This window comes from Stegostoma tigrinum, chromosome 13, assembly GCF_030684315.1.
Source record: "Stegostoma tigrinum isolate sSteTig4 chromosome 13, sSteTig4.hap1, whole genome shotgun sequence".
Taxonomy (NCBI): Eukaryota; Metazoa; Chordata; class Chondrichthyes; order Orectolobiformes; family Stegostomatidae; genus Stegostoma; species Stegostoma tigrinum.
The window spans coordinates 37,151,981-37,274,602 of record NC_081366.1 but is presented as its reverse complement, the minus strand read 5'-3'; the positions used below and the strand labels follow the sequence as shown (position 1 = coordinate 37,274,602).

Below are 122,622 nucleotides of genomic sequence, written 5' to 3'. Positions count from 1 at the left end.
CCAGCACAAAGGTGTTCAATCATGTGGTAACCATAAAATTTGGGATTTTGCACAACACTTCCATCCTGTTTCTGTCCTGAGGTGGAGAACCCAGATGTTCCAAGGTGACCATGCATGTCTCTAGCCATTTGCCTTGCTTTCATCCTTCCAGGTTCCATCCTTCTTCAGTTTTATGAAAAAAATTGCTTGGATTTGTGAAAAAGCTCATAATTATGTGTCTTATCAGCTGCTTATCTGGCTATTAAAATCTTATGGCTGTCTACATGGATTCCTACTAATATAGAAAGTAGATTTTAAAATTCTTCGGGTGAATTAATTCCCTACGCTTCCACTGATATCTTTATTTGGCCAATCCCAATGGCATCACCCACTATTGATAAAAATCCATTGGTGTCATTTGAGTTAATATTTATCAGACACTTCATAATAATGACACTTGCCAGTACCTGGTGAATAAATCAATCTTAGAAAGGAATGAAGCAAGCCCAACCCTATCAATGCAACCTTCCAACTGTGTAATTGCAACCACCCCACCATACACCAACGGAGCTGCACTAAGACACTATTTAAATGAGCCATATCACACTGCAGTACCCCAGAACAACAGAGAATGGAAGAGGAACACCTGCACAAAGTATTTAGACAACTGATGCCCAAGACGTTTCATCCACAGATGCCTACCAAGCAAATGACAGTAAGAGGACATGGTACAAAAGAAGACATTAGCAACCCTACCCTACATCAAAAATATATCAGAGATGACAACCATACATGAGATCATGATTGCACACAAACCTAATCAACACTACATCAAATAAAATCTCCATACTGACAATAAACAGGACTAACATGACATGCAGAATCCCATGCAGCAAATGCAATAAACATTACATTGAACAAATGGGAAGAAACTGACAGCCAGGAAACATGAACACCAGCTGACAGTAAAAAAACACAACCAATATTCATTTGTCTCGATACACAGAGAAAATGAGGGCCAGCAGTTTGACTGGGACAATGTGACTCTACGGGGACAAGTGAACAACATGCAAGGGAATTTCTGGAAGCCTGATTCTCAACGCAGGACTCCATTAACAAATACAGAAATGGAGCCCGTATACAGACCACTGCTAAAAAACATAACTGCAAATGACAAAACCCACCACACCAGGGGATCATTTAATTCACAGTGGAGCATAACACCAGCACTTTAATTAAAGATCACATTGATGATGTTGCCTCGAATGGTAACAAAATGTCTACACACCGTTGGAACAACCAGCTCAGCAAGCTAATGAACAATTGCATCCACAACCGGAGCTACAATTTTCACGAAGACCTTAAAGACGATATTCACTTTCCTGTAATCTGTACATAGTTTAGTTGGTCCATTAGTTGATGAATCAACACTATTTGTGTACTCTGGCTTCTTTGACTGGCTTTAAACAAGCCATTGCTTTTCTAAACTCAAATTGTTAGGGAGATAGTAAGAACTGCCAATGCTGGAGTCAGAGATAACACAGAGTGGACCTGGAGGAGCACAGCAGGCCAGGCAGCATTAGAGGAGCAGGAAAATTGACATTTCAGGCTGAAACCCTTCATCAGAAATGGTGGAGAGGAAAGGGAGCTCTGAAATGAAGATGAGGGGTAGGGGTGGGGCTAAGGAAAGTAGGTGGAATGGTGATAGGTGAATGCAGGTAGGTAGTGGTGGAGATTGGTCAGTGAGGTGGGAGGAGCGGATAGGTGGGAGAGAAGATGGACAGGTTTTGTCAGGTCAAGGAGGCGGAATGAGATGGATGGCTGGTCATGGAATGAGGCTGTGGGTGGGGAGATTTTGAAACTGGTAAAGTCCACATTGAGACCATTGAGTTGTAGGCTCCCAAGGCTGAATATGAGGTGCTGCTCCTCCAGTTTCTAGGCGGCATCATTGTGACATTGGAGGAGGCCCAGGATGGACATGTCACCCAGTTGAAATGTTTTGCACCTGGAAGGTGTTGTCGTTTGTTGTGAACAGACAGCAGGTACTCTACAAAGCAGTCTCCAAGCCACCACTTGGTCTCACCAATGTCGAGAAGGCCACATCAGGAGCAGCAGATGCAGTAGACAACGTTAGCGGATATGGAAGGCTTTTTTGGTTCCTTGGATGGAGGTGAGGGGGAGAGGTGTAGCATTTCCTGTGGTTGGAGGGAAAAGTGCTGGGGCTGTTGGGGCTAGTGGACAGTGTGCAGCGAATGAAAGCGTCATGGAGAGAGTGGTCCCTACAGAAGGTAGATAGGGATCGGGAGGGAAATATATCCTTGGTTGTGGGGTCAAATTGCAGGTGACAGAAGTGGTGGAGAATGATACATTGAATCTGGAGGTTAGTGGGGTGATACGTGAGGACAAGGGAGATTCTGTCTTTGTTTTCATTGCAAGGAGGGGATGTCAGGGCAGAGGTGTGAGAAACACAAGAGATGCAGTTGAGAGCATTTTTGGGGGGAGTTGCAGTCCTTCAAATAAGAGGACATCGAGGATGTTTGGGACTGCATCGTCCTATCTTGGGAACAAACGTGGTGGAGGCAGAGGAATTGGGAGTAGGGGATCATATTCTTGTAGGAGCAGCACTTCATATTCAGCCTTTGGAGACAATGACCCAATGGTCTCAATGTGGACTTTACGAGTTTCAAAATCCCCCCACTCCTGCCCTCGCCCTATGACCAACCCTCACTCTCATCCCTGCCTCCTTGACCTGACACAACCTGTCCATCTTTTCGCTCATCTTTCTGTCCTTCCCACCTCACTGACCAATCCCCACCACTGCCTAATTGCATTCACCTATCACCATCCCACCTACCTTCCCCAGCCCTACCCGTCCTCTATTTATTTCAGAGCTCCTTCCCCCTCTCCCATTTCCGAAGAAGGGTCCCAACCTGAACTGTCAACTTACCTGCTCCTCTGATGCTGCCTAGCCTGCAGTGCTCCTCTGGCTCCACGCTGCATTATCAATTGATAAGGATACAGTTTATTAGTCCTGACTGTCCACTGTTCATACTATATCTGCTTAATGTACATTCATGTGTATTGTTACAGATAACCTGGTACTTCATCAGTAACTTATGTGATCCTCCTATTGTCCTGTCTCAAAATTTGAGAGCACAATGTCTACTTGTCCCAATATTTCTGTGTTAGTTAGTTGGACAGTAGGAGATTTGCTTAGAGAACTGTACATTCCTCTTTCCACCTCACTCTTATTATTTCTGTTACCTTCCACTACTCTTGCCACCTGATACCCTTTGCTCCTTCTTAGCCTGCTTTTTACAATGATACCTTTTTAGAATATTTATGTGACATAACTGATTCTTCTTCCTATGATGAGGAGCATGCATCAGATAAATCACTTTTCCAAACTTCCCAACAACTTTTCTTGGATCATTGAATTTCATTCTCTGAAGTTCCCCTTGCAAAGGCAGCAATAGCAATACTTTATCTCCAGCGTGAAACATGCCCGCCGTTGAATGTTTATCTACCCATTCTTTCATTTCCACTGATGAAAATTTCAAATATTCTTCTGCTACCTTAAATGCTCCTCTGAGTATTTCTCAAAACATGTCTTTCTGGACACACAATCCAACAACAAAGATTTGTGTTAATGAAATGTGAGTCTGGATGAACACAGCAGGCCCAGCAGCATCTCAGGAGCACAAAAGCTGATGTTTCGGGCCTAGACCCTTCATCAGAGAGGGGGATGGGGTGAGGGTTCTGGAATAAATAGGGAGAGAGGGGGAGGCGGACCGAAGATGGAGAGAAAAGAAGATAGGTGGAGAGGAGAGTATAGGTGGGGAGGTAGGGAGGGGATAGGTCAGTTCAGGGAAGACGGACAGGTCAAGGAGGCGGGATGAGGTTAGTAGGTAGGAGATGGAAGTGCGGCTTGAGGTGGGAGGAAGGGATGGGTGAGAGGAAGAACAGGTTAGGGAGGCAGAGACAGGTTGGACTGGTTTTGGGATGCAGTGGGGGGAGGAGACGAACTGGGCTGGTTTTGGGATGCGTTGGGGCAAGGGGAGATTTTGAAGCTGGTGAAGCCCACATTGATACCATTGGGCTGCAGGGTTCCCAAGCGGAATATGAGTTGCTGCTCCTGCAACCTTCGGGTGGCATCATTTTAACAACAAAGATTTGTGTTTCTGGTTCAAGAACCTATCCCTGATCAATTTTAATGGATCTCTAATCTCAAGACCATAAACTAATTGAAATTGTTTATTTGGGGACTCTCTGTTAGCAATTGGCAAGAAATGTATGCCATCGTCCAAATTTTGTTGTGACAGTATGCCATGTTTGTGGTTTTGAGAGCCTGATGGTACCTCTCAAAGCTCCAAGTGTTTGTGGATGATTCACAGTGATTCACAGTTAACCTTAACTGTTTTGTGTCCAAACTGCAATGATTTCCTGTAAAACCTTTGACATAAAGTTAGAACCCTCCTCAGACTAAATCTCAATTGGAAGCCCATATTGAGTATTAAAAAGCTGATGAAGTATCTAGGCCCGAGTGTCAGCTTTTGTGCTCCTAAGATGCTGTTCGGCCCGCTGTGTTCATCCAGCTCCACACTTCATTAACTTTTCCACTGCTACTCTAGCTGTAATCATACCTAAAGGGATAGCTGCTGGGAATTGAGTTGTCATGTCCATAAATACTGATGTCCTTCTTTTGTTTTTGATAATAGTCCTCCACCATCTACTGACACTCAACTTGATTCTTCAAAATCTGGTCAGGAGTCAAAAGTTGTGATTTGATTAAATGTTGAGGTCTTCCTACCATCTGACATATATGACATATTTTACAGAACTGCACTTTGTCTTTGTGATGTCTTGGCAATGTTCAAAAAATCCCTGTTGTTGTCTGTGTTTTCTGTATTCTTCTACATTCAACCAGACGAAGATGTGCTACTCATACTTTGGGCAGTACCCCTACTTGATGAACAGCCATTTTTTTGTCTCCAAGTATGTGAGGATACTACCACTTCCTCTTTAGAACTCCGCTCTTAATGTGGTAAATCTGGTTCTACTTCAGCTTCTGCTTCAGTATAAACTGTCTATAGCTTGAATGTTTCTCATTGTCACATTGTAGGGGAACTAAGACAAACTGTTCATACCTTCAAGGGAACCATTGTCAGGGAGTTTCTGTTTACTTTGGAAATGTTAATTGAATTACAAAGAGACCTCTTGTGACTGCTAAGATAATAAAATGTGAAGCTGGATGAACACAGCAGGCCAAACAGCATCTCAGGAGCACAAAAGCTGACGTTTCGGGCCTAGACCCTTCATCAGAGAGGGGGATAGGGAGAGGGAACTGGAATAAATAGGGAGAGGGGGAGGCGGAACCGAAGATGGAGAGTAAAGAAGATAGGTGGAGAGAGTATAGGTGGGGAGGTAGGGAGGGGATAGGTCAGCCCAGGGAAGACGGACAGGTCAAGGAGGTGGGATGAGGTTAGTAGGTAGATGGGGGTGCGGCTTGGGGTGGGAGGAAGGGATGGGTGAGAGGAAGAACCGGTTAGGGAGGCAGAGACAGGTTGGACTGGTTTTGGGATGCAGTGGGTGGGGGGGAAAAGCTGGGCTGGTTGTGTGGTGCAGTGGGGGGAGGGGACGAACTGGGCTGGTTTAGGGATGCAGTAGGGGAAGGGGAGATTTTGAAACTGGTGAAGTCCACATTGATACCATATGGCTGCAGGGTTCCCAGGCGGAATATGAGTTGCTGTTCCTGCAACCTTCGGGTGGCATCATTGTGGCAGTGCAGGAGGCCCATGATGGACATGTCATCTAAAGAATGGGAGGGGGAGTGGAAATGGTTGGCGACTGGGAGGTGCAGTTGTTTGTTGCGAACTGAGCGGAGGTGTTCTGCAAAGTGGTCCCCAAGCCTCCGCTTGGTTTCCCCAATGTAGAGGAAGCCGCACTGGGTACAGTGGATGCATTATACCACATTGGCAGATGTGCAGGTGAACCTCTGCTTAATGTGGAATGTCATCTTGGGGCCTGGGATAGGGGTGAGGGAGGAGGTGTGGGGACAAGTGTAGCATTTCCTGCGGTTGCAGGGGAAGGTGCCGGGTATGGTGGGGTTGGAGGGCAGTGTGGAGCGAACAAGGGAGTCACGGAGAGAGTGGTCTCTCCGGAAAGCAGACAGGGGTGGGGATGGAAAAATGTCTTGGGTGGTGGGGTCGGATTGTAAATGGCGGAAGTGTCGGAGGATGATGCGTTGTATCCGGAGGTTGGTAGGGTGGTGTGTGAGAACGAGGGGGATCCTCTTAGGGCGGTTGTGGCGGGGGCGGGGTGTGAGGGATGTGTTGCGGGAAATATGGGAGACGCGGTCAAGGGCGTTCTCGATCACTGTGGGGGGAAAGTTGTGGTCCTTAAAGAACTTGGACATCTGGGATGTGCGGGAGTGGAATGTCTTATCGTGGGAGCAGATGCGGCGGAGGCGGAGGAATTGGGAATAGGGGATGGACCCCACTCCCTTGTTCGCTCCACACTGCCCTCCAACCCCACCACACCCGGCACCTTCCCCTGCAACCGCAGGAAATGCTACACTTGTCCCCACACCTCCTCCCTCACCCCTATCCCAGGCCCCAAGATGACATTCCACATTAAGCAGAGGTTCACCTGCACATCTGCCAATGTGGTATAATGCATCCACTGTACCTGGTGCGGCTTCCTCTACATTGGGGAAACCAAGCGGAGGCTTGGGGGCCGCTTTGCAGAACACCTCCGCTCAGTTCGCAACAAACAACTGCACCTCCCAGTCGCCAACCATTTCCACTCCCCCTCCCATTCTCTAGATGACATGACCATCATGGGCCTCCTGCACTGCCACAGTGATGCCACCCGAAGGTTGCAGGAACAGCAACTCATATTCCGCCTGGGAACCCTGCAGCCATATGGTATCAATGTGGACTTCACCAGTTTCAAAATCTCCCCTTCCCCTACTGCATCCCTAAACCAGCCCAGTTCGTCCCCTCCCCCCACTGCACCACACAACCAGCCCAGCTTTTCCCCCCCACCCACTGCATCCCAAAACCAGTCCAACCTGTCTCTGCCTCCCTAACCGGTTCTTCCTCTCACCCATCCCTTCCTCCCACCCCAAGCCGCACCCCCATCTACCTACTAACCTCATCCCACCTCCTTGACCTGTCCGTCTTCCCTGGACTGACCTATCCCCTCCCTACCTCCCCACCTACACTCTCTCCACCTATCTTCTTTACTCTCCATCTTCGTTCCGCCTCCCCCTCTCTCCCTATTTATTCCAGTTCCCTCTCCCCATCCCCCTCTCTGATGAAAGGTCTAGGCCCGAAACGTCAGCTTTTGTGCTCCTGAGATGCTGCTTGGCCTGCTGTGTTCATCCAGCTTCACATTTTATTATCTTGGAATTCTCCAGCATCTGCAGTTCCCATTATCTCTTGTGACTGCTTCCGGATAAGTGCAGTCTAGACCCGAGTACTTGCTCAATCCACAAACATCATCATGTGACATCTACAACTCATCCTGTGTGTTCCTTATAAAGTGTTACAACCACATATAACAATATCCAATTCTGCCTCTTTTTGAACCTGGTCTCAATAACTGACGTTTATTCTCTATGGCAGTCTGTGTTGCAGCTCGCCAACCCTAAATGTGGCAGTAGCCCATATTTAGATTTTACTTTCCCTCTAAGTCTGACCCCAATCACTAACTTAGCCTCTCAAATTAGTATTCTTGCCAATAGTCTTGATGATTGCAAAACAAAAAGCTTTGAGAAAATGTGTCCTGACAGCAACACTCAAGTTCTGTAATAACAGGTTACAATTTCCTGTTCTTAGCTATCCCTCTCCCCGATTCTGAATAATTTGACACTCCCTCGTGTTACCTACCGACACTCCTGCAAAGTTCATTTAAATTCTCCACAATGGCGCTAACAAATTGTTTTGCAAGGAGATCCGTTCCCCTTCTGTTTACGTGAAAGCCATTCAACATGTATGGTGTCCCCCTCAAACGACAACCCCTCCAAAAGTGCGTCGGGAATCTAAACACTGCACCATCTCTCCAGTCATGATTTCTCTGATCTCTCCTAGTCTGTACTTAGTTGCTCATGACAATGGTAGTGTTCCAGGTGTCATTACTTTTGAGATCCTGCAGGCTGATTTCTCACCTTGCTCCCATATTCTGTTGCAGGACCTCATAACAGCCCTCCTTCCATCCATGTCGCTGGTATTGATGTGGACCACAACTCTCGTTGTTCACCTCCTCCCTCTCAGAGTGCTCTGCAGTTGTCAATAGCAATCTTGAATCTGGCATCAGTGAGCCAATACATAATAACAAAAGCAAAATGCTGCTCCAGAGATAGCAGGAACTGCAGATGCTGGAGAAGCTGAGATAACAAGGTGTGGAGCTGGATGAACACAGCAGGCGAAGCAGCGTCAGAAGAGCAGGAAAGCTGACCTTTCGGGCCTAGACCCTGAAGAAGCTTTTGTGCTCCTAAGATGCTGCTTGGCCTGCTGTGTTCATCCAGCTCCACACTTTGTCGTCTCGGATACTTCAGCATCTGCAGTTCCCATTATCTCGGACCTGCAGACCTACGGCTTGGAGTTGGAATTGGAAATGACAGTCCCCGGCTTGAACTGAGTGCGGATGTTGTCAACCTCAGTCTATGGAGCTGACACATGACAAACATTGAAAGAAAATACAGAAATTGCTGGAGAAACTCAGCAGGTGTTACAGCACAGAAAGCAGAGTTGTGTGTCGACTCCAGTGACACCATCAGAACATGAGAAATGTCTTTGGTATCTGGTAGGTAGCGGACGCTGATCAGCGGGAAGATGTTGGGTGGCGTTTGAAGGCACAGCCGGAGGGGAGGGAGGATGCCAAGTTGAAGGGGGAGGGGTGAAGCGAAGGGGGAGAAGGCAGGTAAATCAATGTTCTGTGCGGGACAAACGCGATCTCAGTCGCGCAGGCTTTCGCCGAAGCCAACTGGGCAGTGTCTTGCTCTCGACTTTCTAACTAACGCGATGTGCGGTGAGCGAAAACACACTTTTAAAACTTTATGAATCTTTCAATGGCAGCCTGCTGAGTGATTTCTCACTTTCTTCTGTGTTTTCTTGGTGCCGTTGTAGCGCTTCAGATTTTCTTTATCTCTTCATTTGCAGCAGATGTGCATGCTCGTGTCTTTTGTGGGGAAAACTTGGAGCAAAAAGTAATTTATGCTCGCTGTCAGATTACTGTTCCATTTCGATATTTGTTAGTACTTCGAAAAGTTTGTAGTGATAATGTACCTCCGCTTAGAACTGATGGTTTAGAGATGTATATCAGTCCAGTCAGACTATTCAAATCGATGTGGATTTCGCTCTTTCATCTCTACCCGAGACAAAAATTTAGCTTGTTGAAATCAGTAGAGCGAGGACAACTTTAAAATAATAAAGCAAGTAGTTGCGTGACTTTCTAAAACGCATGCATTGTGAAGAAGTCAGATTGGTCCCGAGAGACATGGATGGCGGACTGTTGTACAAAAATCCCTTTAAGCAACTGAAGAACTTATCTAAATAACTGTTAGCAAATTGTAATTTAACGTGGGGGCAAACTGTTGGCCTACTGTTTTAACAGCAACAAAAACAGAAATTGCTGGAAAAGCTCGGCAGGTCTGGCAGCATTTGCGGAGAGAAATCAGAAACGTTTCGTTTTGAATGGTCCTTCCCTTCTCTCCACAGATGCTGCCCGACCTGCTGAGCTTTCCCATCAATTTCTGTTTCTGATTTACAGCATCCGCAGTTCTTTCAGTTTTTATTTGCTATTTTAATAGGTTCCGTGTAGGCGTGTTTCTGTAGCATGTTTTAACTGAGTAATTTATATTACTGTTTGCACAAAAGTTCCTTCAATTTTACTGTCTCGTAATATCGTTAACCAGTTTCCTGACTCCAGTTTGAATTAAAGCAACGGGAGTGTTCTTTTAAGTACTTTTCGTGTCCTGTAAGGCTTCACAACTATTTTTCAAGTTGGTGTTATTATGTAGGACGACAACAGACAAAAACGATTCTAAAGAAGGTTTTGGAGTAGATCTGTAGCTCCCGAGATAAAGATCTCCTCCAAAACCTTAGAGACCCTACGGGCGCAACTCGTTCAAACTGGCAAGGAAATGGGAAAACTACGCCAAACGAGAGAGCGCAAGCCGCGAGCAACTCTCCTGTTGTGGGTGTTGAGGTTGGTTGGTTCGCGGAACAACAAACCAGCTCGGCGAGCCAACCAACCTCAACAAGATTCTAGAGAAAAACATGGCATGTGACCATTTTTGTTTGGGTGTCGGTTGAAGCATAAATGATAGCCAGAACTCTATCAAAAGCACTGCTGTAGAACAACATTATAGATTTGCTGTATAATTAATGTACCCCTAAATTCTGGTAGGAATATTCCCAAGTGTGGTGGTCTGAGTCACCATTCTGCACCATTCTTTTGGCATTCGGATTAAGCCATTGCCGATCCTGGCTCCTTCAGAAATGCAGATCGAACCTGAATTTCGCTGTTGCCTTCTAGTGCAGGAGAATGAGGCAAAGCCACGTAACACGATGCGAAACCCTTTCTCTTGGTAAGAGATGTGGTATTCTGGTAAGTATCAATGTCCCGAGGCTGCATGCGTAATCAAAGACGAAAAACAGTTGCTGGAAAAGCTGAGCAGGTCTGGCAGCATCTGTGCAGAGAAATCAAAGTTAACATTTCGGGTCCGGTGACCCTTTCTCAGGACGCTGTTCTGAGGAAGGGTCACCGGACCTAAAACGTTAACTTTGATTTCTCTGCACAAACGCTGCCAGACCCGCTGAGCTTTTCCAGCAATTTCTGTTTTTGTTTCTAATTTACAGCTTCCGCTGTTCTTATGGAGACAGTAGGAACTGCAGATACTGGAGAATCTGAGATAGCATGGTGGAGAGCTGGATGAACACAGCAGGCCAAGCAGCATCAGAGGAGCAGGAAAGCTGACGTTTGAGGAAGAGTCTAGAACCGAAACGTCAGCTTTCCTGCTCCTCTGATGCAGTTTGTCCTGCTGTGTTCATCCAGCTCTACACCTCGCTGTTCTTTCGGTTTTTACATGTGTAATCATTTAAATATCTAACTGCTGGAATTTCCTTGTTGACTGTGAACACAAACCTCATCCTCCATTCATGCCCCCACTCACACAGTGATCACCCCCCTCCCACCCCCCAATCCCCAACAGTGATTATCCCTCAGCCCAACTGCAATCACTCCTTATCCTCCTGACAGTCATCACCTTCACCTCCTACAGTCATCACCCCTCAGCTCTTCCCCAACAGTGATCACCCTTCACTCCTAAGAGTGATCGTCACTCACCCCCAACAGTATCACCGCTCGCCCACCCCAACAGTGATCAGCCATCACTTTCTGATAGTGATCACTCCTCACTCCTCATGCTCTCAACAGTGATCACCCCTTACCCACGATAATGATCACCCCTTTCCCCCCAACAGTGATCACCCCTCAGCCCCTAACAGTGATCACCCCTCACGCCTCGACAGTGATCATGCCTCACCCCGCAAAAGTGATCATCTCAAACCCCCGATGGTGATGGCCCTTCACACCCTTGACAGTGATCATCTCTCACCTCCGTGACAGTGATCCCCCCACCCCAATAGTGATCAACCAACTCCTGACAATAACCCCTACTCAACCCCCACAGTGATCACCCCTAATCGCTGACAGTGATCGCACCTCACTTTCTAATAGTGTTCACCTCTCATTTTCTGATAGTGATCCCCCTACCCCTAAAAGTGATCACCCCTAACTCCTGACAGTGATAACCCCTCACCCAACCTGATAGTGATCACCCCTCACCACTCTGACAATGTTCACTCCTCACCTTCTAATAGTGATCACCCCTCATCCTCCTGACAGTAATGACACCATCACCACCTCAATAGTGATCTCTCCTCATTTTCTGATAGTGACCACCCCTCAATCCCGCAAATGTAATCATCCCAATCCCTGATAGTGATCACCCGTCACCGTCCCAACAGTGATTATCCCTCACCCTCCCCAACAGTGATCACCCCTCATCACTTGACAATGGTCACCATTTACCCTCCTGATGGTGATCGCCCCTCACCCTCCCTGACGACGATCACTCACTGACCCTCCCAATAGTGTTCACCCCTTACCTTCCCAACAGTGATCAAACCCTGGATAATAAAGTGTGAAGCTGGATGAAGGATCAGAGGATCTGATGAAGGGTCTAGGCCCGAAACGTCATCTTTTGTGCTCCTGAGATGCTGCTTGGCCTGCTGTGTTCATCCAGCTTCACACTTTATTATCCTGGATTCTCCAGCGTCTGCAGTTCCCATTATCAGTGGTCAAACCCTCATCCCTCAACAAAGTTCACCCTTCATCCCCCAACAAACATCACCCCTCATCTCACTGACAGTGATCACACGTCAGTCCCGCCGGTGATCACCCCTCACTCATAATCCTCTAACAGTGATCACCCCTCCATCCCCCCTGAAAATGATCATCCCCAACAGTGTTCTCCTACCTCCCTCATGCTACAAATGTACAATCTGCTCACCTTCCCGACAGGTACACCACCTCACACTCAACATTCCCGATTCTTCAGACAGGTATTGGCCAGACAGGAGCCAGGGATGCATGAAAGTGAGTTTGTAGAGTGTATGTTGGAGCAGAGGAGGATTGGCACCTGCTTGCTGACAGAAGGAGTTGGATTGGCATGGGCGGGTGGGGTGTTCAGGCTGGCAGAGTTATGTCCAGGTGGGCGGTGCACAGTTAAGCCAGCAGTAGGATGCATATTGGGACCTGTGGAGGTCAGGCTGAAAGCTGAGAATGGGACAGTGGGAATTTTTAGTCGGCTGTGTTGGGTCACACTGTTATATTGGGTGAATGTGGAATTGGACTCTGTTGGGAATGAGAGAATTGGTCAGGGTGTGGTTATCAAGGGTTTAAGGTTGTAAGGATTAGTGTGGTGAGTCATGTGGTCAGTTTAATAGTTATCCAGGAGTTACCTTAGGTTTTTAATCTATAACTTTTCCTGGAAAGCTATTAGCTGAAGTGAGGTGGAGCCCTCCAAATTCTCCAACTTTAAGGAACTCTTTTGGAGGGTTCCAGACACAGACAGTTGCCCATCAGAAAATTCAGTTTCCTAGACAATTCTCAAGGATTCAGCTGTCAGGAATTCTGCATGGTCTCAATGCACAACTCCAATTTACACTGCTCGAACAGCTGTCTGGCCATTGGAATATCTGGGCCATTGTCTCCACTTTTAAGATTTACATTATGACATTTTATGTGGTGCATTCATCCTATACACATAATTTACTTTCAACTGCCAGAGTTTTCAACCAACTAAGTGTCAAAATTTGCTGTTGTAATTTGCTGACCACATTTATCTTTCAGCATTCACTAGCATAAAACCACTACAAGGTTGTTGGCTCTAAAATAGCTGGTGCAGGAACAGGAGCAGGCCTTTCAAGCCTTCAAATCTAAACAATCATTCAGTTGGATCATTATTGAACTGTGTCTTAACTTCATTCATCCACCTTGGTTCAATATACATTCATATCTTTGCCTAAAAAAAATCTATCAACCTCAGTTTTGAAATTTTCAGTTAACCTAATCTCAATAGTGTTATAGGGGTGAGAAACTTGGTTTTCAGCCATTCTTCCAGACTTGACCCATCAACAGCCCAGGTTGACTTTTGCCCTCTAAAGTAAAACTGCTTACTTCCTATGCCTTTGATCATGTTCATCTCTTAACCTCTTACAGCTCTACAACCCTCAGAGACCACTGTATTACCCCAATTTTGGTCTCTTGCGCATTACAGATAGAAATCCTTCCCTAAATTTCTTGACTTCTCTACCTGTTTTGCCTCCTTTTTAAGATGCTCCTAAAAATAAATCTCAAGCTATTGTTCTACATAAATAGGCCATACAATTCTACAAGCCTGCTCAGCCTTTTATTAAGATAGTGATTTATCTCTTTATGGTCTTAACTCCCCTTTCTTGCCTACTTCTCATTATATCCTCGTGGATCATTATTGTGTCTTTATGCAGCCCAGAATACATTCAATGATCCAGCCTCCAAGGTACAAGGTACAGTCTCAACTATTTCTTGTAGTAAAATGTCCCAACTCTTATACTGCACTCCCCATGTAATAAAGGTCATTATTTGCCTTCTCAATTACCACTGCTATTAAGGTAATGGTTTCAATCCACGGAGATAATGGGAACTGCAGATGCTGGAGAATCCAAGATAACAAAGTGTGAAGCTGGATGAACACAGCAGGCCAAGCAGCATCTCAGGAGCACAAAAGCCGACGTTTCAGACCTAGACCCTTCATCAGAGAGGGGGATGGGAGAGGGTTCTGGAATAAATAGGGAGAAAGGGGGAGGCGGACCGAAGATGGAGAGAAAAGAAGATAGGTGGAGAGGAGAGTATAGGTGGGGAGGTAGGGAGGGGATAGGTCAGTCCAGGGAAGACGGACAGGTCAAGGAGGTGGGATGAGGTTAGTAGGTAGGAAATGGAGGCACGGCTTGAGGTGGGAGGAAGGGATGGGTGAGAGGAATAACAGGTTAGCGAGGCGGAGACAGGCTGGGCTGGTTTTGGGATGCAGTGGGGGGAGGGGACAAGCTGGGCTGGTTGTGTGATGCAGTGGGGGGAGGGGACGAACTGGGCTGGTTTTGGGATGCGGTGAGGGAAGGGGAGATTTTGAAGCTTGTGAAGTCCACATTGATACAATTGGGCTGCAGGGTTCCCAAGCGGAATATGAGTTGCTGTTCCTGCAACCTTTGGGTGGCATCATTGAGGCACTGCAGGAGGCCCATGATGCACATGTCATCTAAAGAATGGGAGGGGGAGTTAAAATGGTTCGCGACTGGGAGGTGCAGTTGTTTATTGCGAACCGAGCGGAGGTTTTCTGCAAAGCGGTCCCCAAGCCTCCGTTTCGTTTCCGCCATGTAGAGGAAGCCAGACCGGGTACAATGGATACAGGATACCACATTGGCAGATGTGCAGGTGAACATCTGCTTAATATGGAAAGTCATCTTGGGGCCTGGGATGGGGGTGAGGGAGGAGGTGTGGGTGCCAGTGTAGCACTTCCTGCGGTTGCAGGGGAAGGTGCCGGGTGTGGTGGGGTTGGAGGGGAGTGTGGAGTGAACAAGGGAGTCACAGAGAGAGTGGGCTCTCCGGAAAGCAGACAAGGGTGGGGATGGAAAAATGTCTTGGGTGGTGGGGTCGGATTGTAGATGGTGGAAGTGTCGTCGGATGATGCGTTGTATCCGGAGGTTGGTGGGGTGGTGTGTGAGAACGAGGGGGATCCTCTTGGGGCGGTTGTGGCGGGGGCGGGGTGTGAGGGATGTGTTGCGGGAAATGTGGTCAAGGGTGTTCTCGACCTCTGTGGGGGGAAAGTTGCGGTCCTTGAAGAACTTGGACACTGGGATGTGCGGAGTGGAATGCCTCATCCTGGGAGCAGATGCAGCGGCGGCGGAGGTATTGAGAATAGGGGATGGAATTTTTGCAGGAGGGTGGTTGGGGGGAGGTGTATTCTAAGTAGCTGTGGGAGTCGGTGGGCTTGAAATGGACATCAGTTTCTAGCTGGTTACCTGAGATGGAGACTGAGAGGTCCAGAAAGGCGAGGGATGTGTTGGAGATGGCCCAGGTGAACTTGAGGTTTGGGTGGAAGGTGTTGGTGAAGTGGATGAACTGTTCGAGCTCCTCTGGGGAGCAAGAGGCGGCTCCGATACAGTCATCAATGTAACGGAGGAAGAGGTGGGGTTTGGGGCCTGTGTAGGTGCCGAAGAGGGACTGTTCCACGTAACCTACAAAGAGGCAGGCATACCTTGGGCCCATGCGGGTGCCCATGGCCACCCCCTTTGTCTGTCAGAAGTGGGAGGAATCGAAAGAGAAGTTGTTGTGGGTGAGGACGAGTTCGGCTAGGCGGATGAGGGTGTTGGTGGAGGGGGACTGGTCGGGCCTGCAGGACAGGAAGAAGTGGAGGGCCTTGAGGCCATCTTCATGAGGAATACAGGTGTAATCTGTTTGTCCATAAATAATGTATCTCAATTGTGAATCGATAGATTTCAACTAAACTTTATATGGCCCAGGGAAGAATTGATTTGATTTTGGCAAAAGTGTGGATGCAAATTCAGATTCTGGAGTTTTTAGAGAACTGAGTAACATTGAGTGATGAGTGAATTGACTTTTTAAAATAATTTTGTGGGTTGTGCTAGTTAGATTATTGTTGATTACTCTAGAATGTTGTGGATTGTCTCTGCTGCTGTACTGAAATTTGTCACAGTTGTCACGTGAGCAAAGTTTTCAGACCAGGTTGTTGGAAGTGAAGCTTCTTCAGTGAGGTGAAAGTTCTTAATTAGAAGGCGTCATTTTCAGATTTATATTTACAGAGCATCAACCAGGCAGTGAAAATAATCAAGGAAAAGTTGCATCATTGCGATAATGTTTAGGATATGTTCTACTGAGTGCCCTAATAGCTTGTTAGTTGCTGTACTTGCATGCAAACCTCTTGTGATTCATGTACAAGGACATCTACGTCCCTCTGTACCACAATATTCTGCAGTCTGTCTCAAATTAAATAATATTCAGCTGTCCAAACATCTTATATGATTCTGTGCAAAATAGTAATCATACTTAGGTGGCTCTGGAATGCTGTGATACATTCAAACAGTATGCAAATATATGTTGTTAAGTTCAAAACAGATAACCTTGTAATTCCACGTTGAGGACTAACTACCACACTTTTGACCACTCATTTAATCTGTAAGTGGCCCTTATTAACTTTCTGCTTCCATCTATCCTATGAACTGTTCTACCCAACTTAAGATAACCAAAAAAGAGTTGGATTTTTAGCTGTCTATTCCTTCATCTTTTTCAAGTTTCTTGAGCCTCTCAAATTCATTGAGTTTTATATATTCTAGCAGAGCTTCATATGCTCTTGCTCAACCAAGCTTTTCTGAACTCTTCCTTTCCTGCCCTCCACTATATTAGTAATAACTTTTGAAAACAAAGATTTTTAAAAATCTCACCTAAAATACTCAACACAGGGGATTCACAGCAGTTCAGTCAGCACTTCAAAAGTACACATACTTTATTAGGAACCTATTCATTGTACGTTTTAAAATCTCAGACGGAACATAGAACATTTGTTATTTTAGCATCTACCAATAGCTTTGTTACATTATAAAAATTTGAACTTTAGACTCGTAATGAATAATTAATATCAGGATTTCAATTGTTATGAATTGTTTGTCATGCTTTGGGATATCCTGTTTGGCTGGTATCAGAAAAATAACACATTTTTTTCATTAGTTGTGTATCTAAGTGAACATATTCATTGAGAGTAGAGATGTCTTCAGCTTGACTCACCCAGATAACACCCTGCCAAAAGGCTTAACTAATCACATTATTTTAATTGATTAAGTTTTTGAATACAAGTAGACAGAAGTAATTTGTAACTGAATACTATTTGTATTGTACAATCACAAAATTTACAATTCTTAACATTTGATGTTAATGGGTATAGACTCATTGAAGGTATAAGAAGTTAATAAATATTTTTGTATTTTAAGATTTTAGTTTATGATGTGTTTACAGGCTCAATAATGTGCTAAAGTTTCGCAGTATTGTAACCTTTATGAAAGCTGTTCAGTTGATTTCTTTTGGTTTCGTATCTTTCATGTATAACATCAAAGTATTTAAATATATTACAGAATATGAAGACATCAATTGCTGTGTTCCTTCTTAATCTATCTAAATGTTAGGCATCTCTTCCCATCTGAACAGAATAAAGATATGAGTTCTTGGTTGCTGAAACTACTTTGGGGTCACTGTGAGGTAATTGTTATATGCTTTTTGGTAGATTCTAATATTGTGTTCTGCAGTGATCAATTTGTGTCTAAACCCAAATCTTGTGTTATTTCCTGTAAAGTTGAGTGTTTTAGACAGTTGCAATTTGTCATCCAATGTTTAGAATTATTTTGAGAAAGAGAAGTAATTTTAGCTTTGGAATCTGAAGATGCCGCTATTAAAGTCTAACTTATGCTGTGTCAGTGTGAAAACATTCAGTGCACTGAATGCATGACTTGTTTTGACTGTACTGCAGGAAATGTTAACCCAGCCTTTTGGCAGCCTACTTTAAGTCAGACTGTTTCAGAAAAGTGGTCTCCAGTGGTTGGTCAAGTTATGGTCTGCATGTGCAGGCGAAAATGAGGGTTTCGTTGAAAATGAAGCTTTAGTCAATCAAAAAATAGAGGGAGTATTATAAGACCAATATGACAGAGGCTCCAGATAAGTATTTTTGGTCACATACTGTTGCAAATTTGCCGGATTCCTTGATTTTGGTGGTAATTGTGTATAAAAATTAATACAACATGTGTTTTTGATCTTTGTTCATTTTGATTTCTTTTCAATTTTATATTTTAGTTTGAAATATATAATACAGTATATAATACAATATAGCATAGGAACAAGCCTGTGCTGATTCCTAATCCTTACTTAGACCCATTACTTATTGCCCGTGCGTTATCCATCTGTTTGCCTCCTGTTCATGTGTCCATCAAGATATGCCTTAATGGTTGTTAACATGCCTGCTTCCACCACATCCACTGGCAGGGTTTTCTAGGCACCCACCATCCTATGTGTGAAAGGTTTTCCCCTTACTTCTCCCCTAAACTTTCCGTCTCTCACCTTGAAGCTGTACACTTTTGTAGTTGACCTTTCCATCCCGGGAAAAATCCTCTAACTAGCCCCACATCTATGTCTCTCATAATTTTGCAGACCTCTATCAGGTCACCCCTGCAAGCCTCTGCCTTTGTAGTGAAAACAACCCAACTTTGTCCAGCCTCTCCTGATAACTAAAACCCTCCAGACCAAGCAACATCCTCATAAACCTTCTCCGCACTCTGTCCAAAACATCCACATCCTTTTAGTAATGTAGCGACCAGAACTGCATGCAATGTTCCAAATGTGACTTACCCAAAGTTTTGTACAGCTGTAACACAACTTTCCAACTTCAAATTCAATGTTGCAGCTGATGGAGGCAAGCATGCTGTATGCCTTCTTGACCCATTTAACCATCCCATGTTGCCACTTTCTGGGATCTGTGGATCTGTACACCCAGATCCCCATGAATGTCAATACAGTGTGGAGTTGGAGGAACACACCTGGTCAGGCCATATCAGAGGAGCAGGAAAGTCGACATTTCAGGTTTACACCCTTCATCAGGACTCTAAGTCTACCATCTGTAGTTCTTGCTATCTCACTCTGAATATCAATGCTCCTAAGGGTTCTGCTATTCATTGTATAATTCACAGCTGAATCTGATCTTCCAAAATGCATCATTTTGAATTTATCTGGATTAAACTCCATCTGCCATTTCTCTGCCCAAATCTGCAATCTGTTTATATCCTGTGGGATCCTTTGGCAAGCCTCCTCGCTATTCGCAATACCACCAACTTTGGTGGCATCTGCAAATTTATTAAACAGGCCACCTGCATTTTCCTCCAGATCATTTATATATATTGCAAACAACAATGATCTCAGCACTGATCCCTGCAGAACACCACTAGTAACTGATCTCCATTCTGAAAAGCATCCTTCCACCATCAAACTCTGTCTTCTATGGCTAAGCCAGTTTTCTATCCATCTAGCCAGCTCAGCTTGGATCCTATGAGACAGTACCTTTTGTACCATCATGCCATGAGGTACCTTACCAAATTCCTTACTAAAGTCCATGTAGACAAAATTCCACTACACTTCCCTCATCAATCATTCTCTTGACCCCCTCAAAAAACTCAACTTGCTGAGACACAATCTTCCCTGCACAAGCACATGATGCCTATTGCTAGCAAATTTGTTCACTTCTAAATGCGAATAAATCCTGTCTTTCAGTATCTTCTCCAACAGTTTCCCCAAAACTGACGTCAGACACACCAGCCTAATTACTTGTGAAATAACTCCAGAAAAGCCAGTATCCCATCATGATGTCACCCTTTATTTACATGTGCATTGTATAGTATACTGACCCAGCCAGCTCAGAGCTGGCGCCTAGAGTGAACAGAATCCCTGACACTCCTGCTTATATCTGTCAGCCAGTGATCTATGATCGGACCAGGTTAACAGCCCCAATCAAGGAACTCGTGTTCTGTGAGGTCCACCAGACCGACTTCATTCCAATCATTACAACCTTGATTATCTCTGTTTCCCTTCTTAAACAAAGGAACAACATAATCAGTTAGTAAGTATCTGGACCTGAAATAAATTATTCCTGTTTGAAATAGCAGGTGAGTAATCAAAACGAAATGTTCAAATTTAAAGAAAAAATGTCTGAAACTTTTTGTTGTATAAAGCATTTCAAATGAGAGGAACAGCAAGATGATTTTACACAACATTACACAAGTTTAGTAATTTTCTGCCAACTAGTTCAAAAATTCTACAAAAAAAGTTGACCAATAGTTATTTTTAGGTTGGTAAACATGATCCCAAGATTTATTTACTTCAGTAACATACTTTGTTGTTTAACTTCGAAGTTTGCACGCAAGAGAAGCAAGTAACAAGTAATTAGGGCACTGAGTAGAATGTACCCTGCGTCACGCTGTGTTAACTCAATATTATTACAATGATGCTGCTCTTCCTTGAATACTTTCACCGTCTGGTTGATGCTCTGCAATTACAAAGCTGAAAAATGACATTTTTCGATAAAGAACGTCCATCTCATATAGATTGCCACTTTAGCCTTTTTTTAAAGAAAGAAAGGAGCTCTGCATTTTTGAGAGACCAATTCAATCAGGGCTCATCCAAAAATGCAAAAGTGTAGGTACTTCAAAGGAAGATAAACCAGGACCCTTTTCACAGCAGTCAGCTGCTGTATTCTGACATTTAAAGGTCCTGACAGCCACTCTGACAGCTGCTGTCAAATTGTAATACAAGGAAAGTGTGATGTTAGAATGCTGGACGGTAGGTTGCCACATAGGTAAAGGGGTAGCGTGTCAGTAAGTAGGGTGCCGAGTGGATAATGTTTCAGGGCACCAGTAGGGTAGGGTGCCTGCTGGAGAGGCCTTTGATGCAAGGGGGCCAGGTAAATGATGCAGCCTTTTGGATAGAGAGGGATGGGAGACGTTGGGTACAGTGGAGAGGGTGGGTCTACTCTGGAGAGTTTAGATTCCAGGTGTAGGGATGCAGCATGGTGACCAGTTGGGTGGAGCAGAGAAGGGGTAGTGAGGTCTCTGGTCCAGTCCGACAAGGGGGATTAGGTGGGTGGAATGGGTTGGGTCTGGTTTGGGATTGCGGGAGGTTGTCGGGTCCACTGAGATCCAGCATCAGGGGAGTCAGCTTGGGCTAGTTCTTGTGGAAAGGAGGTAGGATTGGATCTGGCATGGGGGTGTAAGGGTGATGGGTCAAGGCTGTCATCTGACACACTCCAGCAGGAGGGGTCAGCTCAGCTTAGGTCCAGAATGACGGGAACAATCAGTTCAGGACTGTTGGGTGGGTGTGTTATCAGGTCTGGTGAGAGGGAAGTGGGGATCAGCTGCAGAGTGGGGAGGGAAGAGGGTGGCTGTAGAGTGAGGGATGTGATGGAGTGTGTCAGCCAGTGGAGGAAGAGATATCTGAATGGATCAGGCAGTGGGATGAGGGGTTGGTTCCCAGGATGTTGAGTCAGGGTCTATGTTGCAGGGGTCTGGGGGAAATGTAGTTGGGCTGTGTCAAGTAAATTTGAGGTCCCTGAATAGGATAACCACAATTCAGAATTTGTATTTAGAAGTCTAATTTTCATAACTATTTGCTGAATTTGAACAGAACCCTTTGAATTCTCTGATTTAAATGGAAACTTTTATAGTATTCCAGGCACAGAGGAATTTCCCAGTGGAATCTTCAATTTCCTGAAAAATGCCTTCGGAGTCTGTTACAATGGAGATTCCACAGTGCTCCAATATGCAATTCCTACATATGCTGGAATAACAAATGTCTGGCCATCTGAAAATCCAGGCTATTACAATAAGTTTGATTACCAGGAAGGAAGGGCTTGGAATTTATTTTTGTAATGACAGCATAACTGGCATTATTGAATAAAACTGACCATGTCTTCTGCTGTCTCTGTTTGAACAGTTAAGTGCTGAAGTCTGGAAACATGCCGAGCTGCTGAGTACAGGAAGTAATGCAGTTGACTGAGGAGATAGGAAATCCAGGGAGGCAGAAGTGGTTAAGAATACAGTTTACTAATAATGAAGAGGAAAATGATGGAAGGAAAAACATGGCAAACAAATGCAAGGCTGAAACTTGCCATTTAGAAGCAATACATTAGAGGTTGGAAACCCTGATGGAAGTTGTAAGAGCTAAGATGTCTGTCTGTATTTGGTGCTGCGGTGCTGTGGCATAGTTGTAAGATCGTTCTCAAAGAATAATGTAAAGATTGAGGCTAATGCTCCAGGGTCACAGATTCAAATTCCACTGCAGCTGGTGGAATTTAAGTTAATAAAAACCTGGAATTAAAAGTAAGTCCTGGAAATGGTGACCATGAAACTATTGTTGGTTATGAAAGAGAGCTATCTGGTGCTTTATGAAGGAAATCTGTTGTCCTATCGAATCTGGCCTACACATGACTCCTGACCTACTCTTTACTGCCTACTGAAATGACCGAACAAGCCACTCAGTTGCATCAAACTACTACAAATTCAAAGGAGAAAGGAAACAAACCAGACAATTACCCAGCACCAACTTAGGTATTGGAAATATCAGCAGCACACTCAACACTGACAATTCTATAAAGCCCACCTTGCTAACATCTGTTGACGTGTGTCAAAATTCGGAAGGCTGAGTCACAGGCTAATCAAGGAACAGACTGACATAATAATATTCATAAAATCATATCTTACACTTAATGTGCCAGGCACCACCATCTTTTAGCATATCACTGGCAGGTCACAAACACCAGAGGTCACATCATAGCTAGATTGGGATGGAGTTGGCTGGAAGTCAGCAACATTGGCACTAAATCTAATGATGTCTCATGGCATCAGGACAAAGATGGGAGAAGGGACTTCTTGAAAATTGCCACCTGTCACTTATTCCCCATGAATATATGCTCTAAGTTAATTTCCATTAAAAGAAGCACCAAAAGTAGCATTAGCACAGAATATTTTCTGGGTGGAGAACTTCAGTGTCTATCACCAAGAGTGGCTTGTGGCACTATTATTTATTGAGCTGGCATAAAGACCATAGCTGCCTAACTGCATCTGGGCCATGTGGTGAGGAAAAACAAGAGAGAAAAAGTTATCTAAAGTCATAGAGTCATGGAGCTGTACAGCATGAAAACAGGCCCCTCAGTCCAACTTGCCCATGCCAACCAGATATTCTAAATAAATCTGGCCCCATTTGCCACCACTTCGCCCATATCCCTCTAAACCCTTCATATTCACGTATCCATCCACATGCCTTTTAAATGTTGTAGTTGTATCAGCTTCCATCGCTTCCCTGGCAGCTCATTCCATACACGCACTACCCTCTGTGTGAAAAAGTTGCCCCTCAGTTTCCTTTTTCATCTTTCCCATCTCACCTTAAACCTACGTCCTCTAGTTTGGACTCCTCCAGTCTGGGGAAAACACCTTGTGTATTCACCCTGTCCCATGTCCCTCATGATTTTATAAACCTCTATAAGGTCACCCCTCAGCCTCCGACACTCCAGGGAAAATAGCCCCAGCCTATTCACACTCTCCCTGAGCACAAACCCTCCAACTCCGGCAACATCCTCATAAATTTTTTCTGAACCCTTTCAAGTTTGACAACATCTTTCCTATAGGACCAGAATTGCACACAGTAATTCCAACAGTGGACTAACTAATGTCCTACAGCAGCAACATGACCTCCCAACTCTTTTACTCGATGTACTGACCAACAATGGCAAGCGTACTAAACGCCTTCTTCACTATCCTGTCAACCTGGAACTCCGCTTTCAAGGAACTGTGAACCTGCATTATTTGTTCAACAACACTCCCCAGGACTTCACCATTAAGTATATAAGTTCTGCCCTGATTTGCCTTTCCAAAATGCAGCGACTCACATTTATCTAAATTAAACATCATTTGCCACTCCTTGGTCCATTGGTCCATCTGATCAGAATCCCTCGTTGTACTCTGAGGTAACCTTTTTCACTGTCCACTATACCTCCAATTTTGGTGTCATCTACAAACTTACTAACCATATCTCACATCCAAATCATTTATATAAGTGACAAAAAGCTGTGGACCCAGCATCGAATTTTGTGGCGCACCGCTGGTCACAGGTCACTAGTGTAAAAATCAACCCTCCACCGCCACCCTCTGTCTCCTGCCTTTAAGCCAGTTCTGTATCCAAATGGCTAGTTCTCACTGTATTCCATGTGACCTAACCTGGCTAATCAGTCTACCATGAGGAACTTTGGTAAATACCTTACTGAAGTCCATTTAGATCACGTCCACTGCTATGCTCATTGTGTTGTTTGGCACTGATACTATGCTAAATGGAAAAGATTTCACACAAATCTAGCAATTCAAAACATATACGAAGTGCTATGGGACATCGGCAGCAGCAAAATGATACTCAACCACAGTCTGTAAGCTCTTAGCCCAGTGTATCCTCATTCTACCATGGCCATTGGGCTGGGAGAGCATTCCTGTGATCCATTGAAGATTGCAGGGTGGCATACCAGGAACAGCACCAGTTTTACCTGAAAATGAGGTATCGACCTGGTGAAGCTATAACACAGGAAAGCATACATGTTAAACAGCAGAATGAAGATACTTTTGATGGAGCTCATTGATTCCACAGCCAACATGTCAGTACAAAGTTCTTTGGCCTGCCACATCCAGATATGAATAGTGGTAGACAGTTAATTTAATAACCAACCATAGGAGAACACTCTTCAAAAAACTCTATTCTTAGTGATGAGATATTTGCAAATGCTTCAGCATTGTCTTCACTTAAAAGAAAAAATGACAATTTTAGATTTTTTCAAAATCAACCTATTTAGGTATGTTATTACACACTTCTAGAGCAAGTGAGTTTTGAACCTAAGCCTCCTAGCTCAGAGGTAGGGACACAACCCCTGAACCACAAGGTAACTAGGAGAATGGACCGAAGAATGGATTGAAAGTGACGAGCTTGTGCAGCAAATTAGCATGAATATGAATGGAATAGCTGCTTTCTTTGTTGTAAACATCTATGATTCTTCTTGAAGTCCAGATTGAAGATTGCTAGTGCTGTTCGAAAAAAAACTGCAGATGTTGGAAATGTGAAACAAAATCAAAACTAGCTGGAGAAACACAGTAGCTGTGACATCAACTGTGATGAGAAAACAGAGTTAACATCTTGGATCCAATGCAGAAGCGTTACAGGACCCAAAATGTTGGTTCTGCTTTCTCTCCATAGGTGCTAGCAGACCTGCTGAGTTTCCCCAGATATTTCAGTTTTTGTCAATACTGTTAACTGTTAAGTTTTTTTGGCACTTACAATTCAATACGTAATCTTGTTCTGAACTTTCCAAAAAGAAAATAAACTGTCAGTTTCAGGGAGTTTCATGGAGGGTTTTTCTTTGCGAGCTGTAATGAGTTATTTCACACAATTCTCCACTGAACACCTTAGTAAGTAAGCAACAAGCCTCTTTGACACTGCAACAACCTATCTTCTGCTCACGAGCAGCAAAAGTGCTTGCTGCTGCCAGGACTTTCCGGGTTCCTGCTATAGGTGCCATATTTAAAATGCAGCTGGGCACCAGGTCAAATGTTGCCAGATAGGATTAGCCCTTTCCAGTTAAGGTAGTGGGAGGGAAAGAAGAAAGAAAAGCTTCTGAGGGAACTTCCTGATCATTGGGAACATCCTTCTTCTATTTACCCTGTCTATCCTGTCAGAATTTTGTGCATTTTTATGAGTTTCATTTTCCCTAATTCCATTGGTTTTAATTCTAGCCAATCCAGTCTCTCTTCAGTACTGCCATCCCAGAAATCAATCTGGTAAACCTTTGTTTCACTCACTCCAGAGTCAGAACAATCTTCCTCAAGTAAGGAGATTCCATTTGGAGACAGTACTCCAGGTGTGGTCTCGCCACGGCCCTGTACAATTGCAGGAAGACATCTCTGTTACAGTACGCAAATCCTCTTGCAATGAAGGCCAATGTATCTGAGATAATGGGAACTGCAGATGCTCGAGAATCCAAGATAACAAAGTGTGAAGCTGGATGAACACAGTAGGCTAAGCAGCATCTCAGGAGCACAAAAGCTGAAGCTTCAGGCCTAGACCCTCTGATGAAGGGTCTAGGCCCAAAACATCAGCTTTTGTGCTCCTGAGATGCTGCTTGGCCTACTATGTTCATCCAGCTTCACACTAGGCCAATGTATCTCTTTGCCATCTTTACTGCCTGCCACACTTGCATGTTTACTTTCAGCAACTGATGTACGAGAATACCTAGGTCTCTTTGCACACCCACTTTCTATCCCAATTTATTTCCAATCAGGTAATAATCTGCCTAATAATATGTTTTTGCTACCAAAGTGGATAACCTCACATTTATCCACATCATATTTCATTTGGCATGCATTTGTCCACTCTCTCAATTTGTCCAAATCATACTGAAACAACTCTGCATCCTTCTCACTGTTCTCCGTCCCAGCTAGCTTTGTGACATCTGCAAACTTGGAAATATTACATTTAATTCTCTCATCTAAATCATTAACATATATTGTAAATAGCTGGGATCAAAGCACTGATCCCTGCAGTACTCCACTAGTCACTGGCTACCACTTGGAAAATGAACCATTTCTTCCAACTCTTTCTTTTGTGTCTGCCAACCAGTTCTGCAAACATGTCAGTACATGCCAATGTACATACAAATTGCAAGCCGATCTCTTATGTGGGACCTTATGGAGAGCTTTCTAAATGTCCAGGTAAACGACATCTATTGGCTTCCCCTTATCAACTCTGCTAGTTACATCCTTGAAAAATTCCAGTAGATTTGTCAAGATGATCTCCCTTTCATAAGTCTATGCTGACTCTTTCTCATCCTGTCATTGCTTTTTCAAGGGCATTCACTCCTTAATGCAGAGATCTGACAGCTATGAAGAATTAGCATCATGGCAACTTCCAGGGTTCTTGGGGAAGATCTCTAAAATGTGGAATTAATGATGACGGATGAGTTATAAATTGATCAAAACAGAACCCTTTTTTGTGATGCATTATGTAATTGTAGTCATAATGTGATATATGTACACTCAATATGCCCTGGACCTCGAGGAAGCAGGCTATGTTGACAAAGCCTACTGCTCGAACTCCTGTCCTGACCTCATCAAGGGAAAATGAAATTAAATAGTGTGATTCTGCATAAATTGCATCAGTAGCAACCTTGATACATTTGAGGGTTGAGGATCCCACATTTTGTTCCCAGTGATCCTTGGAAGCAGCAGTTGTACATAAGAGTTTGGGCACCTGTCACCTTGATGACCCTCTAGATAGAATGGCCATCCATCCCTTCAGGTTGAAGGCCCTTCTCCAATAGATTGCACAGATTTGTAATGGTGTCACAGGATATCCCCACTTGTCAGTGGCAAATCACCTTCCTGATCTGAAGGAATTAGCATTGAGGACAATAGACTTTCGCCTTCTTGTAACTTCTGCTGTGGCCTCTTCATTTGGAGGCTTTATGGCAAATATCAGAAGCAAAGCAACTCTTTAATAATGTGAACAGTCAGCTATCACAGCATGCACATATGGAAGTTTACCATAGTCTTTGATCCAGTAGGATATGAAGGACTTTGACAAGGAGGCAATGGAATGCCTACATAATGAAGTAGACTCTATTCCAGTGTGTGCAGCACAAACTGTGTTACATAAATATAGTAGGAGATTAAATGCATTTTGATTAATGAAACTTTGCCTCCCTTGTGCATTGCACATAAAGGCATGACAATTCAAGGTCAGAGAAATAATCTCCCAAACCGTGTGCAGCAAATAAAACTTTAGATTGTCATTGTGAAGTGTGGCCCACAGGTGAGACTTTACAGCTTACCTGTGACACTACCGCTTCACAGAGATGACTATGATTAATTTGTAATGACCAGTGATATGATCAGAATTGCTTGTGTCTAGGATTTGTGTTTAACATAGTTGGTCACTACATGTAACTCACATGCAAAATTCTGTGATTTCAGATGTCTTTAACCTGTACACTGTAAATGTCTCAGTAATGCAGTTGCCCCTTAAAAGGCTCCACATCATTCATCAGAGCTTTCTCCCTCAGAAAAATTAACACTGCTCCAGGTGTGGTGGTAGCCATTTTTCATCTTATTCTGCATTTATGATTCGAATGACAATGGAAGGTATCATGTCTGGTGAGTTGCAGGCTCAGCCTTCGGTCTGAGGGACCCTTCCCGAATCTTCATAGTCCTTTCTAACTTACACCCACTGTCAGTCCATTGATACTGACCTTCCAAATGTTCCAACCCTTCTCTTTTACTTACATTTTCATCTCCCTGCTTTACCCCCAGACTTTCAAGCCTTAATTAAGCCAGTCGCCATGATGCATGGATCTCCTCCATGAATAACCTATGACCTCCAACTCTCTATTGTCTTCCACCCTTTTAAATTGATTGTCTCCCTTCAAAACTATTGACCCTGCATGCCAACATGCTGATTCTAATCAGAGATAATGGTAACTGCATATCTGGAGAATCCAAGATAACAAAGTGTGAAGCTAGATGAACACAGTAGGCCAAGCAGCATCTCAGGAGCACAAAAGCTGACGTTTCAGGCTTTTGATGAAGGGTGTTCATCCAGCTTCATACTTTGTTATGCTGATTCTAATGCCTACACTGACCTTCCCAACTTCGTCACCAGAGTTGTAGTCCTTGTTAACTTCCCTTTGCTTTCATTGAGTTGATCCACCCCAGTACTGACTCCTGATGCCCACTCCTTGACTGACCCTGAAAGGACAGCTCGGACAGATAAGTGCCCAGCATAGCTCAATGACTGACTCTGTAGTTTCAATTCCTCAGACAGCTTGCACTGGACATGCAGCACTAACTGTAGCCTACTCTCCGGACTATAATGATATGGAACCTTTGAACATGCATGTCCCTAGAGTCTGACTGATTGTGACCAAGACCCAGGACTGACTATGAATGTCAGTCCCTTGACTGACTTTGGCAGGATCCTTTAAATGATGATAAGTCCCTTTGAGCTGACTGAGGACTACACCCTTTGATACTTTGAGACATGGCTGTGCATGCAATGTGTTTTTCTTTTGCATAAGTTGCAGACGCATGATGCAAGTTTGACATTGATATAACATGATGCCATAAAACAACATCCCAATGATATCAATGTGGACTTCACAAGCTTCAAAATCTCCCCTCCACCTACCGCATCCCAAAACAAGCCCAGAACATCCCCGCCTGCTTAACCTGTTCTTCCTCCCACCTATCCCCTCCTCCCACCTCAAGCCCCACCCCCATCTCCTACCTACGAAACTCATCCCGCCCCCTTGACCCGTCTGTCCTCCCTGGAGTGACCTATCTCCTCCCTACCTCCCCACCTAAACTCAACTTTACTGACTCCATCCCGCCTCCTTCACCGGTCTGTCTCCTCTCCACCTATCTTCTCCTCTATCCTTCTTCTATTCGCCCCCCCCTCCCTATTTATTTCAGAATCCCCTTCCCCTCCCCCATTTCTGAAGAAGGGTCCAGGCCTGAAACGCCAAGCTTTCCTGCTCCTCTGATGCTGCTTGGCCTGCTGTGTTCATCCATCTCTACACCTTGTTATGCCTGCTCCCTTGACTGTTCCTTGCTGGGAAATGTGACAGGCTGCCTGGCTTTGTGCCTGCACTAAAAGACCAGGCAAGACAGAAGTGTTGTAAGCTTATACATTCTGAATGAGGTGGCATTGTTCAAAACGGCAAGGCAAGGCAGAGGTAGAGTCATAATGTTGTACAATACAGAAACAGGCCCTTCAGTTCAACTCATCTATGCTGACCACATATCCTAAATTTATCTTGTCCCATTTGGCCCATATACCGCTAAACCCTTCCTATTCATGTACCCATCTTTCAAATGTCATAATTGTACCAGCCTCCACCACTTCTTCTGGCAGCTAATTCCATACTCGCACCACATTCTGCATAAAAAAAGTTACTCCTTAAGCCCCTTTTAAATCTTTCCCCTCCAGCTTTGGACTCCTCTACCCCGAGATAAAGACCTTGGCTAGTCACCCTATTCCATGCCCCTCATGCTTTTTTAAACATTTATAAGATCACTCCTCAAAAAGGAGTGACAGGCAGACAGTGTCCAGCCCCAAACCCTTTCCTTCTGTCTTTATTGCTTCTTTTGGTAGTCCTGTGCTTTCTTCCCTGCCTCGTCCCTATCAGACAGTGATGCCAGGAATGACAGTCGTGTCTCCAACAGCAAAATTAGCCCGTCACTTGATTGTAATCATCCAAGTAAATGGAAAGTATTTGAGTACTAGGAGAACAAGTGAAGACTCCAAAGATACACTGTGATCCAAATCAGGAACTGACTGTCCTCGCATTCAAATTGGACTGTCAGCATTGTAATTGAAGGTGTCATTAAACTCCAAATATTGAAGTGGTGAATCATATCATAAGTGAGTCGGAAATTTGCCCTGATTATACGGTGAAGTTACTGTATGGTTCATGTCAGCCTCTGTGGTTGAGGACAGTTGCTGCCCATGAATGTGCCTTGAGGTGTTGGGAAATGCTGGTCAAGATGAACGCCTGGAGAAGATACCTGCTGTCATCAGATAACCACTCAGACCTTCATGCCAGGAATCATCGGCATCTAGTTTCTCTCCTCTGCCTGGAAAAATAACAACCTTGCACATTTTTGAGGTGAGATGAATTGATAATGTATAAAGGCCCCTCACTACATTCTAGTGAGATTCTCATCCAGCCAATAAAACCTTGGGTAGAAAAGTTAACTTCTTTCTTGACATTGAGAATTTAAGTTTTTATTTCACTCCATATTTTCTCAACTGTCTCACTATGTCATTCGGGGTGGGTAAAATTCTGCCCCTTGGTTTTGCTTTCTGCTTGCTGGTTAAGAGAAGTACTTAAAGAAGTATAATTTGCATTATGTTCCCTATATTCATTAAATCATTAGTTTGAATTAAACTTGTGTTTTGCAGGAATCTTTGCATACTTGAACTACAAAGTCCCACGCACTCGGAAGGTGACCTTTGAAATCTTAATCAATGGTTTACAGAGGCTTGAGTACAGAGGATATGATTCAGCAGGTAAATTTTCAAAATGCAGTTTTCATGCAGTTTTGACTATATTCTATTGAATTCCATATCTTGTCCATATACAAGAAATCTTAATTCCCAAATGAAGGTGTGAATTAACTAAATGGCCAATTCACCTGCATCAGCTATAGGATAACATCAGTAAAGCCATAGAATCATACAGTATGGAAGTAGTCTCTTCGGCCCAACTTGTCCATGCTAACCTAGTCCCATTTGCCTGTATTTGGGCCAGATCCCTGTACACCTTCCCAATTCATGTGTTTTGTCTTCATGTCCAAATGTGTTTAAAATGTTGTAACTGTACCTTCCTCTGGCAATTTATTCCACATACAAACCACTCAATCTGTGTGTAAAAGTTGACCCTCATAATCATAGTCATAGACCTATACAGCATGGAAACAGATTCTTTGGTCCAAGTCATCCATGACGACCAGATATCCTAAACTGATGTAGCCCGAGTTTAGCCCATATCTCAGTAAACCTGTGATGATATTATGGCTTTAAGAGGTGTATTTTGTCTTGGCTGTTTTATGAAGAAAGATTGCGACAATCTGTCTGCTCCAAAGCCAAGAAAGTAAACAGCTTTAAAGCCTTGTGTTTTTTTGGAAAACTTGAAGCAGCCTGAATGGGGCCAACCTCACACAGAACCAGGACTTTTTTTAGTCTTGGCCTTCAGTAGCTGTTGGAATGTGGAAAATTCACTATTCTGGGAAATGCTTTGCATTTAATGTAGTAACTGTTTACATTAGGAACAATATAATCCATACCTAACAAACAATGTGTACTCTCAACGGGTCAGGGAGCAACTGTGAAGAGCATAGAAATATTGACATATCAATTGAGCCATTCATTTGAGCTGGAGAATTTTACTGAGATATAGCATATACAAATTAACAATAAAAGCACAGGAAGACTATCACTGTCAGACATACATAGACAAGAACATCAGAAACAGGAGCAGGGTTAGGCAATGCATGAGCCTGCTCTGCCCTTTAGTGACACCATGTGTGATTTTCTATCTCAGCTAGACCTTCCAGACTCTCCAAATATCCTCTACCTCCCTTAGTATTCAAAAATCTGTCAATCTATGAGTCAAATGTTCTCAATGTTTAAGTATCTGAGGGAACAGCAAAGGTTCACAAACTTTGAAGAAGTTTCTCCTTATCTCAGTCTGAAATTTACCAAAGACCCTTATACAGCTTCTTCCAAACCTACAACTACTACCACTTGGAAGGGTGAGGATAGCAGATACATGGGAACACCACCACATGTAAGTTCCCACCCAAGCTACTTATCATCCTAACTTGGAAATATATCACTGTTCCTTTAGTGTCACTGGGTCAAAATTCTGGTCTATTTTCACCAGTAGACTGTAATGGTTCAGTAAGGGTCAGATTAGGAATAGATTATAGTTGAGACATATTGAATATCTCCTTGAGTGCCAACTACTGTTCATCATTTGCCCTAACTTTCTGCTCAACCCACTACAGCAAAATCAATCCTCATGTCTCTGTAATTATCTTGTTTAACACCATAACATAGTGGGACTCAAGGTTCTAATCCTCAAGCTGAATTTGAAATTCCAGCATACTATGATCACCCTTTCCTGGACAATCTTTTACTATGATGTCATTAATTAACCCCATTTCATTGCACAATATTAAATCTAGAATAGCCTGCTCCCTGTTTGGTTCCACAATATATTGCTCCAAGAAGTCATCTCTAATATACTCTGTAAACTCTCTCTTGAGGCTGACATTTCCAGTTTTATTAATCCGGTCTATATACATATTAAAATCACCTTGGTTATTGTCGTACATTTCTTACAAACCCTCAGTATTTCCTGGTCCTACAGTGGATCTACTTTTTAAGGACCTGTAAGTTGCTCCCATCAAGGAGTTCTTTTCTTTGTTATTACTTGTTTCTACCCAGATTGATGCCAAGTTTTGATCTCCACTGTTGATATCATTGTCAGCACTGAACTCATACTTTAAGACCAAAGCTACACAACCTCCTTTCCTTGCTGAGTATCCTTCCAAAACATTGAGTACTGTGGATATTCAGTTCCCAGTCCTTGTCTCCCTGTATCCCTGTTTTAGTGATTAACACCAAATTTGCCTCTATTTGTGCTGTGACAAAGGCTAATGTAAGTATATAATTTTATTGAGAACTGATACTTGATAGCAGTAGTGTAAGTTTCTCCACTTCCTAACTTATTCATAGCTATCTTCTCCTGAATCTGTAGAATTTACTCTGGTTGAATTCCTGCATCACTATTAAGTTCACTGATAATATGAGTGCTGTTGTATGGAAAAAGATCTGTATTTTGCCAGTGTTGAATGGCAACATCTTTCACCTCCTGTCTTTCCATGAATCACATACACACTACTGATGACAAAGCTACTATTTTTGTGATTGCTATGGCTTTATCTCCAGAAATCCTACCCCACTCCCTTTCTCAAATCAAAGATTCTAGCATAATACTTCTTAATCCTAATCAACCTTGGTTTGTTTCCTCCCAAAGATCAACGTAAGGGATTAGACATCATAGATACATAGTTGGAGCACGCTTGTGTTTCATTGAATTAGTTTCCCTTAATCTTGACTCATCCCTTTCTACTCTCTTCAACTACTTCCAGCATCCCCTTCTGGAAATGGAGAAAGAAGTTCAGGAGGGTTAAGTAGCAGGAGGTTGGCACTGGGTATTGATGCTTGATTAATGAGCCAGTGAAGCCAAGATGATCCAAATGGTCAAATCACTATAACAGATCTTTGAAAATGACTCCTAAAGTAAATGGAATCTTAGTACTTTATAAATATAAGCATAGAGCACAAAAACAAGGAAGTTATAATGACGTTTTCCCTATGGTGGGGAATTTCGAGTGAGGGGATGTATTTTTAAATTGAGAGGAGAAAGATTTACAAAGGCTTGAGGGGCAACTTTTTTACACAGTGTGGTTCATGTGTGGAATGAACTGCTAGACAAAATGGTGGATGCAGGTACAATTACAACGTTTAAGAGACATTTGGATCAGTACATGAATAAGAAATGTTTGGACAGATATTGGCCAAGCACAGGCAGGTGAGACTAGTTTCATTTGGGATTAAGGTCAGCATGGACTGGTTGGACCAAAGTGTCTGTTTCCACACTGTATGACTCTATGACTATGACTATAAATGAAATAAAGAGAATCTAGGTGGATGAGGGTATTTGTGTTTGATCCTTGTTGAAAATACCATTGGAACAAGAACTGCAGAGCTCACGGATGATCCTAATGTGTTAAGGAAATGCAGAGTAATTGGAGTTACTTCACAGTTGGGCTGGAGAATATCAATTTAGTATGGTAGCAAGTAATGCCAGAAGCTTCGTAAATGTATTGGTGCGTAGGGAAGCAGGCTAAAAATATCAAGTGCGATACAAGAACAATAAATTGCATTATACAGTGCTGTTAATGGAGAATATCCTGTCATGGAAATAGAAGAGCAGACTCTGCAACTTGGAGAGAGATAATTGGATTAACTGAAAGCTTGGCCAAAGAAATTGATTTTGTAGTTTTTGGAGATATTGGGTGGAGGTTTTTGGAGAATTCCAGAGGTTTTCAGACTGAGGTGGCTTAGTATGAATGATGGATAATGGGTGAAAATTGAATAAAAGGTCAGAGTCAGAGGCCAAAAGTTTGAAAGCTTGAGAAATTGTAGAAATGGACACTAAGAAATAACAACAGAATTTGATACCAAGGATGAGGAATGAATAGTTAATGTGATAGATTTAAGTTAAAAAGTATCAGAGTGATTAGAGGGCTGGACTTGAGATGTTTAAATCTTCAGACTGAAATGACAGAGGCTGGTATCCCATCACCAGGTCACCCTTTATTTACCAATGGAAAGTCCTTAACACTGATCCAGCTTCATCAGTGCCAGCTCTCAGACTGAACAGAACCTCTGATACTCCAGCCAGGGCTCCCTCACTGGACCAGATTAACAGTCCAATCAGGGAACTCATATTCTATGCGGACCATCTGGCTGACCTCATTATAGTCACTGCACAGACAGCTGGACCGAGTACACATAATTTACTTGTTAACCTTAACTCTGAGTCACGAGATTGTAGATTTACAGTCTGTAGCATACAAGTCCATTGCTCATACTCACTGTGCTATTTCATAAAGAATTTTTAATTGAGGATCAGTTGATAAATCGTTGATGTTTGCAAGTATTTGCACAGTGTTCCACATGTTTCTTCAATCCTTGGCTTCTCTCTCCATCTGTATTAGAGTACAGGATCGATCTCCCAAGCCCAATCCAGTCTAAACAAATGCACACATTACTTTAGTCAGTAAAATTTGATGTATTCTTCTTTCATTCACTTTTGAATAACTGCTGTTTTAATCAACAGGAATAGCACTTGATGAAGATAATGAAAAAGACCATAAAAGTGGTGGCAATATCTTTCTGTTTAGAAGCAAAGGCAAAGTGAAGGCCCTGGCTGATGAAATTTATAGTAAGTGATCATGATCTATAAATTCTAAATTCAAAACTTTCACAATAATTAATTAAGTCTATGGTACTCTTGATGTTTGTACATCCTTCATTTTTTCAGACAATGAGCCACATGAAATATATTACATTGAGCATTCTGTATTAGATTTACTTAGTATATTTTGTTTTTTTTTCATTCTATTGGAAAGTATGACTCTTTCAAATCACATAAATAAAAGTAAATATAAGGTCCCTTTTTGTTCAGCTGTATTAATTTAACCAGCAAATGTATGGGATGAAATATTCTCAACCTCTGAATGACACAGGCCATGTGAGGTAAGTTAGGAAATACACATGGGATGACCAGCATGAAACTTCTCAACATCAGGAGCAAAAGGCTGCATTTTCCAACCAAATGTTGAATGGTGAGAATAAAGTTCTAACCAGTAAGCTGTATGAGGCATATTTAAATATATTAGCATGCATTAACATCTTATTATTACTTAATTTTGCCTCGTAAATATGCTGTTTCCAATTCCAACAAATTGAAACTAAATAGTGACAATTTCTGGCATGTAGGTCACAGTGGTTACCTGACTATTCCAGCTTGCCCCTTGCTTCTCCACACCCCTGTCTTGGACATCATGCATTAACATCTACAGGCAGACTCTGTGGGCAGTGGCCACAAATGCTTCACACCTACAGACGTTGGTATCTGACAGACACCAGCCTCATCGCATCATCATGCCACATCTCTGATCTACTTATGGAACACTTTGGGATGTCCTTGCTGTAGTTAGAGCACACCAGCATCTTTCATTGGATTGCTGTTGCCAGGATACATTGCACATAGGGACAGGCTTCCAGCTCATGGAATGGAGCAGGGTGCACCTCAGGGCTATTTGCTCAATCTCTTCGCACAAAGACGATTTGTGATTATTTTGATGTGCACAGCATCCCAGCTTTGCATTGTCTTTGCAATGCCTTTTGGTGCTTTGTTTTGGCTTGTGAGGGAGAAGGCTTAAATTTTGAGTGATGTGATGCCCTTCAAAGGGAACAGCATTACACAGACAGCCAGTCAGTACAGGTGAAAGACACCTGTGAGGAATACATGTTCTGTGAACCTTAGGCATTAACCCACTATGTACAATCCTAATCCTGGCCTCAAGCACTCTTGACCTCATAAAGCAATATCAGGGATCATTGCTAATAAAGCTGTGATATACAAATGATGTTTTGTGACCTGAGGGGTTCACCTTAGTTACCAGAATTGCAAGCATCTACCAAGTTCCCATAGGCTGCCCACAGTGAAGGAGCTGCTCACTTCCCATCTTGGACTGTGGGACCTCACGTAGTGCCAAGTATTCCTAGACTTGTAACTTCTGATACTCTAGTCGCGGAGAGACAGACATTTGCTCTCACAGCTGAGAATGAAAAATGAACATATATTTTTCATATGTGATAGTGTATTTGCAATGAAATGTCACTCCTGCCACCTGTGTGCACTCGAAAGGTATATTCTTCTTCCTTTCTCTTGGGGCAGTCCTAGGGTATGCAGCTGGATTGGAGAGACTTGACAGTGGAACATGTTAGCTTTGGATTTTATTCCCTCAGCCCAGACCAACAGTTTAGTTAGACCAAACATTGTTATGCACTGTGCCCCATCATGGTGGTGGTGACCGTCACAGAGCACTGCCTCCTCCTCATCCCCCCCACCCCCCTCCAAGGTATCCCATCTTTCTTGTTGAGATCCTTCCTTGACAGTTATTATCCTCTCGACATCTCAGCATGCTGCCTCCAATTGTGACACGTGACTTCCCCAATATAGCACAAGTTCCCAGGACTGACTGTAACCTATATTCACCTGGCAGGCTTGGAAGGACAGCCCCAACTGATGACTGACACACTCCTGACTGATTTCTGTGTTTTTCCCTGACAGAGTTACAGCCAAAGGTTGGAGACCCTTGACTAACAGCGGTGGCCCCCTTGACTGACAGTCGCCCCCTTGACTTGACTGAGGCCTATTGCCCTTAGACTTTGGTCATTTCTTTGAAGCACATTCAATGTACTTGCTGTGTAATTTGCATGTGGTTTAGGTGTCACGTTGACATAGCATGATGCCTTGACTGATCATTGTCGGCAAGCTGCCTGGCTTTTTGTCTGCACAAAAGGGCAAGTCAAGACAGAACCGCAATGAGCCTTGAAATTCTGAATGAAGCAGCAATATGCAAAAGTACAACCCAGGAGGTTGTGAGTGTCAAATTAAGTGCAAGGTGAGTCAGTATTAAGAAAGTGATGAGCGCCAAGAAAACAAGAGCCCAGAAATACACTGTTCTCTGATGGTTGGGATATGTGTTTTCCAAAAAGGCCCTTTGACATTAACACACAAGCTTCTCATCTAGCCATTAAAGCTGCAAGTGGAAAATCAAAGTTTTTATCAGGATGTGGAGATTTTTGCTGTAATTTCCCAATTATTTCATCATTGCCTACGTCATTCACAGGCTGTTCTGCTTCTTGAGTTCTGTTTTCTGTAGCCCATTCCATTTTTTCTCAGTTATTTTCAGCAACTGTGCATCCCTCTTATATGCACTAACATGCTTGCTTCCAACAATGCAAAAATGAGTTTGATATTTACAATGCCTTCATTCTCCAGTTATACATGCAACTTCTTTCTTGAATGATCACAGCCTTCTTTCACTATTCTTTACGTTTTATTAACTTGTGGAAAAGCCATTACTGTTTTCTTGTTTTCTGCTAGTTTTATTCACGTTCCCTTTAACCCTTGCACTTTATTTACCTGCCCTATTATTTTCTATACTCCTGTTTTTTTCTTTAATACTGTATTTATCAATCCTTTTATTTATCCGTGGTAGTTTGCAGTTTGATGCAACCCTATTTTGTTACAGGAATATATTCAAATCATATTTTGACCATATATTTAAGGATTTTCTACCACTGAGCCTATTTATAAAATTTTCTGCTCAAGTAATTTGTGCTAGGCTCTCAGCTTGCTAAACTTTTCCTTTATTCATTCCAGCTCCTTGAATTTATTAGTTATTTGCTTCACCTTATTTTCTAGAGTATAATCATATATAAAACTCCGTCATAAAAAAGAAAATGCTGGGAAGGCTCTGCAGGCCTAGCAGCATCTGTGGCAGCATCAGAAGTGAAGAGTCATTTTGGACTCAAAACATAGAATCTGTTTCTGTCAAAATAGATGCTACCAGATCTGCTGAATTTCTCCAACATCTTCTGTTTTATTTCAAATCTCCAGCTTCAACAGTATTATGATTTTAATCAAATAAAACTCATTTCGGAGTTGAGCTAAAAATCGGCCAATGAAGAAAGTCATCGTGGATGCATTCGAAAAGTGTACTTTTTGATCAAGTGCATTGTCTACATTGTAATGTTTCTTTCAATGGTTAAAATGGCCTGTTATTGGCCTATTGTAGTCTTCTATTCTCTAACGTTCACACAGTGGTCTGTATCACACATGCTGTTTTCTTTTCTGCTTAAGCATCCTTGCAGATTCTATCTTAATGCAACCTTGTAGGACGTATTGCTTTGAAACTATCCTTAATGAGCATTACCACTATTTTCTGGAACTCTTCTAAAGTTTTATAACTAGAAATGTTAAGTCCCAGTCCCATCCTAACCTAAATCACATATCTCTTATAGTACAACGGAATATTATACTATTTCTCATTAATGCTTCTAATTTTTGTTTAAGTGACTGGCACAATCACGTAAATATCATTCAATTCTGACCACCCAATTTTTAGAGCATTAATTTTTTTGTTGTTCATTTCCTTTTTACATTTTTTGATATCACTTGCCTCTGATACCACAGAATTTTTATCTCTTTCTTGCTTTTTTTAAGAGTGTAAAGAATCTTTTATGATTTAAAACATAAAATTAGTTTTTAACACACCTAAGCTGTAACATTTTATATATATTTTTGACTTGTATTCAATCCTTGAAATTAATCCTGTGTTTGAATTTTTGGTTAATTGTTTTTCAGTTTCAGCTGGAATGATGCAAAGATGCCAAGCAAGTGTAAACCACTTATAAGATTGTATTAATTAAGAACTAGATTCACTGTTGGGTCATGATGTTATCAATAGGTTGTCTACAGAACCAGGACAGAGGTTGAGAATCAGTTGCCAAGGGGCTAAGCTGAGAAATTTTTAGGATATTTACATTGTGATGTAGGATGATGGTACTTTTGTATTACTTGAAAAACTTAGATCCTGAAGTAGAGGAAAAAGGGCTTTTCTGTGAAGGTGATCTTTTTTACTTGAAAGGTCAGAAAGTCACTTTGAAAAGTAATTTGTCCTAGACCAACTGAATAGCAAGCAACCTGGTAAAATAATTGTTGAAATGTTTACCAAGTGTAAGCTTTTATTATCTATAATAAAACAGATCATTAGTCAGAAGCAGGTGTAGTAATATTAACAAAGTCATCCAGGTAGGTCTAACAGAATAAGAAGTTCCCTGATTCATGTTTTAATCTGGTCCAATCAGGGACCCCTGGCTAACAGATATAAGTAGGAGTGCCAGAGGTTCTGTTCACTCTGGGGTTTGGCTCTGAGGAAGTCAGACTAGTGTCAAGCACCATGTATGTGTCAATGAAGGGTTACTTGATGACAGGATACTGGCCTCTCTGGAATTATTTCAGCAGGTTCAATTCAGAGAGAAAAACATAACCAGCAGATGTGCTGTTTAGCAACCCAAAAGTAGTCTTAAGTCAGAGAAAAGTCAGTGAGTTAACTTGTCTGGATGTCTCCAGGACAGATGGCAAGATTTCCTTCTGCAGATAGAACGTCATCAGAAGTAAAGCTTGCAACATTGTCAGTTGAGTAGGAACTTTAAAGTGACGATAGGAGTGATACTTCACTGGGTTCAGTGTCTGTAAAGGATATTGCTGTGAAAAAGGACTGAAGTTTTCCTTTTGCTATTTATAAGATATTTCAAACTGGCATATAGTTTGCTTTTTTTTAACACTTTGGTACAATAAGCTTATCTTCTTTCGTTAGAAGTGCATTAGAGCCTCTTGTAAATACATTCAATGACTAACCACTATGGTAACAAAATAGCAACAATAAAATATATGGTTTATCCAGCCAGTTTTAAGTTTGGAATCTAGCCTGGCTGGTTTTATCATCACTTGAGATCATAATAAGATTCAGAATGGAAATTTTTTGGAAAAAGTATTTCCTTCTACTTCCTCTAACAGCCTGCAACCTTAAAGAATCCTGAGTGAAGCTGAAAAAATAATATATTCCACTTTTCTGTTTCAAAATGAACATGGATGTGGCATTAGCTGCATGAAACAGGAGGGGACAGCCTCTCCACATCATTGCTCAGACTATTGAGTACACGAGTTGAGATGTCATGATGCGGTTGTATAGAACATTGGTGAGGCCACTTTTGGAATACTGTGCACTGTTCTGGCCACCATGTTATAGGAAGGATACTATTAAATTGGAGAAGGTTCAGAAAAGATATATCAGGATGCTCTTTTACTCATTCACAGGATAAGGGCATTGCTGGCTAGGCAGCACTTACTGCCCATCCGTAATTGCCCAGAGGGCAGTTAAGAGTCAACCACCTTGCAATAGGTCGGGAGTTACATGTAGGCCAGACTAGGTAAGGACAGTAGATTCTTTCCCTAAAGGACATTAGTGAACCAGATGGTTTTTTTCCCCACAGTCGACAATGGTTTCATAGTCATCATTAGACTCCTTAATTCCAGATATTTATTGGATTCAGATTCCACCATCTGCCATAATGGTATTCAAACCCGGGTCCCTAGAACATTATCTGGGTTTCTGGGTTCACAGTCCAGCAATAATACCAGTAGACCATTGCCTCCCCTAGTGAGTTTTGAGATGATTTGTAGCTCAGGTTGAGGTTCTGGATGTAAGTTTGCTCGTTGAGCTGGAAGGTTCGTTTTCAGACGTTTTGTCACCATTCTAGGTAGCATCATCAGTGAGCCTCCGGTGAAGCGCTGGTGTTCTGTCCCACTTTCTATTTATCTGTTTAGGTTTCCTTGGGTTGGTGATGTCATTTCCTGTGTTGGTGATGTCATTTCCTGTTCTTTTTCTCAGAGGGTGGTATATGAGCTCCAAATCATTGTGTTTGCTGATGGAGTTCTGGTTGGAATGCCATGCCTCTAGGAATTCTCGTGCGTGTCTCTGTTTGGCTTGTCCTAGGATGGATGTGTTGTCCCAATCAAAGTGGTGTCCTTCCTCATCTGTATGTAAGGATACTAGTGATAGTGGGTCATGTCTTTTTGTGGCTAGTTGATGTTCATGTAACGTGGTGGCTAGCTTTCTGCCTGTTTGTCCAATGTAGTGTTTGTCACAGTTCTTGCTTGTTGTCTGTATCTTGTTGTTGTCAACTTCTTCCCTGTTGCCGGGTCTGGAGGGTTTGAATTATAGGGAGAGGCTGAGTAGGCTGGGACTTTTTTCACTGGAGTAAATGAGGTTGAGGGGTAACCTTATTGAGCTTTATAAAATCGTGACGGGCATAGATAGGTGAATAGCAAAGTTCCTTTCCCTAGGCTGGGGGTGTTCAAAACTACAGCGTATATTTTTCAGGTGAGAAGAACCTAAGGAACCTGAAGGGTGACCTTTTCACACAGAGGGTGGTTCATATATAGTATGAACTGCTAGAGGAAGTGATAGATGCAGGTACAGTTACAACATTTAAAGGACATTTGGACAGGTACATGAACAGGCAAAGTTTTGTGGGATATGGGCCAAACGCAGGTGGGACTAGTTGAGTTTTGGGAAGCCTGGTTGTCCTGGACAAGTTGGACTGAAGGGAGTGTTCCTGTGTTAATGTGTGCTTCTGTATAAGATTCTATGTTTCTCTTTCTCTTTGAATCAAGAATTTCTGAGGAAATTCTCTTTAAGATGGAAAATATTTGCAGTATGAATTACCTAATTTCCTGTTCTTCTCATAAAAAGATATTACAGACACATGTGGTTTTGAAGTTACCATTCTGGAGCACCTGACTGGGAGAAGCACAACACAATGAGTCATCTTTCAAATCACTCCAGCCTTCTAGCCTTCCAAGCACTCCCAAATTTCATCAATGTACTGTTAAAAGTCAAAGTTTCATCTACCTTTTTCGGAATTTCCTTCTTCTGCAACTCCTCTCTTCATTTTTTCTTTCTATGATCTACTTCATGAGGCTTACCACTTTGATGGAGCTTTAGGTTAGACTCCTGATATCTGCTTATGTGGCTCAGTTTCAAGTTTGAAAACTTCTGTGAAGTGATTTGCTTCATATTTTACATTATTTAACTTGCAACATAAATACCTGTTGCAGTTGCATGGGAATGTACTTCAGCAAAAAATAGAACGTTTGCTGAGCAACACATTCATAAAATGTTTGAGATTCTCCTTTGTGCCTGCTGATTTATAAGTAAGAGTGTGACAAAGAATTAATTTGTGAAATCGTTGTTTGACAGTATGCAGAGATTTATGTTAACATGTAAATACAGCACTTGATATGTAACAATTATTTTGTTACAGAACAAAAATTTCTGAACATTGACAAAGTATTTGATGTCCATTTTGCGATTGCTCACACTCGCTGGGCAACACATGGGGTTCCAAATGAAGTGAACAGTCATCCCCAACGCTCTGACGAAAGAAATGGTATGTGCTTTTTGTGTAATAAAAACGATGAGAGAAGTACAGATAATCCAAGTCAGAAAATGTGAAAAGGTAATTTATGAACTTTATTGCTCTGCAAGATTGAAATACAGCCAAACACAATGCTAATCATTTACAATAGTATATACTGAGAGGTTTTGTGTTTCTTACTGTTGGTAGTAAGTGTGCCAAGTACTTTGTTTGATTAGAAGTGACATAATGTAAATGAAGTGAAGAAAATCACTGCAATGAAGTTCAGAAGGATTTTTCCCCATGATATCAGCACCACTTTTTAAAATGCATTAATTCCTGAGATGTTGGCATCACTAGCAAGGTCTTCATGTATTGCCCACTCACACTTGCCCTTGTTGGGAACATAGGAACAGGAGTAGGCCATTCATCCCTTGGAGTCCATTCCACCATTCAATAAAATCATGGCTGATCTGTGGCCTATGTTCATATATCTGCCTTTGGCACATATCGTTTAATACCTTTGCTTTGCAAAAATATAGTTATCTCTGATTTTAAATTAACAACTAAACCAGCATCACTGCCATTTTTGGAAAAAAGTTCCAGACATTGATCACGCTCTGTGTATAGATGTGCTTCCTAGGATCTGTCCGGAATGGTATGGCCTTAATATCCAGACGATGCCCCTTAATTCTGGAATCCCTAACCAGTGGAAATTGTTTATCTTTACCTACCCTTTTCTCCTGTTAATACGTTGATGCCTTTGATTAGATCACCCCTTAACCTTCTAAATTTTAGAAAAAATAAACCTAAATTGTATATTCTCTTCTCATAACTAAACCCCTGAAGTTCTGGTATCTTTCTTGTAAACCTACATTGTACTCCTTCCAAAGCCAATATATCCTTCCTAAGGCATAATGCCCATATCTGTTCACAGTCTTCCAGATGGGGGTCTAACCTGGGTTTTGTATAACTGCAGTGTAAGTTCTGCATTCTTTTATTCTAGTCTTCTAGATGTAAAGGTCAGTATTCCATTAGCTTTCTTGATTATTTTCTTCCTGTTCGTGGCATTATTTTGTTGACAATGAAACACTATTGTAGTGGCCACTACAGTCCATTTGGGGAAGGTACCACATTGATTAGTAGGGACCTGGATTTTGACCAGCAATGATGAAGATGCAGCAATCTGTTTCAAAACCGGAGTGGGTGTGTAGCTTAAAGGAAACTTAGAGGAAGTGGTGCTCCCTCACTTCTTCTGACTTTACCTTTCCTGATGAAAGAGACATTGAATCTGAGAGGTACAGTTGAGGAAGGCTTGTTGAGTTGTTGAAAAGCATTTTATACCTGGTAGACATTGCAGTCAAGTCATAGCTTTGATGGAGGAAATGACTATTTAAGATGGTGGATAGGGTTCTGATTAAATGTACTTTTTTGATATGGATAGACTTCAAGCTGTGAGCTTCTTGAGTACATTGGTGTTTACGTCCAGGTATATGGAAAGTATTCCATTGCACTCCCAACTTGTGCCTTTTAAGTATCAGTAAGGCTTTGGAAAGGCAGGAAGTGAGCTGCTATTATGGTTTTATGGCTGGTCCAGTTGAGTTTCTGATCAACGGTGACAATATCTTTTTGGTGTGTAATTAGACAATGGTAATAATGTCAGAACTGGCTTGTCCAAAATACAACTCGGGTAACAGAACCCGGCCCACCTTACTTCTCTATTTAGCCAGCGGAGCTACTGCTGGACACACAAGTAGGTGACATTGAAAGATTCCGCATGGAGCTCCACCTCCAATAGATGTTGACCTTGCCAATGGTATTCACATTCCATGAATTAACAAAACAAAATAAAATAGTTTACTTTGTTCATAACTGACCAGGAGATTTGTTTGGAATCTTACACAATTGTATGGCCATTTTAGGACCCTGTAAAGAAATCAACCTAACGTTGGATAAGCCTTTTAGCCTTCTGTTGCCAGCATTCTCTTGTATCTCCAAGATCAGTAAATCATTGAGCAGGGCAAACAGAACATGATTCATGTCCTAGTATTTTGACTCACTCATACAGTGGCAGTGATAGGTCTTAAAAATGTTCTTTTAAATTTGCACAAGTATGGATTTGAACGATTGATTTCTGGATTAACAGTGCTTTTTTTTATTTTTAGAATTTGTGGTGGTTCATAATGGAATTATCACAAACTATAAAGAACTAAGAAAATACTTGGTAAGAGAAATTGCCATAAACTAATCAAATTTTAACATGATAATAAAATGTGTACATTTTAGTAAATCCTATAGGCCTTTTCCATTACAGGAGAGTAAAGGTTATAAGTTTGAATCTGAGACGGATACAGAGGTGATTCCAAAACTAACAAAGTACATGTATGACACCAGAGAAGGTGAAGCTGTTAGATTTTCTACTTTGGTAGAAAGCGTTGTTCAACAGCTGGTGAGTTGTAACTAATTCTTTTTCAAGGAAAAATATTTGAATATGATGTTTAGAATACGTGGCGAATGGAAACTACATATTTTTAACAACTAGAATATTTTGGATCATTTACCCTCCAATGCTGTTTGTATACTTTAAATACAAGTAATTCTGCCCATAAAAAAAGTCAAAATGTGCAATTCAAAATATTTTATAATTTTGGCTATGATCAGATATTTCGTTCAAATAACAGTGCAAACAGAGTATTAAGTATGAACTGAAATAAAATACATTAACTAGTACCAATTGTTTCAGTTAGTACTGCAAATCATCAGTTCTAAACAGAATTTGAAAGTCTGGCACCTTTTTTGCTATGCATGGGCATTCACCGTACCTAATTTTTGAGATGAGGGCAGTAACTGCAATTTTTTAAATGACATTTTGGCTTCCTATTTGTCCATACCATTATGGTTATACTACCTAGCTATGTAACAGCCAGTCAAGTTTTACCATATTATTTTAAGTTGTATGTTATTTGCATTATCACACAAATACAAGATTTGAATTGGGATAACAAAGTGTGGAGCTGGATGAACACAGCAGGCCAAGCAGCATCTCAGGAGCACAAAAGCTGACATTTTGGGCCTAAACCCTTCATCAGAGAGGGGGACGGGGAGAGGGTTCTGGAATAAATAGGGAGAGAGGAGGAGGCGGACCCAAGTTGGATAGAGGAGAAGATAGATGGAGAGGAGAGTATTTGTGGGGAGGTGGGGAGGGGATAGGTCAGTCCGGGGAGGACGGACAGATCAAGGAGGTGGGATGAGGTTGGTAGGTGAGAAGTGGAGGTGCGGCTTGAGGTGGGAGGAGGGGATAGGTGAGAGGAAGAACGGGTTAGGGAGCCGGGGACAAGCTGGGCTGCTTTTGGGATGCAGTGGGGGAAGGGGAGATTTTGAAGCTTGTGAAGTCCACATTGATACCATTGGGCTGCAGGGTTCCCAAGCAGAATATGAGTTGCTATTCCTGCAACCTTCGGGTGGCATCATTGTGGCACTGCAGGAGGCCCATGATGGACATGTCATCTAAGGAATGGGAGGGTGAGTTAAAATGGTTCATGACTGGGTGGTGCAGTTGTTTATTGCGAACCAAACTGAGGTATTCTGCAAAGCGGTCCCCAAGCCTCTGCTTGGTTTCCCCAATGTAGAGGAAGCGACACCGGGTACAGTGGATACAGTATACCACATTTGAAGATGTGCAGGTGAACATCTGCTGAATATGGAAAGTCATCTTGGGGCCTGGGATGGGGGTGAGGGAGGAGGTGTGGGGGCAAGTGTAGCACTTCCAGCAGTTGCAGGGGAAGGTGCCGGGTGTGGTGGGGTTGGAGGGCAGTGTGGAGCGGATAAGGGAGTCACGGAGGGAGTGGTCTCTCCGGAAGGCAGACAAGGGTGGGGATGGAAAAATGTCTTGGGTGGTGGGGTCGGATTGTAGATGGCAGAAATGTCGGAGGATGATGCGTTGTATCCGGAGGTGAGTGGCGTGGTATGTGAGGACGAGGGGGATTCTCTTAGGGCGATTATTGCAGGGGCAGGGTGTGAGGGATGTGTTGCAGGAAATGTGGGAGACACAGCCAAGGGCGTTCTCGACCACTGGGGTGTGGGGCGGGTAGTTGCGGTCCTTGAAGAACGCGGACATCTGGGATGTGCGGGAGTGGAATGCCTCATCCTGGGAGCAGATGCGGCAGAGGCGAAGGAGTTGGGAATAGGGGATGGAATTTTTGCAGGAGGGTGGGTGGGAGGAGCTGTATTCTAGGTAGCTGTGGGAGTCGATGGGCTTGAAATGGACATCAGTTTCTTGCTGGTTGCCTGAGATGGAGGCAAAGGGGTCCAGGAAGGTGAGAGATGTGTTGGAGTTGGCCCAGGTGAACTTGAGGTTGGGATGGAAGGTGTGGGTGAAGTGGATGTTCGAGCTCCTCTGGGGAGCAAGTGGCGGCGCCGATACAGTCATCAATGTAATGGAGGAAGAGGTGGGGTTTGGGGCCAGCGTAGGCGCGGAAGAGGGACTGTTCCACATAACCTACAAAGAGGCAGGCATAGCTGGGACCCAAGCAGGTACCCATGGCCACCCCCTTTGTCTGTACGAAATGGGAGGAATCGAAAGAGAAGTTGTTGTGGGTGAGGACGAGTTTGACTAGGCGGATGAGGGTGTCGGTGGATGGGGACTGGTCGGGCCTGAGGGACAGGAAGAAGCGGAGGGCCTTAAGGCCATCTGCATGAGGAAGGTGGGTGTGTAGGGACTGGACGTCCATGGTGAAAATGAGGTGTTGGGGGCCAGGGAATTGGAGGTTCTGGAGGAGGTGGAGGGCGTGGGTGGTGTCACGGACCACCCAAGACATTTTTCCATCCCCACCCTTGTCTGCCTTCTGGCGAGACCACTCTCCCCTTGACTCCCTTGTCCGCTCCACACTCCCCTCCAACCCCACCACACCCGGCACCTTCCCCTGCAACCACAGGAAGTTCTACACTTGCACCCACACCTCCTCCCTCACCCCATCCCAGGCCCCAAGATGACTTTCCATATTAAGCAGAGGTTCACCTGCACATCTGCCAATGTGGTATACAGTATCCACTGTACCCAGTGTGGCTTCCTCTACATTGGGGAAACCAAGCGGAGGCTTGGGGACCGCTTTTGCAGAACACCTCAGTTTGGTTCGCAATAAACAACTGCACCTCTCAGTCGCGAACTATTTAAGTCCCCCTCCCATTCCTGAGACGACATGTCCATCATGGGCCTCCTGCAGTGCTACAATGATGCCACCCGAAGGTTGCAGGAATAGCAACTCATATTCTGCTTGGGAACCCTGCAGCCCAATGGTATCAATGTGGACTTCACAAGCTTCAAAATCTCCCCTTCCCTCACTGCATCCCAAAACCAGCCCAGCTCGTCCCTTCCCCCCACTGCATCCCAAAACCAGCCCAGCTCACCCCCACCTCCCTAACCTGTTCTTCCTCTCACCTATCCCCTGCTCCTTTCTCAAGCTGCACCTCCATTTCCCACCTACTAACCTCATCCCGCCTCTTTGACCTGTCCATCCTCCCCGGTCTGACCTATCCCCTCCCCACCTCCCCATCGATACTCTCCTCTCCACCTATCTTCTCCTCTATCCATCTTCGGTCCGCCTCCCCCTCTCTCCCTATTTATTTCAGACCCCTCTCCCCATCCCCCTCTCTGATGAAGGGTCTAGGCCCGAAACGTCAGCTTTTGTTCCCCTGAGATGCTGCTTGGTCTGCTGTGTTCATCCAGCTCCACACTTTATTATCTTGGATTCTCCAGCATCTGCAGTTCCCGTTATCTCTGATCACAGAATGAATTGGGATTTTGATTTGCCCGACTTTGGGGCCTGCTAGTTCCTTCGTGCTGATCATAAGACTCGCATTGCTTTCTTGAGAGATAATGGGAACTACAGATGCTGGAGAATTCCAAGATAATAAAATGTGAGGCTGGATGAACACAGCAGGCCAAGCTAAGCTTTTGTGCTCCTGAGATGCTGCTTGGCCTGCTGTGTTCATCCAGCCTCACATTTTATTATCTTGCTTTCTTGAGACTTTTGTCCTGAGACCTGCACTACAAGCATCATTTTGCTTCACTCTAAAAGAATGGATTTTGTTTTATTCTTTATTTGCAGGAAGATCTCAACATTATATGTAACTTTACTAAGAATGTACTCTTGATTTTCTTATAGTCTGTCACTTAAGGTTGAAATAAAAGAATATTTAACGTCAGAAATTACATTTTTTGTACTTGCAGGAAGGAGCATTTGCAATTGTCTTCAAGAGCCTTCATTTTCCCTGCGAAGCCGTTGCTGCGAGGTTGGTTTGAGGTTAATTTGTGAATGTAATGATTACTGCTTGAGTTTCTTTGTCAGAACAATAAGCACTGTTGTAGAAAGTCTGTGTTCAAATCCCAACTACCCTGGAGGTGTGTCATAACATGTCTGAATAGGCCGCTTACAATCACTGTAATTTCAATGTTTGCTTCTTGCAGTCTATTTGGAAATGTTTACCATTTTGTTACAGTTTCTAATTTAAAGTCAAGTATTTTAATTATTGTCCGTTGGAATGTGATTGGCTGTTAAAGTCTGGTTAAACACATTGTTAAGTTTGTGAACGTCTTCATTTAAGGTTCAAAAGCAAGGGGTGGTGGCTATTAATTGTCTTGAGTACATATATAAGGCACACCTATAACACAGCTGTGTATAAAGAGCTGTGTAACCAGGTAATCAATGCTTTGTTTCTGCAAGGAAAAGGTATCTTAGTGTTCGATTTTACCAGCAAGCTGAATGTCTGAATTGACATCAGTATGGGGTGGCTCAGTACTGAAGTAACAATATTTTTCTTATGAAAATGAATTTGTTATGAACAATTTTAACAACTTAAAATGCTTGGCCATAGTCAATGATGCTGTTGCCAGCTCTAATTTCTTTCCCAGCCAGCTCTAAAAAGAGTCATGTATGGATCTAATTTAACACAATGTTAAATGCAGTTCTTGTACAAATTGAAGTTACTTTCTGATCGTTAATAAAGAATATATGGGGTGTGTATGTGAATTAAAAACCAAGAAATTAAATTAACATTGAACAAATGTACATGCAGGCTAGGAGTAGGAGTAGGCCCCTCAGTGAAACATTGCTGATCTGATCACTCCTCATCTTGGCTGTTCCTCATAATTGTTTACTCTCTTGCTTATCATAAATCTATCTACCTCTGCCTTAAAAAATATTCAATGTGCTGCTTCCACTGCCTTTTAATGAAGAGAATTCTAAAGACTCATGACGCTCTGTCTTGAAATGTAAGCCCTTATTTTTAAACAATGGCCCTTAATTCTAGATTCTCCCACAAGCAGAAACATCCCTTCCACACCCGCACAGTCAAGGGCAGATCTTATTGATTTCAAACGAATCTGTTACTTTTCTAATCCAGAAGAGATTAACCTAACCTGTGTAACCTTTCTTCATAAGAAAACACACCCATTTCAGACATTAGTCTAGTAAATCTTTCAACAGCTTCCATCATACTTGCATCCTTCTTAAGTAAAGAGATCAGTCTGCACACAGTACTTTGGATATGGTTTCATCATTGAACTGTACAACCGAAGCATAACCTCCTTACTTTTGTATTTAATTCCTATGTAAAATCATTTACATTCCATTACGTTTCTAAGTTACTTTCAGTATCTGTATAGTAACCTTTGCAATTCATATGCTCGGACTCTCAGATCCTTCTATCTCAGAGTTCTGCAATATCTCCGCATTTAGAGAATACACCTTTTTAATTTTATCTGGCAAAATAAGTAGGGTCACATCTTTCCCCATTTGCTAGATTTTTTCCCACTCATTTAGTGTATCTGTTTCCTTTTGTAGCCTTCTTATGTCCTCCTCACAACTTACTTCCCTATCTATATTTATGTCATCAGCAAATTTAGGGACAAAACAGTTGGTCCCTTCATCCAAATCATTTGTACAAGATGATACAAGTACGTAAAGCAATGTGTAATTTCCTCCCAAACTGAATTTTCTGATTTATTATTAGTTTTAAAAGTACCAGATTTACTGGCCACACATTGTTGTCTGGCGAGCTGAGACAAGTGGCTAGCATTGCAACGCTCAGGAGTGTGACACTCAAGCTGAATCTACAGGCTCCTCTCTGTCACCCAACAGAGACGAGTAACAATTAATGCCTGGCCTGCAATTTTAAACCCAGGACTTTAGTTGGCAGGGGTATGTTGCCATAGTTCCAAAAAGATGGTCCTTGGCAATCGGGTAGGTTGCTACTAGAGGGTTAGATAGCCTAGGTATCGAGGGGATTGAGAGGAAAGCTTGAGGGACACCTGATATTTTCTTGTGAGGCCTAGCAGAGCACTCTTGCTCCTCCCCTTGTGTTTAATCTTGTGCTGATGTCGTATGGAAACTATAAGGTTTTATGGTATTAATCCTGGGGTTAAAATTGCACTTGGACTTCAATGACATCACCATGTCCTAAATGCATATTTAAAGCAGATCCTCCTGCCTTCCAGCAGACAATCTGCTGACCTGCTTCAAAGGGTCATATTAATATTCCAAGTAGACGGATCAAAACAGATAAGTTACCACAATTTTAATTGCCTGCATGCCTGCTTTCCATTCAGTAGACAATTATAAAATCAATCCTATGGTCTGGAAGAAAATTAAATCGGACACCTCAATTATTTGGTAAAAAACCTGAGGAATTTATTTCACTACAAGTAGAATGGTTATTGAAACAATGTTTATCTCCATACTAATTCAAGATAAAACAACTCACAAGAAGTGTGGCATGAATACCTTAGGGCAGTGTAGATATTGGGCCGTATTAAAAGTTCATTGAGTGAATTTGACTTTGCTGATGATTTCTTATGTACTATCAATTTGAACTAGAAAAATCAGTTTATTTTCTATCCCTCAGGCGAGGAAGCCCACTGCTGATTGGCGTTTGCAGCAAGTACAAACTCTCCACTGACCAGATTCCAATACTCTACCAAACATGTAGGTTGACTTTGAGTTTACAATTGGATCAGTGAGTGCTGGGGAGGTAGTGGCAAAGTAGTAATGTCACTACACAAGCAATCCAGATGCTAACATCTAACATCCAAAAAATATGGGGGAACACAAGGCCTAATGGAAAGGAGTAATTGAAAGAAATAAATATCAGTATGGAAATGGTGTTGGGAAACGAGTGAGATTAAAAGCAGGTAAATTCCCAGGGCCTGATAAACTTCATCCCAGAGTACTTAAGAAAATGGCCCTAGAAATAGCAGATGTGACAGTCGTCTTCTTCCAAATTTCTATAGATTCTGGAACAGTTCCTATTATTTGGAAGGTAGCTAATATAACCCCACTATTTAAGAAGTGAGGCAGAGAGAAAACAGTGAATTATAGAATGGTTAGCTTGACATCAGTAGTGAGGCAAAATGCTAGAATCTGCTATAAAAAGTGTAACAGCAGAGCACTTGGAAAACAGTGATAAGATCAAACAGAAACCAAAAGAACTGCAGATGCTGTAAATCAAGAACAAAAACAAAGTTGCTGGAAAAGCTCAGCACGTCTGGCAGCATCTATGGAGGAGAAAACAGAGTTAATGTTTTGGGTCCGGTGACCCTTTCCTTAGAACCCAGTCCTGACGAAGGGTCACCAGACCCAAAATGTTAACTCTGTTTTCTCCTTCACAGACACTGCCAGATGTGCTGAGCTTTTCCAGCAACTTTGTTTTTGTTCTTGATAAGATCAAACAGATTCAGCATGGATTTATGAAGGAGAAATCGTGCTTGACAAAACTGTTGAAATTTTTCAAGGATGTAATTAGTAGAGTGGATAATGGGGAGTCTGTGGATGTGGTTTACTTGGATTTACAAAAAGATTTTGATAAATACCACATAAATGATTAACCTGTAATATTAAAGCACTTGGAGATGGAGGCCATGTACTGAAATAGATTGAGAACTGGTTGACAGTGGAAACAAAGAATTGAAACAAACCGGTATTTTTTCTGAATGACAGGTGGGTTACCACAGGGATCCGTGCATGAACCCCAGCCATTCTGTATGTATATTCCTGATTAGATAAGGAAACTATGGGCACTCCCTGGGTTGTGAACAGGGTTCTGTTCTTGAGTCTATTTGTAAGTCAATTTATATGCAAGTTGGAACACAATGTAACACAACATAAAGCAGCCATTTGTAAGCACAGGGAATGTTCATTTGTTGGGTCTTTAAAATTACACCCCTGTATGGAATCACATTCGTGAATACAAGCATTAGTAAGTCAGATGTGTTTAAATCAGGGTCACCCCATAGGAGTCATATCTCCAAGTTTGCAGATGACACAAAGCTGGTTGGGAGGGTAAGCTGGAGAAGGATGCTTCAGTGTGATTTGGATAAGATCAGCAAATACATGACAGATGCAGTAAAATCTGAATAACCATAAGGTTATCTATTTTGGTGGCAAAAGCAGGCAGGAAGATTATTTTTTGAATGTTGATCGATTGGGAAGCAGGGAGGTGCAATGAAACCTGCGTGTCCTCGTACACCAGTCACTGAAAGTAAGTATGCAGGTAGGCAGCTGGTGAAGAAGACAACTGGTATGCTGGTCTTCATAACAAGAGGAATCAAGTACAGGAGCAGGGATGTCCTGCTGCAACAGTATTGGGTATTAGTAAGACCACACCTGGAGTATTGAGTGTAGTTTTGATCTCCTTATCTGAAGAAGGATGTTCTGGCAAAGAACATTTACCGGACTGATTCCTGGCATGGTGGAACTGACATACATGGAGAGATTAGATCGGTTAGGACTGTATTCACCAGGGTTTGTAAGATTGAGGGAAGATCACACAGAAATCTATAAAATTCTAATTCCTTTTTACCAGTGTTAAGTGGCATGCAATACAGCAGTAATGTGAGCCTAGGATCTCTTACTAAGGGGGCAAAGCACAAAGAGGCAAAACAACACAATGAAAGGCAGTGTTGCTGTGAGAATTCAAGTAGGTTTAGAGTGAATGAGTGCTGTAATAGGAAGCGAACAGCTTGGAGATCCTGTCTGGTGCAGTGGCTGAGTGCACAGGTAACTACATATCAAAAAGATAAAACTTGGTGCTAATGAGATGTAAATACATGCAAGAGAGGCTCTCACCATCAAAAGTGAAATTTTTTATCTTGCTGTTCAAACCACGAGTGGAAAATCCAAGCATCTTTCTTGATGTCGAGAAGCTCATTTTTTTTTCAAACTCACTATGTTTTTAAAGCTAACTTGCCATGGACCACATCATTCAGGGTTGAGAAATTTCAGCCCTTTCTTTATAATTAAAGCTGCCGTATTTGAATCATTAATCTTGAATGGAGCTATAATTAAACTAATTTTGTGAGGAAGCTTCCTTATTAGCTTTACTCAAGCTAATCATCAATCAAATTGAAATTGAAAGAAGACAATTTTATAATTTAGGAAGTCCCACAGTGCTTCAAGCCAATTAACTATTTCTTCCAAAGTTGGCTCCTGTTGTAATGTAGGAAGTTGTGTCAGCCATCTGGACGCAACAAGACTCAACAAACAGCAATATAGTAAATAATAATTTATGTTGAGTCATAAATATAGCAGGATAGCAGGAGGACTCCCTTGCTTTCTTCAAACAGCCATGAGATCTTTCATGTATACCTGAGAGGTCAGATAGAATCTTCATTTTCATCTGAAAGACTGGATATTCAGAAATACACTGTATGTAACGCTTTGAAATTTCCACAACAAAATCTCAGACTGAGTGATAGGATTTCTTATTGTCACTTATTTTAGAAATGAGTTTCTTAATTTCCAGCATGTTAATTTATTTTTACCAAAAAAAAAGTTCCACCAAATGATTTCCTGAAGTTCAAATCTCACTCTAGATAAAAATATCAATAATGGACGTACAAGCAAGACACACCAAACCGAGACAGAAAATTTTAAGTGCCTGCATCCAATTGGAGAGGATAAAGCTATTGAATTTTACTTCGCATCTGATGCTAGGTAAGCACAAAAGCAGTTTTTTCTTGCATTCTTTTTGAAAACTCAAATTGTGATCTCTACTGATGTTTTCAGAAGATAAAAGTACAGGGTTGAATTTTACCAGAATAGGTGTCAGTTTCAGCGAGTTTCATGCAGGTGTCCATATGAGCTCTTGCATGTTTTCACAGTCAGTTCTCTGATCCCCATCTCTTTTATACATGCACCACACTTCTATGGTGGCATACCCCTGCTACCTTGGGCTCACCAGCAGTGGAAGTATTCACCACTGACATGACCTGGCAGAATTTGTATCACTGGCGCCAAATAAAATTCCAACTGCACACCAGATCAAATGCTGCATGCTAGGAATTACCGTTCACTGCCGGAGAGACCACAGCACAAGACCCTGCCAGGCTGGTCTGAAGTTACCTCAGGGATCAGTGTGATATCCATGATCTGGAAGAATGCCCAGCAGTGCAGAAAAAAACGTTAATGACTTTCTCCACTCCACAAGGGTAAGTGCCATCATCTTCTCTCCGCTAGCACACATTGACTCTACACCTACACATCCTACACCTACCTCCATCAAGGCTCATGGGCTACCACTCTCACTATTTCATGCATCACCTACACTCACTTGCTCGCACCCATGCTATCACCTCAGGCTGCCAACCTTGCATGCCCTCTGTACTTCTGAATCACTCACCTGAACACCTCATCACCTTTCCCCTACCTGTACCAGAACATCAGCTGTGACACCCCCCTTAGTCTCATTACAGGAGAAATTGGCCCTCTGGACGGTAAAGACAGGTAAGACAGGAGGTGAGGTGCCCAGCGTTCATTACTTTACTTATTATGTGCAGAAAGTCCTTGTCTTATTGGGAGATGACAGTGACCACTCACATGGTCATGAGATCTCCATGCACCAACAACTAAATAAGGTTTATTGTCAACCTCTGCACCGTACTCATTTTATCCTTTATTGTGACGTGTATTCAATGTAAAATACAGTGCAAGTGTGTACCATTGACCATATACAGGCGCCATTCACTCTAACTTAGAATAAAGTACAAAAAACTTAAAGCGAATCCAACTTTTCCTCTCTGCTGCTACAGCATGCCTCTGCCAGAGTCCCACACTGGGTTTCCCATCCCACTCCATCCCGCCGCCAGAGCCCTGCTCCGAGCTTCCCTGCCCACACCATGCCGCCGAGAGTGACCTGCTCTGGGCTTCCAGCCCACACTGTGCTGCCGAGACTGTCCCACTCTGGGCTTCCCAGCCCATGCCATGCTGCCACCGTGCTCTGCATGGAAGCAAGACTCCAGCTCCAGGCTTCGCAGGCAAACTGACTGACTCTCTGTACATGGTGCCTTGAAGATGTCAATCGTCCTTACCAGGATTAAATTCATGAACAAAGAATAGAACAACAACCAACTACCCTTCCTGGGCATAATAGTCGAACACAAAAACAATAGGGAACTCCAGACTAGCGTATATAGAAAGACCATGCATCCGGACCAGATGCTCAATTACACTGGCAACTACCCCAATGCCCACAAACAGAACTGCATTAGGACACTATTTAAATGAGCCATAACACATTGCAGCAACCTGGAACAACGCAAAGCAGAACAAGAGCACCTATGCGGAGTCTTCAAAAGGAATGAATACCCAAAAAGCGCAATCCATCTTCACCTCCAAGACAGACCACAACAGGAAGACACAACACAACCAGACTGATGAATCAATGTATCTTGTATCAAGACATTTCAGAGATGAGCACAAAACTACCAAGACCCCTAGGTATCAGAGTAGCCCACAAACCAACAACCACCCTATGACAGCTACCGATGAACATAAAGGATCCCATACTTAAAACCAGCAAAACTGGTGTAATATACAAAATACCATGCAAGACTGTGAGAAACACCGACTACCCTTCCTGGACATAATAGTAGAACACAAAAACAACAGAGAACTCCAGACTAGCATATGTAGAAAGACCACACATCCGGACCAGATACTCTAGTGAGAAACACTACATAGGCCAAATCAGAAGAAAACAAGAAGATACACGAACACCAGCTAGCCGCCAAGAGACACGACCAATTCTCACTTGTCTCACTACAAGGCACGACTTCGACTGGGATAACACATCGATAATCACACAAGTCAGAGACACGCCAGGGAATTCCTCGAGGCATGGTATTCCAACCAGAACTTCATCAACAAACACATGGACCTAAACCCTGTGTACAAACCACTGAGAAACAGAACCGGGAGTAATACCAACCACCCAAGGCATATAAATAACAAGCAGGACAGAACACTGATGCTTCACCAGAGGTGCACTGATGATGTTACCTAGCAGGGTGACAAAACATTTGCAATCAAACACACTGGCTCGGTGAGCATGTCTATAACCTCGACAAGTAGGTTTGCTGGAGTCACACTCAGAAAGTTGGATTGAAGATTAAAGAAGTCCACCAAAACCTGTACCCTGTGCCTGGCTGACTGCATTGACAGGTTGGCAAATACTATGGAAACAGAGGTCTAATTTCTTCAGTGCATGCCAAATATACAACAAACCTTTACGTCGCCACAGTAGCCATTCTTGCTCATCACCTATAACAAGGTGGCAGGGAATGAGGGACCTCACTCCAGGTGCCCCTCTCTCACAAGGAGACAGTATGGTGTCAATCATCACCCAGTCAGGAGAGGAACCACATGCAGACTCCTGGACATCTCCATTCAGGATACTCCAGTGTTAACCAGACCCTCAACATTGCTTGCAATTTCTAATCCTGCTGTAATTCAAGTGTAGATGGATGAATCTATATCAGGACATTTGCAGCATGTCTGAGTCCTTTAACCTCAAACGCCATTGGCATTGCTTGCCCCAAACTCCCAATCCAACAAGCTGCATTACTGGAATGCCCCCTCCACCGCAGCTGTGGAGCCCAGGACTGCACCTATTTGTAATTGGAGGGAAAGGCAAAATAAAGGGCAGATAGGTGGCATAGCTGAAAATTGATTGTAAATAAATCACCACAGTTGTAAATACATGTTCACTTTTAATCACCAGCTGTGTGAGCAACTGCCATTCTAGCTGAAGCTACAAGAATGATGGCAGATAGCCATCATTAGCACCACACAATGTTCTGTCCTATTCTTAGTGCTCATGCTAGTACAAACCTTTATCATGATTGAATGAGATAGCTTCAGATAATGCAAAATGTTTAACCTCAACATTTATAAAACAGGAAAAGCCCTAAAGGATGAAAGCATTAAATTGCATTTGCAGCTGCACTTACACAGGAGGTCCTGGCCTTTGCAACGTCAAAATATTTACAGTCAGCGAGAGATGACTTTGCACAACTCGCTTCAGTTGAATAAGGTTCATAATGAAATCTTGCCTGTGTTGCTTTGGCTGATACTGCAGTGCCATTATTCTGAAGAACATTCTAATTTCCCTACTCTATAATGCTGCAGCTTAAACAGGTCCTTATCCAGCATAAAGCTTTGTTATGTTCCTTAGTTGTCCACAGCAAACAAGTCAATGAAGAAACAGCATCTTTTACTACTGTCAGAATATCAAATATTTCATGCATGGTGTCCTGATATGAGGAATCATTTGAGGATCCTTATTGGCCCGAGTGGAAGAAGGCATTGCATTGCACATACATTGATTGTTACAACATGGCATTCTGCCTGTCAACTCCACACAGAGTATAGGCTACTGCTCGTCTTTCATCTGTACGGCATTCCATGAAAGATGAGTGACTATCGCTCTCCTGCATCATAAGGGCACCTATGGCTGTAAACTCCACATGCTAGTCTTGGGCTTCCAGACACATGTGTTTATCATCCACTTATGCCACAACCCTTCGTGCAGTAGCCACAGCATTGACAACAACTTTTGGATTCACTGGGGAAAGTTCCAATGACAATGTTTGAAAACTATAAGGAACAAAACAGCTCCTCTGTAAAGTAGGACAGGCTGTGTCAGGTCAAGTCTCCATCTCATCCCCACCTCCTTGACCTGACATAACCTCTCCATCCCCTCTCCCACCTATCCACACCTGCACTCACCTACCATCATCCCACCTACCTTCTCCAGCCCCACCCCTCCTCTCTCTATTTCAGAACTCCCTACCCCTTCCCCATTTCTGAAGAAGGGTCCTGACCCGAAACATCAACTTTCCTATTCCTCTGATGCTGCCAGGCTTGCTGTGTTCATCTAGCTCCACACTGTGTTATCTCTGACTCCAGCATCGGTAGGTCTTACTACCTCTGTAAAGTGGTCATCCAATAACTGCAATAAACACAAACGTTGCAACAACTACCTCAAAACATTAGAACATGGAGGTCTCCAACAAGGGATGCATGTACAATGAGATGTTGTTGACCCAAGTCAGACATATGCTGCTTAAGCCTTTTAGTACACGTACAGTGGGAGTGCATGTTGCAAAAATAATGACAACCTCTTTCCACTACTCTCAACCTTCACAAGTACCCAAGAAAGGCAGTGTTGCTTATCAATAATGATGTGGACATTTTACAGCCCAGGATGTGAAGTGAGTAGCTCCCGCACTTTGTGCAGGCTATGGACCCTTGGAAAGTGATTGCAACTTTGGGAAGTAAGGTGAATTTTTACAGCTCAGCTGACAATGCTTGTGCATCACAGCCACTAGTGGCAGCAATTTGAAATGTGGAATAAGCTGGTCAAGATTGCTTGTGGACAGGTGTTTTAGTCTATACTGCAGGTCAATGCTTGGAGTCACATATTACAGATGTCTTGAACATGTGTGAGTGTCTGCTTAATGCTACTGCCCTTTGAAAAGCCTTACATTGTGTACATGTAGAGCCTGCTCCATCATAGGAAAAAAAAGAGACATGGCAGCCACTTTTACACGCATGTATGGTCTCCTCGTTGAAGCCAGGGTGCTTGTGACTGTCAATGATTGATCCTCCCAGAAGTACTTCTTTTTCTCGCGTGCTGTGTTGCCTCCAACCTGTGGTTGAACTGCCTCCCCAATTCATAATTATTTCCCCTCTGCATTGCAGCAGGCTGCTTCCAATTCCCACGATTTACTTGCCCAGCATCCCATCAAACCAATGCCCCATCAGCTTCCCCTTGCCTTTACACAGCCCCCGGACTGACAATAGCCCTGACTGATGAATGACCACATCTCTGATTAACCTCCAGCTCCTTGATTGACTTACTGCCAATCCTCATACTGATTGCAATGGACCTGCATGGCTGACAATGGCCCTCTCCCCAACTGTAATGATATGGATCTTCTGACTCCGATCAGCCCAAGCACTTGACTGGCTGTGTCCAATCCCCTAAATTGATTCACATGATGCCCATGATTAAGCCTAATTGCACCAGTACTCCTTGACTGAAAGCAGTTTCCCCCTGACTGAGGACTGCTTGTTCTGGAGTTTGACACATGACCATTTGGTTGATGTCCATTCAGTATAAATAAACAAATAAGCTGCAGGAACATGTTGCAATTGTGACATGACATACCATGGTGCCATACAGCAGTATGACAGGCAGCAATGTGCAAAGAGGCAAGGTAGAAACGATATGACTATTTGAGTATATGTAAAATAAGTGAATGCTAAGACAGCAGGCCGATTTCACTGAAATGCAGCCTGCTGCAATTTGTGATGTTCACCTGTCCCTGTGTATAAAGTGCCCCAACAGGAACATTACAAGATGTCAATATGCCCTGAAGATTTAAAGTGGACAACTGTACTTTAAGTGAGTCAGAGATGTGCCATGATGATATGGTGAGGTTGGTTCAGGGCTGACACCAGCCCTGATGGATGAAGGATGTAGGCAGTTTCTATCCATGTCCCGAGGGTTTTCAGGACTGCTGGCCAACGTAAACACCGAGCGGAGCTAGCAGCAAGCTGTAATCCCCATATATCATGTCAGAAATTGTCACTATCAGGCTTCTTAGAGCTGTGTGAGAAGTCACGTGTAAGTGAGGCAAGATGGGCAATAAAGAAATGTAAATACATGCAAATAGGCCATTTGCCACTAAATGACAAGATTTTCATCTCACTGTTAAAACCTTAGGTGGTAATTTGGATTTCTGTTGACATTAAAAATCTCATTTTTCTGATCTCACCATTTTTAACAACTGACTCACTACTGCCCACGTCATTCAAGCAGTGGGAAAATTTCACTCATAGTCTTGATATGCTAATTAATTACCAATAAAAATTTGCTGGAAGTATTTGACTAAAATAAATGCTGTTTCTCTCCACAAATACTACCTAACCTACTCAGCACTTAGGTTTTTAATTCAAATTTCCAGCTTCTTTAGTATTTTGCTTTAATACAGGATTTTCTGGATTTATCCTTCATATTGAGTTTGCTATTCAAGTTCATCCATCTTTTTATTTTAATGGAGTTAATTGAGAACATTAACTACTTTTCCAGTAGATTTGTTTCATAGTCAATTGTTCTGTTTTGTTTTTATCCTTGAATTTCACTGAGCCTTCCCTTTGATGATTTAAATAGTTTTCCTCTATTTTGTAGAATCCTATTATCTGTTTAAAAAACCTGGAACGTATCAATCATACTTTGTTTGTTAAGTAATTAAACAAAGAATGTTGCAAATTGCATTGCTATGGTATTGGCAGGTGTAAATATCTTTGCTAAAACTTCATTATCTGCTACTAACACCTGAATTAGTAAATCAGTTTTAACCAATATTTTCTGTTCTTATTAGAATGTACTGTTTACTTTTGAATTTCACCTCATTCTATGCACTATTCCAAAAAAAACTGTTTCCTTCTATTCGAAGTAGGATCTGACACCAGTGGAGATCATCAGATAAATAATGGTATCACCATATGCAGGTGGGAAGATGGTGGTGTCTTAGTAAAGTTACTCAGCTAGTAATTCAGAGATCCCAGTAATGTTCCAGGGATATAGGTTCCAATCCCATTATGGTGGAGAGTGGAATTTCAATTCAGAGGAAAAAAAAATCTGCTACTGAAAATCAGTGACAGTGGACATGAACCTACCATCAATTGCCATTAAAAAAAATCACTATGTGGATAATCATTTATCTCCAAAGCAGCTGTACACCAAATGAAACTAAATTCTGAAACTGTTCAGGAAAAATTTTGTGTTATAAGTTGCTGGATTGGCTTGGGCGATGATAAAGCCTTAAATCAGGTGGTTGTATGTTTAGGACACAATCCAGGCTGAACCTTAAATGCAGCAGTGAAAAAGCATTGCATTGTTGGATGTACTTGACTTCAAATCCATAGTTGAAATTGCAGAGCTGTCTGTTCATCCAGTGATTTGATTACTTTTTAAAGGTCCCATGGCACTATTTAAAAAAGAGCAAAGATCTTTTGGTATCATAGGCAATTGTCTTCTGCCATTCAAATAACATTAATTGCTTATTATGGAACCTTTCTCCATAGAAATTGAGAGTGCATCTGCCTACGTTATATAGGGACTGACTTTCAATGTGATTATTAATTGATTGTGGCATGTCCTACAAATGTCATAAGTGTTACAAAAATGCATTGTTTTAACATAGAAATATAGAGGATAGGAGCAGAAGGAGGCCATTTGGCCCTTCAAGTCTGCTCCACCATTCTTCATGATTATGGCTGATCATCCAACTCAATAGCTTAATCCTGCTTTCTCTCCATGACCTTTGATCCTATTCACCCCAAGTGCTATATCTAGTCAACTTTTGAATACATTCAATATTTTGGCATCAACTACTTCCAGTGGTAATGAATGCCACAGGCTCACCACTATTTGGGTGAAGAAACGTCTCATAAGTCTCTGAGATTACCCCCTCATTCGTCTGAGCTCAAGTAAAAATCATCCCAACCTAGTCAATCTCTCCTCACATGTCAGAGCCACCATCCCTGGAATCAGCCTGGTAGACCTTCGCTGCACTCCCTTGAGAGCAAGCGCATCCTTTTTCAGAAAAGGAGACTAAAACTGTACAAGATATTCTAGGTGTGGCCTCACCAAGGCCTTGAATAACCGCAACAATGCATCCCTGCTCCTGTTTTCTTGGTTATTTATTAAGCAAACAACGTTTTTATTGATTAGTTTCATGAAACAACCTGCATTTACGTAGTACCTTTAATGTAGTAAAATATCTCAGCATGCTTTGTAACACTGAAATTGCAGTAGCTACTATCAAGAAAGGTGTCTTGCTCTTGTGCTATACTGAGGAAAACATGAAGTCATATCTGGAATAGACTTTTTAGATTTAGACATATATGGCATGGAGGAAGATGGTTGTGTTCATTGGAGGCCAGTCATCTCAGCTCCAGGACATCTCTGCAGGCGTTCCTCAGGGTAGTGTTCTAGGCCCAACCATCTTCAGCTGCTTCATCAATGACCTTCCCTCCATCAGATGATCAGAAGTGAGGATGATCGCCAATGATTACATAATGTTCGGCACCATTCACGACTCCTCAGATGCTGAAGCAATCCATGTTCAAATGACACAGAATCTGGACAATATCCAGGCTTGGGCTGACAAATGGCAAGTAACATTCGTGCCACAAAAATACCAGGCAATGACCATCTCGAATAAAAGACAATCTAATCACTGCCTCTTGACATTTAGTGATGTTACCATCATTGAATCCGGAACTATCAACATCCAGGAGGTTACCATTGACCAGAAACTCAAGTGGACCTGCCACATAAATACAGTGGTTACAACAGCATGTCAGAGGCTGGAATACTGTGGCAAGTAAATCACTTCCTGACTCCCCAAAGCTTGACCACCATCTGCAAGGTACAATTCAGCTGTGTGATGGAATACTCTTCACTTGCCTGGATGGCTGTAGCTCAAACAACATTCAAAAAGCTTGACACCATCCAGAACAAAGCAGCCCATTTGATTGGCACCACATCCAAAAGCATCCATTCACTTCACCACTGACCTTCAGTAGCAGCGGTGTGCAGTAGCTACAAAATGCACTGCAGGGATTGACCAAAGATCCTGAGACAAACCCACTACGGCTTCTGTCTAGAAGAACAAGGGAAGCAAATACATGGTAACCCCACCATCTGCAAGTTCTCTTCCAAGCCACTCACCATTTGGCTTGGAAATATATCATCATTCCTTCACTATCACTAGGTCAAAATCCTGAAATTCCCTCCCTAAGGGCACTGTGGTCTACTTACAGCAAGTGGACTGCAGCAGTTTAAGAAGGCAGCTGGCTGCCAGCTTCTCAAGGTCAACTGCAGGATTACAGGGAAAGGGTGGGAGTATAGGTCTGGGTGGGCTGGTCTTTGGAGGGGCAGTGTGAACTTGTTGGGCTGAATGGCCTGTTTCTGCGTTATATGGAATGTATGATTCTTTGAGCTAGGAATGAGCAATAAATGCTGGCTGGCCAATGGTGCCCACATTCCACGAGTGAATTAAAAAATATTAACTTGATAAAGTTTAAAAATATCAATTCCTGCAATACACATATGCAAGAATTAACTTATAACTGTAGTGCAGTGCATATTTTGTTTTTACAATTATGCTGTTATTTGAACATATAACTGTCCCTATTAAGTAATTGCAATAATATTTAATAATCCTTCAACAGCGCAATCATTGAGCATACAAACAAAGTCATATTTTTGGAAGATGATGATGTTGCTGCAGTGGCTAATGGTTGCCTTTCCATTCACCGTATTGAAAGATCAGTCAGTGATTTAACATCAAGAGCCATACACACACTGCAAATGGAATTGCATCAAATAATGAAAGGTGAGAGGAATTTAAAAGTCAATATGCACCCCAGTTAAAACCAATCAGCAGACATCTGTAGATGTGTTACAGTATATATGAACATAGCTGACCTCCTTTTCCCCTGCTGACAAGTCAAAAAAAATTCATCTTTGCGTACATCAGTCAATGAAATCTGCCAGTATTTTATGTGGATCACTAATGTACTTAACAAGAATTCCTTGGGTTTCTTTTCATGTTGTAATGCTGAAATATGCATATTACACATATCACTAAGATAGTAATAATGCTTTCCTTAGGAATAGTCTTTAAGGCATCAGATTCCACCATTAGCCATTTAGACCCGAAATTTATTTCACTGCATAAAGTAGTAGAAACCCATTTCAAGTAAAATCAAAAACAGAAATTGCTGGAATTCCTCAGAACTTCGTGCATCATGGACATTGTTAACTTTTCATTATGTTGAAGGCATCAGAATATTGAAAGTTCTGGAGAAGGGTCAATAGACCTGAAACATTGACTCTGATTTCTCTTCATTTGCTGAGTTTTGCCAGCAATTTCTGTTTTTGTTTCTGATTTCCAGCATCTACAGTTCTTTGCAATTTTTGGCAAGTAAAATCAACTTGAATTTGTAGCGTTTTTGAGAACCATGTCTTACGTCTCTGTACCTATGTCCCTTTGTCTCCCTATTTCTTTTGTACTTTTAGTATTCTCATACCAATTTTTCAATTTTTTTTACTATTCTGATCTGGTAGCTTTTTCCCTCTAATGTTTTTCTGAGCCTAAATTTTTGTCTGTACTTTGTGTGTCTTTAGAATGCATCCATAAATTTGCATCATACACATTGTTAACTTTTCATTATCTTGTAGGTGTCAAAGGAGGGTATTGGGTTCTGACAACAGGTCCAGAAGTTAAATTGTTAACTCTGTTTCTTTCTCCACAGAAGCTTCTAGAGCGATTGATTTTGTGCAGCATTTTCTGGTTTTTTAAATTACAAAAGGAAGGGAATTTATTCATCCAATGTGGCTTGTTGGGCGGCACGGTGTTTCAGTAGTTAGCACAGCTGCCTCACAGCACCAGGGACCCAGTTCAATTCCAGCCTCAGGCAACTGTCTGTGTGGAGTTTACACATTCTCCCTGTGTTTGTGTGGGTTTCCTCCAGGTGCTCCAGTTTCCTCCCACAGTCCGAAGATGTCCAGGGTAGGTGGATTGGCCATGCTAAATTGTCCATGGTGACCAGGGATGTTTAGTTAGGTGTGTTAGACATGGAAAGTGCAGAGTTAGGGGAACGGGTCTTGGTGGGATGATCTTCAGAGGGGTGGTGTGGACCTGTTGGGCTGAATGGCCTGTTTCCAAACTGTAGGGATTCTATGAAATCTGTGGCTTAATAAATGATTAAATAAAATGCTGGTGAACTTGGAGTTGTTGAGTAATTTTCTAGGTACAGATTCCAATTAGGATATTACTGAAGAAGTGGATAAATCTTTATTTTCCCTACAATTTTTATGTACACTCGTGTTCAGCTACACTTAAATTATTTCCTTAAATTTCTCAGTCCTATTTGCTTGATCTTTATATCCTCTGCTAGATTGAGGATGACCTGCAGCTCTTTGTAAATAATAAATTATTATATTATCATTTATGAGCTGTAAATTGGACAGTTGATTTGAATGTTTTAAACATTTATTAATGTGTCAATTTTCAAGTGTATTAGTGTATCAGCACATTCATTTTTTTTGATGCAGGTAACTTCAGTACGTTCATGCAGAAAGAAATTTTTGAGCAACCAGAATCTGTTGTTAATACTTTGCGAGGAAGAGTAAACTTTGAAACAAGCACAGGTATTGTATTCTTGAACCAAAAGCCACTTTCATAATTATTGGTTAACTTGTCAACTGATGTTGAATGCACCATTTCTAACAAATGAAGATCTCTTGTGTTTCATGATTTTCTTTAAACAGTTAAACTGGGTGGATTGAAAGACCACCTCAAAGACATAAAAAGGTGCAGGCGCTTGCTTTTGATTGGCTGTGGAACTAGTTACCATTCTGCAGTTGCAGTAAGTTTGAATATTCAACATGATGCTTTGCACTTTTTCAAAATCTTAAGGTGCAGCTGCCTTTCAGCACACTATCTTTCAGAACACTGTTTCAGATTTATTCCATTAGCTCATAAAATTTAGTTCATTTTTCAATTCTTCTCTCCCACCTTAAAAAAAAGTCTTATACTTGACATCACTTAACCAAATATTTAACGCTCTAAGGCAACTTTTATTGCCCATTTCTAGCAATAAACAACTTATCAACTACAAAAAATTGATCAGAGTTAACGTTTTGGGCCCAGTGACCTTTCAGTTCTGAAGAAGGGTCACTGGACCCAAAATGTTAACTTTGATTTCTCTTCACAGATGCTGCCAGACCTGCTGAGTTTTTCCAGCAATTTCTGTTTTCGTTTCTGATTTATAGCATCCACAGTTCTTTCGGTTTTTATTTCGCATAGAATTGATAATTGAGTAATTTAGGTTTCCCTTTGGGCATCCAAAGCCTATATGCAAGCTGTAAATAAGTGGACAACATGTCCTCTTAAAACATGTAAGAATAGCTCTTGGATATACAAAACTTACGCTTGTTATAGAACTCCATCTGGAACTTTGAAATAAAAATTAGAATAATCTCATGAGCTCCATTAATTCCATAATTATGTCTTTGCTTTTCTGCTTTATTCCTAAGATTTTGTACCTGGGTACCTGATACTTAAGATGGTATGAAGGACTGAAACGCTGAACCTTTTATTTCCTTATTTTTCTAATTTATTCCTAAGATCCTGTACCCTGGTGCCTTTGTATCTAAGATGGCACTGTAAGTAGCAACTTTATAAACTGTGCTCAAGTGAGTATATATGACAATAAAACCTCATTCTAATTCTAATTCTAATTTCAAACAGGGCTCTTTAAAGACTGGATGAAGTACTCAGAACTGTTTGGAGTGTTATTTTTCAGAGGTATTTTATCAAAGAAGCCAGAATCTCAAAAAAAAGTTTCACTTACTGCACAGAAGTTCTGCTTTTCAGTACAGTGATGATTCAATTGGAAAGACTGCTCATTCATTGTATTTGATCCTTTCCAGAATTTAAAAGCTTATCCTAATTATGTATTAATCCTCACTACATGCCTTCCTTATTCACACTTTTGATGTTAGGAACAGCATCATTAAAAAGATTGTCGGGTGGGAAGACTGATACACAAAAATTTGTTTGAGATTAGTTGAAGGAAATTGTTAAAACATCTACTTAAGAAGGACTGATTTAATGTAAATTTCTTTTGCCAAATTGGTAGTTCTGAGCTGGAAAGAAATCTGGCAGCTAACTTTCACGCTGAGGGCATTCCTGCCACTACAGCACCTTGTAACGCCAGCAGAAGTAAGCAATGTCCTGTGCCTTTCCAGGCACTGCTGCAATGTGGTCACAGTTTCTACCACATTCCACAAGTACAGGTTGGGAGGGACAGAATACCTAGAAATTGCTTTTAAAATATTGTCTATTGCTGTACCTGCATTTCCTGTTTGGAGTAATGGAAGGAAAACCAAATTTTTTTGTTCATGGGATGTGGGGCTTACTGGTTAGACAAGCTTTTATTACACATCCTAAATTGCCTTTAAGAAGGAGGTGGTGAGCTACCTCTTGAACCACTGCAGGCTATGTGATATAATCAAATCTGCAGAGCTGTTAAGAATGGACTTCTAGGGTATTGACCCCATGATGGTGAAGAAACAGTACTATAGTTCCGAGTCACCATGGCTCAATCGACAGGTGGTTTTGGTCTCCTGCATATGCTGCTCTTGTACTTCTAAGTGGTAGAGGTCACTGGATTGGATGGGGCTGTTGAAGAAGCCTGGGTGAATTGCTGCAATGCACCTTGAAGATGGTACGCACTACTGCCTTTGTGGATGATGCAGCAAAAGAATGTTGAAAGTGTTAAATAGATTCAAATCAAACAGTTTCCTTTGTCTTGAATAGTGTTAAGCTTTTTTAATGTTGTTGAAGCAGTATTTATCCAGGATTATTCCATCACACTCCTGATTTGTGTCCTGCGAAAAGTAAACAGGCTGTAGGGAAACAGGAGGTGAGATATGTGCCACAGAATTTTCAACCTCCAACCTGTTGCAGTTATTATATTGATATGGCTGCTCCATTCAGTTTCTAGTAAGTGATTCTATCCCAGGATGTGAGGATTCAGCAACAGGAAAGCCTTTGAATCTGAAGGGTCAATGGTTAGTTCTTCTTGTTAGAATTGGTTATTGCCTGACACTTGTGTGGTGGAAAAGTCACTTTCCACTTATTAAACTAAGACTGGCTATTGTCCAGGTCTTGCTACATGCAGACGTGGACTGTGTTATAATTTGAATCTCAGCTAATGCGCAATCATTGGCAAACTTCATTATCCCCATCCCCTCTTCTGATGGAGGAAAGGTCATTGATGAAGTAATTGATGGTTGGTCCAAGGACACTACGTTGAGGAACTCCTGTAGCAATGTTCAAGGACTCGGTTGATTGACTTCCATTAAACCATCTTTCTTTGTGTTTGGGCAGACTCCAATCACTGAAGAGGCTTCCCCCTGATTCACATTGGCAGTAATTTTGCTGGGATACTTTAATGTCATACTGTGTAAAATCTTGCTGAGATGTATAGTGCTGTAACCCTCACCTCATTTCTGGAGTTTAGCTCTACTATCGATGTTTAAACCAAGCCTGTAATGAAGTGAGGAGCTGAGTGGCCCTGGTAGAACCCAAACTGAGCATCAGAGAGCAAATGTCCTGCTGATAACTCTGTTAACAACCCCTTTCATCACATTCTTGATAAACAAGAGTGGATCACAATGTTTGTAACACCTACTTGCTGCCTCTTAGTCAACTATATAGTCAATGAGATCCATTCACACACATCCATAGTTGCCTCTACTATCCACATAAGAAAGCCTGTGATCTATATGTCATATTTATTTCCCCAAAAACATTTTCATGATTTGGCTAGGCTCTAAAAATACCATACAAGCCCATTTACAAGCTGACCTTGTTGCATTTCTGATTAGAGATCCATAGGGTCGATTGTCAAGCTTTGCTAGGTTTCAGGAAAATTTGTTACTTCATTCATGTCTTATGATTATTAGCCATAAAAACCCACAGAGAGGCATTAGGCCAAAGCTCCATCTGACTAATACATGGATGTAAAAGATCTCACAACATTATCCAATGTAAAAAAATCGATGTCTCCTAATATTCTAGCCAAAATTCAACCAGCAACAAAATGGCCTACTTCTGTACTTCAGTTCTGTGCATTCCATGTTGTATGTGGAGTTTAATTCTCATCCTTCAAAACCCATGAATGATTCTAGAATACTGAAAAATAAAACTGATTTAAAATATGCACAGGTACAGATGCGGTTGTGAATAGTTATAGATTAGTTCACAAATCTGAAAGTTCTCTCAGCCACATGAATTGCAGCCCTGGTTCATGGGCAGCCCTGCATAAATCAGGCCAAATCAGTTAATGCAAATTGTGGATGCTGAAAATCACGGACAAAAACAGAAGTTTCTGGAAAAGCTCAGCTGGTCTGGCAGCATTTGTGAAGAAAAATCAAAGTTAACAGGCCCAGTGACTCTTCCTCAGAACAGTTCTGATGAAGGGTCACTGGAGCCAAAATGTTAACTCTGATTTTTTTTCACAGATGCTGCCAGACCTGCTGAGCTTTTCCAGCAACTTGTATTTTTGTTCCACTTAAAAACCTTGTCTAGATACTACAAAACAAAATTAGGGGGTAACTTGCATGTAGCCATGTAGACTCTTACATTCAGTTTGATTATTATGTCCAATATTCTTGTTCAATTTAGACACGTCAAGTATTGGAAGAACTGACTGAAATGCCAGTGATGGTTGAGCTTGCCAGTGATTTCTTGGACAGAAGTACTCCAGTTTTTAGAGATGATGTCTGCTTTTTTATTAGCCAGTCAGGTGTGTATTCAAACACATTTTGGGAAGTCTATGTCTGGTGTCTTGTTATATCTTTGATAATTTTACAACTGCATGCAATTTTGAGGACTATATCCTTTCTGCAGTTCTGAAAAAATATCTCAAACTAATCATTGAACAGCAGAAGATAAATTAATGACATTACTGCAATTCAAGTGATTTGAATTGAACAAAACTGATTGTTAAATAATACAATTTTATATCCATTTCAAATTAACAGGTGAAACTGCAGATACTCTCATGGCACTACATTACTGTAAGGATCATGGTGCTTTGACTATTGGCATCACCAATACGGTTGGAAGCTCTATTTCCCGAGAAACTGATTGTGGAATCCATCTTAATGCTGGACCTGAAATTGGAGTGGCGAGCACAAAGGTTAATGAGTTCTTTCTTTAAAAATATACAATATAACCTTGTATTAATTGTTTGAATACTTTAGCAATTTCTGGTTGTTTAAACAATCCATTATTGTCTACTTTTAGTTTTGCATTGCCTACAGAAGTGTGGTAAAATCAGTTTTACCAAGGAAGTCGTTTTTTAAAACCATCTGAATTTCCATAACTACTGCTCCAAACTTTAAATTATATAATTTTTTTTGTGCCAGGTGGTGTATTTTCCAAAAACAGAGTTATAAGCATAGATTCTTAAAAATTGAGCTAACTTTGGACAGTGGTCAGATTTAACAAAAGCAGTGTATTTTCCATTGATATTATCTCTACTACTGTATCTTGATGAACACTGCTTTCAGGTGTACAGTTGTAAATTGCTTGGCCATGCAGAACTTAAACATTGCTAAAAGGGGACAAGAAGTTGAAAATTTTCATCCTGCACTGTTCAGAGTTTGCAGAGAAGACACATACCAGGGAATAGTAGTCTTATCGCAACCATACAAGGTAGTCGTGTGATCACATCTGGTATACTGTGAGCAGTTTTGATACCCTTATTTAAGATATAATTTCATTGGAGGCAAGGTTTGCTTGGATGGTCTGATGGGATTGTCTTCTGAGCAATGATTAGATGGGTTGAGATTGTACTGATTCCAACTGAAAAGAATGAGAGGAGATCTCATTGAAATGTATAGGATTCTTAAAGGCCCTGACAGGGTAAAAGCTAAGCGGATATTTTCCCTCACTGGAGAATCTAGGACCAGCAGTTTTGGCTTAAAATAAAGGGGTGCCAATTTAAGACTGAGATGAGGAGGAATTTCTTCTCTCAGAGAGTTGTGACTCTTTGGAACTCCTAGCTACAGATAGCTGTAGGGGTACAGTCCCTGTTCTTATTGAGAGGTTGAGATAGATTCCTGATCATTAAGGGGATCAAGGCTTATGAAAAAGAGCAGGAAAGTGGACATGAGGCATGTCAGATCAGCTATGATGTTATTGAATAACGGAGCAGGCTCAAGGGGTTGAATGGCCTACTCCAGTAACTTTAAAGTATTTAAAGCTATACATGTGCAGTACTGCTCTTAGGTACACTGGAAATCTCTGATCTTGGGTCCACTGGAATACTCACTGTTATCGAATCATAGAGTCACAAAGCATGGAAACAGACCGTTTTGTCCAACTCGTCATACTGACCAAGTTTCCCAAAACTAATCTAGTCCCACTTTCCTGCACCTGGTCCATATCCATGTAAGCCTTTCCTATTTGTGTACCAACTGAAATATCTTTTAAATGTTGTAACGGAAACTGCATTGAACACTTCCTCTGGCAGTTTACTCCACATACAAACCACCCTCTGTGTGAAAGAGATAACACGGTGTGAAGCTGGACGAACACAGCAGGCCGAGCAGGAAAGCTTGACGTTTCGTGTCGGGATCCTTTTTCAGAAATGGGGGAGGGAAAGGGATTCTGAAATAAATAGGGAGATGGGGGAGGCGGATCCATCAAGCTTTCCTGCTCCTCTGATGCTGCTTGGCCTGCTGTTTTCATCCAGCTTCACACCGTGTTATCTCAGATTCTCCAGCATCGGCAGCTCCTACTATCTCTGTGTGAAAGAATTGCCCCTCAGGTCCCATTTAAATCCTTTCTTTTCTCACCTTAAAAATATGCCCACTAGTTTTGAACTCTTCCACCTTACGGAAAAGACCTTTGCTCTTCGTGTTATCTGTGCCCTTCATGATTTTATAAACCTCGTAATTTCACCCCTCAAACTTTAATGCTCCAGTGATAAAGCCTCAGCCTGTCCAGCCTCTCCCTATAGTGAAACCCCTCCAGTCCCACACCATCCTGGTAAATCTTTTATGAACTCTCTCCAATTTAATAATATCCTTCCTATAGCAGGTTGACCAGAATTGTACACAGTAGTCCAAAAATGGCCTGATCAACATCTGTAAACCTCAACGTGACGTTCCAACTCAATGGTCTGAGCAATGAATGTAACCATGCTAAAACCTTCTTAACCACTCTGTCTCTCTGTCAAGCAACTTTCAAAGAAATATGTACCTGAACCCCTAGGTCTCTCTGTGCAACACTACTACCCAAGACCCTATCATTAACCATATAAATCCTGCTCTTGTTTGTTTTACCAAAATGCAATACCTCGTATTTATCCAAATTAACATTCATCTACCACTCCTCAACCCACCAGCCCAGTGCATCAAGATCCCTTTATAATCTTAGATAACCTTCTTCCCTGTTGGCTGTACAATCAATTTTGATGTCATCCACAAACTTACTAACCATACCTCCTAAATTCTCATCCAAATCTTTTATATAAATGACAGACAACAGCGGACTCAGCACTGATCCCTGCAAAACACAGCTGGTACAGGCTTCCAGCTTAAAAAAGCAACCTTCCACCACCACTTATGTCTTCTATCGTCAAGCCAATTTTCACAGAATCCCTACAGTATGGAAGCAGGCCATTTGGCCCATTGAATCTACACTAATCCTTCAAAGAACATCCCACCCAAACCAACCCCCTACCCTATCCTAGACAGTATGGGCAATTTAGCATCGCCAATTCACCTATCCTGCACGTCTTTGGATTGTGGGAGGATACTGGAGCATCCAGAAAAAAACCAACACCGACACAGGGAGAATGTGCAATCTCCACTCAGACTAATTAGCCCACCATGCAAAACCTTCTACTAAAGTCCTTGTAGACAATTGCTCTGCCTTCATCAATCGTTTTTATGTCCTCAAAAAACTCAATCAAGTTTGTGAGACTTGATTTTCCATGCACAAAGCCATGCTGACTATCTGTAATCAGTCCTTGCCTCTCCAAATGCATGTAAATCCTATCTTTCAGAATCCCCTCCTTCAACTTACCCATTACTGATGTCAGACTCACCAGTATATAGTTCCTGGGCTTTTCCTTACAGCCTTTCTTAAATGAAGACACAACAATAACCATCCTCCAGTCCTCTGGAACTCCTGCTACCATGTTGTTTGCATTGCAATATCAACTACTTTCAGTTTGTGCTTGGTATAATTTGCTGCCACCAAGTGAACCTTTCAAAAAGAGGCTCTTAAACAAGATGCAGTTTGTTTTATGATAGCAACCAGTTATAAATTATATTAATAAGATGAACATTGCTGTTAAGACGATGCGGAGGCCAAGGGTAGAGGTCATCACTTTACAAGATCCTGAGCTGTTACCCAGGTCATTTTCAGATTGGATTAAGTTTAAATGCAGTCTCCCAACATTAAGCCTTCCAGAAGCTTGAGAAGAGCATGAGATAGTGCAAGAGTGATGATATGGTACTGAGGTACTGAAGACAGCAGCATAAAACCATGCAAGAAAACTCAACAGAGAAATCCTTTACAAAACTCCCCAAAACTGACACAACTAAATTTAGGGAGAATTCAGCTCAGTGTCTTTCCGTCTGAAATAAAGTATTTCAAAGAAAGAAGAAAACAGAGATTAAAAAAAAACTAGCCATTCTGTAAATCCTAGAAATTAACTGACCTTCTCTTTTTCCACTCCAAAAGTTTCTGTTAATGATATTCTCATATTTTCAAACCTGTAATGAGGATTAACACAATAAGAAACACTAATGAAAAAACAAAATTATTGAGTGAACAGTTGAAGCCCTCATTGGTCTGGCGTTGGTTATTTTGTACAAAAGTCTGTATTTTACTAGTCATACACATAAGATTCTAAAAATGTGCTGCTGAATAAAGTAATACATATGTTTATTTGAAATGAGTAATCTGTAAAATTTTAACAATGAGTAGAAAACTTCCAACAGGAAACATTTGTGATTTTTAAAATTCATAATTCCAAATGGTTACCTAAACCTGTTTTATCACATCTTCTTTATAGGCCTATACTAGCCAGTTTATTTCTTTGATTATGTTTGGTCTCATGATGTCTCAGGATCGTATATCTATGAAGCAAAGAAGAAAGGAGATCATCGCTGGTCTTCATATTCTGCCAAGTAATTTTCATTATATGTCTAATTAAGCATTGAGAATTTAATTATCGAACCATGAATTAATTTTTTGGTTAGGAATATTTAAAATGAAATAAAATACTTTTATTGTTTCTAAATATCTATATTTATTGACCGTGTGAAAAAACTGGAAGATATTGAACAATTTTGAAGTTATAGATTAACAGTTGAATGTGGCCTCCAAGCTACTTGCTGTTTCAGAAACTTAAGTCATATTGAAAAAAAGCAGCCAAGGAAAGCTTTTGGGGAGATATGATATGGCGATATGGAGTTTATCGCCATTAACTGCTGAAATGCCTGGTTTAGAGAAACTATGGGGCCTCATACTAATGGCTACTCAGCAACCTTTCTGATCTTACTTTTTATTCTAAACTCATAGAATCTGAGGGAAAATAAACCCCTCTAAAGCATGCAAGTAAAGACGAATCTCTCTCTCTCTCTCTGGAAATTATCTCTTTGATGCTGTATTTGCGAGCTAGATAACGTTTATGCATTTCAGTATATTGACTACTTAGTATATCCCAGAAAATCTGAACTGTGGCTGTTTTCCAAAGACATGGAACTAGCTCAATTTCAAACCACCTGAGCCAAAACTTACCCGAAAGATTTTCTGACAATTTGATTTTGTCAAGAAGAAACCCAACAGACTGTGAGAATTTTATCAAATTCTATCTTCTGTTTTCAGACCCAAGGCCTAGAAAGGATTTTTTTTTGCCCCTTTATCATATCATCTCTGTAGAGTTGTGTTGTACCCATGAGGATAGCCTCAACTAGGATCTTTGGTTCACATCGCACAACAGGTGACCCCACCACACAACATACTCTCTCACACACACACATAGATACACACACAAACACTTTCACACAAACACACTCTCCCACACACACAAACACACTTTTTTTCTCTCTCTCCTTCACACATATTATATATATATATATACACACCCTATTGCGCCCATAGGTGCTAGCAGTGATGGGCGCAAGACGCCATCCAACAGAGTACCACCCACAAACAGCTGCACGAGTGCCTAAGGAAAGCTAGCACCACACACACACCCTCTCTCTCTCTACACACACATACACTCCCTCTCTTCCTCAGACACACACACTGTCTCTCTCTCTCCCCCCCTCAGCCAGACCCCCCCCCCCACACACACACACACACACACACACACACTCTGTCTCTATCTCTTTCCCCGCTTAGACAGACACCCACACATAATCTCTGTCTCTCTCGTGCACACATACACTCACTACACTCACTCTCTCTCTCACATGCACACACACACTCTGTCTCTCACACACGCTTACTCTCTCTCTCTCCCCCCCAACAAACACTCACACTCATTCACTGTCTCTCTCTCTCTCTCTTTCTCTCCAACTCTCTCTCCCTCCCCCCACAAACACACACACTGTCTCTCTGTCTGTCACACACACTATCTCTCTGTCTCTCTCTCTCTCTCCCCCTCAGACAATCACACACACACAATCTCTTGTCTCTCTCTCTCTCACACACACATTCTGTCTTTCTCTTCACCCCTCCGCACACACACACTCATGCACTCTCACTCTGTCTGTCCCACACACACTCACTGACTTACTGTCCATCGCCTCACTCCCCCCAACACACACTCATACTCTCTTCCCTCTCCTCGACACCCCTCCCCCCATACACACATATAAAACTTGAATTTGGATTTGCAGATGTTTCCATTTTGTTCAAAAAACACACAATTTGTAGACAGTCAGTTAGTGTGGCATTTTATAACTTCCTACTTTAGAAATAAAACCCGTCTGACTCCACACTAAAACACAAACAGATTCTAAACAAGGCCTCACACCTAACATGCATTGTCTGACCTAAAATGTACCTCTTCTTTACTCTGATAAAACCTTTAGTTCTCTCTGGGCAGTGACTTGTGAAGAAATTCAGGGATTTACATATACATATTAATCACATAAAACCTTTTAATCTGCTAAAATTCGTTAAAGTTGAGTGGAACAGTGGTTAGCATTGCTGACTCACAGTGCCAGGGACCAGGTTCAATTCCAGCCTCGGGCAACTGTCTGTGTGGAGTTTGCACGTTCTCCCAGTGTCTGCGTGGGTTTCCTCCAGGTGCTCTGATTTCCTTCCACAGTCCAAAGATGTGCAGGTTTGGTGGATTAGCCATGCTAAATTGCCCGTAGTGTTCAGGGAGGTGTAGATTAGGGGGATGGGTCTAGGTGGGATGCTCTGAGGTTCGGTGTGGGCTTGTTGGGCCAAAGGGTCTGTTTCCGCATTGTAGGGATTCTGTGAAAGATTTAATGGCATCTCAGGTTTGTTTAAAACATCCTTGTCAGTGGTGTGATCCTTTTGATGTTTTACTTATAAATTCTGTGTTCTGTGTGCTTCCTACTCCCTTCACCTGATGAAGGAGCCATGCTCTGAAAGCTTGTGTTTTCAAATAAGTCTGTTGGACTATAACCTGGTGTTGTGTGACTTCTCACCATGAATAGTTTTGGTCTCCACATGGACCCTTGCAGAACTTCATTTAACAATTTTTGCCACTTGTTTAAATAAACGTATTTTGTTTTATAATAAACAAAGATTATTTTCTAAGTTCATAAACAATACTCTGAAAGTCTGAGATAACAAGGTGTAGAGCTGAATGAACACAGCAGGCCAAGCAGCATCTTAGGAGCAGGAAGGCTGATGTTTTGGGTCTAGCCCATTCATCGGAAATGGGGGAGGGGAAGAGGTTCTGAAATAAATAGGGAGAAAAGGGGAGGCAGATCGAAGATGGATAGAGGAGAAGACAGGGTGAGAGGAGACAGACAAGCTAAAGAGGCGGGGATGGAGCCAGTAAAGGTAAGTGTAGATGGGGAGGTAGGGAGGGGATAGATCAGTCCAGGGATAGGCGAGAGGAAGAACAGATTACGGAGGCAGGGGTGAGCTAGGCTGGTTTTGGGATGTGGTAGGGGGAGGGGAGATTTTGAAACTTGTGAATTCCACATTGATACCATTGGGCAGCAGAATTCCCAAGCGGGATATGAGTTGCTGTTCCTGCAACCTTTGGGTAGCACCGTTGTGGCACTGCAGGAGGCCCAGGATGGACATGTCGTCTGAGGAATGGGAGGGGGAGTTGAAATGGTTTGCGACTGGGAAGTGCAGTTGTTTACTGCAAACTGAGCGTAGGTGTTCTGCAAAGCGGTCCCCAAGCCTCCACTTGGATTCCCCGATGTAGAGGAGGCCACAACGAGAACAGCGGATGCAGTCTACCACATTAGCAGATGTGCAGGTGAACATCTGCTTGATGTGGAAAGTCTTCTTGGGGTCTGGGATGGGGGTGAGGAAGGAGGTGTGGGGGCAGGTGTAGCACTTCCTGTGGTTGCAGGGAAAAGTGCCGGGTGTAGTGGGGCTGGAGGAGAATGTGGAGCGGACAAGGGAGTTATGGAGAGTGGTCCCTCTAGAAAGCAGACAAGAGTCAGGAGGAAAAAATGTCTTTGGTGTTGGGGTCAGATTGCAGATGGTGGAAGTGTCGGAGGATGATGCGTTGGATCCGGAGGTTGGTGGGGTGGTACGTGAGGTCGAGGGGGATTCTTTTTTGGCGGTTATTGCAGGGACGGGGTGTGAGGGCTGAGTTGCGGGAAATGCGGGAGACATAGTCGAGGGTGTTCTCAACCACTGCGGGGGGGGAAGTTGCAGTCCTTGAAAAATGAGAACATCTGAGATGTTTGGGAGTGGAATGCCTCATCTTGGGAGCAGATGTGGCGGAGGTGAAGGAAATGGGAATGGAGATGGCATTTTTGCAGGAAGGTGGGTGGGAAGAGGTGTATTCTAGGTAGCTGTGGGAGTCTGTGGGCTTGAAATAGATATCGGTTTCTAGGTGGTTGCCCGAGATGGAGACAGAGAGATCCTGGAACCTGAGGGAGGTGTTAGAGATAATCCAAGTGAACTGAATGTTGGGGTGGAAGGTGTTGGTGAAGTGGATGAACTGTTTGAGCTCTTTGTGATACAGTCATCAATGTAATGGAGGAAGAGGTGGGCTTTAGGGCCAGTGTAGGTACAGAAGAGGGATTGTTCCACGTAACCTACAAAGAGGCAGGCATAGCTTGGGCCCATTCGGGTACCCATGGCCACGCCCTTTGTCTGTAGGAAGTGGGAGGAATTGGAAGAGAAGTTGTTGAGGGTGAGGATGAGTACAGCTAAGCGAATGATGGCACCAGTGGAGGGGGTTCAGAGATAAGAGGAGCTGCAGATCTGAGATAACAAGGTGTGGAGCTGGAAGAACACAGCAGGCCAAGCAGCATCTTAGGAGCAGGAAAGCTGACATTTCGGGTATAGCCCCTTCATCTGAAATGGAGGGGAAGAGGGTTCTGAAATCAATAGGGAGAGAGAGAGAGGCAGATCAAAGATGGATAGAGGAGAAGAAAGGTGGAGAGGAGACAGACCGGTCAAAGAGGCAGGCATGGAGCTAGTAAAGGTGAGGGTAGGTGGGGAGGTAGGGAGGAGATAGGTCAGTCCAGGGAGGACAGCCAGGTCAAAGGGGCAGGATGAGGTTACTGGGTAGGAAATGGGGGTACGACTTGAGGTGGGAGGAGGGGATAAGTGAGAGGAAGTACACGTAAGGGAGGCGGGGACGAACTGTTGGTTTTGGGATGCGGTTGGGGGAGGGGAGATTTTGAAACTTGTGAAATCCCTGCTGTGTTCTTCCAGCTCTATACCTTGTTATCTTGGATTCTCCAGCATCTGCAGTTCCCATTATCTCTGTGAAAGTCTCTTCTAATTTGAATAACAGTAACCAAAGGGAAACATTTGGCCATTTTGGTGACTGAATCTCAACATTTACACTGATGGTGTAACTCCTGGAGTAGTGGGGCTTCATTACCAGTGCATTCCTTCCTTCATAGTCATAACACATTTGAAAATAAGAAACTGTACATAAGAAAATTGTTCATCTCTCTATTCACTGGATTTAATTTCTTAAGAACTGTTACCTATTTTGAAATGATAAATATTAATACCCCAATTTAAAACCCATAGTTGAAAAGAAAATGGTTAAGTGATTAAAGAAGGATAGAGATTTTCTTTCTTTCTTTATACTGCATTCCTGCTCACTGTCGACCTCTAATTTCAAGAACAGTGTGATAGCTCCATCAATATTCAAGAGATAGGTATTAATAATGTCACTGACTGTAACACAGCTTTAATCCTGGAACTCAAGAATTTCACAGTGTGTTAAATGTGCTGGGAAATACTGGCAATTCGTACATATAGAAACACAAGGCATCCAAATAGGTTCTTTGTTTTCCTTAGAGTTTCTGGTTCCTTGCAGCCAGGTATCAGAGCAGAGTACAGAGTATCTCTGTAAGCACAACTAGGAAGTTTCGGACTTTCTTTCCAGCTGTCATCCCACCATCCCACTAACCCCAAAAGCTGTGAGTTAGCACTGCTGCCTCACAGTGCCCAGGACCTGGGTTCAATTCCATCTTCAGGCAACTGTCTATGTGGAACTTATACATTCTTGCTGTGTCTGTGTGGGTTTTCACCAGGTGTTCTGGTTTCTTCCTCCAATCCAAAGATGTGCAGGTTAGATGGATTAACCAAAGGAAGTACAGGTTTACAGGAATAGGATAGGAGAATGGGTTCAGGTGAGGTATATAGTGATTGTAACAAGGTCAGCCAGGTATACCTCATAGAATATGAATTCCCTGATTGGGGCTGTTATTGTGGTCCAATCAGGGAGTCCTGGTTGACAGATTATAAATCAGAAGTGTCAGACATCCTGACACTCTGAGAGCTGGATCACTGTCAAGGACTCTCCACATATAAATAAGGGGTGACTAATTGGTGGGATACTGTCCTCTGTGGAGTTAATTCAGGATGCTGTTAGGAGGGTCGATGTGGACTTGATGAGCCAAATACTTTTTCCACACTGTAGGGATTCTATGAGCAATAGTGTCTAAATGGAGATACAGGTGTGGACTTGATGGGCCAAATACTTTTTCCACACTGTAGGGATTCTATGAGCAATAGTGTCTAAATGGAGATACAGGTACAAAACGATGCTGATTGGTTTGTGGAATTGTGACCAGTTATCGTTGACAAGGTCCTTCTGCCTGCCAACAGCTACATGATTGACTCCCAGGTAGGTGAACTGCTCGAGACTGTGGCTGAGATAAACAGAAACCATTTGACGTCTGGAAGGGAAGGAGTTGTTTTGGGGTGGTACAATGGCTCAGTAGTTAGCACTACTGCTTCATAGTGCCAGAGACCTGGGTTCAATCCCAACCTCGGGTGCACATTCTCTTCCTGGCTGCGTGGGTTCCCTACACAGTCCAAAGGTGTGCAGGTTAAGTGGATTGGCAACGCTAAATTGCCCATAGTGTTCAGGGATGTGTAGGTTAAGTGGATTAGCCAAGGGAAATGCAGGGTTACAGGGAGAGATTAGAGATGTGAGTCTGGGTAGGATCCTCTTCAGAAAGTCAGTGTGGACTTGTTGGGCCAAATGGCCTGTTTCCACAGTTTAGGGATTCAATGATTCTTCTATGACTCTATGAAGATTGTGTCCCATTTTTTCCAAAAACCAACCCACTTGACTGGCACTCCATCTATTACATTGAATATTCCTCCCTTCATTACCTACACCCAGAGGCAGCAGTGTGTATCATCCACAACATGCACTGGAGAAACTCAACTCAGCTGTTTCAGCTCAGCATGAGTCAGCATTATGACAATGAGTATGCAGCCTGGTCCGGTCCGTGAGCTGGGTACACGTCCCCGAGTGCACAGTGTCCTTGATGCAGCATTACAATAATAGTTGCTGTTGCAACTTGTGATATTATTAGTGTGGAAGTGACTTGTAGGTGAATCAGAGGTATGTCATGACAGTTCTAAAGGCTGGTAGACATCCGACGTCAAGGTGTGTGATTGTGAAATGAGTGTGGCCAGTGCCCAATGTGCATGACCACTGACTGTGTACTGTGTCCTGAGATATTGGTACATGTTTCCAATACGGAGGCCATTTGGAGCAAGGGCCATGTTGAATCTTCCAGGTGCATATTCTACTTTCCTTGTCGAGTTTTCCTGATGTCTGCCTTGTTTGGCAAGATGGGATTCTGAATATTAATGAGGTGAGTTGTGCTGTTAAGAAGGTGTTAACAAGTGATAATAACTGTCAATTAGTATTTCACCAATGTCCAATGAGGATCTCACCACTCAACTTGTGAAAAACGTAAAATATGGAGCAAGGTGCTTTCAATTTTTGCACAGTTCTGCCACCCATCTCACCATAACCCACATCATCCAGAACCTTATAGGATTCAGTCCACTATAAGCCCTGGTTTTCCACTGTCCACTCTGCTTATTACTTCATCATAGAACTCTGACAAATTTGTTAACTATGATCTCCCTTTAATAAAACTGTGTTAACTCTGCAATATAGTATAATGACTTTCTAAATGCCCTGCTACTATTACATTAACACTGTCATCAGGAAAATATGAGAATTCAAATGTTAATTAAAGGCTAACTATACTTTAGTTTCTCCCTCCTTTCTTTCCATGTTACATCTGAGGTTTTCCATCCACTGGGACCTTTTAGAATCTAGTGAAATTTTGTAAGATTACACCCAATAGATCCACTATCTCTGCAGCTACTTCTTTTATGACCGAAAGAGCTTCAGATGCTGTAAACTAGGACCAAAAACAGAAGTTGCTGGAAAACCTCAGCAGGTCTGGCAGCATCTGTGAAGAGAAATCAGAATTCATGTTTTGGGTCCAGTGACCCTTCCTCAGAAAACAAGGTGTAGAGCTGGATGAACACAGCAGGCCAAGCAGAATATTAGGAGCAGGAAAGCTGATGTTTTGGGCCTTGAAGGGTCTAGGCCTGAAACATCAGCTTTCCTGCTCCTAACATGCTGCGTGGTCTGCAGTGTTCATCCAGCTCTACACCTTGTTATCTCAGATTCTCCAGCATCTGCAGTTCCTACTAACCCTTCCTCAGAACTTGGTCACCGAACCTGAAATGTTAACTCTGATTTATCTTCACAGATGCTACCAGACCTGCTGAGCTTTTCCAGCAGCTTCAGTTTTGTACCTCTTTTAAGTCCCTCGGATGCAGGCCATCAGTTCCAGGAAACTTATCAGCTTTTAGTTCTATTTGTAATCGAGCATTTTTTCTTCCTTGACAGGCATTGCTTTAAATTTCAACCCCCCCCCATCCCAACCCCGGCCACCTTTTCTCAAATTTTGGGGTCCTTTTTGTCATTCTCTGTGAAGCAACCCCAGCAATTTTGGGAGTGAATTTAAATACTTTGGGCTCCTTCCACAACAGAAGAGACATGCAAATGGGCAACTTAAAAGACAAACAAACATTTTGAAAGAATTATAAAGAGTAAAGAAGAATCCACAATTTAAAATTGCCACATGTGAGAACAGGAATTTGGAGGAATTTCTTTAGATTGCTGAGGCATGGAATGCTTTGCCTCAGGGAGTACAAACATTTGAAACGTTAAAAGTTACAGAATTATAGAGGGAGAGCAGAACATTGGGACCAGTTTTAAATTGATTTGGGAATGATCTGGAACAGACGTGGGCCAAATGAAGTCCATTTCTGCATTATACTTAATATTTTTCATCTTAAGCGTTTGCATATTATCTTGCCAGTTATAAATACTATCCTGGGAATAACTACATATAAGTTCTCATCACAATTAACTTCGCAACTACCTTCATTTCTATTATTAATACATCATTGTTATTCTCAAATAATCTCTCTCAGACCTGATTAAAGAAGTGTTGGCCTTGGATAAAAACATTCAGCTCCTCGCCCATGAGTTGTTCCAACACAAATCACTCTTAGTCATGGGTCGTGGATATCATTATGCTACTTGCCTGGAGGGAGCTTTAGTAAGTAGACCCTTCACAAAAGCTGTTTTTAAATTCCATTCATGATTATTTGCAGTGTTCTCCATATTAATCAAATGTATATCTTCTTTGTTATGCTCTTCCATTCCATTCTTTCAGAAAAACGTAATTCTCATAATGATGACTGTTTAGCCTATGAGTCCAATGTTGAATTATTTTAAGAGAATTAGTTATTACTTTTGAAGAAATTTTATTTTTAACGCATTCATGAGATGTGGCCATTATTGCTAAGGCCAAAGTTTATTGTCCACCCCTAGTTGTCCTGATGTGGCTTTTATCGGCAATTTCAGAGAAAAGAGTCAACCACATTGCTGCTGTTCTGGAGTCTTTTGTGGCCAGTCTGGATAAGGACAGCGGATTTCCTTCCCTGAAGGACATAATTGAACCAACTAGACCTTCTCAACCTTCTGATAGTTTTGTGGTCTCTATTATTCATGCTAGCATTTTATTCAAAGCTTTTTTAGGATGTTACTAAATTAAATAAATTCTTAATGGAATTAAATTCCTCAGCTTCTCTGATGCGATTTAAACTCTGATCTCCAGATCAATAGTCTAAGCCTCTGGATCATTAGTCCTATAACACAAGCGCTATGCTACAATATCTAAAGGATTTGTAATGGAAATAGATTATGATGATGGCATAGCTGATGTGGTCAACTCTTGGATAAAAGCAAGATGCTACAAATGCTGTCGATCTGAAACAAAAACAGAAAATGAAACAAAGCCAGCTTGTCTGTCAGCATATGTGAAAAAAGAACAGAAGTAAAGATTCCAGTTCCAATATGACATGACTTCAGAACTTAATGTTACTGGTTATTCCGATTGTAGATGATGGGCATATTCCACTATTACTTTAAAAGATTCTCCTAAATGATGGCAGGAAAGAGTAAAGTGACATTTTTAAATTATTGGTTCTTGTATAATTTATTGCATTTGGTGCTGTTTCACCATTTGCCATGATACTATTCCTTTTTCACTCGTCTGTAACTTCTTTTAAGTTGCTGTTTATTTTCTGTATGGCTTCCAGGACAGCTTTATTTCATCGGCTAGCTTAACATTGTTCTGTTTGACCCTTTGACTTTTTTTACACTGTATTACTCAGACACCAAAGACTCTCCCTTGCTCACTTCTCCTCTTTCCCGCTCTACTCCCAGTTCTGCAAAATGATTTTTTAAAAATCTGCTTCCTAAAGACTTTTACAGTATATTTCCGCTATTCATTTTCACATCACAAAATATAATTGTTCAGTGATTGTTGGAACCCTTTTTAATTGCTAAATTCTAAAATGCTGGTTTTGCTTCATTGGCTCAGGGTTACAGTGACTCCCTTTGTGAAATTATTTTTACTTTCATTCTTTTTATTTTGGTTATTGTTGACCCACCTATTCAGTCATAGCATGCTTTATTTATGGCATTATATAGGAAACTAAGATAAAGATGCCTTTCTTGCCATAAACTTGCTTGTGGTAACAACTGCTCCTAAATGACAAGTTATTACTTGTCCCTATCATGGGTCTGTTTATTTTCTCTGTTCCAATCTGTCAATGTTAGAAAATGCTTGACCAGAAGGGAGAAGTTAGTATTTGCACTAACCTTTATGAAGGAACATGCTTCCTGATTTATCCTTAATTTCTAGAGGATTTTGATTTCAATTTTTCTACAATGGTGTCGTTTATACTCGGTCTATTCTGCACCTTGTTAGTTTTATATCTTGGGCATTTCATGTCCATAATCATGCTTTTTGGTGGCTCGTTGGGGTTTGTTTTTATTCATCCTCTCTATACAGATACAAATAATTCCATTCTTTTATTCCTGATATTATGATGTCTAACTTTTAGCTTCCCCCTTCACCAAATCTATTCTTATTTGTTTTACATATTTTCCATAAATATACTTACAGGAGTTTCTCTGCAATCCAATGTGTCATTAGATTATGGCTAATCTGTACCTCAACTGCATTAATCCATCATTGCTTTGTACCACGTAAAGCCTTGAACTAAAAGAAAATTGGTCTTGCTCCTGAAAATTCATATTGCCATAATATCCAAGGCCTTTTGGAAGAGGGAGATCCATATTTGCATTAAACCTTGCATTTGAAATGCTCATAAATCCGTAAAAATAAGCAATATTTCTCAAATAGACAGTTTTTAAAAGAAGTTATCATTAGTAGCTCATAACCGTGTCAAACATAAACAAGCTCACATTCCCTTAGACAGCTGAGTATAACTACTCTTCCTGACCAGAATTCATTAGCTTCTTGGAAGACGTAATTTAAACAGGCCAACAAATGGCTGGGCTGAAGGTTTAATGCACCTGATTTACCTTAAATTTTTGACCTCAATTTTCCTACCATCAACTGGTTTAACTGTCTTTTTTGACTTTATACATTCATGGGATGAGGACATCTAAATTAAGAGACAACCATGTTGCTGTGGGTCTGGAGTCACATGTAGGCCAGACCAGGTAAGCATGGTAGTTTGCAAATGATTTTTTCCCAAGAATCAACAATGGAATCGTGGTTATCATTAGATTCTTAATTCCAGATTTTGGCGGGATTCAAACCCAGGTCTCTAGAACATCATCTGGATCCCTAGGTCAACAGTCCAGCAATAATACCAGTAGCCATCACTTCCCCCTCCCCTTCACATCCCTTTGTTATTTTAAATACCTTTCACTAAATCACCTCTAGACCATAGTAATGGGGCATGGGGCCAAGTTTTAATGGTTAAGTTTGGAATCAGGTGTCAGGAGATTCCTTGATGTTGTAATCAGACTTCCTATCCAGGAGATCTGGTTAATACGATTATTGAAAGAGTGAAAGTGGGCAGGAAACCTGAGGTCATCAGGTTAAAAGTGAGGGGGTTTTCACCACCACCAGCACCCCTACTCCATTCAATTCACCCATATCCATTATAATACTATCTGCTCTATTAAATTTGGAAGCATTTGAAATGCTCATAAATCCGTAAAAATAAGCAATATTTCTCAAATAGACAGTTTTTAAAAGAAGTTATCATTAGTAGCTCATAACCGTGTCAAACATAAACAAGCTCACATTCCCTTAGACAGCTGAGTATAACTACTCTTCCTGACCAGAATTCATTAGCTTCTTGGAAGACGTAATTTAAACAGGCCAACAAATGGCTGGGCTGAATTGCCAAACAAAATTAACACAACTGAAATTTTTACACAATCAGACCTCGATTACAAACTGGGCCAACTTTTCAAAAATGTATCATATAAGTTTGTGCTTCAATGATCTACTTTAATGCATCTGAAAATTTTCCCACTTACACAATGTTATCTTTCCCTTAGCAGTTTGTCAATTGTCAATAAGAACAAGTTGGCAACCACAATCATAAATGGACTTCAATTTTCAATTAAAATGCCATCATTACTCATCTGTAGTAAAAATAGCATGACTTATGCTACAACATTTCACAATAATGTGAAATAGACAACTTTTATACTCCCCTTTCTTACAGTTTCTGGCTCCAAACCATGGTTCACTTCATTACGGCTTTCAGTTGGTGTAGTTTATATTGCCCACAAAGCCTGCTGTCCTACATTTAATTGCAGAACTTCAAATGTGTCCACTTCCACAATTGTCATGGCTATGCTAGAATAGCATCAAGCAGGCTCCTAACCTAACCTCTTCCTGCACCTGTTAAAATTGTTAGTGCTAACGTAGATCCAGTTCCTGCCTGCCATTTCTATAGTACATCCATCATATTGGACCATGAATTTTAACCCCTAAAGTCCTGGTATCATTCTGGTGATTTTGTATTGTAACTCTTCAAGGAATTAAGTACTTCCTGAAGTTGAGAGGCCCAAACCTTTTTCACATTATTCTATCTAGGACCTAAGACTCTGCAATTGAACACATTACTCCCTCACTTTTGCATGCCAAATTGCTTCAGAAATGGGCTACTTTCCCATTGGCTTTTTGGATTTCCTTTGTATCTCTATACATGCATTGAAGTGATTTTTGGAAAGATACCTCAATCGTTTGCTACTCCATTGCTCCAAGTGCCTCACCAGTAAGAAAATCACTTCAGATTTCCCCACCTTGAACTCAACGTGACACAGTTTCGCTCAATCACTTGATCTGTATGTGTTACAAACTTTTTAGATCACTTCTCTGTCACTATGCCGCTTGAGTTCATATCATCTGCAAATTTAGATATTTGTTTAGCTTTAAAATATATGGTGAAATTTGCTGGTAAAATACTTGTAAAATAGCGATTGACCTCGTGAATAAGCTATTTCCCATTCCGGCATTTTCTAGTTTTTAAAGTTAAGCACAACATTCTTGAAACACTGCCTGCAGTAGTAAGTATAAATAGTGATGAGCTTTGCTTTTTTCATATCGACAGAAAATCAAAGAGATAACATACATGCATTCTGAGGGGATTCTGGCTGGAGAGTTAAAACATGGTCCTTTGGCTTTAATTGATGAAAGAATGCCTATTATAATGATTGTCATGAGGGATCCATGCTATATCAAGTGTCAGAACGCTGTTCAACAAATTGTTGCACGCCAGGTAGAACGAGAATTGTTATATTCTGCTATATATTGTCTTAGTATTGTATTTGAGGTCACAGGACTAATTTTAATTCTTTCTCTGTCATTCTGTTCAATTGAGAGAATATATTACTTGAAAATAAAGCAAAACGTTACTTTATGATCATTAATTAAATCTAGTGTGATATTTTTGTATTGTTATGAACATTTGAGCCCATAATTAACTTGGAATACATGGTAAATGGCTACATTCAGAGTAATAAGATTTCTGCACTTAACATTTCGGGAAGTACCACAAAAAGGGCTTTTGTCTTTCTGTAACATGACACTTGGGCTAAGTATTAATTCAGAAAGTGGCATTTGTGATTCTTTGCATCATGCAGTTAAAGCTCAGTGTGGCAAGAGAAATTAACGCATTATGCCTTGTAGTAAATAGTGTTTTCAAAATGTTTTGATGAAGTTGGCCTTTCACAAAACTATTAACTCAAAACAGCAAATGGATTTTGGATGCTGAACCTTATTCCTAGATTTTGCATGTGCATTAAATTTATCCACAACTAAGAAATGAAAATGAACCGTACACATTTATTGCTCAAATCTGTTGTCTGAAACAAAAGTGCAAGAACTTTTTCTGCCTGGAAAGTGGAGGAATGAGCAAGTAAAAGCCGCTTGTTAAATTTAAAAGATTTTGCTTCCATATCCTCACTATGTTGGACCTTCATCCAAGATATTTTCTTTGGAATTTCATCTGTGCGACCAATGAATTTTTAAAATTATTCTAATTTTTTTCAGGGCCGCCCAATAATACTCTGTGCAAAGAATGATGAGCAGATTAGGAAATCTGCATACCAAACGATTGAAATCCCACAATCAGTTGACTGTTTGCAGGGTATTTTGAGTGCAATTGTTCTTCAACTCCTTTCTTTCCATCTGGCTGTTCTTCGAGGACATGATGTAAGTTGTTTGTATGCCTTAAGGTGTGCTGACTAGATAACACAATTGCTAATCACTGAAGTGAAATATCCACAAATTATTTTAATGTAAAGAACTGTTCTAATACAAACTTGCAATTTAAATTCAAACATATATTCTAACTGAAACCTAAAGTAATAATGAGTCTGTGGGTTATTGGTTAAAATTTAACAAAGGCTTGTTTTCAAACCCACATGGGTACTGGAACTGAAAGACGTGCCTTATTAATTTGGCTGAATTCTTCAAAATTACTCACATAAAGGATTAAGGTAGCCTTGTAGCCATTTGTATGTTTATTTAGGGATAATGTAAAGTATGTGTATATCATGCTACATCTTGAATTGACATGTTGAGCAGTTGTCTCAGATAATGAGACACGAAAGGTTCATGTGAAATACTACGAGATCATAGCAAAAGCAAATTGACCATTATACACTGAGTGTGATCCAGTATTATACAAGAAACAGCATTTTACCAGCAATAATCTGTTCCTGACCTCATTATAATCTTGGTTCAAGCCTGGACAATAGAGCTGGATTCCAGAGGTAAGGTGAGAGTGACTGTCCTTGACATCATGGCCACATTTGACCCAGTGTGGTATCAAGGAGCCCCGGCAAAACTGGAGCCAATAGGAATCTGTCGGGGTGGGGAAGAACATCTGCTGGCAACTGGGAAGATGATAGTGGTTGTTGGAGGTCAGTCATCTCAGCTCCAGGATATTTCCACAGGAGTTCCTCAGGGTAGTGACCTTCGCACAACAGCTGCTTCATTAATAGCCTTTCTTCCATCATATGATCAGAAGTGGGCATGTTTGCTGAGGACTGCACAGAGTTCAGCACCATTCGCAACTCCTTAGATACTGAAGCAGATCACCTGCAAATGCAGCAAGACCTGGACAGTGTCCAGGCTTGAGCTGTGAAATGGCAAGTAACATTTGCACCACACAAATGCCAGGCAATGACCAGCTTCAATTGGGGAGTATCTAATCACTGCCCCTTGACATTCAATGGCATTACTATCACTGAATCCCCCACTATGAACATCCTGGAGTTACCATTGACTAGGTTAATTGAACTAGTTATGTGAATACAAGAGCAAGCCAGAGGCTGTGAATCTTCTAAGTGAGTAACTCACCTCCTTGTCCCCAAAGCCTAACCACCATCTACAAAGCACAAGCCAGGAATGTGATAAAGTCCTCCCTACTTGCCAGGATGAGTGCAGCTCCATCAACATTCAAGGAGCTTGGCACCATCTACACAAAGCAGCCTACTTGATTGGCACCACATCCACAAATGTCTACTGTCATCACCACCGATGCTTGGTAGCAGCACACTACCATATATAAGATGCACTGCAGACATTCATCAAGGCTCCTTAGACAGTACCTTTCAAACCCATGACCACTTCCAAATAGAAGGACAATGAGAATACCACTAATTAGCAAATTTCACTCCAAGCCACCATCCTGACTTGGATTGCTCCTCCAGTGTGACTGGATCAAAGTCCTGGAACTCCCTCCTTAATGACATTGTCAGTTTACCTACAACTACTGGAATGTAATGGTCCAAGAAGGCAGCTCACCAACACTTTCTCAAGGCAATAGGCAGTAACATCCACATCACATGAGTGAATTTTTAAGAAAATTAGGCAATTAAGAATATTATGGTGGACTTATAAAATCTGTTAATTTCTCTCTCTTTTTATGTCTTTTCCTCTTAATCTTGTTGCTTCTCACCATCCATTAGGATCATTTATCAAAGACTCAGGAACTTCCATAGTTTGCTATAATATTGCTATAATGTGTTAGCTAAAGCTCTGTCAGTTATCGTGGACTGGTATTAGGTGCACTAACAAGCATATTCTTATTAGTTCAAATTACCAAAGAAGCAGCTTCTCTAGTTGTGGCCACCTTTAGGTCTTAGCTCAATGACTTAGAGAAGTGAATGGTCTAGACCAGAAAGATACCTGGCTGCAAGTATCAACCTGATTGTCTCAGTCTTGTTTTATTCACTGTCTATGCAGAAAGTTATGCTTTTACTGTAAGTGCTCATTGAAATTGAATTTCTTACTTTAGGTTGACTTTCCTCGAAACCTGGCCAAATCTGTCACCGTTGAATGAAGACAAAGTCTTGCAAGCATTTGAAAATTGGTGTTTTGATTGAAAATTGGTCAAACTTTTGTGGTGTTCTTCAGTTTTTGTTTTCTTCTTATGCAATGTGAAAGCTATATACAAGTAAATGAAGTTATCTAACTGGGACATGTGCAGAGATGCAGATTATGTTCAAATGACAGACTTGATTTCAAACAATATAATGTTCTATGTAGGTTGGATTTTATATTGTCTATCAGTTAAATAATAACTTTAATCTTTCTGTTTGGTAAAAGTAGATACGGTGATCTTGCTGACTTTAACCATAAGATAGTTCCATTTTGAATTATAGGCGGCACGGTGGCATAGTGGTTAGCACTGCTGGTTCATGGTGCCAGGAACCTGGGTTCAGTTCCATCCTCAGGCGACTGTCTGTGTGGAGTTTGCACATTCTCCCCGTGCCTGCATGAGTCTCCGTTGGGTGCTCTGATTTCCTCCCACAATCTAAAGATGTGCAGGCTAGGTGGATTCGCCATGCTAAATTGCCCATAGTGTTCAGGGATGTGTAGATTAGGTGGGTTTATAGGATGATGGGTCTGGGTGGGATGCTGTAAGGTTCAGTGTGGACTTGTTGGGCCAAATGGCCTGTTTCCACAGTAGGCACTCCATGTAATTCTATATTTTAAAAAATTACTCTTAAGTTTGTGAATGAAATTAAAGGACAAGAATAAAATTACTTTATAGTTCATTTTGCAGCTGCATTTACATAGATCATGCATTACAGATCAAGTATGTAAAACAAAACAATTATTAATATAAACCTAATATTTATAAAAATCTATATACTGTTTATGTGAATTATTGGTGTTGTGTTTTATAATGAAATCTTTTAGGGTCAGAATAAATAATGACTGACTGTAACATTTTAACATCTGCAACTAACAATAGGTAAATTAACCATTGCTTAAGGAAGTTGCAAAGGAATTGAAACACATCACAGGCCATTTGGCCCATCCTGTCAATTTTATCTTCCCATAGGATCAGCAGTGCTAATCCTGCATATCTGCACTGTTCCCATATCCCTTTCATCGTTCTTGACACAAGTCTATTCTTAAACATTGATTGACATAGTTTGTGCAGTAATGTATTGCTTAATCTCTTGCTCACTGTCCGAAGCCTCTTGTACTTAATCTCATATCTATGTCACCATGCCCCATATTCTGAGAATCACTTATTTCCATCTTCCCTGTCCTATCTGTTAACAATTTAAATATTTACATCAAATCATTCCATAATCTCCTCTTTTAGTGGAAGTGACCTCAATATTTGCAAGTCCTGCTTCATAATTCCATTTCCTCATATCTCCAGAAACTAAACAGTCTGTGTTGTGCCTCTTCTATTTCCTAAATGTTGTTCCATAGCATGGAGTCTAAAAACATGCAGAGTACTCCATTGTTCATACTTAACGATGTTTTATATAGATTCGTCATTGCATCTTGACTTTTATTTGCTCTAACTCTTGTGTCAAAACCCAGCTTTCCATTACCATTTTTTACCTTATTTACCTGAAGTACTGTTTTTAATCTTTTACAACTCTGAACCCTCAAATCTCAGAATTGAATTTTTTTTGCTTAAGTTGCATGGGAAGATGCAAGTGACCCAACAATGCTGTTTACTTTGAATACTTGTGCAAGGTTTTACCATTTGACTATCTTACCTGATTTTGGCTCATGTATGTGTTTCATCAGGGGCAGTCTTGTTTCAGAATTTAGCTTCCTTTTGATTCAGGAATAAATTGGAACCATCTTGCTTATCAGACTTCTGTTGACATTTTTTTTTGAAAAAACATTTCCTTGCTCTCAGCACCTACAACATTTTCTTAAATTTCTTTACACAACTGATGTTTATTATAAGATTATAACAAGCATTTTGGAACAATAATAAATGTGTGCTGTAGATTCACTAGAAACAAACTCTATCTAAGCAGTTGAGTAATTCTAATGGGCTTGGAAAATTACAGGAGTTTACAGGAGAGAAATTATCTTGCAACCTTCATTTTGCAGATGTTGCGCTGTTCTCTGTAGTTGTTCTGTCAGTAGCAGAGTTCACAAGCAGCTTCTGTAGCATGCAAAAGACTGTGGATGGACAGTATCCAGATGTCACACAGCTCAACTAGCTGATGTGATAAGAAAATCTTGTGTTCATAGAGTGCTTTGCCCCATCACCAGATGGTCTAAGCTGCTTTATGGCATATGAAAGCACTGTTTGTAGTGTAGTCTTGCACATTAGAGGAGTTTGCACACCAGCACACCAGGAGTGACCAGTTTGCACACAGCAATCTCCGAAAAACAGTGATTTGATAATGACCAGATGTTCTGATTTTGGTGATGTTAATTCAGGGATAAATATTGTGCAGCACAAGGGGATAATTCCACTGTTCTCTTTGAAAAAGTACATTGCAATCTTTACAATTACTTAGCAGGCAAATTGGCTTAACAGCTCATCTACAAGATGATATCTCCACCAGTGCAGTGCTCCTTCAGTACTCTGGCATGTCAGCTTTGATTTGTATTCTTAAATTCTTGAGTGTATCTTGAATAAACCAGAGATGGAGAGCTAAAGATCTACAACTGATACCAATGGAGCCAGAAATCCTAAGTTGAGGAACAAATATACAGGCAAACCACCACTATATCACAATGTAAACAAGATGCATAAAGGTACAAGATGGTGCTTGCAGTAATACTATTTTTGATTCAGCTTCTAAACTGAGGCTAAGGTGATTTTATTTTTTGAATTTTTCAATTGCCAAATGTATAGAAGTATTCTGGGCTTATATTGGAGGAGTTGCAGTGAGTTCTTCTATTTTCTAGGAAGCTTTGCCACATCCTTGGAGGAGAACAGAGGAGACAGTGACTTGGGCACACAAAGGCTGCAGCAGGCATGTAGACAACAGTAGAAGAAACTGCACAGAATGAAAGTTTTGCCCAAGGTTCTCTGATAATATAGGGTATGCAGGGTAGTTTGATCTTAATCGGATAATAGTTCGGCACAACATTGTGGGCCGAAGGGCCTGTACTGTGCTGTACTGTTCTATGGTCTTCTATACATTCCTTGATAATTATAAGAAGTTGGCCATTGGCAGACAAAACATCTTCATCTTAGCACGTGCGTATTGGTGCTCACTTGAGTGCAATTCCATTGAGGCTCTCACCTGGGCACTCCACATCACAGGCTAATCTTGCCCCAAAGCCTCACCACGTGCTGATCCCAAATCTGTACCAGACTCCAATGTATGTACATTGACAGTATTTGAATAGTGACAAAAAACAGTACCAGACCCAAAACATTAACTCTGATTCCTCCACATGGATGCTGCCAGACCTGCTGAGTTTTCCCTGCATTTTCTGTTTTTGTCTCTGATTTACAGCATCCGCAGTTCTTTCCGTTCCCATCTGGGTTAGTAACTTTGAGTATAGTACACGCTCAAATGATGGGGCATCTTCACCCAATGCTGTGTTGTTGCTGGGCCTGCTGTGGATGGGCAAGTGGCAGCTCTTGGTTGTCTGAAGACAGAAACTCAGGAATGATTGCTGTGACAGAAGGGGATGGGGTGGAAAGCAAGATATCCATGCCCATGCCCTTTGCAGTTTCCTTATCATGACAGATAGCAGGGGAGAGTAGCATCTAGAATTTGAGACAGGGAATGAGACAGGTTTCATTTATCATTTTCAAAAGTACTCAGTTATGCTGGATGCCACGTTTCTATTGCAGTTGTGCCCACGCTAAGATCTGTCTCCTTTGCTGAGCTCAGAAGATGCAGCCTTCCTCATCTCCTGTCTGCTTACTTCTATTGTGTGTTGGTTACCCTTCAGGAGACAGAAGAATTTCCGTAAGCTGTGTTGTACTGTCAGGTACTTACCGTGACTGAATAGTTGAAGTTATGTGGCAATGGTGAAATGTGGCCGGTAGCATTGATCAGTGGATGAGGGTAAGCTGGTGATCTGGATATAGAACATAGAACAGTACAGCATAGTACAGGCCCTTCGGCCCACGATGTTGTGCTGACCTGTTATCCTACTAAGCTAAAACTACCCTACATACCCTACATTATACTATCGTACATGTGCCTGTCCAAGAGTCACTTAAACGTCTCTAAAGTATCTGACTCCTCTACCACTGCCAGTAGCGCATTCCACACGCCTGCCACGCTCTGTATAAAGAACCTACCTCTGACATCTCCCCTATACCTTCCTCCAGTCACCTTAAAATTAATCATAATAGTCATTTCCGCCCTGGGAGAAAGTCTTTGAGTATCCACTCTATCAATGCCTCTCATCATCTTGTACACCTCTATCAAGTCACCTCTTATCCGTCTTTGATCCAAAGATAAAAACCATAGCTCCCTCAATCTTTCCTCATGAGACCTGCCCTCCAGTCCAGGCAACATCCTGGTAAATCTCTTCTGCACCATCTCTAAAGCTTCCATATCCTTCCTATAATGAGGCAACTAAGTTGTCTAACCAGGGTGCTATAGAGCTGCAGCATAACCTCGCAGCTCTTAAACTCAATTCCCCTGCCAATGAAAGCCAACACACCATATGCCTTCTTCACAACCCTGACAGCTTCGATGGCAACTTTGATGGATCTATGGACATGGACCCCAAGATTCCTTTGTTCATCCACACTGCCAAGAATCCTGCCATTAACCCTATATTGTGTATTCAGATTTGACCTTGCAAAATGAATCACTTCACACTTTTCTGGGTTGAATTCCATCTGCCACTTCTTTGCCCAGCTCTGCATCCTGTTAATATCCTGTTGCAACCTACAACAGCCCTCCACGCTGTCCACAACTCCACCAACCTTCGTGTCATCGGCAAACTTACTAACCCACCCTTCCACTTCCTCATCTAAATTATTTGTAAAGATCACAAACAGCAGAGGTCACAGAACAGATCCCTGCAGAACACCACTGGTCACCAAGCTCCAGGCTGAATACTTCCCATGTACTACCACACTGCATCTTCTATTGGACAGACAGTGTTGTATCCCGAGCACCAAATTTCCCTGAATCCCATGTCTCCCCACTTCCTGAATGAGCCTACCACAGGCAGCCTTATCAAATGCCATACTAAAATCTATATACACCACAACCACTGCTCTGCCTTCATCAATATATTTGTCACATCCTAAAAGAATTCAATCAGGTTTGTGAGGCATGACCTTCCCCTCACAAAGCCATGCTGACTATTTCTAATCAGACTGTGCTTTTCCAAATAATCATAAATACTATCTCTCAGAATCCTCTCCAAAAGTTTGCCTACCACAGAAGTAAGACTGACTTATCTGTAATTCCCAAGATTATCCCTATTCCCTTTCTTGAACAAGGGAATGACATTTGCCACCCTCCAATCATCTGGTACTACTCCAGTGGACAGTGAAGATACAAAGATCATTGCCAAAGGGGCAGCAATCACTTCCCTCTCTTCCTGTAATAACCTTGGGCATATCCCATCTGGCCCAGGGGACTTATCTATCTTCATGTTTTTCAAAATTTCTAGCACATCCTCCTTCCTAATATCAACCTGTTTGAGCATATCTGCCTGTTTCATGCTGTCCTCACAAATGTCAAGGTCCCTCTCACTGGTGAATACTGAAGCAAAGTATTCATTAAGGACTTCCCTTACCTCTTCTGACTCCATGTACAAGTTCCCTCCACTATCCCTGATTGGGTCTACTCTCACTCTGGCCATCCTCTTGTTTTTCACATAAGCATAGAACACCTCGGGGTTCTCCCTGACCCTACCCACCAAGGCTATTCATACCCCTTCTAGCGTGCCTAAATCCATTCTTCAATTCCTTCCTAGCTACCTTGTAGACCTGTAGAATCCTGTCCGATCCTTGTTTCCTCAACCTTAAGTAAGCTTCCTGCTTTCTCTTGAGCAGATATTCCACATGTCTTGTCATCCAATGTTCCTTCACCCTACTGTCTCTTCCTTGCCTCAGTGGGACAAACCTATCCAGTACTCACAGCAACCGTTCCCTAAACAACCTCCACATTTCAGTTGTGCATTTTCCTGAGAACATCTGTTCCCAATTTATGCTCCGCAGTTCTTTCCTAATAGCATTGTAATTCCTCCTCCCCCCAATTAAATACTTTCCATATTGTCTGGTCTTATCCCTCTCCATGACAATGGTAAAGGTCAGGGAGTTGTGATCACTATCACTAAAATGCTGTCCCACCAAGAGATTTGATACCAGGCCTGGTTCGTTGCCAAGCACCAAATCCAATATGGCCTCCCATCTAGTTGGCCTATCTACATATTGAGTCAAAAATCCTTCCTGGATGCACCTGACAAAATCTACTCCTTCCAAACTATTTGCACTTAGGAAGTTCCTGTCTATATTAGGAAAGTTGAAGTCACCCATGACAACAACCCTATTACTTCTGCACTTTTCCACAATCTGCCTCCTAATCTGTTCCTCAGTGTCTCTATTGCTACTGGGGGCTCTATAGAAAACTCCCAATAAAGTGACTGCTCTTTTCCTGTTTCTAACTTGCACCCATACTGACAGGGTCGACAAACACTCCTTGACGACCTACCTTTCTGCAGCTGTGATACCATCTCTGATTAGCAATGCCACGCCCCCACCTCTTTTTCCTCCTTCCCTATTTCTTTTGAAACATCTAAACACCAGAACATTCAACAGCCATTCCTGCCCCTGCATTATCCAAGTCTCTGTAATGGCTACAACATCATAGTTCCAAGTACTGATCCGTGCTCTAAGTTCATCACTCTTATTCCTGACACTTCTTGTGTTAAAATGATACACTTCAACCCATTGCATTGACTGCAACTTTGCCCTATCAACTGTTTATCATTCCTCAGACCCTCTGCATGCTGTATCTGCCTGTGCACCGGCGACCCCAACCTCTGATCTGTAGCTCCAGTTCCCACCGCCCTGCCAAACTAGTTTAAATACTCCAAAGAGCTCTAGCAAACCTCCAGCCCAGAATATTGGTGCCCCTCCAGTTCAGGTGCAACCCATCCTTCCTGTACAGGTCCTACCTTCCCCAGAAGGTATCCCAATGATCCATAGATCTGAAGCCCTCCCTCCTACACCAGCTCTGTAGCCACGTGTTCAGCTGCACTCGGTCTCTATTCCTGGCCTCATTAGTCCATGGCACCGGTAGTAATCTTGAGACTGCTACTCTGTTCGTCCTGGCTTTTAGCTTCCATTCCAACTCCCTATATTCACTTTTCAGGTCCTCATCCCTTTTCCTAGCTCTGTCATTGGTACCTATGTCTGCCACAGCTTCTGGCTGCTCGCCCTCCTCCTTAAGAATCCTGAAGTCTCAATCCAAGACATCCCTGATCCTAACACCCAGGAGGCAACATTCTGGGTGTCTCAATCCATACTACAGAATCTTGGCATCAGGCCTGAGTGCCAGGGAGTGCTACTAGATGAGTGATGGGAGTGTGGTACATTAAGCAGCATGAGAAGCAGACATACTGGTGAATTGGAGAAATTATGTGAAAGTTCTTTCACTAATGTTGGCCAGTTGTGTGTGAGATCATTTGACTTCTTCTGTCCTTGCTGTCAAACTCTCAGGTCTAGGCTCTGGAAGATGACCTTCCTGCCACCTGCTCCCTTTCCAACTCATGAGGGTTATCTTTGAGGACTTTGCACCTACCAGCCTCCTCCCCTCCCAGAACTATGGCCTTTCTGTGTTTGGTCACCTGCATCACTTAAGGCTCCACTGACACATCTGACCTCTGGAAATTTCTCTCTGGCCTGATATTCAATGACCAATATTTTTGTGCAAACTCCTGTACAGTCTAGCCTTAGGAAGATCAAGCTAGCTGTATCCCATAATTAGCAAACTATTTTACCAACACACCCCATCACCCATAAGACCATAACCAGAGCAGAAGTAGGCAATTTGGCCCATTAGTCTGCTCCAACATTCAATGAGATCATGCCTGATCTGAAGATCCTCAACTTCACTTTCCTGTCTTTTCCCCTCACAAATCTGTTGTTATTCTTTGCAGAGGTAACAAGCAAGTTAGACAAAGAAGAGCTATTGGAAGTGATCTATTTGGATTTCCAAAGGCCTTTGACATGGTGCTAAATAAGAACCCATGGTGTTAGAGGCAAGGTACTGGCATGGATGGAGGATTGGCTGACTGGCAGAAGGCAGGGTGGAGATAAAGAGGTCTTTTTCAGTATGGCAGCTAGTAACTAGTGGAATTCCACAGGGTTCAGCGTTGGGACCCTAGCTATTCACATTGTACATTAATGATCTGGACGAAAGAACTGAGGTCATTGTTCCTATGTTTGCAGGTGACACAAAGACAGGTGGAGGAACAGGTAGTGCTGAAGAAGCAGGGATGCTGCAGAAGAAGTTGCACAGTTTAGGAGAATGGGCAATAATGTGGCAGATGGAATACAATTTGGGAAAGTGTGAGGTTATGCATTTTGGCACAATACATAGAGGAATAGACTGTCTTCTAAATGTTGAAAGGCTTTTCAAAAATCAGGAACACAAAGGGACTCAGGACTGCTAGTATAGAAATCTTATCAGGTTTACACATAGGTTCAGTTGGCAATTTGGAAGGCAAATGCAATGTTAGCATTCATTTCAGCATGGCTAACAAATAATACAAAATGGGATGTACTGCTGGGGCTGTATAAGGCTATGGTCAGACCGCATTTGGAATATTGTGAGCAGCTTTGGGCCCCCTATCTAAGGAAGGATGTGTTGGCCTTGGAGGGTAAGTCCAGGGGATGAACGACTTGTCATGTGAGGAGCAGTTTGGAACCCTGGACCTGTACTCAATGGAGTTTAGAAAGATGACCAAAGAGTATGTTTGCATGCTGTCCAACTCCATGACTCTTTGCCTCAATGAGGGGGGATCTCATTGAAACTTACAGAATATTGAGAGACCTGGAAAGAGTAGATGTGGAAAAGATGTTTCACTAGGTGGAGAGACTTGGACTCGAAAACACAGCCTTGGAGTGATGGCTCAACCCTTTAGAACTGAGATAGAGTCATAGAGATGTACGGCACAGAAACAGACCCATCAGTCCAACTCGTCCATGCCGACCAAATGTCTAGTTCCATTAGCCAGCATTTGGCCCATATCCCTCTAAACCTTTCCTATTCATGTACCTATCCAGATGCTTTTTATACATTATAATTGTATCAGCCTCCACCACAACCTCTGGCAGCTCATTCCATATGTGTACCACCCTCTGCCTGACAAAGTTGCCCCTTAGGTCCCTTTCAAATCTTTCCCCTCTCACCTTAAACTTATGCCCTCTGGTTTTGGATTCCCCTAACCTGGGGAAAATACCTTGGAGATTCAGCCGTCCATGCCTCTCATGTGTGGTGGCAGAAAATCAGCATTTTGATTTCAACTCCTGGACTAAAGTTCACTCCAGGCACCAGGAATAAGATTCTGCCTAATTTTCTATTTTTTTAACATTTTTCCTTTTCATTGCTTCTGGAACAGAAGAAATGGCTCTTCATAGGTTATAAACACAAGTGTGCAACAAACTTTATTTACCAAATTTTCCTTAATTCTTGAGGCCTTGCCTTGTGTCTAAGCAACAAAGGTTTTCGTCTAATGTCAGAGTTTGATTGTTAATACTTGAAAGTGAGCTCCTTATGTATCAAGAATTGTTGTACACTGAGGCAGCTATTCAGAATGAGGTCAGCTAAATAGCTGAGGGTCGACATAATTGGATCCTAATTCCTAATTAATGTCAGCATAGTTTAGTGAGTTACATTTTAATCTCTTGTGTCAAAAGGTTGTCAGTTCAAACTCCACAACGGATTGGAATAGTGATCAAGTCAGCCTATTTGGTGTTGTATTGAAGAAGTGGGATAACAAGGTGTAGAGCTGGATGAGCACAGCAGGCCAAGCAGCACCAGAGGAGCAGGAAAACTGACATTTCGAGTCTGGACCCTTCTTTTATTCTGAACAGGTTAGGTTAATATTATCAGAGATAATGGGAACTGCAGATGCTGGAGATTCCAAGATAATAAAATGTGAGGCTGGATGAACACAGCAGGCCAAGCAGCATCTCAGGAGCACAAAAGCTGACGTTTCGGGCCTAGACCCTTCATCAGAGAGGGGGATGGGGGGAGGGAACTGGAATAAATAGGGAGAGAGGGGGAGGCGGACCGAAGATGGAGAGTAAAGAAGATAGGTGGAGAGAGTGTAGGTGGGGAGGTAGGGAGGGGATAGATCAGTCCAGGGAAGACGGACAGGTCAAGGAGGTGGGATGAGGTTAGTGGGTAGCGGGGGGTGCGGCTTGGGGTGGGAGGAAGGGATGGGTGAGAGGAAGAACCGGTTAGGGAGGCAGAGACAGGTTGGACTGGTTTTGGGATGTAGTGGGTGGGGGGGGAAGAGCTGGGCTGGTTGTGTGGTGCAGTGGGGGGAGGGGATGAACTGGGCTGGTTTAGGGATGCAGTAGGGGAAGGGGAGATTTTGAAACTGGTGAAGTCCACATTGATACCATATGGCTGCAGGGTTCCCAGGCGGAATATGAGTTGCTGTTCCTGCAACCTTCGGGTGGCATCATTGTGGCAGTGCAGGAGGCCCATGATGGACATGTCATCAAGAGAATGGGAGGGGGAGTGGAAATGGTTTGCGACTGGGAGGTGCAGTTGTTTGTTGCGAACTGAGCGGAGGTGTTCTGCAAAGCGGTCCCCAAGCCTCCGCTTGGTTTCCCCAATGTAGAGAAAGCCGCACCGGGTACAGTGGATGCAGTATACCACATTGGCAGATGTGCAGGTGAACCTCTGCTTGATGTGGAATGTCATCTTGGGGCCTGGGATGGGGGTGAGGGAGGAGGTGTGGGGACAAGTGTAGCATTTCCTGCGGTTGCAGGGGAAGGTGCCGGGTGTGGTGGGGTTGGAGGGCAGTGTGGAGCGAACAAGGGAGTCACGGAGAGAGTGGTCTCTCCGGAAAGCAGACAGGGGAGGGGATGGAAAAATGTCTTGGGTGGTGGGGTCGGATTGTAAATGGCGGAAGTGTCGGAGGATAATACGTTGTATCCAGAGGTTGGTAGGGTGGTGTGTGAGAACGAGGGGGATCCTCTTGGGGCGGTTGTGGCGGGGGCGGGGTGTGAGGGATGTGTCACGGGAAATAGAATACCTAGAATACACCTCCTCCCACCCACCCTCCTGCAAAAATTCCATCCCCTATTCCCAATTCCTCCGCCTCCGCCGCATCTGCTCCCACGATAAGACATTCCACTCCCGCACATCCCAGATGTCCAAGTTCTTTAAGGACCGCAACTTTCCCCCCACGGTGATCGAGAACGCCCTTGACCGCGTCTCCCGCATTTCCCGCGACACATCCCTCACACCCCGCCCCTGCCACAACCGCCCCAAGAGGATCCCCCTCGTTCTCACACACCACCCTACCAACCTCCGGATACAACGTATTATCCTCCGACACTTCCGCCATTTACAATCCGACCCCACCACCCAAGACATTTTTCCATCCCCTCCCCTGTCTGCTTTCCGGAGAGACCACTCTCTCCGTGACTCCCTTGTTCGCTCCACACTGCCCTCCAACCCCACCACACCCGGCACCTTCCCCTGCAACCGTAGGAAATGCTACACTTGTCCCCACACCTCCTCCCTCACCCCCATCCCAGGCCCCAAGATGACATTCCACATCAAGCAGAGGTTCACCTGCACATCTGCCAATGTGGTATACTGCATCCACTGTACCCGGTGCGGCTTCCTCTACATTGGGGAAACCAAGCGGAGGCTTGGGGACCGCTTTGCAGAACACCTCCGCTCAGTTCGCAACAAACAACTGCACCTCCCAGTCGCAAACCATTTCCACTCCCCCTCCCATTCTCTTGATGACATGTCCATCATGGGCCTCCTGCACTGCCACAATGATGCCACCCGAAGGTTGCAGGAACAGCAACTCATATTCCGCCTGGGAACCCTGCAGCCATATGGTATCAATGTGGACTTCACCAGTTTCAAAATCTCCCCTTCCCCTACTGCATCCCTAAACCAGCCCAGTTCATCCCCTCCCCCCACTGCACCACACAACCAGCCCAGCTCTTCCCCCCCACCCACTACATCCCAAAACCAGTCCAACCTGTCTCTGCCTCCCTAACCGGTTCTTCCTCTCACCCATCCCTTCCTCCCACTCCAAGCCGCACCCCCCGCTACCCACTAACCTCATCCTACCTCCTTGACCTGTCCGTCTTCCCTGGACTGACCTATCCCCTCCCTACCTCCCCACCTACACTCTCTCCACCTATCTTCTTTACTCTCCATCTTCGGTCCGCCTCCCCCTCTCTCCCTATTTATTCCAGTTCCCTCCCCCCATCCCCCTCTCTGATGAAGGGTCTAGGCCCGAAACGTCAGCTTTTGTGCTCCTGAGATGCTGCTTGGCCTGCTGTGTTCATCCAGCCTCACATTAGGTTAATATTATGGTGGTTTACAGTTGTGGGTTAGTGGCCCCTGTGTGTGTGTGTGTGTGTGTGTGTGTGTGTGTGTGTGTCAGACATAGTGGAACTGTGTGAATACTGATGCCATAGAATAAGCATAGGAAATAATTCCAGCCAATGTATCTATGCTGTCTTTTTGGGAAAAAAAAGGTTACAAGGTCATATCCACTACCCTGCTGTTTCCCAGATATGCAGTTACATTTGAAATACATTTCACTCAATCTCTGTTGAAAGATACAATGAAAACAGCTTTTAGTCATGTATTCTGGATGACAATAACATGCCACATTGAAGTAAATATTTCCCATCAGTGTCATTTTATCCAATTATCTTAACTCCATGTCCTCTGGTTACCAATGCTCCTAACAATTATTTTCCATTATTTGCTTGACTAAAATTCTTTACAATTTTTAAGACGTCTGTTTAATCCCCCCTTTAATCTTCTTGGCTCCAGTGTAATCCCAACTTTTCCTCCCTCGACATATTGAAAGTTCCTAATCACTGGTATCATTGTAGAAACTCATATCTGTACTCTCTTTGTGCCAGAAACACAATAGTAGCGGAGAGTTAGTTAGAGATTTATTAATGTTTAGATTAAGTTTCTGCACTTGTACTCTCTGGCTCTGTTATAAAGCAAGAATCCAGTTTGCTTTTTTAATAGCCTTATCAACCTGACTAGTTTATGTGTTTCTCTGCACGTTTTTAACAAATGTACATTTGTTTCTCCTTATTCCCCTTTCTAAAGTCCATTACTGCAAGCTTGTATCTGCCACGTGTCTGCCAGTTTCACCAATCTGTCTGTCTTCCTCAAAAAGCAGTAAAAGCAGTCTTTGAATATTTCTAAGGCAGAAGTAAATGGGTGTTCGATGAGCAATGCGGTGAAAGGCCATTGGAGTTAGGCAGGAACGTGACATAATCAGTACAGCAAGGTACAGAGTGGCCGACTCCTGCTCTTAATTTGTATGTTCACATGTCCTCCCGAATCTCCTACTACTCTTTCCACAATTTGCTTCAGATCCAAGTTTTAATTAATCTGCAAACTTTGAAATTATATCCATTATATCATTTTTATCAAAAATATCAACAATCCTAACACAGTCGCTTTGTAACATCATAATACACTTCTCTACAAACTGAAATCAACATTTAACACTATTTTCTGCTTGCTGCCTTTTGACTTCTTTTCTATCCATATTATCACTATGCTTTTAATATGCTTCAGTTTTTTTTATAAATGGGCAAAATATGTGGGTACAATCTGTTTTATTACCTAATACCCAGACAGAATAATTTGAAGTGCACTTTCGACACTGAGACTTGCTAAAACGAAGAATGGAAAATTGTAAGAGCAGCTCACCCATCCTAATTATGCAGCCACGCATTTTAATAGACAGAGGTTGTAGGTAACATATATGATTATCTTCAAGAAGTTTTTGGAACTATGTTATGTCCATGTGTAGTGTTGCAGCATTTTAGTTGTACTGTATATATTGTTCACTGCCATGCAAAATGACACAAGAAGAGGGAGCTGTAAGAAAAAACAGAAAGCATGGAGTAACAATTTAATAAAGGACCCATGTTTGCTAATGCAGTTTGTACTCTGGTCAGTCTTTAGCTGTTCTCAAATCCCAAGAGCCCTACACCAGCTATTCAGCTTACATTGTCGATGATGACGGTAAGAAGGCATGAATCTTTTTTCTCGGTAGGTTTATTTACTCTATGTAGTGAATACAGTATTTGAAGATACTTTCAAACTGCAGCTAGACACGGTCAGGTTATGTTCAAAGGCACACAAGCCACTCAGATTAAACAGGTAGGAATAATTTACAGAGTGGTCTCATCACTATTTCTAATGAAAATAGTAAGGTCTGTGTATAATTTACCCCCTTTTGAAGTAGATCTGAAGACTTCATTTTTAGTCTTATGTTGGCAAAGACAATTGAAACATTTTGAAGGAAGCATTGGAGGACAAGGAGTAAAAGGCATTACTTTTCCACTATGCGAGTGAAAGTTTAAAAGATATAGTCAAAACACTTACATCCAAATGAAATGCTGATGCATCTACAAAAGCTTTGACATGAAATAGGGCATCAAATAAAAATATTATACAAGAGGACCATTTTCAGAGCATGAGGCATTGAGACAGTTGACCATATTGCAGGTGCCTGAGGCAACTTGAATCTAACTGTTACTTTGGTGAAGTTGAGCAGGTAGAAAGGGAAATAAAAACACCAATCATTAAAGAGTGCTTCCCGAGCCAATTACATCAAAAACTACTGGGAAAAGACTGTTACTGGAGCGATCAAGGACATCATCATTCTCTTAGCTTGGAGCAATTAAAATCGAGGCTGCCAAAAACCACACAATTATGAATAGTGCTCATACCTCTTGGCTTAGGAAACCTGTTTCACAACAGGTATATCCAAGGTAATAAAATGTGAGGCTGGATGAACACAGCAGGCCAAGCAGCATCTCAGGAGCACAAAAGCTGACGTTTCGGGCCTAGACCCTTCATCAGAGAGGGGGATGGGGGGAGGGAACTGGAATAAATAGGGAGAGAGGGGGAGGCGGACCGAAGATGGAGAGTAAAGAAGATAGGTGGAGAGGGTGTAGGTGGGGAGGTAGGGAGGGGATAGGTCAGTCCAGGGAAGACGGACAGGTCAAGGAGGTGGGATGAGGTTAGTAGGTAGCTGGGGGTGCGGCTTGGGGTGGGAGGAAGGGATGGGTGAGAGGAAGAACCGGTTAGGGAGGCAGAGACAGGTTGGACTGGTTTTGGGATGCAGTGGGTGGGGGGGAAGAGCTGGGCTGGTTGTGTGGTGCAGTGGGGGGAGGGGATGAACTGGGCTGGTTTAGGGATGCAGTGGGGGAAGGGGAGATTTTGAAACTGGTGAAGTCCACATTGATACCATATGGCTGCAGGGTTCCCAGGCGGAATATGAGTTGCTGTTCCTGCAACCTTCGGGTGGCATCATTGTGGCAGTGCAGGAGGCCCATGATGGACATGTCATCAAGAGAATGGGAGGGGGAGTGGAAATGGTTTGCGACTGGGAGGTGCAGTTGTTTGTTGCGAACTGAGCGGAGGTGTTCTGCAAAGCGGTCCCCAAGCCTCCGCTTGGTTTCCCCAATGTAGAGAAAGCCGCACCGGGTACAGTGGATGCAGTATACCACATTGGCAGATGTGCAGGTGAACCTCTGCTTAATGTGGAATGTCATCTTGGGGCCTGGGATGGGGGTGAGGGAGGAGGTGTGGGGACAAGTGTAGCATTTCCTGCGGTTGCAGGGGAAGGTGCCGGGTGTGGTGGGGTTGGAGGGCAGTGTGGAGCGAACAAGGGAGTCACGGAGAGAGTGGTCTCTCCGGAAAGCAGACAGGGGTGGGGATGGAAAAATGTCTTGGGTGGTGGGGTCAGATTGTAAATGGCGGAAGTGTCGGAGGATAATGCGTTGTATCCGGAGGTTGGTAGGGTGGTGTGTGAGAACGAGGGGGATCCTCTTGGGGCGGTTGTGGCGGGGGCGGGGTGTGAGGGATGTGTCGCGGGAAATGCGGGAGACGCGGTCAAGGGCGTTCTCAATCACCGTGGGGGGGAAGTTGCGGTCCTTAAAGAACTTGGACATCTGGGATGTGCGGGAGTGGAATGTCTTATCGTGGGAGCAGATGCGGCGGAGGCGGAGGAATTGGGAATAGGGGATGGAATTTTTGCAGGAGGGTGGGTGGGAGGAGGTGTATTCTAGGTAGCTGTGGGAGTCGGTGGGCTTGAAATGGACATCAGTTACAAGCTGGTTGCCTGAGATGGAGACTGAGAGGTCCAGGAAGGTGAGGGATGTGCTGGAGATGGCCCAGGTGAACTGAAGGTTGGGGTGGAAGGTGTTGGTGAAGTGGATGAACTGTTCGAGCTCCTCTGGGGAGCAAGAGGCGGCGCCGATACAGTCATCAATGTACCGGAGGAAGAGGTGGGGTTTGGGGCCTGTGTAGGTGCGGAAGATGGACTGTTCCACGTAACCTACAAAGAGGCAGGCATAGCTGGGGCCCATGCGGGTGCCCATGGCCACCCCCTTAGTCTGTAGGAAGTGGGAGGAGTCAAAAGAGACGTTGTTGAGTGTGAGGACGAGTTCCGCTAGGCGGATGAGAGTGTCGGTGGAGGGGGCCTGGTCGGGCCTGCGGGACAGGAAGAAGCGGAGGGCCTTGAGGCCATCTCCATGCGGAATGCAGGTGTACAGGGACTGGACGTCCATGGTGAATATGAGGTGTTGGGGGCCAGGGAATTGGAAGTCCTGGAGGAGGTGGAGGGCGTGGGTGGTGTCACGGACATAGGTGGGGAGTTCCTGGACCAAAGGGGAGAAAATGGAGTCCAGATAGGTGGAGATGAGTTCGGTGGGGCAGGAGCAGGCTGAGACGATGGGTCGACCAGGGCAGGCAGGTTTGTGGATTTTGGGAAGGAGATAGAAACGGGCCGTGCGGGGTTGGGGAACAATGAGGTTGGAGGCTGTGGGTGGGAGGTCCCCTGAGGTGATGAGGTCATGAATGGGGCTGTGGGTGGGAGGTCCCCTGAGGTGATGAGGTCATGAATGGAACCTGGACCTCCCACCCACAGCCTCCAACCTCATTGTTCCCCAACCCCGCACGGCCCGTTTCTATCTCCTTCCCAAAATCCACAAACCTGCCTGCCCTGGTCGACCCATCGTCTCAGCCTGCTCCTGCCCCACCGAACTCATCTCCACCTATCTGGACTCCATTTTCTCCCCTTTGGTCCAGGAACTCCCCACCTATGTCCGTGACACCACCCACGCCCTCCACCTCCTCCAGGACTTCCAATTCCCTGGCCCCCAACACCTCATATTCACCATGGACGTCCAGTCCCTGTACACCTGCATTCCGCATGGAGATGGCCTCAAGGCCCTCCGCTTCTTCCTGTCCCGCAGGCCCGACCAGGCCCCCTCCACCGACACTCTCATCCGCCTAGCGGAACTCGTCCTCACACTCAACAACTTCTCTTTTGACTCCTCCCACTTCCTACAGACTAAGGGGGTGGCCATGGGCACCCGCATGGGCCCCAGCTATGCCTGCCTCTTTGTAGGTTACGTGGAACAGTCCATCTTCCGCACCTACACAGGCCCCAAACCCCACCTCTTCCTCCGGTACATTGATGACTGTATCGGCGCCGCCTCTTGCTCCCCAGAGGAGCTCGAACAGTTCATCCACTTCACCAACACCTTCCACCCCAACCTTCAGTTCACCTGGGCCATCTCCAGCACATCCCTCACCTTCCTGGACCTCTCAGTCTCCATCTCAGGCAACCAGCTTGTAACTGATGTCCATTTCAAGCCCACCGACTCCCACAGCTACCTAGAATACACCTCCTCCCACCCACCCTCCTGCAAAAATTCCATCCCCTATTCCCAATTCCTCCGCCTCCGCCGCATCTGCTCCCACGATAAGACATTCCACTCCCGCACATCCCAGATGTCCAAGTTCTTTAAGGACCGCAACTTCCCCCCCACGGTGATTGAGAACGCCCTTGACCGCGTCTCCCGCATTTCCCGCGACACATCCCTCACACCCCGCCCCCGCCACAACCGCCCCAAGAGGATCCCCCTCGTTCTCACACACCACCCTACCAACATCCGGATACAACGCATTATCCTCCGACACTTCCGCCATTTACAATCCGACCCCACCACCCAAGACATTTTTCCATCCCCACCCCTGTCTGCTTTCCGGAGAGACCACTCTCTCCGTGACTCCCTTGTTCGCTCCACACTGCCCTCCAACCCCACCACACCCGGCACCTTCCCCTGCAACCGCAGGAAATGCTACACTTGTCCCCACACCTCCTCCCTCGCCCCCATCCCAGGCCCCAAGATGACATTCCACATTAAGCAGAGGTTCACCTGCACATCTGCCAATGTGGTATACTGCATCCACTGTACCCGGTGCGGCTTTCTCTACATTGGGGAAACCAAGCGGAGGCTTGGGGACCGCTTTGCAGAACACCTCCGCTCAGTTCGCAACAAACAACTGCACCTCCCAGTCGCAAACCATTTCCACTCCCCGTCCCATTCTCTTGATGACATGTCCATCATGGGCCTCCTGCACTGCCACAATGATGCCACCCGAAGGTTGCAGGAACAGTAACTCATATTCCGCCTGGGAACCCTGCAGCCATATGGTATCAATGTGGACTTCACCAGTTTCAAAATCTCCCCTTCCCCCACTGCATCCCTAAACCAGCCCAGTTCATCCCCTCCCCCCACTGCACCACACAACCAGCCCAGCTCTTCCCCCCCACCCACTGCATCCCAAAACCAGTCCAACCTGTCTCTGCCTCCCTAACCGGTTCTTCCTCTCACCCATCCCTTCCTCCCACCCCAAGCCGCACCCCCAGCTACCTACTAACCTCATCCCACCTCCTTGACCTGTCCGTCTTCCCTGGACTGACCTATCCCCTCCCTACCTCCCCACCTACACCCTCTCCACCTATCTTCTTTACTCTCCATCTTCGGTCCGCCTCCCCCTCTCTCCCTATTTATTCCAGTTCCCTCCCCCCATCCCCCTCTCTGATGAAGGGTCTAGGCCCGAAACGTCAGCTTTTGTGCTCCTGAGATGCTGCTTGGCCTGCTGTGTTCATCCAGCCTCACATTTTATTATCTTGGAATCTCCAGCATCTGCAGTTCCCATTATCTCAGGTATATCCAAGGAATGCTTTCACTGTGGCAATACTTATCCATGAAGGATTCCCATTCTCAATGTCTCCCCTTGCCTGAGGCATGGTGGCCCTCAGGTTAAACCACCAAAAGTCATCTCTCTCTTGAAAGAGCACCCCTCTTGGACTATGGTGACTTTTCCTTTATTTACTTAGCCACACTGAACAGACTGTCCTACTACCAGTAAACAGTGCAGACACTGTGGAAAACACAACCATTTTGCTCATGTTTGTTACTCATCAATACAGTCAGCTACCAAGACCAATACTAATGGAAGAGTTGCATATTGCACAAACACAACAAAAGGGCAAAAGAAGACGGTGAAAGTAGAGGCTGGTGAGCCTGGATATATTTGAGTGCTGTCTTCCGGATGGAGCAAACAGCCATGTGTGCTTGTGACCATTTGCTGCTCCAGTGCTCTCACAGACATTGGAGCATCTCCCAATATCATGAGAGTCAAAACATACAATAAGTATCAGGGCTGGACCATGCTGTGCAAACGAGAGAGCGAGAACATTTTTGCCTTACAACAGTGACAAACTTGTGCTTTTGAAATGGTAATCTCATTTAAAGACACGAGGAAAGGTGTGGTATTTTATGTTGTATCTGAGGAATATGACAAGCTGACCAGTTTCTACACAGCAATAGATTTGGATGTGATTTTCATCACATGCGCAATTTCTACTCATACCAACAGCATTCCTGAATCATATGCTGACTGCTTCACGGACAGCAGAAAATTGTAAGAGGAGACATGCAAGTTGCACAAAAAAATCCCATTGCATCTCAAGCAGCACATGAACATGGTGAATAGCAATATTATATGAGCTAACAGGCTGAGAACAAACTTCTGTGGTAACTTTTTTCTGACATTCAAAAAAAATTGGCCATGAGCCTACTACTTTGGTCTTACTCACATTGGTAATTGAGGAATTTAAAAGCAAGGACCAGATTAGAATCAGAGCAGTTAAATAACTTGTTCAACAATCCATATGCCAAACTAGCTATTAATGTAAATATGTTGGATGCAAAAACTACCAGGATACTAACTTTGTATTAAGTATCAGCCAGGCAAGCTCAAGAGCTTGGACTACCTTTTGCAACATCCATTGCCAACATTAGTCCCACTGATTGTGAGGGAAACATTGCCAAACAATTTCGGTGCATAAGCTTAAATGTGAAGCCAAAGTTGCTGAAACTGGTTGACATTAAAGTGTCAGCAAAACAAGATGACACAGTACAACCTTGGAAACAGCTATGATATCAATAAATTGGAAAGGCATGATTGAAAGAGTTTCTCCAAATAATCACTCACCTGCTGCAAGGTCTTCACAATTTCAGAATGAGCTCACTGTTACGATCACCTCTGATCTTGTGGTACACAACTGCATTGTAATGCCACAATAATTGAGAAAATGAGTTGTTGATATATCACACAAAGGTCACCAGGGAATTGTCAATACCAAACATCTCCTTAGAAAAGACTTTGGTTTTCAGGAATTGACTACATGGTTAAATATAGGATCAATCAGTGTTTGCCTTCACAAGGATCCACGATGTTAAAAGTTTGTGATCATCTCAAGATGACTGCCCTCCCTCCAGGACCATGGATTGAAGTAAGTGATGATTTTCCAGATTTGTACACGGTGAGCACCTGTTTTGTTGTTATTGATAGTTGCAGTGGATTCCCAGTTATGGAAATAATTAACATCTGCCTGAACAAAAACAGCCACGCCAAAGTTTGACCAGAATTTCATCTTGTTTGAATTTCCTCAAATGGTAAGCAGTGACAATGAATTTCCATTCAAGAGTGAGTTCAGTACATTTGTGAACTGCCTTCATTTCATTCATTGAAATATCACAATTTGTTGGGTATGTGGCAATGGAGAAGTTCTGAAATCTCTGTATACCTTGAGAAAAGTGATACTTATAGTTACAACTGAGAGTATCTCATGGAAGCATGAGGAGGCGGATACAGGATGGATGGGGGAGAGGACAGGTGGAGAGGAGACAGACAAGTTGGGGAGGCGGGAATGGAGCCAGTGAAGGTGAGTGTGGGTGGGGACGTGGGGAGAAGATGGATCGTTCCGGGGAGGATGGACGGGTCAAGGGGGCGGGATGAGGTTAGTAGGTAGAAAATGGGAGAGGGGGAGTCGGATAGAGGATGGATAGAGGTGAAGATGGGTGGAGAGTAGACAGACAATTTCCTACCTACTGATCTCATCCCACCCCTTGACCTGTCCATTCTCCTTGGACTGACCTATCCCCTCTTTACCTCCCCACCTACACACACACCTTTGCTGGCTCCATCTCCACCTCTTTGACTTGTCTGTCTGCTCTCCACCCGTCTTCTCCTCTATCCATCTTCTATTCGCCTCCCCCTCTCTCCCTATTTATTTCAGAACCCCCTTCCTCTCCCCCATTTCTGAAGAAGGGTCCAGGCCCGAAACGTCAGCTTTTGTGCTCCTGAGATGCTGCTTGGCCTGCTGTGTTCATCCAGCTGTACACTTTCTTATCTCGGATTCTCCAGCATCTGCAGTTCCCATTATCTCTGAAGCATGAGTTGTATCCATTCTTGACACTTAGAGCGACACCTCACTCAACTACTTGAAAGTTACCTGCTACACTCATTTTTGCATATTCCATGTAGACATACATTCCTGGGTTACTCTGCAGAGCTAATGCTCAATGTGTACACAAACACAATAAGAATACAAGGATCAAAATGAGAGAAAATGCAGAGCAAAACATGAAATTTAGAGCTACACCATCAAAACAAGGAAATGAAATGCTTGTGAAACATGCTGGGCATACTGGAAAGCAAACAACCCTTTATGACATTGAGATAAAAGTATAAATAATCATTGTTTAGCACAGTTCACTAGAACATGACACGAAATGTGTCATTCTTCAAAACTGAAACTACCAGTTGTAAGAATTGAATATGATTCCAACACTGATCTCATATCAAGAAAGTGACTCACACGCGAGCACGCCTGATGTTAGTTGATAACCCGTTCATAAGAGAAAATGTCCACCATTATTAGTGACCATTTTACAATGTGAACTATTTTCAGTTGATGAAGAAATCTCTTTGTTCATTGTCTACAGTGGAATGTTTTAGTAAATTAACACAAAAGTTTGACTATGGAATAAGTTGATTGTTTTAGATATACATAAGTTTGCTGTTTACGCTATAGAGACGAATCACAGAAACACGTTTTGTCTCGCATTTATTAAATAAAGGGACGATTATAGCTTTTCCCTTGCTGCAGTTGGCAAACAGAGAAAATAATTAAGTGGGTTAGCCCTGGAGAAAATCTCATCCATGTCTCACCAATTCACTTTCAGTTCTGAGGGAGAAAGTCTGGGGAAACCTTCTCACCCTCCACTAATTAACACCCTTAGGTGGTAAATTAGTGACCACTTAAAAGCTTCAACTCACCACTTCCCCAAATGGTCAACCTCCCCAGCGGGTGAGAAAGATTGCTAGTTTCCCAACTGCTGTCTATAAACTAGCCCCCTGCCCTTGATTTTGGCTCCACAGTCTCCTTTTCCCCTGAAAAATTATTAGAAGTACTTACTGACCCATTGCTGGAGCTCCTAAGGGATAGATCTGAATTTAGAACCTGGGTCACAAATGTTAGTGTCTATAATTCAATGATAAACTCAACCACAGTTATCTTTCAGCTCTTACTAAGCTGATTGGTGGGCAATTGAATAAGTTTTCTCAAAATCATGGGTTGTGTGTTAATTCTGAACTAACATGCTTCTCCCCATAGTCAAAAGAAAAGAAAATTCTGCCCATTGTGATGTAGTAGCTTAAAATTGCAACGTATAAATTGTTCACTTGTGGTTACCATGAAGAGTAACACCAATAAAGGGATCTGGAAGAAGCAGCAGAAAGTGTGGAGTAACTATAAAGAAAGATCCATGTTGGCTTGATAATAAAATGTGAGGCTGGATGAACACAGCAGGCCAAGCAGCATCTCAGGAGCACAAAAGCTGACGTTTCGGGCCTAGACCCTTCATCAGATCACCCTCTCTGATGAAGGGTCTAGGCCCGAAACGTCAGCTTTTGTGCTCCTGAGATGCTGCTTGGCCTGCTGTGTTCATCCAGCCTCACATTTTATTATCTTGGAATTCTCCAGCATCTGCAGTTCCCATTATCCATGTTGGCTTGAGTTCTTTTTATATTTTGGCCTGTCCCCAGCTGTCTCCTAAATTCCAAGAAAGTCAAATGATGTATATCCAAAATGCCACATCATTTGCTTCTACATTGCAGTCAAGTGCCGAGCAGCAACTTATCAGTTCACAGCAGCTAGTGTGATCTGTAAGATTAAGTCAATATCAGTTCTGGTATCTGTATAAAACAGTTTGGTTATTTCAAAGATTGAGGGAGCCACAAGAAATAACATCCCAAATTCCCAAATTTTCTCCAATATGCAAGAGTGTGAGATTGTAAGACATGCTTAGCAAAAGGTTTGGAATGCACAAGGGTATGATTGAAAATTCACTCTTAACTGCTGCAATTTATACAACAAATCAATTGAAAGCTGACAGCCTTTAATTAAAACTTTAGTGAAGATGTTAAAAGCTCAAAGGGGGAAAGATAATTTAAATATATTTATGACAGTAATGTGTAGAGCTGGATCAGCACAGCAGACCAAGCAGCATCAGCGGAGCAGGAAACTGATGTTTCGGGTCTGGACTCATCTTTTTTCTGAAGAAGGCTCCAGACCCGAAACATCAGCCTTCCTCCTCCTCTGATGCTGCTTGGCCTGCTGTGTTCATCCAGTTCTATACCTTGTTATCTCAGATTCTCCAGCATTGACAGTTCCCACTAGCTTAGATATATTTATGACTTGTTTACAAAATATGCAATTTTCTTATTTATTTTGCAAATTAAAATTATGTTTACTGAGAAATGTTGGTAAGAGGCACGTTGACATATCTGTACACCAATGCCTCTGTGTGGCTAAAGCATAGAACTACAGATTCACAGAACTGGGCTTTGAAAGGCGATCAATCTGCTCTCATTTCATTTTATTCCTCATTAATTAGAGCGCAGTTGATAGTCAACCACATTGCTGTGGATATGGAGTCACATGTGGGCCAGACCAGGTAAGGATGGCAAACAAAAACTGAAAGAACTGCGGATGCGGTAAATCAGGAAGAAAAACAAAGTTGCTGGAAAAGCCCAGCAGGTCTTTCAGCATCTGTGAAGGTGAAAAGAGTTAACATTTCGGGTCCGGTGACCCTTCCTCAGAACTGATTGCAGCTGGGAAAATGGCAGTTTATATGCAGAAAATAGGGAGAGTTTAGACCCTAAAATTATTGAACTTACCCTATCCCACCCTGCCCCCCTACCCCACACACCAGGCCTTATTACCTCAAAGCCTGCCATTATACATCCCCTGCTGTTAGTCACTAATAGTCCCCATTAACAATTATTCACCCTCCCAGCCTGATCGTTATCAACTCCTTTGTCTGTCCAACTGTCTTTCTCTCTCTTTGGGCTCTATCCTAACGTTTACTCCCTATTTTCTGCATATAAACTGACATTTTCCCGTCATCATTAGTTCTGAGGAAGGGCCACCAGACCCGAAACGTTAAAACGGCTGTTTTTTCCTTCACAGATGCAGCATCATTAAAATCCAACATCTCCATGCTCGAAAATTGGCCAAATTCATTTTTTTTAGCTCAATACTCCAACCAAGCCTCATCCAAGGTCCTGTACATTGATCCAATAGGACAGGAGCAAAATACTGCCAACATTGGAAATCGAAATTAAAAACAGAAATGCCAGAAATATTAAGATGTATGATTGGATCTGTGGAGACAGAAACAGACTTAACTAAAGTCAGAGAGTCAGAGATGTACCACATAGAAACAGACCCTTCGGTCCAACTCATCATTCTTTGACTTCTAGTCAATCTTCCTGTGATACATCCTGACATAATATGCACTCTGGTTATCACTTCATAGCATTGGTCATGAATATTTGGAGATTCATGTACTGGAAAGGCCAAATCGCAAAAAGTCAGTATCCAGGTTCAGTAGGAAATAGGGAAGGCAAATGGAATGTTGGTCTTTATTTCAAAGGAAATTGCATTTAAAATTGTACAGCCTTGATAAAACTATACAAGGCACTGGTTAGACCACACCTAGGGGCCTAGATTCTTAGGGGCCTTGACAGAGTAAATGCAGACAGTATTGCTGTAAATGACATCAGTGAATCTGTGGATTTCTTCACTGCACAAAGCTGTTGAGGCTGGTCAAATATGTTGAAGGCTGACATAGACAGGTTTTTAATCAGGAAGGGAATCAAGGGGTATGCATATGGATAAGGATGGGATAGTGTAGGGGGAGGGGCTTAGATTAGTTCACAGGTTGGCGCAACATCGAGGGGCCAAGGGCCTGTTCTGCGCTGTATTGTTCTATGTTCTATGTTCTAAGGGCTTTGAGAAAAGGCAAGAAATGGGAGTTGAGGACTATCAGATCACCTACGACCTTAATGGCCAACCTCTGCTCCAACATCTCATGCTTTTATACTCCTGACATACTCTCCTGCACTCTTCATTGAACCAGGATTGATCCCATGACTTGATGACAATGGTGGAACAGCGAATATGCTGGGCTATGAGGTTACAGCTTGTTTGAGCACAAATCTGCTGTTGTTGATGGTTCAGATTATCTCATGGATGCCCAATCTTGAGTTGCTGCTTCGGTGCCAAGTCCAGTGTAGTCACAGTGCCATACAATGCAATGAAGGATAGCTTCAATATAAGACTGCCATTCATCTCCACAGGACATATCTATATCTGTCAGGCTGGTGAAGTTGAGATTAAGTATGTTTTTCCCTCTTGCCTGTTCTGTCACAACCTGCCACAGACCAAGTCTGGCATCAATATCGTTGAGGACTTGACCACCTCAGTCAGTAGTAATGCTGTTAAATCATGATTAGTGATTTAAATCTTCCACCCATTCTGCACCCTTTCTTCAAGTGGTGTTCAATATGGAGGAATATTAATTAATCAACTGAGAGGAGTGACAGGTAATTTCCTTTCCCAGATTCAACCTGATGCCATTAGGCTTCAAGGAGTGTGGAGTCCATTTTGATGACTCCCAAGGGAATTCCTCCAAACTGTAAACACTATGCCCAAAAATCTGCTGGGTCTGTCCTACCAGTGTGTTAAGGCATATCCAGGGATGATGGTAATGTCTGGATCTGGTCTATTGTCTTTAAGGCACGATTCTGAGAATATGACAGGCTTTTACTTGCTTCAGTCTATGGACCAAATTTTCCAATTTTACCACTATCCCCCGGATGTTAGTGAGAAAGACTTTGCAGGGGTCAGAGAGATGAGTTTGCTGCCACTGTCTCCTGTGGCTAGGTTGATGCCAGGTATCCTTCCAGATTCATTCCTTTAAGATGTTTTTGGCAGTTTGATGCAACTGAGTACCTCGCCAGGCCATTTCAGAGAGAATTTATAAGTCAACTGCATTCTTGGAATCATAAATATCTGGTAAGATGGTTCCTGCACTTTACCCATTCTTTATCTTCCTTTTCTTTTTATCCCCCTCTCCTCCCTTCTCTCAGCCTCTGACATCCGGCCCTGATCTCCGAATCCCGGCCTCCAAAGCAGGGTCAGCAAACACGCCACAGATCAGAGTGGCGACGCCAGTGACCAGCAGCCCAGTGTGGAGCGTGGTGACAGTGGTCCAGTGCGGAGCATGGCGACAGTGGTCCAGTGCGGGAGCAGGGATAGCGGCTCAGCACAGAATGTGGCGGCAGCCATTGATTGTACCATGTGGAGGCCCCCTGCAATCGTCCACTGCAGAGAGCTCTTGGAGACAGACTGTGATGTTTGTCTTTTTAACTTTGCTTTGTTTCTTTTTCCTGACTTACAGTCACACTGTGTATTGCTGTAATGTAATTTTTTTTTCATTTCTCTGTACTGGAACTAAGCTTTGTACTTAGGGACTCTGCACCTAAGATGGTGCTGTAAGTGGCAACTTATAAATTTTTCACTGTACTAATTTGAGTACATGACAATAAATTTCATTCAATTTAACATGCATGTTTGATCCTGTAAAGTCTGAGTATCTCTGTTTTAAATGAGAAGCCATAATTTTTAAATCAAGTGCATATTCAGTTTATGATTCATGCATTATAACACTGAAATCCCTCTGCAAGAAACAACTTCGCAGCCTTCATTTAAACAATATACTGTTTTGCTACTTTTCCTGTCAAAGTGGATGAGTTCACATTTTCCCAGTTTATAATTATCTGTCATATCATGGTCCATTCACTTAACCTATCTATATCCCTTTCCAAATTGACTCCTTATGTCCATTTTGCATGTTGCAATTCTACCTCTCTTTGTGTCATTAGCAAATGTAGCAAACGTACATTGGTCCCTTCATCCAAGTCATTAATATAGATTGTGAATAGTTCGTAGAGGCAACGGCAGCAAGATTTTCAGAGATAGATGGCAAGACACTTTCAAGAATCACCAAAAAATGACCCATACATGAAACTAGGGAATGCCTGACTAAATTGGAGGAGTGAATGAAATTGACAACGTTGCAGTGGGGCACCTATTCCCCATGAACAGCTCAGCAAACCATTTTCAATTCCTTTTACAAACGGTAGCTTTATCATCTGTCCTGGAAAACTAGGCAGGCATTAACTGAGAATGCAGACCGTAACATATGCAAGGCCCAACTCTTACCTTTCTGCATTCTTAAAGACCTATGCCATGAAACCCAGATGTTCAACTCACAAGTGTAAACCTCATGTCAGACAATAATTTGACAATATAGTGTCCAGGTTCCCTTGACCCGTAATACATGTGCTATTAATCAACATAGTCTACATTCTGGACAGTGAACATAACAGGGTCTACAGTAGCTAGCTTACCAGTGTGCAATCATTTTAATATCTAAGCACAGTCATTACCCATAAACTGACCCAGTCTGAACATTGCAACAAACAGGGTTTATACACTGAGAGAATATGAACACAGTGATTCAGAAACTGCTTTTAGACAGTAACAAAGAAAGTCCTGATTGCAGTCTAATGACTGGGAATTTCTTCTGGGATGCCAGTTTGTAATAGCCTGCACTCAGAAACCTGAGGGGTAGCTCCTAACCGGTCATGTTGATCATGACATGATTAAGCAACAAGACTCCTTCCAACTGTTTGACTTACTATTATCACCATGGACCAAGATACCTTCAGATCAAGTCATGGTGGGGACAGAACATTGTCCTCCTGACTGCCACTCAGAGTATTGGACAGAAGCTTCAACCCATGTTGATTGCCGCATTAGCCCATCAGTGTTAGCATTGTCTGTAGACTTTAAGGGCCCCAGCAGAAGTGATATTTGAAAATGGTCCTCAATTCATTGAAAACCATGCATGTATGACAGCTAACAACCATGTCACATTATTGCCCTGATATCCTCATTCTAACTAAAGCAATATGTTTGATAATACTTACAATTTCTTATTAATATAAAGAAACTGACAGTTGGGCATCGTCTAAGGAATCATTTAATATTTTTGTTGTGACATTCAAAGAGTGTTCTTGTGAATCCTCCAATGATCAACTGTGCTTTGTTCTCTGAAGAACACATTTAAAAAGGGATATTTCATTTCTATACCGTGAAAGATAATGTTGGAGTGCCAGGGGATTTGAAATGATTATTAGAAGTTTAAAAAAAAAGATGTGATTCTGAAAAATTCAGCAGAGCATAAGTTGGAAAAATCACTTGGTTTTGACATGGGTTTGAATTTACTGAAGCATGTCGGGGAGGAAAGCAGAGGTTCAATAATGCTTAGCCAAACCTCATCATTCAAGAAAATTATATCATCAGACTGAAAGTATAACATCACTGTCGAAAAGAAAGGCAGACAAGTCAAGTAAATTATAGACTGGCATGGTAAACTTACAGGATTTAGGATTCAAGAGAAAATATTTTAAAATTTAGAAGTTAATCCATATCTAATTAGCACAAATTTGTTGAAATCAAACTATGCTTTACAAACTGGGGGAGGTTTTTCTTAGAATTTAAGATTTTGAAGATTCTTCTGCAACCTCCACATGGTCTGCATGATATCGAGTGGAATTAGCTTTATTGTTACGTGCACTCTAATGAGTTAGTGAAAAGTTTACAAGTCGCCACTTATGGTGCCATCTTTGGTACAAGATCCCTGGGTACAGATTCTTCAGTACAACTTCTTCAGGAAAAAAAAAGAAAAATGAAGAAATTAAAAAGTCCAGCACTACAGATTGTAGGAATAAATCAGAAAATCAAGACTAGTCCTTCCCAACCTCTAGTCTGTGCCAGGCCTTGACTCCAGATTGCACTGGGCTTCATCTTGAGGCTCTCGATGCCTGGAATCCTCAGTAGATATGCAGATCAGGAGTAGCTATTTTATCTAATAAAATGTGAGGCTGGATGAACACAGCAGGCCAAGCAGCGTCTCAGGAGCACAAAAGCTGACATTTCGGGCCTAGACCCTTCATCAGAGTGGGGGATGGGGTGAGGGTTCTGGAATAAATAGGGAGAGAGGGGGAGGCATCTGCAGTTCCCATTATCTCTAGCTATTTTATCTAATGGCTTAATTAATAACATATTTAGAACTGGCAAATCAGCCTTGCTTATAGTAATGACTTTGAATGTCATCAAGTACTGTGATGCTATAACAGCACCAGAATAGCAAGGGCAGAGAATGGTTCAGCGATCATAAAAGTTTATCAGAAAATGAGGAATATAGATATATTTAATGGTAGTTGTCTTTTCCCTGCAAACGGGGAATATCAAGACTATGGGGCACATTTTTGAGGTGAGACGAGAGAAGTTTAAAAGAAGACATGAGGGGCAATTTTTTTTAGAGGGTGGTTCATGTGTGGAATGAACGTCTTGACGGTGTGGAGGATGTGGGTACAATTACGATGTTCAAAAGGCATTTGGATAAGTGCATGAATAGGAAAGGTTTGGAGGGAAATAGGTCTGAAGCAGGCCAGCAGGATTACTAATGTTTGGGAGTACGTTCAGCATGGACCGGAGGATCTGTTTCTGTGCTGTATGACTGTGATCTGCTGATGCCAAAGGCATTGAGGCTATTCATAATCTGTTCTTGAGTATGTTTGCCATCGTTTCTTTGGTGACAAGAAGGATTCAAAGGGGTCATTAGCCACAAGACGTATTTCTGTCAAACCTAGATCAATGGCTAGTGACCACTTGTATGGAAGAAAATTTTTGAAAGGAAACAGCAAGAATAATAGATGAATAAAGACTTAAAACTGGGATGATAATTCCCTAGGTGAGAACTGTGGAAGCATCAGCAAAGGGAACACCAAGTCT

The 122,622-nt window shown here is 42.5% G+C and overlaps 1 protein-coding gene across 2 annotated transcripts; it reads left to right on the top strand.

The window, feature by feature from the left end:
• Nucleotides 1-8,905: 8,905 nt before the first annotated feature.
• LOC125458172 (glutamine--fructose-6-phosphate aminotransferase [isomerizing] 2-like) lies at nt 8,906-93,868 on the top strand. Of its 2 annotated transcripts, none has more exons than XM_048543139.2 (19): nt 8,906-9,012; nt 31,177-31,284; nt 35,690-35,794; nt 43,318-43,443; nt 45,576-45,634; nt 45,725-45,859; nt 49,640-49,701; nt 52,312-52,391; nt 55,277-55,397; nt 64,989-65,152; nt 66,877-66,972; nt 67,093-67,190; nt 71,018-71,138; nt 71,377-71,534; nt 75,429-75,543; nt 84,320-84,447; nt 88,841-89,008; nt 89,782-89,943; nt 92,036-93,868. In XM_048543139.2, exons 1-19 carry the CDS (start codon nt 8,913-8,915, stop codon nt 92,078-92,080), a joined length of 2,151 nt encoding a protein of 716 aa, XP_048399096.2. In that variant the 5' UTR covers nt 8,906-8,912; the 3' UTR covers nt 92,081-93,868. The 2 variants fall into 2 exon arrangements, with proteins under 2 accessions (XP_048399096.2, XP_059506669.1); XM_059650686.1 differs by lacking the exon at nt 8,906-9,012 and adding an exon at nt 10,480-10,593.
• The last annotated feature ends 28,754 nt before the right edge of the window (nt 93,869-122,622 follow it).

Bases quoted from the DNA above. Each gene is read 5' to 3' on its own strand.
- LOC125458172 (XM_048543139.2), top strand. From the start codon at position 8,913: ATGTTCTGTGCGGGACAAACGCGATCTCAGTCGCGCAGGCTTTCGCCG. The intron at 65,153-66,876 runs GTGAGAGGAATT...TTTTTGATGCAG, and splicing joins ATTGCATCAAATAATGAAAG to GTAACTTCAGTACGTTCATG. The intron at 67,191-71,017 runs GTAAGTTTGAAT...TGTTCAATTTAG, and splicing joins GTTACCATTCTGCAGTTGCA to ACACGTCAAGTATTGGAAGA.